At 35.1% G+C, this 144179-nt stretch overlaps 7 protein-coding genes and 1 pseudogene across 13 annotated transcripts; 5 read left to right on the forward strand and 3 right to left on the reverse strand.

Moving 5' to 3' along the window:
• Positions 1-13063: 13063 nt before the first annotated feature.
• LOC144411691 (diisopropyl-fluorophosphatase-like) lies at positions 13064-14971 on the reverse strand (annotated as a pseudogene). The gene is made up of 5 exons (XR_013476712.1): positions 14884-14971; positions 14203-14424; positions 13982-14124; positions 13592-13796; positions 13064-13302 (listed from the first exon to the last, which is right to left on the reverse strand). The product of XR_013476712.1 is annotated as a diisopropyl-fluorophosphatase-like (transcript).
• Positions 14972-34161: 19190 nt separating this feature from the next.
• On the forward strand, positions 34162-37990 carry LOC120331602 (uncharacterized). Of its 2 annotated transcripts, XM_039398698.2 has the most exons (4): positions 34176-35142; positions 35786-35930; positions 36020-36129; positions 37303-37990. In XM_039398698.2, the coding sequence occupies exons 1-4, from the start codon at positions 34891-34893 to the stop codon at positions 37501-37503; spliced, it is 708 nt and encodes a 235-aa protein (XP_039254632.1). In that variant the 5' UTR covers positions 34176-34890; the 3' UTR covers positions 37504-37990. The 2 variants fall into 2 exon arrangements, with proteins under 2 accessions (XP_077969824.1, XP_039254632.1); XM_078113698.1 differs by lacking the exon at positions 36020-36129 and having other exon boundaries at positions 34162-35142; positions 37303-37505.
• Positions 37991-45577: 7587 nt separating this feature from the next.
• On the forward strand, positions 45578-47239 carry LOC120330720 (ribonuclease H2 subunit B-like). The gene has a single exon (XM_039397620.2). It carries the CDS (start codon positions 45646-45648, stop codon positions 46522-46524), a length of 879 nt encoding a protein of 292 aa, XP_039253554.1. The 5' UTR covers positions 45578-45645; the 3' UTR covers positions 46525-47239.
• LOC120330719 (uncharacterized) lies at positions 47167-59386 on the forward strand. 3 transcript variants are annotated; one of them, XM_039397616.2, is made up of 17 exons: positions 47167-47392; positions 47973-48046; positions 48341-48427; positions 49095-49248; positions 49389-49499; positions 49773-49827; positions 50524-50634; positions 51450-51560; positions 51936-52046; positions 52888-52998; positions 53439-53494; positions 53800-53866; positions 54985-55160; positions 55852-56004; positions 56186-56393; positions 56856-56954; positions 57937-59386. In XM_039397616.2, the coding sequence occupies exons 1-17, from the start codon at positions 47297-47299 to the stop codon at positions 58068-58070; spliced, it is 1914 nt and encodes a 637-aa protein (XP_039253550.2). In that variant the 5' UTR covers positions 47167-47296; the 3' UTR covers positions 58071-59386. The 3 variants fall into 3 exon arrangements, with proteins under 3 accessions (XP_039253550.2, XP_039253553.2, XP_039253552.2); XM_039397619.2 differs by lacking the exon at positions 52888-52998; XM_039397618.2 differs by lacking the exon at positions 50524-50634.
• Positions 59387-67637: 8251 nt separating this feature from the next.
• Positions 67638-94603, reverse strand: LOC120330866 (exostosin-like 3). Of its 2 annotated transcripts, XM_039397831.2 has the most exons (20): positions 94531-94603; positions 86306-86410; positions 85316-85465; positions 84743-84833; positions 84384-84482; positions 83699-83814; positions 83008-83093; positions 82489-82623; positions 79718-79960; positions 79400-79470; positions 78900-78987; positions 78305-78452; positions 77938-78172; positions 76722-76909; positions 75756-75991; positions 75166-75347; positions 74169-74371; positions 71311-71455; positions 70664-70792; positions 67638-70317 (listed from the first exon to the last, which is right to left on the reverse strand). In XM_039397831.2, the coding sequence occupies exons 2-20, from the start codon at positions 86371-86373 to the stop codon at positions 70108-70110; spliced, it is 2823 nt and encodes a 940-aa protein (XP_039253765.2). In that variant the 5' UTR covers positions 86374-86410; positions 94531-94603; the 3' UTR covers positions 67638-70107. The 2 variants fall into 2 exon arrangements, with proteins under 2 accessions (XP_039253765.2, XP_039253764.2); XM_039397830.2 differs by lacking the exon at positions 94531-94603 and having other exon boundaries at positions 86306-86544.
• A 6017-nt stretch (positions 94604-100620) lies between these two features.
• LOC120331610 (protein CFAP276-like) lies at positions 100621-102119 on the forward strand. Its single transcript, XM_039398709.2, has one exon. It carries the CDS (start codon positions 100707-100709, stop codon positions 101226-101228), a length of 522 nt encoding a protein of 173 aa, XP_039254643.1. The 5' UTR covers positions 100621-100706; the 3' UTR covers positions 101229-102119.
• A 9-nt stretch (positions 102120-102128) lies between these two features.
• On the forward strand, positions 102129-118401 carry LOC120331142 (uncharacterized). The gene is made up of 23 exons (XM_078113786.1): positions 102129-102334; positions 102766-102901; positions 103498-103601; positions 104477-104598; positions 104930-105003; positions 105730-105791; positions 107247-107351; positions 107825-107934; positions 108233-108386; positions 108925-109080; positions 109578-109652; positions 110117-110292; positions 111116-111196; positions 111902-112013; positions 112575-112694; positions 113609-113737; positions 114285-114397; positions 114859-115005; positions 115512-115593; positions 116033-116133; positions 116421-116539; positions 116890-117085; positions 117635-118401. The coding sequence occupies exons 1-23, from the start codon at positions 102181-102183 to the stop codon at positions 117812-117814; spliced, it is 2808 nt and encodes a 935-aa protein (XP_077969912.1). The 5' UTR covers positions 102129-102180; the 3' UTR covers positions 117815-118401.
• Positions 118402-118714: 313 nt separating this feature from the next.
• LOC120330845 (transcription factor E2F2-like) lies at positions 118715-127796 on the reverse strand. Of its 2 annotated transcripts, XM_078113637.1 has the most exons (10): positions 127638-127796; positions 127050-127197; positions 126682-126789; positions 125699-125871; positions 125029-125187; positions 123876-124035; positions 123189-123299; positions 122463-122616; positions 122036-122061; positions 120923-120978 (listed from the first exon to the last, which is right to left on the reverse strand). In XM_078113637.1, exons 1-9 carry the CDS (start codon positions 127721-127723, stop codon positions 122057-122059), a joined length of 1104 nt encoding a protein of 367 aa, XP_077969763.1. In that variant the 5' UTR covers positions 127724-127796; the 3' UTR covers positions 120923-120978; positions 122036-122056. The 2 variants fall into 2 exon arrangements, with proteins under 2 accessions (XP_077969762.1, XP_077969763.1); XM_078113636.1 differs by lacking the exon at positions 122036-122061 and having other exon boundaries at positions 118715-120978.
• Between the last annotated feature and the right edge of the window lie 16383 nt (positions 127797-144179).

The following is a 144179-nucleotide window of genomic DNA, read 5'->3' on the forward strand; positions in this document are numbered from 1 at the left end:
TTTAGATAGGGACATAGCCATTTTAGTAGGGACATAGCCAGTGATGAGCTGTAGCCGGAACGCACCGGAACGGTGTTCCGGTTGTTGGACTTTTAATTGCATTTGCGTTCCGGTTGTTGAAATAAAATTATATCATAGAAAGTCTAGTTTTAGTACATCTTGTAAACTTACCTATCAACATACGTCTTGTTACGCCATAACTTTTTTTACATTACGGCAGACAAATATTTAGTGCACAGCAATAACGTGTAATGGATGTTTCGCCGACCTCTGACCCCGTGAAATTTAATCCTATACCTTTCTAATAAACACATTCGTATTGAATTGGTATAAATATTCTTGTAATTTTGAACAGACATATACCAGATAATTTCTCATATTTTTTGTAGTCCTTCGGCTCTATCTCAGGACAGACAAAAATTTGTGGTAGCGTCCGCGTCATGTTGTAAATATATATTACATTTTCACAAGTTAGCTGCGTTCCGGTTGTTACGATTTTTCCAGCTCGACTACTTAGGGCCTCTAAAACTGGAAAAGGCATGATCCGGCCCTGGACAGGTTATACTGAGCTTTTGAATTATAGGAACCTTCATTGCCGCTGCTTCAGGATACTAGTAAGTTCATAACATTATGACGTGAGAACATAGAAGAGACCTAAGTACAGTCGGTGTGTTAGCAAGAAGCTTAATTAACACTGTTCTGCTTAGAGTGGCTGAGTGTGGTGCAACTACCGTACCGATATCCCGGAATCGGTATTCAGGCATTTAGCCATTAGGAATATTGAAGTAACGGTGCACTACTACAATTTAAATACTGGTATGTATAAAAAAACAAATCTCCGAATTACTGACAACTGACGTTTTTCAAGTATTAAACTTACAGAAAAATGCCATTTAATCGTTAAACGACTGACCGTTTTTACCAGTAATGTTGTTAAAAAAAGCCAGCTGTTCAACGTTTTAAATGGCATTTCACCGTTACTCTTTGAAGTTACGGTGAAATGCTATGTAAAATAGTTGATCACTGACCGTTTTTAACAGTAATACTGTTAAAAAAACCAGTCGTTCAACGTTTAAATGGCATTTATCCGTTACACTTTAAAGTTACGGTGAAATACTAGTTAAAATATTTAATGACTGGCCGTTTTTAACAGTGATACTGTTAAAAAACGCCAGTCCTAAAACGTTTAAATAGCATTTCACCGTAACTTCAATACCATTAATACCCGATTTTACTCAGCATCAGTCTGGGTTAATACAGTGAATAACTCTATTTAGTTGTAGGCGTATAATAAATCAAGGATGCTGTAGTCAGCGCCGATTTAACCATTAAGCAAAAGTGAGTGCAGTACAATGTAACAACAAGAGTCATTAAGACGTTTTTTGATAAATTCAAGTTCACTGATGTAAAGCAATAGGTCAGGGTCGTCCAGACCCAGATCCGTCGCTTCATTATCTGTGTTCTGCGTCGCATTTCCGGCAGGGTAAACAAAAAAATCTCATTTGGTGTCGTTTCGCCATAAAAATAGCCAGAAAAATCTTTTGACATATTGCTACATCACTGAATTGACTAGTTTTAAGGCTAGCTGAGACTAGCGTAGTTGAATAATGTGCTTGGCTAGTCTAAATTATTCACTGCTGTGTGTTTTTTTTTTTTTGCACTGTTCACCTATTTTTGGCAATATTGTGGCCCGCGAATTATACAAAAATAATAGTGTGGCCCTCGAGGCCGATAACCTTGGACCACCCTGCAATAGGTATGTATTTGCAGCAGGGGGTGCAGTAATAACATTGAAAGATTAGTAAGTGATGGGAGCCAGAATAATTGGATTTAAGTACTGAAATTGATGTACCGGGTAAAAGTAAAGAACATGTGTTTGGAAATAAAAAAAAATGGGCAGGTCTAAACGCTGATATATCAGGCCCTAGGGTTTTTGGATGACATAAATAATTCGGATGGTTATATTCAGGTGCTGATAATACGAGGGGAATTACGGTATACGATTTGTTATATTTTCGATATTTTCAACGGAAATTTATATCCACGAAAACTATACTCATAATTCCAGCAGGAACAATTGGGCGGGATGAAACATTCCAGTGGGCAGGATCCGGCCCGCGGACCGTAAATTGCCCACCCCTGGCATAGAACGTCACCTAACCCTGTAGTGTAAAATATGAATAAAAACGTACTAATGCAACTCGTCGGAATGCAGACCGATCGCTCTTCAATAATAAATGTAAACAAGTGAGCGATAATCAAATATATCAAGACGAAAACGAATTAGTACTGGTATGCAATCTGTCACAGTATAGACCAGGGGTCCGCAACTACTTTTTAGCGCGACCCAAAATACTTCTTTTAACTTCTTGCGACCCAAGCATTTGGTAAACATGTAATTAGTTATTGATTTTAAGACTATTGTCGACGCTAGCATTTTTCTTGCACAAAATTATATGGAACTTAGCACATAAAATTGTGAATAATAGCGTTTATTATGACGAATGCAAATTATAAGCGTATAAGCGTACACAACATATCTTATCGAGGTTTATTTTGGCAGACGGCAGCTCGAAGATATTTTCTACCTCTAGCCTTGATCTGTAATTGTATTTTATGTATGAAAACGCTGAGAGGCGGGAAAAAATGTATTGGTTTTTTAATTAATTTTGGATGCTTTGCGTTTCAAGATCGCTGCTTTCAAGCTTTTGTTGGTAAGAACATGAGGAACGTTTGTTCGTTGGAACAAACAACACATTGAGGACGTGAATCATCATTTATAAGAATAAACGTGAAACCAATCTTTATACATTAGTTCGCTGTTATTCCGCTTATATGTATGGTTTGAGTGAAGTATTTCTATCCGATGAGGGTGAAAAGATGAGACTTTTGTCGGGCGTTGATCCCCACTGCTATAAGTGCTCCGTACGGAGCCTCAGGGCTCCGCGAGCTATTCGTTCACTTAAAAAACTGACTTGGTTAATTCTGTATCTGTGAAGAAGCATTAACGTCACTAATAAAATTTGACGACGGTGGTGTCGAAATGTGGTAGTGATTCAAATATAACATTATCTATAACTAAGGGCGCAGCAGCCATGGTTTTCTAAAAGGGAGAGGGTTCAGAATAGAAAATTCCCGAACAACACATCGCGATTAGACCACTTTATAAAAAACGTTATTTTCATGGGATAACGAGATTTCTCTTGCGTAAAATATTCAATCCAAGGCCGACCCGAGAATTTAAAATGTCTTTTCATATCAATTCAATTGTGTTCATCGTTGCTCGTCTTTAAGTTGACTAATATACTACGGAAACCACGAAATACTTGTTAAACCGTCTACTAGCAATGAATGGATTGAAATCGTATTTTTGAGTTGCTCTTCCAGCACCTAGGATTGTCGAAGTGTTTCGTTGTTAAAGGGAGAGTTTGCAGTTATGAAGCCAATTATATTTGATACCTTGATATATTTGATCGAACTCAGTCTATGCATGAATGGATCAGTGATTTCTAGATGCAGTAATGGGACAAATATCGGCCGACACAGTAAAATGATCAAACTTTCATTGAAGGGTTTAGATCAGGGTTCGGCACACTACGGCCCGCGGGCCGGATCCGGCCCGCGACGCTTCACTGAATTATATTTACAAAACAGCTTTATTGACGATTATATTCTTTACGTGACAGAATTTTGTTTTGAGAAACTAAATTATATTATAACCTAACAAGTATATAATTCACAATCACTCGTTTAATGAGCCCATAATTGAATATAATTAGAGAAATGGCAAAAGAACGTAAAAAAGTTGATGCTGAGCGCAAATGGTTTAATGACGCTGAAAATATTTAAATGATCAGTCTTCGCGCACTGCTTGAAATTTAACTGAAATCTTGGTGAAAAAATTTGATTCATTGGCCATTCCTTTGGTTTTTAACTTTCTAAAAATACGTGCGGCTTGTCAATGACTTGCAACCTTTAATTTTGGCCCGCGAACGACAAAAGTTTGCCGACTTCTGGTTTAGACTTTAGAGTCAGTGAAGTTATACAGTCATCCCAATTCAAATCCTCTACCCACTGCCTGATCTAAACCCTTCAATGAAAGTTTGATCATTTTACTGTGTCGGCCGATATTTGTCCCATCACTGCATCTAGAAATCACTGATACATTCATGCATCGACTGAAATCGATCAAATATATCAAGATATCAAATATAATTGGCTTCATAACTGCAAACTCTCCCTTTAACAATGAAACACTGCGATAATCCTAGGTGCTGGAAGAGCAACTCAAAAATACGATTTCCACTCCCTCCACTTTCCTATTCTCGATCCGCTAATCTGTCTCCCTCGCCCATCTGCTTCACATCCCTATCCTCGACCCACCGTCCGATCTCCCTCAACATTCCTATCCTCGTCTCACTGTCCAGTTTCTCCCTACCTTCCTATCCCCTTCAACCTTTTTATCCTCGACTCATTGCCCTATCTCCTTCAACTTTTCTATCCTCGATCCACTGCACTATCTGCCTCAAACTTCCCACCCTCAACCCACTGTCCGACCTCCCTCAACTTACTCACCTTCAACCCACGGCGCTATACCACTCAGTACCTAACCTAACGGCGCTATAATCGCGACTCGATCGTCAAAATAAACTTAACCATCTTGCGACTAACTTCCATGTGTTATACTGGTCGAGAATGCCATTGAGATGATTCAATCGTACGTCGACAAAACATGATTGACGGCATTCGTAAATGTAGGCTGGAATCTCAATTGGTTATCAATGACCATAAGGTTTGGAGTCACTGTTTTTAAAAGTTGAACAGGTCATTCGATAGTCATTTTAGTAGGGACATAGCGGACATGGTCATTTTAGTAGGAAAATATCAGAGTCGCAATTTTAGATGGGACATAGCCATTTTAGTAGGGGCATAGCGGACATAGCCATTTTAGTATAGATATAGCGGACATAGCCATTTTAGTAGGGACATAGCGGACATAGTCATTTTAGTAGGGACATAGCGGACATAGTCATTTTAGTAGGAAAATATCAGATTCGCAATTTTAGATGGACATAGCCATTTTAGTAGGGACGTAGCCATTTTAGTAGGAACATAGCGGACATAGCCATTTAAGTAGGAACATAGCAGACATAGTCATTTTAGTAGGAAAATATCGGAGTCGCAATTTTAGATGGGACATAGCCATTTTAGTAGGAACATAGCGGACATAGCCATTTTAGTAGGGACATAGCGGACATAGCCATTTTAGTAGGAAAATATCGGAGTTGCAATTTTAGATAGGGACATAGCCATTTTAGTAGGGACATAGCCAGTGATGAGCTGTAGCCGGAACGCACCGGAACGGTGTTCCGGTTGTTGGACTTTTAATTGCATTTGCGTTCCGGTTGTTGAAATAAAATTATATCATAGAAAGTCTAGTTTTAGTACATCTTGTAAACTTACCTATCAACATACGTCTTGTTACGCCATAACTTTTTTTACATTACGGCAGACAAATATTTAGTGCACAGCAATAACGTGTAATGGATGTTTCGCCGACCTCTGACCCCGTGAAATTTCATCCTATACCTTTCTAATAAACACATTCGTATTGAATTGGTATAAATATTCTTGTAATTTTGAACAGACATATACCAGATAATTTCTCATATTTCATTGTAGTCCTTCGGCTCTATCTCAGGACAGACAAAAATTTGTGGTAGCGTCCGCGTCATGTTGTAAATATATATTACATTTTCACAAGTTAGCTGCGTTCCGGTTGTTACGATTTTTCCAGCTCGACTACTTAGGGCCTCTAAAACTGGAAAAGGCATGATCCGGCCCTGGACAGGTTATACTGAGCTTTTGAATTATAGGAACCTTCATTGCCGCTGCTTCAGGATACTAGTAAGTTCATAACATTATGACGTGAGAACATAGAAGAGACCTAAGTACAGTCGGTGTGTTAGCAAGAAGCTTAATTAACACTGTTCTGCTTAGATTAGCTGAGTGTGGTGCAACTACCGTACCGATATCCCGGAATCGGTATTCAGGAATTTAGCCATTAGGAATATTGAAGTAACGGTGCACTACTACAATTTTAAATACTGGTATGTATAAAAAAACAAATCTCCGAATTACTGACAACTGACGTTTTTCAAGTATTAAACTTACAGAAAAATGCCATTTAATCGTTAAACGACTGACCGTTTTTACCAGTAATGTTGTTAAAAAAAGCCAGCTGTTCAACGTTTTAAATGGCATTTCACCGTTACTCTTTGAGGTTACGGTGAAATGCTATGTAAAATAGTTGATCACTGACCGTTTTTAACAGTAATACTGTTAAAAAAAACAGTCGTTCAACGTTTAAATGGCATTTATCCGTTACACTTAAAGTTACGGTGAAATACTAGTTAAAATATTTAATGACTGGCCGTTTTTAACAGTGTTAAAAAACGCCAGTCCTAAAACGTTTAAATAGCATTTCACCGTAACTTCAATACCATTAATACCCGATTTTACTCAGCATCAGTCTGGGTTAATACAGTGACTAACTCTATTTAGTTGTAGGCGTATAATAAATCAAGGATGCTGTAGTCAGCGCCGATTTAACCATTAAGCAAAAGTGAGTGCAGTGTAACAACAAGAGTCATTAAGACGTTTTTTGATAAATTCAAGTTCACTGATGTAAAGCAATAGGTCAGGGTCGTCCAGACCCAGATAAGTCGCTTCATTATCTTTGTTCTGCGTCGCATTTACGGCAGGGTAAACAAAAAAATCTCATTTGGTGTCGTTTCGTCATAAAAATAGCCAGAAAAATCTTTTGACATATTGCTACATCACTGAATTGACTAGTTAGCGTAGTTGAATAATGTGCTTGGCTAGTCTAAATTATTCACTGCTGTGTGTTTGTTTTGTTTTGCACTGTTTACCTATTCTTGGCAATATTGTGGCCCGCGAATTATACAAAAATAATAGTGTGGCCCTCGAGGCCGATAACCTTGGACCACCCTGCAATAGGTATGTATTTGCAGCAGGGGGTGCAGTAATAACATTGAAAGATTAGCAAGTGATGGGAGCCAGAATAATTGGATTTAAGTACTGAAATTGATGTACCGGGTAAAAGTAAAGAACATGTGTTTGGAAATAAAAAAAAAATGGGCAGGTCTAAACGCTGATATATCAGGCCCTAGGGTTTTTGGATGACATAAATAATTCGGATGGTTATATTCAGGTGCTGATAATACGAGGGGAATTACGGTATACGATTTGTTATTTTTTCGATATTTTCAACGGAAATTTATATCCACGAAAACTATACTCATAATTCCAGCAGGAACAAGTGGGCGGGATGAAACATTCAAGTGGGCAGGATCCGGCCCGCGGACCGTAAATTGCCCACCCCTGGCATAGAACGTCACCTAACCCTGTAGTGTAAAATATGAATAAAAACGTACTAATGCAACTCGTCGGAATGCAGACCGATCGCTCTTCAATAATAAATGTTAACAAGTGAGCGATAATCAAATATATCAAGACGAAAACGAATTAGTACTGGTATGCAATCTGTCACAGTATAGACCAGGGGTCCGCAACTACTTTTTAGCGCGACCCAAAATATTTTTTTAAACTTCTTGCGACCCAAGCATTTGGTAAACATGTATTCAGTTATTGATTTTAAGACTATTGTCGACGCTAGCATTTTTCTTGCACAAAATTATATGGAACTTAGCACATAAAGTTGTGAATAATAGCGTTTATTATGACGAATGCAAATTATAAGCGTATAAGCGTACACAACATATCTTATCGAGGTTTATTTTGGCAGACGGCAGCTCGAAGATATTTTTCTACCTCTAGCCTTGATCTGTAATTGTATTTTATGTATGAAAACGCTGATAGGCGGGAAAAAATGTATTGGTTTTTTAATTAATTTTGGATGCTTTGCGTTTCAAGATCGCTGCTTTCAAGCTTTTGTTGGTAAGAACATGAGGAACGTTTGTTCGTTGGAACAAACAACACATTGAGGACGTGAATCATCATTTATAAGAATAAACGTGAAACCAATCTTTATACATTAGTTCGCTGTTATTCCGCTTATATGTATGGTTTGAGTGAAGTATTTCTATCCGATGAGGGTGAAAAGATGAGTCTTTTGTCGGGCGTTGATCCCCACTGCTATAAGTGCTCCGTACGGAGCCTCAGGGCTCCGCGAGCTATTCGTTCACTTAAAAAACTGACTTGGTTAATTCTGTATCTGTGAAGAAGCATTAACGTCACTAATAAAATTTGACGACGGTGGTGTCGAAATGTGGTAGTGATTCAAATATAACATTATCTATAACTAAGGGCGCAGCAGCCATGGTTTTCTAAAAGGGAGAGGGTTCAGAATAGAAAATTCCCGAACAACACATCGCGATTAGACCACTTTATAAAAAACGTCTTTTTCATCGGATAACGAGATTTCTGTTGCGTAAAATATTCAATCCAAGGCCGACCCGAGAATTTAAAATGTCTTTTCATATCAATTCAATTGTGTTCATCGTTGCTCGTCTTTGAGTTGACTAAGATACTACGGAAACCACGAAATACTTGTTAAACCGTCTACTAGCAATGAATGGATTGAAATCGTATTTTTGAGTTGCTCTTCCAGCACCTAAGATTGTCGCAGTGTTTCTTTGTTAAAGGGAGAGTTTGCAGTTATGAAGCCAATTATATTTGATACCTTGATATATTTGATCGAATTCAGTCTATGCATGAATGGATCAGTGATTTCTAGATGCAGTAATGGGACAAATATCGGCCGACACAGTAAAATGATCAAACTTTCATTGAAGGGTTTAGATCAGGGTTCGGCACACTACGGCCCGCGGGCCGGATTCGGCCCGCGACGCTTCACTGAATTATATTTACAAAACAGCTTTATTGACGATTATATTCTTTACGTGACAGAATTTGTTTTGAGAAACTAAATTATATTATAACCTAACAAGTATATAATTCACAATCACTCGTTTAATGAGCCCATAATTGAATATAATTAGAGAAATGGCAAAAGAACCTAAAAAAGTTGATGCTGAGCGCAAATGGTTTAATGACGCTGAAAATATTTAAATGATCAGTCTTCGCGCACTGCTTGAAATTTAACTGAAATCTTGGTGAAAAAATTTGATTCATTGGCCATTCCTTTGGTTTTTAACTTTCTAAAAATACGTGCGGCCCGCCAATGACTTGCAACCTTTAATTTTGGCCCGCGAACGACAAAAGTTTGCCGACTTCTGGTTTAGACTTTAGAGTCAGTGAAGTTATACAGTCATCCCAATTCAAATCCTCTACCCACTGCCTGATCTAAACCCTTCAATGAAAGTTTGATCATTTTACTTTGTCGGCCGATATTTGTCCCATCACTGCATCTAGAAATCACTGATACATTCATGCATAGACTGAAATCGATCAAATATATCAAGGTATCAAATATAATTGGCTTCATAACTGCAAACTCTCCCTTTAACAATGAAACACTGCGATAATCCTAGGTGCTGGAAGAGCAACTCAAAAATACGATTTCCACTCCCTCCACTTTCTATTCTCGATCCGCTAATCTGTCTCCCTCGCCCATCTGCTTCACATCCCTATCCTCGACCCACCGTCCGATCTCCCTCAACATTCCTATCCTCGACTCACTGTCCTATTTCTCCCAACCTTCCTATCCCCTTCAACCTTTTTATCCTCGACTCATTGCCTTATCTCCTTCAACTTTTCTATCCTCGATCCACTGCACTATCTGCCTTAATTAAACTTACCACCCTCGCCCACTGTCCGACCTCCCTCAACTTACTCAGCTTCAACCCACGGCGCTATACTACTCAGTACCTAACCTAACGGCGCTATAATCGCGACTCGATCGACAAAATAAACTTTACCATCTTGCGACTAACTTCCGTGTGTTTTACTGGTCGAGAATGCCATTGAGATGATTCAATCGTACGTCGACAAAACATGATTGACGGCATTCGTAAATATAGGCTGGAATCTCAATTGGTGATCAATAACCATAAGGTTTGGAGTCACTGTTTTTAAAAATTGAAAAGGTCATTCGATATCGACATATCTGAGTTCCTTTTCATCAACTCATTCAATGTCGCCTGTATTTCCGTGCAAGGTAAAACGATGGTCTTGGCACGCTTGGTCTTTTTCAACGAATGTTCTGTCATATCCTGCATTTTTTAATCCGACTCAGGTAGGTGTATATACAAATTTCTTTTGCGTGGCTGAGAAGGCTGAAAAGTCAAAAATATAAGTCGCCCAGTGAGTGTAATTCCCCTCCAAACTATTATTAAGCCATGAAATGTAGCGTTGCCAACTGCCCATTAATTCAGCGTATACTCCCAAAATTGAACTTATCTTATCTGCAACTTAATGAAGTTGCAAAGGACGCAGTTCGTACGTAATCTTTGGCATCGCTTTTACTATAAAATGTTGGAGAAAAATACTTTATACGTACCAGAGCACTATTGCTTATTTCGGATCAGCATCATATTGTCACATTTGAGTAACTTATACTCGTATACCTAACGAACACAATCAACTGCGCTAAACCAGACGTATCCGTGGATTCATCCAATTGCAAAGCGTAATTTCCTCCTTTGACTCTATCAATCAGTTGGCACCTAATATCTTGACCCATTTCGTTGATACGTCGGCGAATGGTAAATACAGACATTGATATTTCTTTCATTTCCTTAGTTACCTTGTCTCCATTCATAATTTGACTAATTGCAATAGTTTTGATTAGTGTTTCTCCGATGGTGTGTGGTGTTTTATCTTTTGTGATTAAATATGCCACTTCATACAATGCCTTTTGAGATTTTTCTAAGATTGTGACTTGTGAGATACATCGTCATTGTTTTCTTTTCGCCTAACCATTCGCTTTCTGAAACCAAGCTTTATAATTTTTTCGCTATACTTCCGCTTATAAGGATGGTTTGAGTGATGTATTTCTATCCGATGAGGGTGAGTAGATGAGTCTTTTGTCGGGCGTTGATCCCCGCTGATTGAAGACGCAAGGATGTCTGAAGGTGCATGCGGTGTTCTGTTCTCACTTAATTTCTCCTTTGTATCTTCCGCTCGCGGCTTTTTTCGAGTATTCTTCAGTTTGTCAACATTATTTGTGACTAAAACTACCTTTAAAATTTTTAACCCCGCTAAATTTTGAATTTAACCAAGAATATCTTACAATAACAAATGTAACAGCACCCTAACTATTTAATTTAGAATGAACAAATCTCATCATCTGTCTTTATCAAGCAATTCCACACGACTACTGCTAACCTCGCATTGCTACGAAACAATACAATTGTCTACCTACGTATAGTAGGATAATACCAATTAACAATGCAAACATCTACGTCAGGATGGTCCAAGGTTGTGGGCTCCGCCGGCCACAAAATTATTTTGGCATTGGTCGCGGGCCACAATAATATCAAGTATAGGTAAACAGTGCAATACAAAACTAGCACTTCTATTGTGTAAACACATAGGCAGTGATGAGCTGTAGCCGGAACGCACCGGAACGGCGTTCCGGTTGTTGGACTTTTAATTGCATTTGCGTTCCGGTTGTTGAAATAAAATTATGTCATAGAAAGTCTAGTTCTAGTACATCTTGTAAACTTACTTATTAACTTACGTCTTGTTACGCCATAACTTTTTTTACATTACAGCAGACAAATATTTAGTGCACATCAATAACGTGTAATGGATGTTTCGCCGACCTCTGACCCCGTGAAATTTCATCCTATACCTTTCTAATAAACACATTCGTATTGAATTGCTATAAATATTCTCGTAATTTTGAACAGACATATACCAGATAATTTCTTCATATTTCATTGTAGTCCTTCGGCTCTATCTCAGGACAGACAAAAATTTGTGGTAGCGTCCGCGTCATGTTGTAAATATATATTACATTTTCACAAGTTAGCTGCGTTCCGGTTGTTACGATTTTTCCAGCTCGACTACTTAGGGCCTCTAAAACTGGAAAAGGCATGATCCGGCCCTGGACAGGTTATACTGAGCTTTTGAATTATAGGAACCTTCATTGCCGCTGCTTCAGGATACTAGTAAGTTCATAACATTATGACGTGAGAACATAGAAGAGACCTAAGTACAGTCGGTGTGTTAGCAAGAAGCTTAATTAACACTGTTCTGCTTAGATTAGCTGAGTGTGGTGCAACTACCGTACCGATATCCCGGAATCGGTATTCAGGAATTTAGCCATTAGGAATATTGAAGTAACGGTGCACTACTACAATTTTAAATACTGGTATGTATAAAAAAACAAATCTCCGAATTACTGACAACTGACGTTTTTCAAGTATTAAACTTACAGAAAAATGCCATTTAATCGGTAAACGACTGACCGTTTTTAACAGTAATGCTGTTAAAAAAAAACCAGCTGTTCAACGTTTAAGTGGCATTTCACCGTTACTGAATTGAAGTTACGGTGAAATGCTATTTAAAATTTTCAATGATTGATATTTTTCAACAGTATCTTTGTAGAAAAAAAGCCAGTCGTTTAACGTTTAAATGGCATTTCACCGTTACTCGTTGAAGTTACTGTGAAATGCTATGTAAAATAAGTGATGACTGACCATTTTTAACAGTAATACTGTTAAAAAAACCTGTCGTTCAACGTTTAAATGGCATTTATCCGTTACTCTTTAATGTTACGGTGAAATACTAGTTAAAATATTTAATGACTGTCCGTTTTTAACAGTGATACTGTTAAAAATCGCCAGTCCTAAAACGTTTGAATAGCATTTCACCGTAACTCCAATACCATTAATACCCGATTTTACTGAAGGCATCAGTTTGGGTTAATACAGTGATTAACTCTATTTAGTTGTAGGCGTATAATAAATCAAGGAAAAGGAGAGTCACAGAAATTGTCAAAGATGAGTTTTTAATAGTGCTTCAGTGCTTAATGAAATGATTGGTCTAATTGGCCAGGCGCTTCACACCTTAATATTCGCCGGTTGAAATGCATTTTGCTTGTTTTTCTTTCTCAAGTACTATCCCAAACTCCGTTAAAGTCATGTTCAGTAACATAGCAGGTTCGAGAAGCAGGTTTGAAATGTAAGTTACATGGTTGTTTGAACGGGCATTGAATTCTGGTTTTTAAAACTCCGTTTGCTGAAAATACTTCCAGATGACCACCTCCGTGGTGTGCTACAAGTAAATTTCCATTGACATCAAAATCCATTCCATCTGGTCCCCCAACATTCATTGGATTGTCGTAATCAGCTAAAATAGCAATATTTGATAATTTTATTTGGATTCGTGAATTCTGTATTCCACTCTTGCTACATATTTATTATTAAAATCATTCTTAGGTGGATAGCGTTTTCAAATATATCAAATAAAACTTTTAAAATGGCCACTGTAGTCAGGGTTGATGTTCTATCAAATTTTACTACATCTGACATAATTCATTCTTCACAAGAATAAATTTGTACTTAACATTTATAAGGGTGGAAATAGTCCAGGCCACACGAACCCTTGTTTCAGAGTCTAGATAAGAAAGCACACATACCTTTTGGTAACGTTGCCCAAACCCTTCTGTTAGATAATTTACCGGACGACACAACATCAAATGCAATAATGCTTCTGGTCATTGTCTCAGCAACAAGCAGCAAATTGTCGTGGATAGCAATACCATTACAAAACCTAAATGTTTCATCCATTGCAACTGGAATTGTGTTTCCTTTTTCAAGAAAGTATAAACGGCCGGAAGGTTTCTTAAATAAAATTCAATAAAATATAATTCTGAATATTCAAAATGTCGCCAGTAACAGGAAAAATTGGTCACGATTCTGAATATATGATTTTTTGAAGTTCTGCCGTAATATTAAAATGATATACGATGAGCACACGCCTGTACATTTCAATATAAATAATATCCCAAAAAGTGTTATATATATACCTGAAATATTGTCGTTCTGTCCTCGGCTGAAGGTGCAGTGCGATCGGACTTCCGGGACCTGTTACCCAAAGATTTCCATCTTTATCAAAGACGAGATCATTACAACCATTTAGGGCATTCCTCGAGCTGTCGACTTTGCTCAACTGCGGAAACACCAATAGCAATATTACGTGGTATACACTTACTGTTTTTTAATCGTGTTTTCTCAACTGACGACTCACTTGTTGGCATTTGCCGTCTTCGGGTGAATACTTTAGTATCCCAAGTCTCATATCAGCTATCCAAATATTCCCATTTTTTGTCAGATTTGCACCCGGCGGACGGGCCTTCCACCATAATCGTCAAATAGAGGCGTGCATACGACCTTGTGTTCACCAGTATCTAAATTTACTTTATGTAAATTTCCGGCAATCTTGTCCAAAAACTGAGATGCTTCTTCGACCCTGGGGCAAAAATACAGAAGTAAGCTAGCTGCGCTTGAAACGTAGATACTTTAGTTTCATGTTCAGGTATTTATGCGGGCAAGACTTCTATTTATATGACTAATTTTCACTAACAAATAAGTCTTATCTTCCATCTTCCAAAGTTGGCATGAGTGCCACCGCGTAGAAGTCTCCCTTTGTATTGAAGACGGGCCCTTCAGATCCGTCGAGACCATCGCAGATTTTTTTAAATTTCAGTTCAATTGTGACGGCCATATTGCAATTTGTCACTGACGAATCACGATAAATTTAACGACTTGCTTTCCGTTGTACCTTTCTTTAACTAAAGTAATATGAACTGTATGCAAAGGAGTCCTAAAACGCAATTGGATTGCGCACGAAGCAAATATGCACAAATTAGGTTATGCATTCACATAGTTTACTTGCAGCAAAGTAGAACAGAAAAGATTAAATAGTTACCCGAGACAGTTATTTGTCGTTCTTCTTGTCATGTCCGAAAAGCCTCATGTTATCGCGTCCCACATTATCAATACATGCTTGATGTTTCCCTTTTCCTACGGTACCACAAAATGCTGAGTAATTTAGCACTTAACATGTGACGACTATGATTCGATTGTTTGTCTGGCGTACTGCGAACGGCAATCAACAAGAAACATTTCGCTATGTCATAATGGAAATAACGGCCAACTTGTGGCGGCATTTCAGAAGATATGATCACCAGAGTGAAATTGGACTTTTTTTTCATATGGTGGTATTTCGCGTGGGATTCTTGATCCGTTTTGTAGCTATCCTACCCATTTCCAGGTTATTTTATGTATAAGATAACGGTACGGAATAGTCTTTTAAGAAGTTACATAATATTTTTATAAGCGACATAGTCCTTCTAGCTAGGATGAGGAGAGTGATATAAAGAGTTTCAACCTGAAAACCAAAAAACGTAAATATATGCAAAACGTTCTTTGTACGAACGTCATAGAAAGAGAATTTTGCCTCTTAGGAGAGACGCAGTCCGTATGAAGGGGCGTTGCTCTTTACGATGAAGTCCACGTCACACGCAAGTCAATGAACCCAACTCTTCTGGTCGGTAACTGGATAATAACTTGTCCGTTCAAATAAGCCATATATATATTGCGCTGTAGATTTTACCGATGAAGAATTGTGGGCGCCCATGTTAAAACACGTGACAATTGCGTCACAATGCAAAGGTGTTGCTGTGCAAATGATACAAGATAGAATAAGTGGTTCGGGTAAGCTACATATGTATAACCAACATATAGTTTATGTCCAAGGAACGAAGGAATCCATTTTACTGTGTCGTAATCTTATTCATAGCCCCAAGACCGACATAGTAAATCAATTCGCTGTTCTTGTTACTTCGATAACATCTATTTAACATATTTCGAAACTAAATTTCTAAGTAATGTCTTCATTTTTCCTTTGACAAACAACGCCATTCCACTTGTATCTTGGAGGACCATTCACCATTCCATCTTGGGCATAAGAAACGTTTCTAACCACAGTAAGATAAATGCTAGAGAAGGTAGAAACGTGGTCTCCAGTGCTTGGCGATGTTCCTTTCCATTCGACGAAAACATTTGTTTCTGGGAAAACGACATCACCAGTCTAAATGCGAACGAAATATATCGTTTTAAACAAAATAAAGTAAATTGCTTATTAGAGAAAGTATCATAGAAACTTCGCAGAGGTGAGTCACCTCAACTTCTGAGTGTGCGCGACATTGCTTCAAGAAAATTCTCATGATAATATTTTTGCTTGATGTAAGAGGTTTCCAGTTATAGACCCGTATTCTGTAAATGCTGCTCGGTGATCTCTTGAGCGTCGATAAGGTATGCTATATTATGACTCTAAATTCCATCTGTTTATTGAAAGTTAGGAATGTATCATTTGCTTATACATGAAAATGGCATACTCTTGAATTAATTTTCATTTCAATCCATGCATATACCAAACTTTTCCCAGGCGGAATTTTAGATCGCAGCATATTGATTACTCCAAAATATATCTTCTCGTTGAATATTATTCCAATTTTTGAGTCACGGACTTTGCATATTTCCTCTGCGCTCGTGTAGTTTACATTCAGAGTGGGATGTATAAACACGGAGTAACATAACTTCCGATTAGATCTGTATTCGCAGAAATCATCTGTGAAATTTTATTCAAGCCGGACTATTGATCCGTCAGCCTCATTTTTCAAACTTTATAGAATTTAAACAGAGCAACGGAATAAAATACACGTTGGGAATCACGAATATGACAACAAAGAAGGAAGGCGGTTTCGACAAACTTCCTAACATCGGATAAAAAAAAAAATTTTCTTGTCTAAAATGTGACAAATATATTTGAAAAAAAAGGTGTAAGTACCATATAATGTCTCAATGACGTTGCATGGACAGATAAATGTCTCACTGCACGCTTTTTCGTTACACGATATTATATACATTAAACAAGCAGTATATATATATTTTCTGCAAACGAGCGAGCTTCTAAAATACGGCGTTGAAAGTAGGGTGATTTCATCCTAAGTTAGGCTCTTTGGCGCACGGTACTTATTCGACTTCCGTGTCCATATTTTTGAGCAGAAATGAATCCAGAAATTAATGTAAATGTGGAACCGTTAACTTGCTACCGAGAAATCAATTTTGTGGCTTTCAGTACTAGTTGCCCAAAATTTCACTAACTGTTGGAGTCATTTTGTTACCTTCGTATTATTTGAGCAAGCTTTACAAAATTTATGATTAATCATAGCAAGTCGCAAAAGCTGAACGAATGTGAAAATCACCTCTGTCTTGAGTTTGTCTTGAAGTTTTCAAGTTATTCATGACGACTATTGATGTTATGAGCCCAGCAATAACAAGGCCTGACAATAAGGCAAATCCGATCAGTACAGCCATTTTTGATCCTGCCGAAAGCTCCGATTTTAAACCTTGAGTAACAAGATAAAATACAATGATCAATATGAAAGTTACTTTCGGTTTGTCCGAAATACCCTCTAGTTGAGGTACAAAATAGAGCACAGAAGACTGCTAAATTTAAACATCTGCATTTAAATTCTGTGACACAAAAACAATATAGGTTCGTCTACATTAGGTCGATTAGGCGGCGACCAAATGCGATTGACGATTATTTGAGCTTTATATTGGTAACCGGCCTTTAATCTTCCGATGTAAAACTGTTCTCGCGGATTGCCCTCCCGATATTATATACAAGTATACATGATTTTTAGGAATATTTTGTGGCATTCAAACCAATCCTTCCCCGTAAAATTTAGTTGTGCCAAAATTTTTATTTAGGGGTATATAGGCCTATAAGTACAGTGTAATCACTGTTGTCAAATATAAATGATACATGCTCGATTTGAGGGAATGTGCAACCACGTTAATTCAGGCGATATCCTCCTAAACAACATGTCTCAGACAAATTAAAATTTCAGTTAAATCTTACTTTCTGAACTTCCATCAGTTTCGCTTTGATTTATATTTGCAACTTTGGTAGCGCTACAATTCTTCGATGGATTTGACAAATTTTCTGGGTCATGTCTCATTTCTTCAAAATCTGTGCAAGCCACTCCCGATATTTTGATAATAATATCGCCATTATTCACGTCGTCTTCATTCTTATATGCCCTCTGTTTAGTCACTAGTGTATATTAGCTTAATATCTTTCACTCTCTCTTCAGAATTGAAACGCTCTTCAGGCGTAGTCGTCAATTTATGTATTATCTAAAATTTGTTTGTTTGTCAAAACTGATGAAATAGTACATTTGATTGACATTTGAGAAATACTGCCGGTCTCTTTAATTCACAGATCTTTGTACATCTTTTCTGTTTTGTAAATATTTTGTTTTTGTTGGAGTGGTAATATGGCAGCAATTAAGTATAAACTTATTTCAATTTCACAGACTCAGTAGAATTTTTCTTTGTTTTAAAGTAAGGCAAAATTTATAAAATCAACATGAATGCTATAATATTATAAGCCCATTCAAAATGAGAAGTCCTACATCCCCAAAAAACTCTAAACCTTTAGAACAAGCACAAACTATACCCATAACCAGTGGGGAGCTGCAGCCGGAACGCACCGGAACGGCGTTCCGGTTGTTGGACATTTATTGCATTTGCGTTCCTGTTGTTGAAATCAAATTATTCTAAAAAGTCTAGTTTCTCTTGTAATGTTAGTTAATAATTTATGTTTTGTTACAGCATAATTCTCAATTCTATTCACATCACATAACGCAAATAATTAGTACAGAAGTAACGTGTAATACATGTTTCCTTGAATTATGACACCATGAAAATCCATCCTTTACCTTTCTATTAATAACATTCGTATTGAATTGCTATGAATATTCTTGTAATTTTACACGGACATATTTCAGATCATTTCTTCATATTTCATCGCAGTCTTGAGACAGACACAAATTTCTGTAAACGCCCGCGTCATTTTGTTTCATAAGTACACTTAAATATATTACATTTTTGCGAATTAGGTGCGTTCCGGTTGTTACGATTTTTCCAGCTCATCACTGGGCATAGCGGACATAGCCATTTTAGTAGGGATATAGCGGACATAGCCATTTTAGTAGGAACATAGCGGACATAGTCATTTTAGTAGGGACATAGCGGACATGGTCATTTTAGTAAGAAAATATCGGAGTCGCAATTTTAGATGGGACATAGCCATTTTAGTAGGGACATAGCGGACATAGCCATTTTAGTAGGGACATAGCGGACATATGGGACATAGCCATTTTATAACTACCCCTTATGTCTGCATGTCAACCACCTTGCTCTATCGTAATAGCCAAGTCCAGCAATTCTCTAACACAGCCATGAAATATGGCGATTTTGCTGTAAGTCAGGCGGCGGTGTGGCGCTCGTGCTTCTCTTATTACCCGTGGGACGTGGGCTCGCAGGTTCGAATGCCATGGCATGGGGGTATTACGTGGGTAACCATTGACCGATACCATACCCGACATGGACTGGCAACCGGACAGCACGCCGTGGTTCGCCATATGCATTAGGGGTTCTTGTCGGCTTTTCTTTTCCCCGTGATAAATATGCAAATCATATCTTATCGCTATCCTAAGTTCGAAATTTACATGCATTATCGCTACCAGTTCCCGTCAGTAAGTTTAACTGGATTATTGAAATTAGATAAATTATTATCATAGGGCTTTTTCACTCACTAAAAATTTCCAAATTCCCTTTTCCATTCTTTCCTAATAGGAGGCAGAGGCTAAGGCAGATTCACCTTCAATGGTTGTTTTGGTAACCATTCGTCTATATTTGCGTGTATATGCATGGACATATCAGCCGAAATCGCTTACCTCAGTCAGCACTTCGCAACAGCGGCCGGAATCTCCCGAGTTTCCCCACATGAGTTCTCTGTGCAGCCCGCATTAAATACCTCAAAACCTGTATTTGATCGTAAATTTATACTACTGATTTGATGAATATCTTTATTCTTTAGATTTAGTATGGGCTAACGAAAAAAGTAACTCCAATTAAAATTAATAGAAAATGTTCCCGATTAATGTCCACCAATAAAAACAAAATAATAACAGGGATGATATTATGATTTACACTGCTTCTTCACGTATGTTATCATTTGGAGGAACTTGTTCAACTGTCTCACTATCCCTTTTACATAATACAATACAAGAAACAATTTTTGTTTTCCAATCGGCAAAACAAAATAAAACACAACACATATTGATGAAGGTATTTACAGACCAAAAATATAATTTAAAACCAAGTGAAAATCCCATTGTTGCCACATCTGTAATAGAAGCAACAATGGCTGCTGCGATGGATCGCTTCATGAGTCTTACGAGATGATCAGGAGATCTTTGATTCTGATGCAAATACTTCAAGCTACGTTGGTGCTTAATTATAGGAATCAGAAAAAGAGTAAGCAATCCAATCTGTATTTCAAGTTGAATCCCCAATAACATTATCAGAATGTAGTAGTTATGTGTCAAGTCATCAAATATCAAGTCTTTCAATATCCAAATTATTCCGACGACAATAGCAGAAATTATTATGAAAAATCCCTGAAAATAACTAAATTTTTTCAAACCTTCGGACGACAGTTTCTTCAAAGTTCTCTCCGTGCTGAACATCGTTTGACGAAACCATAATACCATGTAGATAGATGTTGTAAAGCAAATGTATAAAACGAACACGCTACCATATAGGCTGGAATCGAGTGTATTATAATACCTTGTAGAATAACATCCATCTAATGAATCAAATTTGCAAATTACTTCCGTGATATTACGTTCCGTCTTAAATATGCATACGTCCTTACAGTCCTGCCATTGTAACACAACGATACCATGTCCGATAGCACACATGATTGCCCCTATACCAAACAATTCTGCAATAATGAGAGTGACATTCATAATGACTGGTAGGTTCGAGGCCATCAAAACGTCTCTCAAGCTTCGGATCCTTCTTTTGTATAAGCGTTTCCTTATGAATATAAAAATTTGGTGAATAGTGATGTAGACCATCAAAACAAGCATTATCGAATCGATGCAAATGAAAGAAACAATATGTTTGATTGTAACTGCCATGATGTCAATGTGTTCAGGAGTGCAAGACCTTAGTGATAAAATCTATGAAAATAGGAATATTATTACTCCTTAGCTATTGTGGCGTCCTATCCGAAATGAATTGCGCGGTGCCTACTGTGATAAGGGATGAAAATAATGATGAAAAGTAGGATCTAATATTGTAAATTATTTAGTCTTTTCAATTTATTCAAATACAAAATTATGATTAATGTAACTAAGAACGCGTGGCAAAATCATTTAGTATAAATATCACAAAAATGTAGAAATTTATCATTTATATCGGGTTAATTCACTGATCTATTCCTAAATGAGCGCGGAGTTCACGGATGTGCGAGGCCCAGTGAGATCGTATAGGTTGCAGTGGCCTAAGCCCTGGCTGTGAATATAAAATTGTGATGGTAGTTCAACTCAAGATAATCGTATTTAAGTTTAGCTTTCACAAACATGAGAAATTGCAAAATATTCGTACGTTCAGTAAAAAATAGTCAGAATCGCGCAACAAACAGAGTGGTCAAACGATCTTCAACATAAATATATTTTGAGTAAAGTCACGAAGTCACGCAAATTCACTCAATCTAAAGTAGTGGTTTCAACCTTTATGATGGAGCAGAACTACTATGTCGTACAGTACTTTCAGCACACTATACTATGTCGTATGACTTAAAACCATTGGTTAAATAAGTAGGTTTAAAATCATTGTTAGTCGCGTTTGATCCTTAGATAATTGATTTTATTCTTCGATTGAACAACTTTTCAACATTGAACATCGTTAGCCCCGATTGACTGTTTCTAATTATACTGGTTTTACTTAAGGAGCAGAATCGGAGAAGCAAAATATTTTATTTTTTTAAACGACGTCTATCCAGGCTTTTCACTCAGTACAAGGCCCCATATAAGCAGCCATTGATTCATATCGATTCCCTTATAAAGTAATGTGTTGCACATACAGTTAGGCTAACCAACGCAGGTACTCTTAAGCCACTATCGTTCATTGCATCAAATAGGAATAAAAATAAAAATTTTAACAACAGTCAGAGAAAGTATGACGTATTTGTAGTTACTCAGAATATTTGTCGCAAAGGAAATTACATTGTGAATACTGCAATTGTTATTGTGGTTGATCGGGATGTCAGTGTTACTGGCAACGGTATTCACAAAACCGCATGAACTATTTTTGTCACTCGCGCTATTACTTAAATCAACGGAAGAATATAAATATATATTTAAATTCACTTTAATCGGAAACAACAATGAACCCTTTGAACTCTGAGTTCCCAGAACGACGCTATTCTTCCACCCTGAACTCCCATGGTGTCGCATGAATTAAACGGTGTAAATGTTCGTAATATCGTTATTTTAAATCAGGGGTCATCAAACTTTTTTGACCGCGGGCGAGGTATGACTCAAACTGTGTTTAAACAGACCAAACAAATATTAAACTACAACTTTTGAGGAGGCAAAATGATGATTGACTTATTTGATTCATACTTAAATTTCGGAATCACGACCAAAAACTAACGAATAGCACTCAAAATCGCGACAACGAGCTATTGCTCGAAACCACAACGGAAAATCTGTCCGATTGACAGATACGAGCGGATCTGTTTGAGCGGATGCGAAAGGTCTTTTTATACGTCACTTTTTGCATGTTGCTGATTGGCCAATGTTACAAAATTAACAAGGAATTCGATGCTCGGTGAAACACCCCTTCGCTCTATTTTATCGTGTTATTGTGGGCCGGATGAAAGGGCGCCACGGGCCGGCTATGGTTTGGAACAGGGGTCACCAAACAATTTTTATCAACGAGAACGTGGAAGACATGACGGCGTCCTAGATCACCTGTTAAATATTTTACATTTTCCAACACAAAAGAATCGCGACTGTTGGAACAACTCGTTGGATCAAGCAAATTTTTCCAGAGTAAAGTCTGTCAGTCAGAGAAAAGTACAAAAGTGTCAATATTGTATTAGGTTAAAAATCAAAGTTTTTGTTATTTATTTGAAAGTTTTTCAAATAAATTTCACGCTTTTCAATTTTGCCGATTTTTGTTGGTTAATCGCGACATTTTATCTTCATTTCAGAAATATAATTTTTCTCCTAGCTAGATTGTCTTTCAAACTATATAACACTTGTACAAATATAACAAATATAATATAAGGTTCGCGAGGTATGAGGTTTCAAAGTTGCATAACTCATACGGGATGCCGAAGCTGGTAAACCGGCTTCAGAGTCAGAAGACGTTCTCGAGAAAGCCTGAATACCGGCCTTTAGAGTTCAAAGGGTTTTGGGTGAAGCAACTACTGCAATGTCAAAATATCAAATTTTGTGGAATGAAGGCCCTTTTAGGACATTGCGTATTAGCCCAAACTGGTTTAAACCGCCCTGTTCTAGAAATAACTGGCGTATTTGCGGGAATCACTATGCGTCAGTTCTTATATCAATAAATTACAGACAACGTCGAATGAGAAAAACCACTCTCCGCCATGTCAACATTATTAAAAGCTGCGTTCTGCTTCCACTAAGATATTAATACTTTTATCGTATTATTGTATACAGTCCTTATTTCAAATTTTGTTTTTATTTTCAAGATTTGCATTTACAATTTGTTCTTGTTTTCAATATTTGTTCATATACGTCGTTCTACGTCGTTTTTTTTCTTATTTCCATCAATGGGATAAACACGACGAAAATTTCAATTTAAAAAAATGCACAATTGACGACGACTCTTGGGTAGTGCTACGTTTTTAACATTTTCAATATCCGATGTTGTGTCAGTTCATTTTAATCTCCATTATGTATTATTGCTTTTTGACGAACAAATTGCCTTAGGACCGCAAATTCATTCCTCTTTCTTTAATCGAATAAAAATACTGAACTTTCAAATTCGCTTGTGCAAGTAGAATTGAATTAGGACTTGAATTGAAATGTATTGGGGCTGTGTACTGCAGCAACTCGTTTTTATCTCTGTTCTTATTTTTCTTTTGTCGATGAGAGCCTTGATCATTGTGATCACCAGTTTGAGTGATGGAATACATTTATTCAAATAAACAATGAATGCCTCAGGAACTAAAAGGACTGGATGGATGCATTAAATGGATGTTTCACCGACGCTTGACCCCAGAAAAATCCTCACTTCACTTCACTGCTAATTTCTTATGCTTGATTTGAGAGTGTTTCGGAGAGTTGGCGCTTTATATCGTCTACATGTTCAAAAATCATCAATTTAACAAAATAATAACCGTGAGCAACTTACAGCTACTGATAAATAATTATAGCGTAGTCTATTCCAGAGTTTTTGAGAAATATTTTTTTTATTTTCGATAAACTAAAGCTCCAAGGCAATATTTACAATCACACTTGAATTGGTGTCTGGGAGAAAGAATTGTCTTGGCGACTGTATAAATTGCAATTGATATGTCATTGTTAATTTATTACTGATTGGTATTTATAGCGGAAATAAACAAGAAAATCAATGCTCGGGGAGACATTTATTGCGACTAGAGTAGTTCTGTCTTGCTTGTGTAGTGAAAGAGCCTGAAGTAGAAAAATAGAACTTCGGTGAATGAATTTGCACGAATGTTGGTCTTAATTACGCCGAGCTTTATGCATTAGATAATACAATACGAATCTTCAATCGAAGCCAAAATTGATGTACCACTTGCTCGTTGGAAAATACACATAGTCGCGCATAGTTTAATATAGATTGGATCAAGTGGGCCCCCAAAGAAGTAGCTCTTATCGCTCAATGTGACGTAACATTGCTGCTGTTGGTATCCAAGCAACGAGCAAAAAACGCTCTCGAGCCCCATCGTGTGGTTGTTCAATATTGAATATTTTAAATGTGAAATTAATGGGTGGTGAAGAGCCCCTTTTTCAAATAATAAATGAATGTTTCAAGATAAATAAAGTATCACACTTAATTGGAAATTTTTGTATTCTGTTCTGTGGTAGTAGTTGTGGCGATGGCGTTAAAATGGGATATCCGTACAGAATTGTTCATGTTTATCCCGCGGCATATATCAAACCAGTCAATCGTTCCAGATACATGAATGTAAACGGCAGAACAGTGACCATATATTAAAAATCGTGTCGGGGTAACTGGGTTAAGAGTGCATTCCAGCATTCAGGTCTAGCCGCAGACTTCCATACTGGTCAGCTATTCCAATACTTTACCCGAGCGAAAGGACTCTGACCCTTGGTCAGCATGTGAAAAGGTAATTATTTGGATGATTGTTGGGTATCGCAAAAATACTTTTTGATATTTCACCAATTTGGCAAATGAGGAACCTTTTAAAATATTAATTTTCCTGAAAATTTCATAACAATCCACTTTTTGGCATGCATTTTTAATAGACATAAAATAGAAAATTCACTGCTCATTTGAAAAATATATAAATAGTATTAAATGTACGAGAGTATATCAGAAATAAATATAACAAAAAAAAAAATCTTGCTGCATTCCGAAATGATGACAAATTGAACACGCTCATCCAAAGTTAAACGAGTCTTTATAATTTTTTTCATATTCTTCAGACATCCAGTTAGATGCCACACATCTAAGTTGAAAAGAAACTCCATAATTCTAAAATTCGTATTCATATTTCTCTTACACATAATCTCAGAATCGGTTTTGTAAAGAGACCAATTCTTCATTTCATGCATTCTAATATATAACAAGTTATGACTATTTATAATCAGATCATATGTGTTTTACGTATTTGAACTATTCCACTCGTGCAGTGTATATTGTAAAATATATTTGGTCAAATGACAAAAATGAATTAATTTACAAAAATATCTCTCAGCAAGTTTTGAATAATGAAATAAAAGATAGCCGGCGTTATATATCTTGCAATCGCGAATTTTTATTTTGGAAATAGGAAGGAAAATCTAAAATATAATTCTGCCAATAAATCATTTTTATCAATGGTTATTTTAATATTTGGAAAGTATAAATCTGATATAGTTCAAGTATACCTACCGACACGAAATGGTAATTCAATTTTCGTCAGTTATCAAAGTTCCATTTTGACGTTTTTCAAATGTTATAAACATCTCAACTTTCTCCGTACGATAATTCTTCCGAGACAGCACTTTGTGTTTCACGGGATCTCTGCACTGCTCTTCACACTTGGCTATTGATATTGAGCTTGGCTTTACGTTTATGTCGCAATTTATTCTAAAGAAGACAACAATAGTCAATAAAGAAAGAGATAGTAATTTCAAATAATAATAATGATAAGAGCAATATTTTCACAATAATATATGAAAATAGGATGTATTTTAATATACACGGTGACTTCACACACTTTTTCGCATAATTTCGTGAGTGTGTCATGACTGAATACATTGAACGTGACAAGAAATATTGATAAACATATTTTAGATTTTATTTTTGTGTTGCGGTATAATATAGATCAGTTCCGGATATTATACAAAACATTTCAACAAAAGCATAGATAAGATTGAGATCAAAATTAATATAGTCATTAACAGCGTGTAAGTTTTTAAGGTATTCATCTATAAAAACTATCATATTGAAATTATCTGCTGATGGATTGCACAATTAAATTTACAAATACGATTGTGATTTTGTTTCTAGGAAAGTTTGTCAATGTCGTCTTGTCAGACGTGACGTTTCAAATCAAATCAGGATTTTGTTCGTGCCGCTCAATTTTTACTTCTGTATCACGTTATGAACATTTGCTTATAAATAATAATAGACTAAGCATAATGTTTGCCAGTTGACCTAATGGCGGTAACGATAAATGCATAAAAATCTATCACGAAACATTGCTTTCCAGATATTTCTGGTCTATTTCAACCGAGCCTGACTTATAACAGTGTTTTATAGCTATTTTGAGAACTTACTCGGTTATTTCAAAAGGAGCAAATCCATTGAATCTTTTTTTAGGTTTTGCAGTCTTGCATCCATCAAAAAAACTTCGAAAAATAGATTGAAAATTATATTAACACACATTTTCAACTAAAAATAAGTTTTTTTATTAACATTCTTTAGTGTTGTTGAATCTTTCCATGATGTTCTCAAAATCAACCTATAATAAACTTCTTATTGGTCCATTTATTACGAGTCAGAAAACGAAATCAATTATCGTTTAGTTTATATTGCGGGCGACATGTTAACTCTTTTATTTCCTTTATCAATCTGGCCAGTTAGTTAAGTTAACAAACAACTTATAACAGTTTAAAACTCCAGTTACGCAAATTATAGGCCAGTAATTAAGCTTGTTGGGTTTCAACGCAAAATTGTGACTTAATATTGATCTCCCCACTTCTGGAGATATCTAATTTATTGAAAGCTTATGAAGTTACCTATACCTGCTCGCTGAGAGTTTAGTAACATAGAGCAGAGCAATAAGTGCACGACGCAGTCTCATTATTTGGAATATATTTTACAACTGATATGAAAACAGCGATAACGTTGGTTATAAAGGCAGTACGAATGATTGGTAATGGTCCCGGGTAAAATACTACACTTCTTTTTGTGTCAGACGATGCAAGCAATGACGCAACTATAGTCTCTACGCAATTTTTCTGTGGTGTTGAAGCGAAACCTCGTAGTATGATAAAAAATGAAAATGTCGATATATATTTGGTAAACTAAATGAACGGCATAATATTTGCTATAAGTTACAGTTAAAACAATGGGTTACCGAGAAAAAATTTAAGTAGGTCAAAGATTTAATTACTTGTTTTTTACACGTTATATGCTAGTTCACCGTGACTTTTTGGATTTTCAAACGCATCCCCTACCTATCGAAAGCAGTTCACAGTGTCTGATATTACAGGAGATTGATGAACCACAATATGCTGGTTTCGTTTAAAATCACCAAGAGTGATATCATGAGATGGTTTCGTCTTATATTTAGTCAATGCAATTTTAATATAAATAATATTGCAATCCATTCACGTTTGCTTGTCGCATCTTTATGTTTTATTTATTTATTTGTTTTTAAATTTATGATTGCTGTTTGAGGATGTCGTAGTAATCTCAATATTCCCATGGAAAATAAAAACAAATTTAATACCACTCAATTTCCGATATTTTTGTTGGGTACTATCGTATTTCCCGGCGAATAAGTCGCTTTCCTAGACCCAAATTTTTGGCCTGATTTTGGGGGGTCGTCTCATTAGGCGAGTATGATAATAATTTTAATTTTTTGGTGTCGCCTTATTATGTATTAGGTGATGTTTTTTATGATGGACGCAATCGCGAGTTGAATATAAATTAGACTAAAATTTAAAGACAGTTTGAATTCCCGTGGTTATTATGGATTGAATATTACGCTACAAGAAAACGGCATTATAGGTTATTTTAACCAATGCGCAAACGCGGCGACCGCTCAAAAGGCATTGCATGGTAATTTGAGATTTCGATGTTGATGCGATTTAACTGCCCCGACTTGTTGGCAGGTTATATGCAAAAACCCATTTTTTCAGGCCTAAAAACGGCCTCGTCTTATTGACCGGGTAGACATATTCGCCGGGAAATACGGTAATTGATTATAACCATATGACATCTGTAAAGTGTGTAATTTACCAATTCATACGCGCCATATGGTGACGTCATTGCTGATTGTCTAGAGAGCACGTATTCAAGTTGTACCTAATCATTTTAAAAGAACATTGATATATTTTCAACTCTCACTTATTTCGTGTGAACTACGCTTATCTCGATTTTCTCCAAAATAATATAATTTTTTACCGCATGGACCAAACTGTATTGAGGCGCTGATATTCTATTTGGCGTTGATTAATATTTATATTTTAAACTTACACTTTATAACTTTGGCAACAGGACGTTGTCGGTTTAGTATTGTATAATGGAATAAGCATTTGTGATTGGAGAATAAATATCTATTTCGTCAAAAGAGACAGTACACAATAAACGTTATCCTCACAAAGGCATTACCGAAGGTGACTCATACCAAAGCATCGATGGTTTGCTTAAAATTATCTTGCTGTATCAGATCAAACATTAATTTTAATCGGTTCGTTTTCACATAAAAAGGGATTTAATAATCAAAGGAATATTGCCCTGGTGGAAACAAATTAAAACTAATAATACGATGGTAAAAGTTTGCTTTCCGTCCAAGAGTTTTCATCCGTCGGATGAAAAGTATTTCTTTATTTATAGTGAAATCAAGTGATTGTACTCAATGACCTCCGTATCACCATCATATACAATACCAACAGGTCAGTCAGTGTTTCTAAGTAAAATATGAGCTTTCTCGTCACTTAACATTTTGTCACCGATCTAGCTCAGGCAAGTCACTTTTGCTCAATCGAGCACATACAAAATTTTTCTCAGGGATTGTACCTCAAAATTACCCTAAATATCTATATCCAGATTTCAGTTTCGTCCGATGTGTATTATTCAATTTGGTTCAAATTAATTACCAAAATGCTCAATGTTTAAGGTGATATATCCCCCTTTTTATTTTAAACAATGAGCCATCGGTCACCGTCAAATAGTCGTTGATCTATCCCTATCCAAGCGCCACAAAAGTTTTTTCATAAGCCTTTTATAAATATGAAACAGGTCAGAACATGAGCTAACCAAAAATCTGTTTAAAAGTTCTGATGTAATCATTGTGATCAATGAAATATATAAATATATATATATGCCTGAATAGTGTCGCAACATAAGCAGTTGTTGCCAACATTTATGGAAAGTTGAATTAACGATTATATTTTATATATATGATTTGTTACCAGAGTTTGTGCGCCACGTCATTCAGCTGATAATTGGGACCATAGAACTAACAGCACTACGATCCTGTAAAAGTTTGTTTTTTTGTTTTTTAAAACAATTTGTTAAACATATGTCTGTTACATGCACCATTGATTAATCAGTGTTCTGGTGATTTTTAGTTAAAATTAATTGAATTAGAACGTGTCCCGAATTTATTTTAGATTTAAAAATGTGCCAGCTACACATACTGTTTGTTTTTAGACTTCGAATATTTTCCTCCAATACCAACCGCAAGTTAATGATGTGATTATGAGATGCACCGTGAATAGTCATTTCTACATTAGTCATCATTGGATTCAGTTAATACCATCATTCCTATGTTTGACACTAACTATTTCCCTGACAATTTATCCGGTAAAGACTTATCATATGTATTAAAAAATTCAGTTGATATATATATAAGTATAGTAATTTATGACGATATTGGCAGCAATATTTGAAAATCCACCGCCGGACTTTTTGAAAGTACAATATTCTGTTTAAACTCTACAACAAGTAGCGAGTGTCAAAACCAGAATAAAGACCTCCAATATGATCAAATCAAATAAATTACAACTACTGAAGAGTTTCTAAAAATCATGAAAAGTCGGAAAAATATAGAGTTGCAGCACCAAACATCGTTTATATATAAAAATACGCGTAATAATTAGTACGACTATTGGACACAAAATAAGCTTCTATCGTGTAGCTTTGATATTGCTGATGTTCCGTACTCGTTTGTGTCCATGCCGTCATCATACGAAAATAACCGATAATTTTGCCTTTATGCTCTGTATTTGTGCATTGCCAACATGTTGATACTTAGGTAGCCCATCATTATACACAAATAATTTTGTGACACAAGTCTGGTAATAATAAAGCAATTTCTTACGACATCTAGAAAAAGGAAAGTTGTCCTGATATCAGTATTTCGTGGGTATAGGGAAGCATTATCACGGTAATTTCAATACAATATTTCCCGTCAAATTGTGGTGTATATAGCCGAAAAATGGAGCTGCTTTTCAATTATAAATTTTGTCATTGTGGAGACTGTTTGCAATAAAAGCAAGAAACCAAATCAAATTCAATACTAGACGGAAATGGCAGTAAGAATAAATTTTTGTCTCTTGGCATTATATTATCAACGTTGGCATCTCTGTCCCCAAAAAGAGCTCGATACAGATAGTAAAATGAAATTCTGATCATACAATATGTGGGATGTAGTTTATTATTTTAAAAAAATATGTATTTTTGGCAGGTCAAGACGATTATTCAGAAGTTTATCTTACTGCAATCGATGTACAAATTTTTATTTTCGTTTGAACATGAGTGAGACTTATATATTTACAGTTTCTTTTTATATCTTAAAATGTTGGTAGTCAGGAACTGAAACTGAAATAAAACCAAATTTATATGATAAAATAGCAAAATGTTTTTTAAATCCACCACAATATTTCGTTTTAATACAAATTTCAATGCAACAAAAAAAAAAAACAGCTGTACGTTAATTATATCCCTGCTATGAGACGTGGTATAATATATCAGTTTCAAATTTTATTAATTCTTGTTTTCCATTTTTAACAGTTCTGACTTTGCTAAAATACGAGCAATGTAAAGCTACAGAAAATCGATATGATGTATACCAGTGGTAGGCAACCACCGGGCCGCGGCCCATCGCCTGTCCGCGGAAAGATTACTGCCGGTCCGCAGAGAGGTGACACAAAAACGGACAAGGCCGTAATAAAACCTTCACAATCTCACCACAAACCCTACGACTAAAAAACAGCACCCAACAGTAAACCAGACAAACACAACACCTAGGGTCGGAAAAAATGCGGCCCGCGAGCTAATTTGTTGCGGCCCTTGAACGACCCGACATTTGATAAATAAAACAAAAATTAATCCCAAATTTAATATTGTCTCTACACGGATTTATGCGTTGACAAGTGCTGCTGTACGGCGCTTCTCATGTAACAAGTAGCGTCGGTTCTATATCGTTCGAGTTAGTTTTGATTTTTAAAATTTGAAAATGTCTGGAAAACGGAGCGACGCGGGTCGACCATTCCAAAGTGCTTGAACCGAAATTTTTTTTTTTTTTTACTTGCGCATTCTAAAACCAGTTTGCTCGATATGCCCAGTCAGCATCGCAGTTGTTAAGGGTTTCAATGTTAAACTCGTTACGAAACGAGTCGTCGAAAATTCGACCCCGACACCCGGGACTGCGCCACAGATCATCTGTGCGACAGTGCAAAACGTGTAATGTGCACGTTCGGAGGAACATATGGCCTTGAGCAGCTTTATCTAAAATGCATTACACTTAGATTAAATTTCGAACTCGCTTGTCAGATCATCATTTGGACGACGAGTTGCCATAAAAACATCATCTTTCACATTGATAATAAGTATATAAAAACAATGTATTATTGGATAATAAAAAAACGCCACATATACATCTTATTGGGACAGAGTTTCAACACAGCAATAGAAGGGTAGCAATGCGGATGCGCCATAATTTGAAGTTTAATTATGGTAGCGATTGTTCGAAGGCGGAAATATTGCGGCCCGCGCGCTACCAGAAATGTTTATATTTGGCTCGCAAGTATATTAAGTTTGCCGACCACTGCATAACACTACTGAGCAACATGTCTGATTTCATAAACAATTGCCATGTCAGTATGTCGCAATAATGCTGGGTCAATTGTTTTCTCTACGCCCGTATAAGAATGTCCGACTAAGATCTCCCCAACAAAACATTGTTAACTTTCCCGAAATCTTAATGTGAGGCCTGGTTTTCAATATTGATAACTACAAAAACAAAATAGGCTGGAAGTAAGAAACACGTTACGTGTGTCAATGTCGACCATATCTCGAATATGGGAACAGTTAATGGCCATCAAACAAATACAGACATCACATTAAAAAGTATCACCGTCATTTTTAGTATATTGTCAACATAAATTTCCTAATGCGTATAATTTATTGCATAGGCTTAGTTCGTTAGTATAAAGGTGGTCCGCCAAAAGTTTGGTCAAGCTTTACCGGTCCGTCACTTGAAAAAGGTTGCCGACCACTGATGTATACAATGGATTTACTCCTTATAGAACGGAATGGTTGGTACAAATCTACTTCATAATGAAAATATGTAGTTTATTATATTTAGGACCAAATACAGATGTCAATGCTAATTCAATTTGATATATTTTCAGAAATGAATGTGCTGTCAACATTTTTCCCTGCGACGATCAAACCTCAGCCAGTTTACAGTTGCCAAACTTTTGAAGTGAGACGGGGAGGTCGTGTATATAAAGAAAGCGTTAGATTGGCGCATGGTTGCAGGTATACTTCTTTATAGAAACACTGCGATTCAACTCTTATCAATAACTCCCGGTTAAATTAGCCTTGCTTTTGTCGAACTGTTATTTCAAACCAGGCTCTAATTTAATAGGTTTTACAGGCCAAAAACAGCAATGCACTAAAATAACGTTGAATTTTGAATGGCAAATCACAATAATTATGTTATGATTATGTGTGTGAGTACCGCTCAGCCAATCACACTTCAACGATTCAGAACTTCAACGAAAGTTCGATGTCAATAATTGATGAAGAATGAATTTTATTGATTTTCTGGACAATTGGATGAAGGAATCCTTTTTCCTGTGGCGTTCGTTAAATAATATTAAAATGGAAAGTGCTGTTCCAGGTTGTATATAATTTGTATTTTGAATATATTTGTACTATTATCTTTAATACTGCCAGTTTGTTACATAGTGCAATAAGAATATTGTGCAATATTAATCAAGAATAATAAATTAAGAATTAATTAATACATGGATATTTGTAGAACACGAAAAGTGCAGATAAATGATAAAGCCTTGACGCAAAATTATCAAGCCTTCCAAGCGATTCCTAGAAATTTAACTTTGAAACATATTAGAAAGATGAAGAAAACTATGCAAACAAACTGAACGATCTGACCAAAACTACTGAAACTGTAAATACATGCTCTGCAGACTGCATTTCCATGAGAGCTAATGTGTTAAACTTGTTTGTTTAGATCACATTTTGTCTTACCGTATGGGCTGAATTTTAAATTGCCAAAGTCTATTGTACATTATAACGAAACGTAGAGAAACATAAAAAACTGTCATTTGGTGAAAGTGCATCCCCCAAAAATCACTTTTCATTGTTCATTCGCTTGGAGACGGAAATTTTAGGTACAATTTGCTTTTATATTATGCAGTAGTTCGCTTTGCCTCAATACACTCATATGGCTGACTGACCTCAGGCGTATAAATAAATCGCATTTGGTTTCTTAGCATGCTTGTATAATCAGTATACTATTGAACTTTGTATAAGACTTTGTTTACTGAATGACGTTTGGACAAACTGCGTAAAATTGGATCTTTAAAGGACTATGAAGGAAAAGTATACATTGCAAATGGAAGCGTGGACAGCCACCGATATATATCCTGTTCGGGTAGGAGTGTTAAGTTAGCTATCTGTGTGATTACTGAATTCTTTTGCGAGATTTCCAGCGGCCAGACCCGGATGACCACATTTACAGACAATAAACATAGGTTTAGTATCGTAACTGGTCATCAGTAATATATATATTAGACCGACGTTTGATTCAAATCATCCGTGAATATAATTCCACTGCGGTGCGGTGCCTAAAATTTTTCGAAAAAGATTTGTGTGCTATCTCAGACTTACAACGTTTGACTTGAACCTACACGAACTGTTGTTTTATTTTTAGGGCTAGGCATTTTCCAATACCTAGTAAACCTGTTTTATCAATAACTAACTGGGACGAAAAGAGTCATGTGCTCAGCCCTATTTATCTTGCAATAACTTAGTCTCGTTTTTTCTTCTAGGGTCGAGTGTAGACTATGGACTAAACAATAAGTGGAATTATGTTTCAATTTCTTAGCCTTTTATAATGCAGATTAAAGTTTGCTATTTTTATGGTTCGCTACTGTGAACAGACCTAACAATATCGACGAGGCTAATATCCTGGTACGATGTAAATAAGCGTTGATCTCTAATACTATGCTAGCATCATTTTAGTACTGTTATACTGCGCAGGCTTGATTAGACAATACACTAAAATTAGAACATGAAAATTATTTGTGCTGGAATGAGTAAATGTGGTACAAAATCCGTCCATGCGGCATTGGCAGAATTAGGATACAACGTCTACGATTTCCCAGAAAATTTCGATTATTTTGGCAACGAATACAAGAGGTTTGAACGTGAAGGTTGGACAGTGGAAGATTTCCAGAGAATGTACGAAGACGTCGAAGTTTCCATTGATGGACCATTCTATTTCTTTTGGGAAGAAGCGATGGAGGCGTTTCCAGAGGCTAAGGCGAGTATCATAACTAATTAGCGTGAACACAAATCTTTTCAAATAGTTGATCAAATTCCAAGTTAATAACCCTTCACGCGCAACTCCCTGTCATTTTGAACTCATCATTTGTACTTATTCGAACGTTGATCTAAACTCGAATTTTAGCTCGACAAAAGTGAGTATAATACAAAGGTTCAGGTAGCTGATTCTACTACATAGTTCATTCCCTCATTGTATAACAGACGACTTGATCTGCGACTCGATTTGACAAATATCATCAAACCGTATTTGGCATATTCATATAATTGAGGGAGGGGTATAGTACTGCTTGTACAGAAACAATGTGTGTAATAATATCAAATTTGCGCTTAGCATTTTTAAGGAGGCATATGTCGCACAAATGAAAATGTTATTTCGATATAATTTTCATATTCAACTGCAACACACGCAAATATACAAAAACCATCCCGGCTCTATTTTTATAATTTCCTTATGTTTATCGGATAATAGACTTTTATTATTCGAATACTTACAATACAAATTATAATTTTATTAACATAAAATTTGTTAATCCAATTTATTCTCGGTAGCCTAAAGGTGATAAGATATAATATTCATATATTCAATATATATATATAATATTTCAGTTAAATTATTATAGGTTATACTTATGGTCAGAGATAATGATGATGCTTGGTTTAAAAGTTGGTCCAATCACTGCAAGAAAGGTGCTGAGATGGATTTTAAATATTATAATTATCTGTCCCCAACTTGGAGAAAGTTTTTTACTTTTGCGGTGGACTCAGGTAGATCTTAAAGAAATATTTGTTAGTCTAATAGTCTAATTTATTTGTTTTAAAAAATCAACAACATTAATATTTTTATTTTCATATAGGACTGCTCTGTTTGGGTGGGCCAAGATATAACTTGAGAACGACAAATTTAATTCCGTTGGATTTACCTCATAAACAAGCCTACAGAAGACACATCGCACACGTTCTGCACGTTAGTAAAGCCTTTATTACGAAAAGTCATGCGTGCGTAGTAAAATACCAAATATATACGTGCCAGTTTTAATATCTAGGAAATTAGATTTCGTTTTAAGTCATTTTTTAAAAATTTTGTTTCAATTATATTTATCATGTGAACCTTTGTAATATAGGGAATGTCAAATTAGAAATATTAAACTTGGTTTGCTAGACTTGGATGCTCAAATTGAATATCCGCCTTATAATAGTTATTGTTCAGAAATTACCGTTTGACATGCGTCTGTTCACCCCTACTATGACATATGTAACGCGGGATAGTGCGTCCCAAAATGTCCCGCTTCTTGTATACTTGTTCGATTTGTATGAATCTCCCTCATTTGAATTCTATAACTATTTGCTTAAAACTCTAGTCTAACGCAGAATATACCCAAAATTTTCTGTATATGCCGTTTTCCCACAATATATATTTACCATCTATGCTACATGGGGCAAGCGTGGTACACATTTTTGAAACATGTTTAACACGCTACGGGTTGTTCACATTCCTATGTTGTATAAGGAGTTTCATAAATGGGTATAGCAGACGATAAAACTTACGTCAATGCGCACGGTGCAATAAATATCAACTTGTTGTTAATGCTTGTTTTTGGACGCGTTTAGTGGCCATAACGATCGTTTCAAAATTTTGTTGTTATTGTTATTTTCTTTCGTCATTATCATTAAAAAATCGCTTTTCTCCTCGAATACTGGACCAATTGCTTTGGAATTTTCAGTGGTTCAAGATTGATTTTTTTGCCAGAAGGCTATTACTTTCATTTATTCCTGAATTTTCTATGAATCTTATGAGATCTAATATTTCATCCAAAATTGCGCTGTATTAATTTTTAATTATGGGAACACGGTTTTTAATCCGCCAAGCGTGACGGCTGACTGTGAAAATTCTTGCGACTGAAAACCCGGAACTTTTTGAGGGTACGGTACCGGTAACGTCAAAGGTAAACCCTGCTTCGCTCTAGTCCACGTGTCCATATATTTGAGCGTTGCTCTCTTGTTAATATTATATTTTTACAATCCATTTTGTAGTTTTTATTAATGTGATGTAAAAATAAGCCATATACAATGGACTTAACTTGTTAACTTTATAATACGTTGTTGTCAAATCACGCTCTCAGAATTATTTTTTTTACAGAAATGTCCAAAAGAAAAACTTCTGCTTTACAATTGCAAAGAAGGTTGGGTTCCACTTTGTGAATTTTTGGATAAACCAATACCGAACAAACCGTTTCCACACGTTAACGTTAAAGGGGAACTATTGGACTATATATGGCAGTCTCCGACTTTTAAACAAGTAACAAAAAAACGATTCTTGCCACTGGTGCTTTGGTCGTAACTAGTATGTTGACAGGATTCTTTATCGGTCGTAAATATTTCTAGATTATATATATATACATTAGTTTAGTGTTAGAGCTGTTTTAGAGGAGTAAATAAATTTATCGTTTGAATTCAATAATAGTATTAATTACGTCTTGTGATCTCCACTCTGCATTGAATAACGTATATATCATTATCTCTTTCACCAAAACGGAAATATCATTATCATGAACATTTTTGAAAATTGTTATTCAACCTACAGGTCTGTATGAAATTTCAATCTGAGTCAACTCTGGAATAAATTGTTTTTAACAATGTCACGAAATTGATAGAGCAACTAGAGACGGCATTATGCATGTACATATAAATTGAAATAACCGTATATGCATTGTTTCAGTGAGGTTCTGTAATTTGTTTCAGAGGAAGTAGATTTTGCAGTGGCTTACACTTTTTAGAAAACGGCACTGCCCAACATGGATCAATTTTTGCTACAAACGAAAATAAAACTTCAATGTGGTGATCAGGACATATAGCCTACAAATGTCAATATTTGTGTAGTCTGAAATCCATAAAACTCGGTATATTCTGGAACGAATCGTTCAAGAAAAAACTGAAACAATCTTCAAATGCCCATTCAATTCATTTATATAAACGACGTGTTTAGAAGCGCAAGAAATGAAATTTGTCCCGACGGAAGGTGGGGTATAGTTAAAGGTCACCAAAAGACTGAAAAGGGAGAGGTGGGTGATTTCGATGGAAGGTGGGGAGGTTGAAGTCACTAGAAGGCTGAACCGTAAAATTAGGAAGTAGATAAAATTTCGTCGGACAGAGGGGTGGTTGAAGTCACTGGAAGCTTGACTTGCTTGTATACCCACAGTGGGACTTGTGCCGTCAGCTCGTTTAAATACGGTCGTAGACTAATTAAGATATATTTTCTTATTTATCGACTAAAAAAGATAATACGGGCACGGCTCAATTACACGGCGAGGTGAAAATGAAAACAGAGCAACTAAAATCTGTTCTATGATTGACTTCTCAATTCAAAAATCTATTCCATATTTGTGTCTGCCATTTTTGAATCTCGAATTTTGTTATATATATATATGTAAATTCGGGCTACGAAGTAGCTCAACTCATTTGCAGGTTAACAAAGAGCACAATCATAAATGTTAAAAAATAATCGAATGTAATTGAAATTGTCAGTCGGGGTTGAACATTGATTTCTAAAATATTAAATCTCCAAATTTGAATTCCCACACAGGGGCGTAGTCAGAAAGTAGCTCAACTCATTTGCAGGTTAACAAAGAGCACAATCATAAATGTTAAAAAATAATCGAATGTAATTGAAATTGTCAGTCGGGATTGAACATTGATTTCTAAAATATTAAATCTCCAAATTTGAATTCCCACACAGGGGCGTAGTCAGAAATTTTTAAAAGGGGGGGGGGGGGGGGGGGGTTGGCGGGTCCGATCGGACGCTGGAATACGCGTGTTTTAGTAGTCTTGGGGGTCTCAACGGAAAATTGCTATCTATGATACAAAAAAATGATTTTATATTTTTTTTAAATTTCAATGGGGGTCGATCCGCAAAACCACCTCCTGGCTACGCCACTGGTCTCACAGTCCTTCAGACGATGATGCTGATTCTAAGGGCATACTTCGTTGAATTTAATGGACTGTCTCATTGTGCCCCAGGGTCTGTCCGATCAAATCAATTTATTTTATAGCCCACACTATGGAAAAGTACTGAAAAAATTGGTCAATTGTTCCACTACTGTGAAAAACCTTTTATTTAGGGCGTATTGTTGTAGTATTTACAGCTGCAAGCTCTGGTTGTTTTCTAACAAATATAATTATGAAAAAGGTAAAATTTCATATACCGGTAATAATGCTTATTGCGTAATTCAGTGTGTTTCTAGATCTGAGAATGTCCGTCACAAAATGGCATCTGGAGACAATTCCTTTTTCGAGGCACTCCATAGAAAAAAATTTGTGGTTGTTTATGACGAGATGCAGGGATTCTAATAACATCCTAATACATTCATCATTTGATTCCCAGATAGGCCTACTGTTTGTGACGGGCTATCTCGAATTCTATACTTCACTATTGGCCTCCTAGGTTACTGTATTAACTCTTTTTGAGATCTACTGTGAATCTGATTGTCGAATCAGCTGCTTTATGTATTTATTTATTGTTCTATTTTTGTTTTTGCTTATGTTTATTTGTTTGTGTTATTTTATATGGACCGCAGCGGTCTGGAGTAATAAACGAATTGAGAATTTAATAGCAGTAAAAAATGACTTAAAGCATTGTCACAAGAAATCATATTGGTTGCCCAAGTATGCAAAATTCATTAAAGCTGTGTGAAAGTCCACGAAAAAGTGTTCATCGTGTGAAGAAAGCCTATATTTCATAAATCCTCAATAGATTTTCATTGAAGTTAGAAACTGGAAAGTGCATAAAATATTCAAATGAGCTGAAAACTTTTGCAATGACTGACTTTTCAGTGTTATTCAAATAAAGCGTAAATATGTGGGCAAAGTCTCGAGGCTAGCTCTATCATACCCAAGTGTTATAAGAAGATGGTACCAATAGTTTTGGAAAAATTAATTTTGATTTGATCCAGCTAAATGGTGATGCTTCTTCAATGTAGCGTAATTTTGAAGTAAAGTTTTGCATTTCAACGGGATGGCCAAAAACGAATACTCAACTATTCAGAATACGCTCTGAACGGATATATATTTTTTAAATATATATGCAACAGTGGCGGCGCGTCAATAGGGCCAACCGGGGCAATGTCCCGGTTGTTTTTTCGGTATAATAAAAAATATTCGAAAAATACCTCAATATCAGTTGCACAGACTGTCTACACTAGCCATATTCTTCCGACATGGTTCATTTTTCGCTCGCAAAGCCTTCGCCGAACGTCGACGGGGCGACGCCGATTTTGCCCCGGTTGCTCATTGTATATCGTATTCTCTCTTTTATCTTCCAATCGCCGCGTTTGTCTCGTTTGTTTTCTGTTTCTTTTACTAAATCATCGGGGCCGATCGGGGCTAGCCCCGAAATTATGACGACACAATGCCGACGTTTCTTACAACAACGTGTTGACATATTCACGCATTCCTTCTCGTTCGTTGGTTGCTTGAAGAGTTGATAGTTTCCTCGCCTTCGTTTTTGTCGCTTGTTTCGCTATTTGAATCAGTTAGAGACCTTTAGTCCATTTGCTTTCGATATTCCACATTCCTTTTGAGCTCCTCACTTCTTTTGGCTTCGCATTTCTTAGCCTTAGACCTCATAATGAATAAGGTTGATGCACTACTTCGCACTCCGTTTTCGCAGCTGCCGCTGGAACAAAAATTAGAGGTACAACGTCTTGGGCCATATCAACCAAAAAATTGTTCATTGGAACAATCCCATGACGGAGGAAAGCGTCGGCGTACATTCTGCGCAGAAACTTGGTATAAAAAACACGAATGGTTGTGTTACAGCGAGGACAAAAATGCACTTTTTTGTTTTTATTGCTTACTTTTTGCTACCGCCCGTGACTCACGTTGGTGTAAATTTGGTTTTAGAGATCTTAAACATCTTTCCGAGCGTGCCAGGGATCATCAATCTTCTATGGAGCATCTGGACAATGCAGTAAAATACCGAACATTCGGAAATGTTAATATTGCAGCACAGTTGGATGAAGGACGCGCGGTTTCTATTCATCGGCACAACAAAACGTCGAGAAAAACCGCCATGTTCTCGGTCGATTGATAGATGTTTTGAAGTTCATTGGTCGTCACTAGCTGTCCCTCCGTGGGCACGATGAACGGGCTGGCTCTTCTAATAGAGGGATATTTTTGGATATGGTGGAATACACCGCATCCCTAGATACAGTATTGAGAGATCATCTTGATGCCGCAACTGTTTCGAAAGGGACATCTAAGGATATCCAAAATGATTTGCTCGACTCAATGTATAAAATTTATTTACGACATTTGGCTCTGGAAATTGAGAATTGCCAGTTCCTTTCGATTCAGTCTGACGAGACAACTGACAGCACGTGCGTTTCTCAACTGGCTGTGATTTTTCGGTTTGTGAAAGATGGTAAACCTACCGAGAGATTTCAAAGCTTTGTACCAATCGTTGATCGCACGGCTTGCGGGATATCGGCTGTACTGAAAGAAGTGTTACAGCCTTACAACGCGAAGTCAAAATTGATAGCTCAAACTTATGACGGCGCGGCAGTCATGAGTGGGTCGAAACATGGTGTTCAAGTTTATATAAAAGAAGATTTTCCTCATGCGCATTTTTCACATTGTTATGCACACCAATTTAACCTCGTTATTTAAAATATGTGTCTTGATACCCCTCTCGTCCGTATATTTTTTGCAAATGTTTCGGGGTTTTCTTCATTTTTTTCCGTTTCGCCGAAGTGCTCTGACCTCCTTCGCCAGATATGTAGCCGCCGTCTCCCAGCTTGTGCACCAACACGTTGGAACTTCCAATCACGCGTGGTGCAGGGCGTGTCCGAAATTAGATCTGAGCTCATTGAGTGTTTCAATGGCATTCAGAGCTCTCCGGTTTGGGACGAACGCTCTGTGAGGGAGGCGGCAGGTCTAAAGCGTCTGCTAGAAGATGGTGAGTTTTCATTTTTTCTCGCTTTTTTCTCCACAATATTCTATCACGTGGATGTATTATACGGCACATTGCAGTCAAGGCTAATGGATGGAGCGTCTGTGCAGTCGTGTATTTCAGACTTCTGCGATGCTGTATCTCGTATCCGGGAAACAATAAAATACGACGACACATGGAGTGCTTCTTTACGCCGCGGGCAAACAACGCAGCGTTTGATTTTGTCTGCAAAGGAATGCTGTGACATTCTGGTGAATCAAATAGGCGATCGTCTGCGCACTGAACACCTTGCCGTGTTCTCTTTGATGAACCCCAAACATTTTTCAAAATTTGTACGTCAATTTCCCATCCATTTGTTCGCTACTGTTTCCAAATTTTACCCCATGATAAACGTGGGTAAATTGGAAAATGAATTGCGATGTATATACACCAATCAAACTTTTTTGAACATCACATCAACTTGCGCGCTCTATGGGTTCCTCATAGATAACACTCTAGTAACTACCTTTGCCGCGTCTGCAAAATTTCTGGACATCATTTTGACGACGCCTATTCTTTCCGCCGACGCAGAGTGAACATTCAGCACGCTGAAACGTATTAAAACGTATCTCAGAAACACAATGAAGCAAGATAGATTAAATTCCTTGGCTGTTTTATCCATTCACAGAGACGTTATTTCTGGGATGCATGACTTTAATCAGCGCGTTATTGAGCATTTTGCTTCCAAGAAACCGCGGCGTGTTGCATATATGTTCAAGCAGTAGAAGTCTAGCAGCATATATATCTATGAGTGAGCGACGCATGTCCTTATCTTTGCATTAACTTTCCTTTCTTCATAGTAACGTTTTAAACCTTATTTTAGGTTTTGTCTGCTTTCCCGAAGTTTCTGTTAATATGTCATTGTACCCATATTGCCTTTCCTTTTGAAAGAGGTTTCAAAATAAACTATGTCTATATTTATTAATCCCTTGACTTGGACCGGTTTTAAAGACACTTTCTTATCGTTAAAAATTGTCGCTTTTGCTGATTGGTTGTTACCGATGGAATGGTTTTTATACTCATAAAATGATGGGAGAACTTACAGCGCTCATCCTGTCCCCGTAGATGGGGGTGACTTGGTCCCGCAGTAGCTTGCCCCGGTTGTCAAAATGACCACGCGCCACCACTGATATGCAATATATATATTCTAAAGTTCTAAACTGTGAACAACTTTATTTGGAATATTACAATATTCTGTATATCTTTGCTTCCATCATATTTGAAATACATGCTTTTCCCTTACTGGTTGATGCCAAATTTAGGTCTAAAAATCGACAATTTGCAAATTTAGATATTTTAAAGTTTTCCTAAAATCGAGAATCTACTACTTCCAATATAATAAACTTGTAATAGGTTTGAATATTCAATTCGTTTTGAACATCCTGATTTTGGGGTTTCATTTTCATCAACTGCTTAAACCATACAAAAGCAGATTTGCAGTTTTGGGGAATGTTTCCATATTTAAAGGGTGGTAATTATTTTGTTCTTAGCCATGAAACAATTTGTAACCCATAAAAAGTACGGTAATGTATTTGACTGACCATCTGCACTTGTAGCCTACATGTGATACTTACTGGATATGCAAATACAATTATATTTCAGTTAGGAATTTAGAGCCTGAAATGGATCTCGATGTTGAAAAAAATTTGCTGTTTGGGCGATTACACAAAAGATATAAGTGGAAACAATTGTTTTTGACTGCGCTCATAAAAACGCAATGACTTCCATTGGAGAGATTACACCAAAGTCTTCAGTTGATCCCGCAAAAAAAGAATAGAAGCGCGCTCTAGTTCTATTTATAGGTATGGCTTCGGTAGCTTACTACAAAACCAGGCCACGCAATGACATTGAGATCGCCTCGCAAAATACGGAATTATCGATAAAATATAGCCAAATACATGTAAATGGGGAAGCGATTACAATAAACCACATTGGGTAATGTTCTGTGGTCGTTAATGTTCGCTTTTGACTGGTACGTTGGACATATTATCATCCACGACTAACGCAAATTGAAAAAAAAAAAAACAGTTAGAATTAGCACGGTATGGTTGGGGAGGCCGTAACCGACCACCGGTTACATGAAACCAATTCCTAACGCTTAGCACGATGAGCCACGCCGCCTCGCCACTAATACGAGCCAACAGCAAGAAACGAATCAAGATCAGGCGAATAGGCTATGCAAGAAAAATTGACGCAAATATTCGATTTCTGTCAAATACCATAATAATTGCATTACGCGCCATGAAAAAGTTGGAAGTCCATCGTCAAAACGAAAGAGCCTTCAATTGATACCACAGAAATGAGAGAGAAGCGGACCCCCTGTATATATCTGGGGCTGCAACAGACTAGACTGAAATTAGCGGTTAGTACGTGTCGTTAAATCTTTGGAATTATATTGATGGTTATGAAACGAGTAAACCATTTTGTAAAACCATTTTGTCAACTGTCGGAAGAGATGTCAAAAAATAAGAACATGAGAAGCAGTCATAACCACCAACGACTGATAACCATGGTATAACTCGAGCCGGAAAGATTCACGGTTGAATGCATATGTCAATCAAACTGTCGCTCATGGGCGAGCCTCTTGTTGTGCCTGACGGTGTTTTGCAATTTCCTCCAAGTTTGGGCGCTGTACCGTTGTCGTACATGATATTCTTTTTACGAATTTCGAAGAAAACTGGTCTCATTCTATGCGAAGCCAACTTCTGATTTATCGATAGTATAAACAGTTTTCTAGAAGCTGTAGTACTGTATGGTAGAACTTAGATACCGTACTGTAGACAGAAACGAGAATCGACTGACAAATCAGTAAAAGCTGGAAAGTCTTAACTCTAAACTGGAAGAGGAATTTGAAACACCAAGCACCAGGGAATTGTGTGTCTACTTCTATACCTAGTCTACTTTCCTTAATACATATAACAGAATGGAAAAAAACCAGTAGGCTACCGGTACTGTAGTAGTCTACCGTAAAGTAAAACAATCAGACAATGTTAATCGTTAATTTTAAAAGTAATAGCCTACAAACCTAAAACATTCCAGCATTTAGTCTATGTTATTCAGTTATTGCAACCACATAGGGTACAGTATTGTACACAACTTATTTCAAACCAACTTATCGGGAAAATGGTAATGCTGTATGTTTGAATGTGAAATTTGAGATTTAAGTTATTATTATTACAGTATTATAGTCTATATCTGTATATAATCAATCCCAAAGTGGAAACATGAAGGTTGTGTGTAATGTCAGAATGTGTATAAAAATTGCAAAGAGACATTTGTCGTCCCCTTGCTCAAGGGTTTATTTGGGCCAATTTTAGATTTAGAAAAATAAAGAATGTGTTCCAAAGCAATAATTTGACATACAGACATACTGGTATGCATTTTTAGATTTGTACAGTAAACACAATCATTCCACTGACTTTTACCTTGAATTTATTTCTGCAATCTTGAATTGTCACGTTCTACAGTTCTAGCAAACTTGTAGATTATATCTTAAAAATGGGTACAAATGAAGACTGTAGCAATGAATGGATATATATGTTGCCGAAAGATTGTGTGATGAATAAGCTGGAAGGAGGGATCAAGTCTGAGAATCTAAATGTAGATTCAACATCGCTGTCTGTGCTTACCTTGAAACATCCATGTACAGGAGAGCCTTCAAAATTCCTGTTTAATGACAAACTGAAGCAGTTGTATGAAATAAATTCACACAGAGATAAGTATGGATCCTGGTTTGTTGATGCCAAAGTTCAGCAGGATGGTTCTTTATTCGTTGCAACAATAATTGACCCACTTTATATTGTTCTTCCTTATTTGAATAACAGTGGTCAGGCAGAAAAATATGTAATTTTAGATCAGATTTTAAAAGATGAAAAATATTCAGATTGTAACAAATTTGTTAAGATATTATCAAAATCACAAATGGAAAATGTTGCAGAAGTCTCTGGAACTGGTGATTTTGTAGGATTCAAATACAGCCAGGAAAAAACATTGGAATGGCTGAGTAAAAAAGTCAAAAATACAGTAAATGCTGTCACTTCTTCTGGTATTTTTATAGCGGATAATTGTGATGATAAAGAAAATGAAGATGAAATTCAACTAGAATATGCTTTTCGATTTGTTGAAAGCTATCTTAATGAAGATATTGCGAGTCTTCTACAGAAACATTTAAATATAAGAAAACGTGCAGAAAAGCGACATTCTATGGAGCACGGGAATCAGCTCACTGCAAAAAAAATCAAAAACGAGAAAGAAAGTCATGGAGAAGCTAAAAATAAAAAGGCAAAAGTGTCAAAAGCACAAAGAGACTTGAATAAAGTAAACAAAAAGGGAATGAAAAGCATTTCAAGTTTTTTTTCTCCATCGAGTAAAAAATAGGAGATATTATAGAAATTATGATTTGAATGTAAAGTGTATTTTTAACAGAATGAGCATTTTTGCTATTTCCTACCGCTTTGTTGCTGTCTCGCAATGCCATCAACTGCCAACATGTACTTTCCTATGTTTAATATAAGTGCTCACGATTTTGCTTAATCTTCACAAAGATATTATTTTGCAAAGTTTTCAGATACTCGTTTGTTTGCTATCAATCTAAAGCTGCATTTGACATGAATGTTAAAGCAGATTAGCAATGATTGTATGTTTTCTCTATTTTCATTTAATAATAAACTAATGGTAACGATCAAGGTTTCAATGTTACATTCTTTATAATTTTTTTCATATTTACCATAAATTTGAATTGAAGTAGGGATATTATAATTTCTGCTGCTCAGCTATATTTGATGATGACAAATTGTTATCGAATTTTGGTGAACATTCTTCGGTATCCATTGTACCTAAGACAAATCATTATCTTAAGTTACTCAACAGTAAAATATTTCAATAAGCATCGTGAAAATGAAGTACCGGTAAAGAAATACTATTTTTTAGCCATTAGGATTTCCATGTTGAAAGCTTTTTGATTATTTTCACTGTATTTTGTATGGTAGACTGGAAATTGTTGACATGCTGCTTTATACAAAGTTTCAATGTTCCTCATTTTTTTCATTAAAAATGTTCTAAATTACTTTTGTATTCAATTTTTAATGAATAGTTTTAAAAATCTAAGAGAATTGATTAAATATTGAAAAAGCCACTATTAATCGAAAACATGTGGAGATCCACAGTAGGAAATAATGTTGATATCAAAAACCCAACAGTTGGAAATGATGATGATGATGAATGGGAAACTGATCCTGATTTTGTGGTGAAGTATTAATCACATAATGATTGGTACTCCTGAAGTATGTGAACCAAGATAGCGGACACCATAACGTAGTATGTGTACCAGGTTAGGCTTAGGCCATAATTTCAGGCACAAATACTACGGGAGTCACTTGGCAAGTCCCCGAACTCGTAATAGAACTATAATAAGGAAAATTGAAGTAAAATTATGGCCTAACCTGGTACACATACTATGCTCCGGTATCTGCCATCTTGGTTCCCATACTTCGGGAGTACCTAATAATTAACATAATAAATGAACAGAATTTGGAAAATTACTATGACTAGCATAATGTCAATATTTACTTAATACATACCATATACTGCTTATTTGACAACTGTTTTATTCAGAGCCTTACCCAGACTGAGGAAAGAGATTTATTATTTGGTCAACCAGCAAACGAGCGCCGCAACAATAATAAAAATATACTACATTCTCAAGGTTATTAGGTATATGCTGGGTAACGATATCAAAATCAGCTCCCCAAGACATGAAAAAATTGTATAAAGAATCTGGTAGTAGATGGTTTTGTTTTAAATAAAGTTCATTTATTTATCTATAGAATGAAGTTTCTGAAACAGAACAAAGATGGGGATCAAAAACTATCGAAGGTTCAGGAAGAGTTGGACACATAAGGTATCGGTTTCAGCTAAATGTAATATGAAGTGGATGGAAATGTTAATATCAGAGTTACAGAAAGCACTATTTTAGAATTCTATCATTTATTCTCTGTACTGAACGCTTGATCAAAGTTATTGTACAGCTACTCTCATCATTTCTCTAATTGAGAGTGTGTCTTTCCAGCTGCACTTTAAATCTATCAGAAGGCATATCAAAAGTGCCTTTTGAAACTATAATTGGACATAGTACGCTTTTCAAGCATTGCTTACTCATTTTTGTTATAATTGTTCATTTTCTATTTCGTTTTAGTGTAAGTGGACTTCGTAAAGATGTGCAAAAAGATGATGAAAAAGCGAAGCAAGAAGAAGCAAAAACAGGACCAAAAGCATCATATGGGTGAGTAATTTATGACATTCTATTCTGTTATGCACAAAAGTGGGGGTAGTTACATCATTCTCTAATTCACCGACTCGTGCATCGTGCATTTTAAATTTACTCCACAATAAAGTCAATGCATCTGGAACAAATAACTGGCTTACTAACCCCATACTCGACATAAACTGGTAACCGGACGAGAGGCTGTGGTTCGACATATGGCTTTCCTCTTTCCCGAGATAAATATGTAAATCTTTAGCCTTAAACCTTAGCCTTCCTTGGTTTTTGTGTGATATTGTAAATGCTCTAAAGTCTAAAGTGTGGAGGATTAACATTTTCAATAAAAATTTCTGTTTATAGAGTTTGTGTAATCTAGTTCACAAATCAATAGAATAGTCACCATGTTTCACTGATCCATGTGTCTTACCTAAAGCGAACTTCCTGAGTGGGAAGTTTGGTACAATTAACACATGATATAGCTATATAGTTACAACCACTTTTATGGAATGCCCCCAGAAATAAACAAATGAGTATAATATTGAGTTCAAAGTCATACCATAATTGTATTTTAAAGAATTTTTTTTTTATGTTAGTTTATTTGGTTCAAAAACAAAAGATATTCTGCTAATAAGTATCCTTTCTCGATATAGAATAGTCACCCCTATCTATTCATGATTCTGTTATTCAGGTACGGAGGAAAGTTTGGTGTTCAGAAAGACCGAATGGATAAATCTGCTGTTGATAACACATATCAGGCAAAGCTTGCAGCTCATACATCCCAAGTTGATGCAGCAAAAGGATTTGGCGGGAAATTTGGTGTACAGAAAGACAGAGTTGACAAAGTTAGTATTGCTATTATGTTAATTATATTATAAAAGCCATGCACATGTATGGGATTCAGAAATTGTCATTTCGTTTCTCTCAATTTTTTGATTGTTTCCATTATATTTTTTTAATCTTAAAATGTATATATTATATTTAGTCTGCTGTTGACTTCAGTTATAAAGCCAAACTCGCAGCTCACGAATCTCAAACAGACGCAGCTAAAGGTTTTGGTGGTAAATTTGGTGTACAAAAAGACAGGATGGATAAGGTACTGAATTTTGCATTAAAGGCAACACATGCAATTTTTGAAACCTCTTTATCAGCTGGATCATAAGACGCATTAACTTCAGCCAACCAGGTCCAACCTCTTACATCTTGAATGAATTACTGGGTAATTAGTCCCATACCCAACCCTGGATTAAAAAACAACTATGTTGTATACATTTCTCATTATCCTAATTAATTTGTAATTTTTTTATACAAACAAACATTTATGTAAATTGGGAGAAATATCATATTCTTTCTATTTATACGATTCCAGAGTGCTGAAACTTTCGAATACAAAGAGAAGATGAACAAGCATGAGTCTCAAAAAGGTATAAAATACCTAATTTTTTGCATGTTTACTTGATTGCTCATTTAATGCACAACATCCGTTGGGTTTTCTATCAAAGTCATTTATATTCATTTATTTCAAAGTTCTATTAAAAAAATTGTTTATATTTGAAAATAAATTGAATGAAGTCCCAGCTTATTAATTCATTTTAGAATTTTGCTCATATAATTTATATTCTGATTTACCTAACTTCATAAAAAATAACGTTTTACTGCAACAGAATATCATTTCATATTCATAATGATCAGAGTTATTTAATTTGATTTAACGAAGACGCTTTCAAATAAATTGACTCAATTATATGAAATTTTCAAATATTATTGTGTTATTGTTGATGTTTGATTTATTGATTAATTTGCTCATTTCACGCTAAATCTTACATAGATCTGTCAGTTAATATTTTTATTAGTAATTTCATTCAGAATATATTCAATATTTTTTTTAAATAACGATCATAATCTTAATTCTATGAAATATTAGCGTTATTACCAGGGACCTTTAAAATGAAATTTAAACCACAACTTATAAAGTTGAAAATGATGGGAAACACCGTTTTTTTGTGATTATTTCGTGTGGATTTACTGGGTTCAATTTTTTATTTTTTTGCATGTGATTACCTTCACTTGATTTTTTTTCATTTTCCTCATTGCTGCATGATTTTATTGACACACCGAAGATTATTCTTACGGTTTTGGTGGGAAGTACGGAGTGCAACGTGATCGACAGGACAAATCAGCATTGTCTTGGGAACATCAAGAGAAATTGCACAAGCATGAATCACAAAAAGGTTTATGGCGTGATTTCATCTTGCTTGAATATTATGATTTGATTAATAATTAACAATGTTGGTATGAATTGAAGTGAAAATATAAAAATTATTTTTTTAATTAATGATAATTTTTGTTGATGAATAAATTTTGATATTCATATAAAACAGTCCACAAAAGTATGAGTTATGTTAACTTGAAAAGTGCAGCCTTTAACATTTCATAAATAAACTGGTCTTACATGATTTCCATTTTAAAATTTCAAATTCTTACACTTTTTTGGATTTGGAGAATTGGTGGTGACTCTTACAATTGCTTGATGGTGTGCATTTTTTTTCCAATTTGCATGGTTTAAAGAATCGTGGATATTTTGAACCTTGTTAAACAATACACATTTATGGAACTTGGCTCTGTGTTTGTTAGTCCCTGATTCTGTTAGGCATTGTGTTCTGCATCCTTTCTAACATCATATTTTTTATTAATGGAATTAGCATAACAGCTCTGTTTTGAAGCAAATATAGCAAAGTAAATATATTTTTATATTTTTTATATTCAATTATTATTGATACTTTCTGAATTAGGAGTAAATCTAAACTGAGTAGTATTATTTTCTAATCAAAATATTTGTGGTTTTAACTTGAAGGAATTGTGAAGCAAATTCTGGGTTCGTTCCAGTCACGAAAAAAAACACAAATTTGCCGCAAAATATATGAATCTAAAATATTAAAATTTTCATCTGGGTCGGGCTGATCATAAAAAATTTCAAGGTTATTTTATTTTATATCAGAATAAGGTATATCGGTAATAATTTACTTTAATGCTCTGTCAAATGTAGATTATGCAACTGGTTTTGGTGGCAAATATGGAGTTCAGAAAGATAGACAAGATAAAGCAGCACATGGATGGGATGAACAAGCACAATTATCTAAACATGAATCCCAAAAAGGTAGTTTTTACCCATTTATATATATTTGCTACAAAACGTGACATAACAAAGAAGTCATATCTGACTGACATGTATCAAGTTCATGTATTTGAAATCCAAACTGGTAACCGGACGAAGGGCCATGAGACGGCATATATTAATCGGTCTTATCGGCACTCTGCTCTTTTGTGATCAATATGGAAGTCTCGTCCTATTTCTACACTTTTAATGAAAGCTATCCCATGTTTGATAAATTAGGTCGTTTTGTATTGCAGTTGGCCGGCGTAATTCCTGGTTTGAATATGAATGAACACTTTTATGTTTTATTATAAAATAATTTTTTTTTGTAAGAGATTTATCTAAACTAAGCATCTCAATCTATTTATGTGATTCAAGATTATACAACTGGTTTTGGTGGCAAATATGGAGTTCAGAAAGATAGACAAGACAAAGCAGCACATGGATGGGATGAACAAGCTCAATTGTCCAAACATGAATCGCAGCAAGGTATGAAATGATTTTGACTTTGGATTAATTTTACTAATGTGTGTATGATGTTTTTTTAAGTTAGTTAATTTCTTTTATTTCCGGTGATTTTAAGTATAATGTCTTGATTATTTTGTTGGTTGTGACATGGTTTTGCAAAGCAAAAGAAACATGCTTGCCATCACACCTGACTACCCTGCGTGCATTCGTAGGTTGGAATTCTGTTCGAGAGGATTGCCGAATTCCTCTCCCGTCGTAGGGTGATTTACATATAACTGGTTAACTATTTTAATGCTGTATGATTGAGTCATCTTTTCATTCATCCTCCCCCCTCCAATTAATATAAAATTTGTATCGTTATATATTTAAGCTGAACAGGATGACCGTATCATAGTGTATTTTGTAACTAAATGGATTCTAGAGTATGTGGTACCAGATTCATTAAAATTTTATTTAAAAATTGCCAATCACCCAACAACTCTCTGTAAAATTGAAAAGTTACAAAACATGATTATTCTTCCTATAGCCTATGCATTTGCTCTGGTAGTGGCAAACTTATTTCAACTATGAAAAGAGTATAAGTAGACCAAATGTGACTGTTATTTATTAGATATCATCGCTCTTTTCATAGTTCAAATATACATGTCTGGAAAATGTCTGCTGTTGACCAAAAAAAAATTACAGAAATGCATTTGTGTTAGTTTACAGTAAGAATTATATTGCATACAACAGCCCATTATTTGTTACCAATTAATGGATAATTATTCATAAACTATGCATGTTGTATTTAAAAAAGGAAATTTTCGAATTCAATATTTTACTTTTGCATGTTTTTACTGATTATTTATTTGCGAATAAAAAGATTATACAAAGGGATTTGGTGGAAAATTTGGGGTACAGAAAGACCGTCAAGATAAGACTGCTTATGGATGGGAAGAACAACAAAAATTAGCGAAACACGAATCACAGAAAGGTGGTATCAAATGATTTTCATTTATTATATAATCATGATTTTTGTTTTGTTGAATGGTCTGGTGGAATCTTAATTTTAAATTGAATAACAAGTAACTTGATTTATATGAGATGCATTTGTTTTAATAATTTTTACTTCAGTGCAAAGTGCTTTGATTATGAGGTTATTGCTGATTTTTACCTACCGGTACTTTATGTGGGTGATCTACATTCTACACTACCGAAGTTCTGGTCCTGGAATCATATATTTTTTATATACAAATCATTCTTTATGTGTACAGTTTCCCACATTCATTGTGTCTGTTCTATGTTCTTTTCAAGTAAAAACAAATTATCCAAATTCCACAAAAACCTTGAGAATGCAAGGGGTTTACTAGCCGAACCATTTCAATCATTGTTAACTACATTCTACTAGTTTTTATTTTTTGAAAAAAATTTTAGATTATTCAACTGGTTTTGGTGGAAAATATGGTGTTCAAACAGATAGAAAGGATGAGGTAAATGTAAATACTAAGAAGTCATAATTTATGCATATGTCGTGAGATGGCTTTGTTAATTAAGTTTTGACCATGCTAATGACTCAAGTAATAATATAGCTTTATGATAAACTTGAACATAAAGTTGTTTTAAACTATTTAACTCAATTGTAATATGTGGTAAGTTATAATTTTTCCTTTTTTAAGATTGCCAATGTGAAACGCCTCTATTCATTATAACTAGGCGTTTTTGTTTTAACATACACATTTCTATTTCAAACGTTTAATCTCATCAATATTTCATCGTATTTATTCTGAAAATACAGAATGCTGGAACATTTGAAGATATGTCTGATGTTTCTTCTTCTTACAAATCAACAAAAGTTGCTCCAAGTAAGAGTTCCATTATTAAAATGGTATTTTAAAAAGTACTGACCCCTGGTATTAATTGAGTCTTATACCTAAGCATGTATGACAGTGTTATTCTATACAGGTGCATGCAATCTTACCACTAATCTGCCAAAATATAATTTTTATTATTCTTAATAATGACACAGACCTTCAAATCATTATTTCCTTACAAATATTTCATTTTAGACCAGGGGTTCCCAAACCAGGGGTCGTGACCCCAAGTTGGGTCGGAGTGATAAGTAGGTAGGGTCGCAAATAGGGCTGGGCATTTCGAATCGAATATTCGAATCGAATCGAATAGTAAATTATTCGAATCGGTTAAGAGCAAATTTTCGAATCGCCGCCATCTTGTTTCACTCCTTCGCCAATGGTCGAGGTAAATTTCTCAATTTTTTTTTTCATTGAAAACATATTTTTCCAACACAATTCTGACATATGACTCTTTTCTGCATTGAGGTATTGATGAAAACTTTTTTTTTTATTGTCAGTGATGTATTTTATGTTTTCAGTAATTTATGTGTCTGGAGGACCTAAAATGATAAGAAAGTTACATACATTATCATACCTTCCAAGTATTCGAGATTCGATTCGATTCGAAAAAATTATTCGATTCGATTCTGAAATCATCAGGTATTCGAAAATGCCCAGCCCTAGTCGCAAACAGGTCATGGGGTCGCTGAGGTATGGTAGAGGATGGGTGTACAAATCATCTAAGATTTGACAAACCATGTTAAATTTAGCAGTTTGTACCGTGACTTACTGTAAAACAGGCCCATAGGCATCGCTCTATGCTTATGCTATAGAAAATGTAGGTGCTCATTGTGACATCACTGTTTGGTTTAGCTTATTTTACTTAATACCACCACATAACCAAACTCAAAAGCTCCGTGAAAGAAGCTCTAAGGTGTATTGAAAAATATATATATATTGACCTGGGGTCGCCCTGGACACTTGAAAGTTGTCTTCGGGGTCGCCCTGAAAAAATCTTGGGAACCCCTGTTTTAGACTAAAGGCAGTTTCGAGGAAAAGCATGACGCAAACTAAAATTTGATTGCTCTGTATTTCATAACCTTTTTTTGAAACAATGTTCTATGTTTCAGGTAGTGGGGGCACTGGAAACATTCGGAATAAATTTGAGAATATGGCAGTACAACAAGAGGAAGATGAACAGAGAAGGAGAGAAGAAGAAAAACAAAGACGAGCAGCCAAAGATCAAGCTGATAAAAAAGCTGCCGAAGAAAGGCAACAACGAGAAGCAGCTGCAGCTGAAAATGAGGTAGATTTGGATCCTTTTTATCATGTTACTGACAATAAAAATTAATATCAAATGAAATTGAATGGTGTCTACTTGCAATACACGTTTGGGTGATCCCGAATAATTTTCCCCATTTTAGTTCTAGCACAAGTTTGGGGACTAGCCAAGTGACTCCCGTAGTATTTGTACCTGAAATTATGGCCTAACCCTAACCTGGTACACATACTACGTTCCGGTGTCCGGAATCTTGGTTCACATACTTCGGGAGTACCCACGTTTGCACATGCTAGTGAGTCGAATTACGTTATATTTTGTAAAATTTTCGTTATAATCAAATTCAGTACAAATCTGAAAGATCATGGAGAAGGCCATCACATTATTGATTGTTTCGTGAGATATTTCGCATATTCGCTGAAGCGTTATACTTAACCATATCGACATCCCAGATTACATATCTCTGGTCCAAATCCTATGCACACACCTCACCCTGGGTGTAATACATTGGGTAGACAATGCCAAACAGGAAAAATTTTTTGTCTTTCTTAATCATAGTACTTCTTGGATATCATCAGATTTCAGCGACTGCATGTATATGGGCTTGTTAAGAACGAAAAGCGTGAATGAGTGTCATACAAAGAGAATTCATTTTCTCCTTGATCCTTGAAATATCGACATTTTTTATAAGTGCTGCTATATTTCGTACATCTGATAGGAACATCAAAGGTATGAAGATGAACAGAGAAGACAGCAGGAGGATGAGAGAAGAAGGCAAGAAGAAGAAGAAGAGTACAGGAGACAACAGGAGGAAGAAGCAAGAAAGAGAGAACAAGAGGCAGCAGCTGCAGCTCAACAACAACAAGATGATGTGAGTGTCATATCAGTCGTAAAGCCAATAATACTTTTCATAAAAAAAATATATGCTCAGTCCAAAGGCTGGAGTTAATTAAAAAATTTAATTAATCCTTGTAATTTATAATTTTTGCCTTTTCTTAGTTCTTGGTATTAAAAATTTGTGAAATGAATATTTTACTTTTTTATAAATACAGGCTTCGAATGCTTATGAATTAGAACCTGCTGGATATGAAGCCGAAACTACATATGAGCCAGAACCTGAATATGCTTATGGAGATCCCCAGACTGAATATGTACCAGAGGCACAAGAAGATCCATATGAAGATACTGGTCCACCTGTGCAACATGACCAACAACAAGCATATTCCACTGATTATAATGAAGATGAAAATGCCTATGAAGGTATAAGTTAAACTTTCAGTATTCGTAAACAAATTTGTTGAAGCAAAAATCATTGATAATGATGACAATATCTCAATGATGTGATTTTTTGGTGTTTTACCATAATTCAATTTGAATATTTTTGAAAGTGCATTATCTAATATTTTTTTATTTAGAATTTTATGGTAAGTTATTAGTCTGTGATACGATTGTCTACTTTCTCCATCAATAAAAGCTGTTCTATACAAATTGTTAGATTATAGATTTCTGTTGAATTATACAGTTGGTGGACTTGAAATTTATGACAAATCTCGGTCCTTACCAGGATTTGATAAAATTGTTTTATCATATAGTATAAATTTTGAATTTATTGAAATAAAATTGGTTATATAGAAAGATTATTATTAAATATTGAAATATATATTTGTTAAAATTTATACGAAATTAAACGCTTCCAAAGCTAAAATTTACTTTTTCTGACAGCTTTCGGAGCAGATGATGCAGCTTCACAACAACAAGCTCCACAACAACAAGGTGGAGATGAAGGATTATGTGCTCGAGCTTTATATGATTATCAAGCAGGTAATATTTATTACCTCAAAAACATTACAGTCAAAGCTAGAATTAATTTTATATAGCCATATAGTATCAGCACATTTCACTCATGTTTCTGATTGAGACTGTTTATATCCATTCTGCATGAAATATTGTAAAATTAAAGAAAAGAATAAAAAAATAAATTGTGAATTCGACATGCAATATTTCTAATGCAATTTACTAGTGGTAGTATTAATACAATGCAAAGGTATTTAAGGTGCATATGGCGTGAAACAAACATCGAATAAGATAACTTTCACATGTTGAATGAATCCAATTTTGAAAATACAATATGGATCGAAATAATCAATGTTTACTTTGGCAAATAAATGCCAATCGATAAAAGTATTAGAAAGACAAACACAAACAAATAAAGAAATGCAATAAATAGTCACAGTAAAAATTGTAATTCTCAAATACCTCAACGTCAGCAAAATTTCAGCTAGATATTAAAATAACTGCACCAAATGCACATGCTGTCATAATATAATATTCATATGAATTAAAAAAAGAAAGAAAACTTTGGGCCGAATTTAAGAGACCCCTATGTGGGATTCAAAATTAATTAAAATTTAAAATGTTCCTGTATAAAAGTAAAAGCCTTCTAGCTGGAAATTTGAAATCAATTGGTCCATTATTTGTTTTTACTTGAAAACTCACCTGAAACCAAAATTTTGGGCACTACAGAACACAGAAGTATGTGTACCAATATGGAGGTACCGGTAACTAAATTTGTTTGCCTACCTTACATCAGGTTGTGTAAAAACATTCCCCGATCTTGTAATAAAAATAAACTAAGGAAAATTGGAATAAAATCATGGCCGAACCCTAACCTGGTAGCTGGTACACATACTACGGGAGTACACAATTTTGTATTCTAATATTTTCTATTGATTGATGTATGTCAAGGACTTTAAATTACACTAAATTCATTCAGAATTATTTAACATAATTCCATTATTTTCAGCCGGCAGTGATGAAATCACATTTGATCCGGATGAGATTATTACAAACATTGAGCAAGTTGATGAAGGATGGTGGTCTGGAACTTGCCGTGGAGCTACTGGACTATTCCCTGCCAATTATGTGGAGATGATGTAGTTTGCATGTTTTTATGAACATGGGAAATGGGAAAGATAAAAGGAGAGGATGATTCGTGTAGCTCCCCGATATACTTCATATTATATGCATAATGTATAGGCGTGTAAACTTAATTATCTTTTTATGAAATTAAAAGGCCAACTTTTTAGTTTTATGGACTGTTAATCGTCTAGTTTTTGCAACATTTGTATGAGCTTGTTGGTGTGTTGAGATTTGTCTTTGCAAACAACATCAATGAATGATTTTGTTTTTTGAGATTCATGATTTAAAATTGGTGAAGCACAATTTACATTATGCCAAAACTACCGACTCTGTGATAGCTCAAACATGCAAAACTGACATTTCTCAGACCAAATACATGTCAACCTGAAAAGCACTTCCACATCCCAACTGGGGATGCTTAAAATGAATTGAGTACTCGTGTCCTATTATTGATTGATTCTGATGTATATGTTTTTATATTAATAAAGTGTTTCCTATATCTTGTATTCGGGAAAGGAACATTCCACATGTATTAGTAATCGGAACTATTCTTGTGACTACTGCCTGTTACTTGTTTAATTGTCGTTTTCATCATGTTCTCATTAATGCTTCCTGCTGTTCTATCATTATTTCTATAAAGTAAGGACAATTAACTTAGCAAAGTAATTATCCAAAGGCACTTCGTACTACTAACTTGACCATTGCAATTGTGAGATAATCCGATTGTCGTAAAATCATAGAAACATTTGATATTCATTTTTGATCGAATACAATCAGGACAAGACGTTATATCAGTGTAGTTTCTATGTACAGCATTTCACTGGATGGTTTTTTACTTTTATATCGAGTTTGCGCTTGCAACAGGAGTATTCGTTATAATTGTAATGTAATAAAATGGTTTGTTTCTCTGGATTTAATAGGAAGCTCACAAGAATTCTGAACGCTCTATTTTGGTTTTTATTATGTTCTCTTAATCATTTTATTATTCTCAATATAGTTAAGGAATCCTGAATCAAATGAATTTTTCAATCGCTTATGTAATCAAGTGGATGTGTGTTAAAATGTACAAAACTAATTTGAAAGAATGAGTATGCTGTCGGATGAGATCTCGCTAACATTTTTTTTATTTCTAATTTCGCTCAACTCTTTGTGAACTACAACAGAGTTTCAAATATTGCTTAATACCAATTCTTCTATAAGCAGAATATTTAATTTGAATTTTACAATGTATTGTTATTATTCTACTTATTATTGTTTAAGGTTCAGCGTTACCAGCTGCTTATATTCAACATGGAAAATTATGTGTAATAAATCAATATTTCTAAAACGAAGGACATTATTTGATTTTTTTCATTTTTAGTAAGGGCGAGATAGCATGTTCGCTAATAATGATAAAGATTGGATGTGATGCTGATCATAGCATTTGTGTAATAAAAATAGAGTCAGTTGACGGACGATCTTGAGTGTCACTGACTGGAACAACATTTCACCAGTGCAGGTATCAAAATCTTGTCAAAGTTGTCACTGTTGAACAGACTGACAAGTTAGATAAATACATTGTAGAATTTCATTGTGGTCTGTCCTAGTAATCTCATGCTGTTTACTTAGATTTTGGATTCGTGAATGACATGCAGGTGCTCTGAACGACATACATATTTGTTTCTTAATTTATTCTGATCAACACATTTATGGTAACTAATTGAACAAAGTAGAAATCAAAATTTAGCGAGCACTTATTTGGTTCAAGATAAGTCTGTATTTGATATGAACTCGGAATATTATATTGAGGTGCCTTACGTTATCGATCACTCTAGAACAGATGGTGGTGAGATAGATATTTAGAAAGAAAATCTAAAAAAGATTAGAAACGAGGCGGCGGGCGCCCAGTATTGATCCCCGCCTATGCTCGATCGCGACGTCATTTCAGAGTTACTAACGGGTAAAGGAGCTGCCGGTTAATTTTGAACGCTGTGCGTCTGTCTTGTCGGTATTCTCCGCATACAGTGTGTTGCAGCTAATAATTAAAATATGTGCGCTAAAATTCCTAAGGCTTCTCCGGTTTATGAACTATCGAGATGAAAAACAGTTTGTTCGAAAGCGTATTTTCATCCGCAGAAGGTAGCGTTCTTGGAGTTTTAATATTTGACTTAGTTGACTAGAAATAGGGTGAAAATTATGAAAAAATTGGAAATTTTTCACCGATCGGCGCGTTTTTTGCTGCTGCCATGGAAACGAAACATCAATCTTGAACATGGATGAAAGGCATAAGGATGACCCACGTGAAAATTCATCCTGATCTGTCCAACCGTTTGGACGCTACAGCTGGACAATCAGACAGACAGACAAGCCGGTAGGCGCCCAGGATCTCCGCTGATAGTTGAGGCCGGTTGCCATCAATGGAAACTTGAAGATCTTTAATAACGGCGACACGATTAAAAAGTGAGCGGGTTGTCGAAAAGGCCAGTTCATTCCAAACGCTGCGCGTTTTGTAGACATATTAGCGTGACTGATATAATGCGGCTGGAAATTGAAAAAAATGTTCACAAAAATCCCTAAGGCTCCTCCAGTTTAAAGAATATCAATACCAAAGTCGACTTGATGGAAAGAGTATTTTCCCATGCTGAAGGTAGCGTTCTCGGAATTTCAATATTAGTCCTACTGAACTAGAAAATGGCGAAATATTATGAGAAAACTGGAAACAATTTAGGGATCGGCGCGTTTTCTCGCCGTTACCATGGAAATGGAACATTAATCCTGAATTTGGGTGAAACGCATAACATTAGCGTGACATGATAACACGTGTGAAAAATTTCAGCCGGAACTGTCCAGCCATTTGATCTTTACAGCTGGACAAACAGACAGACGACAGACATACAGAACGACTGAGAATAAGGATCTCCTAGAGCGGAGATACAACAGAGTATTTGAAACAAATAACTGGCTGACTGATTCCACATCCCACATGGACTGGTATTCGGACAACTGGCGTCTCATCGGCTTAACTCTCCTCGAGATAAAATATGTAGATCCTAATTCGCGTTGATATTCAAGCACGTGGCGTTTTAAAAACTTTTATTTGTATTTTAACTCTCAATAGCCATGAATTTAAATTTTGTTAAGTCTTATTCCAACTCGAGTCAAAGTCATTAGCTATTGGTCTGTTCGCTATTTCCTTTCTAAGCAAAAATTTATCAAGATAATTATTAGGCTAGATAATCGGATCACTTATTTTCGAAAAAATCTGAAATTTTCATTTGGTGTTCGGTAAGCAATATATAAAAACTATTCCGCGCACCAAAAAAGGCTCAAATTCCTCTGGAAACTCTACGGTTACGATCATGTTATGCCGGGAATGTGAAAAGCCAAGCAGTCATTCTTTTTATATTAATGAAATGATGGTGGAGAAAGACGTAACCGAGCATCAGTTAGTTAACAACCTCTCGTCCACGAGGAGTTCAGCAAACTTTCATAGACAATTACCATACATTGTTGTTTTATGGTATGTAAGAATATTGAATATACAGGCTATGGTTAAAGTGCCCTGGCGGCAAGCATAACTCCCCTACGCGGTATAACGTCAGTAAACAATAGTCAAACTTAGTTCATTTTTATATAGCTTTGCTCGTTTATACATTTTAAAACGTACACAGTGAACATAAGTACAACAACATGTAGAACAATATAAATATAAAAAATTCTTTTGATTCAATTATTTCTAGGTAGTGGCTTTTTCAGAACCGAGGATTTTAATCTGGTGGATTGCAAAGATTAGTGTTCCGAAGAAATAACACAATATAAATGCCAATGCAAAATGGAGGGGCTTCCTTCTTTTCGGGAAGAACAAACATACAAAGAGTCGGCCCTTGATAAATAACTCATATATAAGGATAAATGTTCCGATCTTACGTGGGTTTATGTTATCAATCTTCTCCGTTTGACGTAGAAGAGAGCGAAAGTCCTTGCTCAATATCAAAATCACTGAAATCGCTCAAACTGGTCTCACTTAGTGTGTCTTGATCATGATGCCTTAACGTCCGAACGAAAGCAAGCCAAGCTTCGGTTCTTGGATCTTTCAAAGGATTTTGTTCATTATTTTTAAAAACCTGTTTCGATTTGGAAGCAGACAGTGGCGTTTCCTGGCCCTTTTCATGTCTGCCATCCGTCATATTTAGACATTTAGGTGTAACAATAGATTTTGCCGAGTCGATTTCAGCCATAATAACCTTTCGCTGTTTTGTGGGAGTTGGTCGTAACTTAGCAATGCATTGACGAAGCACAACTTCACCATCATTAAGTTCACGTTCAGGGGACTGTGTTACAGTGCTATCAGTATCAGATCCAGAATCAGTAGCAGCTCTCCACGGAGTTTCCGAAGACCTACTTATTTTTGTGTCGGTTTTTCCATCGATACTTTCCAGTTTACCATTAGACTCAATATCTCCATTACCAAGCTTCATATTTTTGCTTGGTTTTAAATTTGGATTCATTATTTTTGGCGAATCGTTTTTAACTTTAGCAGGCTCCGACGCACGTCTCGAATCAAGACTCACATTATTTCTGAAGAGTTGCATATTCGAATCATTCAAGCTGAGTGATCGCGACTTCCCTGATTTTCGCAGAGTGTCAAACAATTTTGAAGGCTGTGTGATAAAGGATTCGTCTGTTTCGTTTAAAGAAAATTGATCGACGAAAAATGTAGAACTGTAGTCATTCAATCGTGCCATATCAACATCGATGGAACATCGTTGAGCATGGACATATTTTTTTGGTATAACTTCTTCGCATAAAACTTTTTCTGTGTTTTCGTCATCACTGTTTTCTATTTCCGAAGGACTTTCTTCAAAAATATCTCCTAATTGGGCACTTGGTCTTTTAGTTATATTACCATTCGAGCCACGAAACTTATTAAACGCCTTTTCTTCGTTAATTTCGTCGTTCAAAGTGATTGTTGGGATCTCGAGGGAATTTTTATTACACTTGTTTGATTTTTGTATTTTTTCTTCATCAGTCAAAACTTGACGCTCAACGCTAATTTCTACATATCCACAATGATGGTTCATTCCTTCGGAATCGTTCATGAACAATGTACAGGTAGGTATCGATACGTCCAATTTTTTCGTAGAATCCCAATTAGAAAAGTGATGCAACGCTTTTCCGAATTCCATGATTTCTCGAGTCATATTGGGTTCTGTGCCACGGGCTTTTATTTCAAGAATTTCATTGCCGTCCGTTCTGTATTTAATCAGCACATGTCTCGAATCTGCAGTCATCGAGACTGAAAGTCTAGGCGTGCACATTTCGGAAGTCCATTCTGGTTTATCAAGGAAGTCACTGCAGTTGCTGTCCGTATCTGAGTCGCGATAATTTGAATTATTATTTCCCATTTTATGCTTACTACCTCAGGTTCTTTGTTCCATTATCAGATTCTCACAACAGTTACAACTGTATCTCGACGCAAACACTTAATCTACAGCCGCAAAATTGTCAAGACAATTTTGAATTACTCACTGCAAACTGTGTAATAGTGTTGTGATTTACCTAATCATTCAGCCATCTGAAGGGATTATTTGGCAATAATCTTGTATATGCGACAAAATATATCACGTATTACAATCACTAGCTGCACACAGTGTCAAATAGAACAAAAAGTGTAAATTTGACTTGCATATTATAAGCACAGTTTCGATATCAGCTTTCCTAATTTAGTCTGATTTAACGTGCGAAAATGCATGTCACTTGTACTAAATCTGTACATAATTTGTGTTCTTGATATCGATTAGCCTAATACTAGCGTCGCGTGTGGAAACGACTATCAAGTCTACATGTCAGGACTGTCTATATCCTGCCAATGCTTGATATGCACATAAACCATACAACACCGAGGAAGGTAGATTTCAATTCCTATGTATATGTAATTTACTTAGCAAGGAATCAGAATTGAAGACCAGTAAAGCAAATATTTATTACGTAAAATATGGAATTATAGAAATCTCGCAGATGACAAAAATCACATTGATATTGCAGCGACATTTCAGTTGAGTGACTTTTATCAATGTTGGTGGATTATAGCAGAAAGCTTCATTTCCAAAAAGATCATTTTCAGTTACAAGTTCATATTATATTCAAGTTACACGCTCTGAAAATAAAAATTGAATCGCAACACCAGAAGCAAAATAAAAAGTAACAGTTTAATTAAATGAGAGATAAATGTAATAAACAATGTTATATACCAAACTTGATAAATTAAAGTTATGATAATTGAACAAATTGCTAATTTCCGGAGTATGAATATATATAGTTTGTTTACAAAATTATATTTTTATGCTGTGATAGACGACAGAAAAGCGAAAAAAGGAAAGTAATGTTTTCAAAATTATTCGTGTCGTGCAAAATAGATATACTTACGCTCACTTAAAATTGATGATACGTCCGACTACCAGATCATTTACATTTACATAAGGCACAATTTGGATCTTTTGTGAATAAAAAAAAATTGGTAATTATCCAGCTAGGGATAGTAGCTCCGCAGCCAAGTAGCGTTTTCGGGATCAACCTTGTTTTCAGATACAGATTTTTTTAATCCTGATCATTCATCTCGGGGTTATTACCAGTCATTTTCATGTGGGTGTGAAGTTTGTAGCATTACAAACAAAAATATATTGCACTCGGCAACTGCGCGGGAAAACTCAGGATCAAATTTGAATAAGCAAGCACTTGGAAGTTAAAATTATTTTCAATGGTTTCGTAAGACGACGTGACAAAATTTTCGCATCCACAGAGATTGGTGACTTATATCCATTACATAATAATGCTATAGCGCGGAGCTCCGAACGAATATGACTTGGTAATATGCACAGAGATCACAGAAAAAAATGCATAGAGTTAACATTAGCAAGCGTGTTACAAAAATGCCAGCAGTCAACGCCGAAGGAGTTAAAAAATTTCGGTAAGCCTAATTGGTGTAGCGTGTATAAAAGCAAGCACGCATAAAACCAAATATACACGCATGATGGAAAGCTGAGTTTCAAAAGATCTGTTGCTGCTGCAATTAACAGTTTCCTTAGTTTAGAGGCAAGACCTGCGTAATGCAGTCGGCTTCGGCTTAAATGGTTACGCACAACTTCGTCGCAAACTTTTATATATATGATGGAAGCAGTCACATATTTGTTAGCAATAATTGTTATGCAGCGGTACTCACGACGATGCAGTAGTGAAAGATAATAATACGATCACGAGAACATGGCTTCCCAGGGTACGAACACAAGTTCCGATTATACAATATATATATATAGGGTTACCATTTTTTTGTGACTTCAAATCGGGACGCCTCAAAAAACAACGACCCCTTAGCTGTGATTTTGTAACTTTACATTTTTTGATTTTACTACATAGGCCTATACATTTCTACTTTCAAAGCTGTCCCGGCCGGCTTTATTAAACATATTGTTATCGAAATTTCATGCGCATATTCTCTGTCCAAATAATTCGAATTTGGACTAATTAGTATTATTTTACATGCGATACGTCTGCTACCAATGGGAATCAGCGGGAAACAAAAGCATTCACCTTCAGCAAGTAGGCCAGCGCCGCGCTACACAGCAACAACAGTAACGAGAACATGTCGCGTATCATGCTGGATGGCTGAACGCAAAAGCGGGACATTTGGCTGATTTGTAGGGACGGCGGGACAAAACGCTGAAAAGCGGGACCGTCCCGCCTAAAGCGGGACATATGTTAAGCCTAACTATATATATACCGGAGGCGTACAAATGTTGAGAGACCATGCCCACACCAAAAATGCAATTTTGCGGCATTTTCAGTAACATAAATTCATACGTCTTTTCCAATACCATTTTACTCTATTCTTGAACGATTTACTAAAAACAGGACGTTTAATGGCCTGCTATCAATAATCCTTTCACCAAATCAACCGAACGAGATAGATGAAAATGCGCGCTCATATGCCTTGGATAACTTCGACAACGAAGTAGGATTCTGTAGAGCGATTCGTTAAGACATTGTTAGATATCAGTGGCTACTTGTATCTGGCTTTGTTCGGAGCAAAATGCAAAAGTGAGCGGCGTGCGTATTACGTCAATATACAAAAAAATTGCACCTCCCTCCCCAATTGTGGGCTAGCTACGCTCTTGTTGTGGAATATATATTCAAGGACGGTTCGTTACGCCAACCACAGTCCCAAACTTTTTGTCTCTGGCTGAACACAGGTACTAATGGATACCACATGCGAAATGGTAAGAAGGAAGTCAAATATTAAAACGTCATGTGATAAAGCGAATAGAGTTATTTACCACCAGCTGTTATTCCAGTGAATACTGCTTGTCCGATAGATGCAACTGTACATGGGTGTAATGTAAATATCTGTGGGTGCAAATCATGTTAGTAGGGGATTCAGGGGGTTCGCGCGAACTCGTTCTTGAGATGTCGCGATAATCAGCGAACACGTTCTTTTTATTTTAGACGTAAGACCACCGCAGCGAATGAATTTACCTGTACCGTAGCTAACAAACAGCGTTGTATCTGGCGTTTCAAAAGTTATGTATTAGAGTCACTTGAAGCGTATCATGTTAATGCAGCTGTCGTAGTGATTTACATGGATTTTATGAAAAGGATGAAACCTGGTCTGCATTGAATGTGGATACAATTTCATAAAATATTGAATCCCGCTACAGGTGCAAATGTACCTGGGCGCAATTTGTGTGGGGGTGCAAAAACTCGGAGGTGAGAATGAGACACGTGTAGACTAAATTATATCATGACCTAACAATTTAGTGTTTAATGAGCCTACAATTCAATTATAATTAGACAAATGACAACAAAACGCAGAAAAGTTGATGCTGAGTGCAGGGGTTCAAAGGCACAGAAAATATTCAGTGCAAGGCAATGAGGAAATACAATACATCTTCTATTCGAGAGATGTATCACAGCTGATTTTCATAAAAAAGTATCTTCTTGAAGGAAAGCTCCATCCAAATTTGACAAACCATGCAGAAAATTCCTGTCGATGTATGGAAGTACATTATATATGCGAACAATTATTCCCGAAATGAACATTACAAAAAACGAACTGAGATTTGGATTAGTGATGTTCATCTAGTGACCTAGTCACTAGATTCTAATGTGTCACTTGATGACTAGAAGCTATCAAGCGTAATGCAACAACAAGTGTCTCAATTTCAACTTCTGATCTGTGTGAAAAAATTGTGATTCAATGGCCATCTGTTTTGTTTTCTAAAAATATGAGCAGCCCGCGAGGACTTTCTACCCTTAATTTTGGCCCGCGAGTGACAAAAGGCTGATGAATTCTGCCATGAAGGCTTCAATTAACACACAAGTATTCGTGGCCTATGCCATATTTACGAAACTCCTGGCGAAGTCATCTCCGATTCAAAAAAACAATAACAGCAGAGCAATATTCAAAGGTCGGTACAGGCAAGAAGCGGGAGCATCATGTTTGGCGGCCAGCTAAGCCCATCACGGATAAGGAAATTCCATCACGCAAATCCAAATTTACTTTCAGCTCACGCTTTCCAAGGAAAAAAAAAATCTTTTTGAAGCAATCGAACAGGCGGTATCCTCAATTTTATTGAAAGTATGATACTTGAGTAACAATTTCAATTTTTTCATTCGCATGCAGAAATATATTGAAAATGCTGAATATGCACTGATATAAAGTTGATGAATGTAAAAAAATAACAAAGTAACATAGATGGCATCATCTACATTTATTGGTCATCAAAGAAAACTATGTGTGTCAGAGAGTGCTTAAATATATGGTGCATTCAGGCATCAATTTCTGGCGAAAACACCATGAATGACGTAGAATAAAGTAACCTATAAGCATTTTGTGTGAAAATGAGGTACTTAGTAGAGGTTATTATTAAGATGAGGTTTATTAGATTTAGAATTGTCAATCTGTTATCATCTATATCAGAATTTTTTTTCCCCAAAAATAATAAATAATTGTATTCTGTGCTGGAGAAATGAACCAATTGAAATTTTAAACAAAAACATTACGATTGAGATCTGAATGTACTCAAACATCCTATTAGAAAACTGCATCATATATCTTGGCTAAAAGTAGCATCAGAGTATTTGGCAGAAAATTGGTTACATTAACGTTAAATAACTTTTAACCATGTTGAAGGGTTAAACCATTGCAACAAAAATATAACTCAAACACTAAAAACTGCAATAAAAAAAATAAGAAATGATTCAACAGAATACTGATAATAACGGAATAAATAAAATATGAAGCTTATGTAATAAGGATACAAACGAGTTATACTAACGGCTTTACTAAGTCAGACTGAGCAGGGCAAGGTACATGTGTACAGAATAGTTTCCGATAATACGTATTACAACAAATTATATAAAATATGGACATTATTCCATTTTTGTATTTAATGAGAAACAAAAAAGAAAAACATTGACTGTTTTTCATCAAACTATTTTTGTAATTGAATCAGGCACAACCAACTTCAACAGTCATTATATATATACTATTACCCTGACAAAATATGAATAGTAATTGCAATGGTGAGGAATATTATCCATGTCATATTCTGACTTTATTTAATATGCATGAAAAAGCACCAGCGTAGACCATCTTGCTAGACTCACTAAAAACCTTGAAAGCTAAAAATAAGAAAACTCAAATATGAATCATATCAACCTATCACTGATACAAATTTCACATATAAGCATCTCGAAGCAATGCAGTGTTTAGAACCACTATGAAAAAGGTTTTGCTTAAAAATATCACAGTGAAAAAGTAACAGATGCTGGTATAAGGGTTCTGTCATTATAATGGTAGTTAGTAGTAAGAGAGATTGATTAGACCAGGGGTGGGCAAGGCTTTTAGACCAGGGGCCAAAAATTTCGCCACCTGGACTGGCGGGCCATGTAAGTGTGATGTAAAAGTTACATTTTATGAACAATATTTACAGTGTCACAAAGTGGAAAACAATAAGCCTTGTGCCAAAACTAAATTTAATCGCAATCTCAACAAATTCCTTGAACAATTTTTCAGCTAAAACATCAAAATTTGGTTTTAGTTGGGTTGTGGAAGCATCAGGCAGGCCAGATTAAACTACTCAATGGGCCGGATTTGGCCCACCGGCCGTTAATTGCCCATGTCAGGATTAGACTATTCTGGTTTACTGGGTCCAAATCCCTCCCTTCTCACCAGGATGTAATAAATAGGTAGGCAGATGAAGAAACTAGAAAAATTACATTCCTTTCAAAAAGTAGCTTCTTACATAAGAGTAAATTATTATCTAAATCCTTGTTTAAAATAAGGTGTGAAAAGCTCCTATAAAAAAATTACTATCAGAATCCTGAGTCATCCATCAAATGACGTTTTTTGCCAAAAAGTACTATAATGCATAACATATATTTGTTTGATACCAAACTCTGGCTCCCACCTAATTTATATTTAAAAAAAGATTTACTCATTTTTTTTTTTTTTCAAGATAATTTTGAACGGAATGGAAGCACTATTTGAATGAAAAACATCAAAATAACAAAAAAAAATTGCAAAAGCATATATGTAGATGCTATATAAAAAGTGAATCATATATGTACTATTCATCAATGTTTTATAAAATTGCTACAGAAAGACTAATTGGTATCATGATGACCATGTAGAACATATAGGTAATCACAAATTTCTCGTCTGAACAAGAAGCTCGAATTCAAAAAGGTAAAGTGGATTGTTTATAAAAAAAATAGAATTCATTATATTCATGTGTATAACCCAAACAGATGGGACAAGCACGTTCCATACATGTGAAATTGAAATTTTTGAGCAGTGATATAAATATTTCTGTAAATGATAATCGGATTATTTATTTCCATGCGTTTGATAATATTTAGTTTCGAACCTTGGATGATCTAATGCTTTGCCGAGGATGCAACTACAGGCTAGCAGATTCCACACTTGAGTTGTTCTACGCACCACTCCAACGTAGAAGCAACTATCAGCAGAGATGACTTGAGTATTTCAATCGATAATAATAGAGATTTGATGTATACATCATATAAACCTAAAGCATTTTTGTTTCTCCCGAGGTAATCTCGTTTTAAATAATATAGAATCAACTCGAAACTGTGTTCCTAGTAACGGCATGTAGCCAAATACTTTTACAAAATAGTTTATACAAATATGACGTTCATCAAAATGTGATTGTGAAGTGGAGAGTGCCTCAGGACAGCCTGGGCATCGGAAAGTCCACCTTGATGTAACCTGCAACAAAATGGAAGAAGGCGTAATAGCGTGGTCTTGATGTAAATTTGGATTTACTCAGTCAGTATCGCAGGTGACATAAAATCCAGACCATTTGGAACATATAATAGAGAGATCACAAATTCGGAGCAAAGGGTCCTAGATTGTTCCTCGAGTGTTACTTTTATTCACTCAAGAATAATTTGTGAGTGTTCAGATAAAAAATTTCCACATCCAAGATATATCAGCTATATCAACCTTCATATATGTCGGTCAGATCAGATAACAGCATTGTTGAAATGGCAAATATTGCTAATAATAAGCTTCCATATACACATTAAAACTGTATGATGCAAACTAATTTTACCTTTATCGGAGGTAACCTTGTTAAATGCGACACAAGAAAATTCATAGCAATATCTTCACAGTTCATCAACTCATCAACTTTGTCTCTGATTTCTTGTGGCATCCAATATGAATACATATACATGTAGTACTGAAGAAACAATATTCATTATGTAATATCACAAAATTTATATAAGTGAACCGCACACAGGGGTTAATGGTCACAATCAGTAACCAAAAGCAGGTCTGTGGAGGTACGAAAAATTAGCGATAGACTCTGATTCTTGCATACAGTTCGAAATTTTTTTTTTATTTCAACTCTGCTCTAGGGTTAATGGAAATTTTGATTGGCCTCTAGCAAGATACATTTCAATACTCTGACGAATGTTAAGACTGCTAAGTCAAATTAAATTTTTTTTCCGAGTTACTATTGAAAATATTGACTTTGAATATGATACTGAAACCCCAACTCCGACACAATAATAAACGCCTCAAACCCAAATCGACTAGGCATGGAGAGTTCTCCGATGCCATAAAATTGTTTACCATTGACCCATCAATAACATTAAATTGTAGTGAATAACGAATTCAAGCTGCCTGGATGAGAAACAAAGTGGTAAATCGACAGGAATTTTACATAAGATATAAATGTATCAATATCATAAATACCTTATGAAAAAAAGCTGCACCAGTTAACACCATGGATAATTCACAGCAATAATCAGCATTATATTTCCATTTATTCTCAGAAATATCCCAAGCATGATATCTGCCAGGAAAACCTACAATTCGTTCTCTGCATTCTCTCCATGATCTGCAATATGGAACAATTGGAGAAATATGAAATAGTTGAAAAAACTGCAATCAGAAAGAATGAGATTTTGCTGAACATATAACTGTGTAACTCAACACAGCACAAAATCAGACAGATTTCAATTGTAAGTCTCTGTTGACTAAAACAATAACTGGTGTGTTATTTTATTTCTAACTTTACCACATACAGATATTAGAACCATAACAACAAATTTGTCAAGAGCTCATTCTTTACATTTATCAGTGCAGGAAAAGAAAATATAAAAAAATGTCTCTGGGTTGGAACACAAAGTACATTCCAAAACTACTCATTCAATTATTGAATTGGTTCACAACTTTTATCAAAACTTTCTCCTTTTGCCTAATTTGAACCTTGTTTACTCTTCCCAACTACACATTAAAAACTTTGTTTCCGTCATTTATTCAATATTCAGTAGATCATAGGGATGCGACGAATCCAAAAAGGTTCGGCTCGGCCGAATCCCGAGTATTTGCGCTGGACTCGTGTCCGAGTCCAATACTCTCACACATAGCTCTGAAATAAATACCTAAAGCGATGCTGTTGTTCGTGTATATTGGCCGTAAATTAAACATTCTGTGTAAGATAAGATAAGACTATGTAATTCAAAACGTTGCACATAAACACTATTGCTTTCGAGACGATCATTCGCTGAGCGGCTGGTTTAAATTAGTATAAATAGGTCCTATTCCCCGTCAAAGTAATACTTTGTTGCGTTGACTGCTGAAGACGCCGCGCTCGTGTCCTGTCACGATAAATATGGGCCATAACCCACACGTTTGGAACACATTTTTTATGGGAAATTTTTACTTATATGTTATCTTTTTTAGTCGGCGCTAATACAGACGCTCATCTCCGTGATAATTGAGATATTAATAAAGAATTACCAACTGTGGAAGCATCGAATAAATGTATCTTATAAATATATCGTAACAAAATAGCTAGCTATTCTTCGTTTGAAAACCATCAATAGCGATTGTCGAATCCGCGGAAAATAAGAATGTGTAATTGTTGATTATAATTCAATAAGAGAGGCGTGAAAGGCGAAATGTGTTATATGCTAAGTTAGAGCTGCCTGTTCAAACTTCTGACACAATCATTTTCATTAATACAAATAACGGCGCTTTGAAAAGCAAAATCGAATTTATTAACATTAATTTAGAAGGGAGAGTTACGTGTGAGAATTCACATACGACTCTACCTAACAGACAGAAACGATAAATGTGAGAATTATTATGTTTTTGGTTTTCTTCCTGCGCCTATCGTTATCTTTGCAATTCCCAATTTTGCATAAAGCGCGCCAACACCTTTTCACATTTAGAAACGTCAAACCCCATTAAATGAGGCAGGTAAATAACTTCGATGTCCGGCGTTGCGTGAGAACTGTTAGTGAAAAAAATGCACTTTAAAAATATAGTTTACCAAAAACAATTAGGATGTCGGTCGCCGAAACGATCGCGGTGACAAAAAAAACAATTCGCCATTGTGATAAAATTACAGATAAGTGGTAAAGACGCCGCGTTGTTATCGAGTCTTCTAGTAATTTTCTACTATCAGTAAATAAAAAGAAATAGGCCGGCACTAATCGCGGTGTATGTAAATACTTTTTGAATAAAAATAAAAAGTCGGCCCGATTAACATCCAATGACCACGAGTAATAGTTTCCAAATTTATACACATTTAATCGATGTGACTTGCGAGATTGTTTTTGTACATATATTCGATTGTGTCACTGACATCTGCGAGTTGTACTTTTTTCTCAGAAGTACCGTAATTTTCACTATTTTATCGTTTTATTTCTCACATTTGTTTCTCTCCGGAAATAACTAGATCATTTATGGAACGATAAAGGTGAACAGCGCGACATGGTTACCGCTGATTACGGATTAATCACTGTTCGAGGATTAGCAAGTATATGCTTGAAATAGGACGTGGTAAACATTTACTAAACGACGTCTGGCAATAGAAGGCAAGCTACACGCAACACTGGAATTTATTCAGCTGACTTTCGCTGACATTTTTTTGTTTTTACGGCGTCGTGAATTTGTAGTTTTGGCGCCTAGTTTTAATTTCACTGTAGAGAAAATACGCTGGACAGTCTCGTTGCAAAACAGAACGTCGAATCCGCCACCAGTCTGCGCTTGACTATCGCGTGACGTATGATATTTCGGACTCGGGTAAAATTATCAAAGACTCGGACCGAATCCGAGTATCAAGTTACGAGAGATTCGGCCACGAATCCGAGCACGAGTCCGAATCTTGTCGCATCCCTTAGATCATTAGAAGGTGATAACATGCAAATCATTCCGGCTTTTGTACAGTTTAAATAGTTTCTAATTGTAATGTGTGCATAAAAATGTATTACAACATTACTAAATAAGGAAATAAAATTGGTAAAACTACATCGAGTACAAGGTAATACTTCTGTATTTCCTCAACAAAACAACAAAAATCCTATTTGGTGAGTGTCGCTGGAGTCCTCGTCGTCGTAGGGGGGTTCAGCTTCCAAATCCATGTTTCAGAAAACAAATTGCTAACTAATTCCATACCAGACATGGAATAGTAACTGGACGAGAGGCCATGGTTTGCCACACGATTATGCCGTCTTGAGACTTTCCTTTCCCTCTGTTTTAATATGTAAATTCTATCCTATACTGATTGCCAAAGTTATTAGAAGAATACTGGATATTCCCACCTGAATCCAAACAAAATCTCATCATGGCGTAAATGTGCATCATCATCAATGGATAGCACAGCATCAGTGTCTATTTCACTAAACGGAAGAAATCGATTGTTCAAGCTATTTTGTTTAGGTCTGATAACAACAACATCAACTCCAATATCAGGCCATTGCATATCATCGGTCGGTGCATCAGGTGAATTCCAAACAACGATTACCTGTTTATCAAGAATATTTGTTTTGTGTTAGAATTTCAGCAATTACTCCATTCTATTTCCACACACTACATTAATTCCCCAGTTCTTCGCTGCTATTATGGCACATTCAATGCACGGTAATTTCTAGTAACAATATATAACAATTGAAATTAGTTGGCTAATTAGTAAAATTTATATGGTATTTATTAGTTGAAACTCTCCACCCCGATCTGTCAAATTAGATGTTAGAACCTTGGGTGTCGCAGCTCGATAACCAGTTTTGATTCCCCGCAGCTTCCCTTCCCCAGTAATGTAAATATCATTTTTCTTTATATTTTTGCATTAACATTTATATTTTTGCATTAACATTCATAATTTTGCATTAACTACAGCCCGTTGGCTAATTTAATCTGGCTCGGCTGATGCTGCCACAACCAAATTAAAACCAAATTTTGATGTTTTAGCTAAAAAAAAAGCTCAAGAAATTTGTTGAAATTGCGATTGAAAACTTTTTTCGTCATGCTTACATGGTCCGCCAGTCTAGGTGGGCAAAATTTTGTGCACTTGGTCCAAAAACCTTGCCCACCTATTTTTAACTGCTAGGCCATGGCGCCACCGTGTATAAAAATCTACAAACACAAAGCACAACATGCTTGAAAATATACTATCTGAAAAGGAGTCAGATCAGCTGGCTAGATTTGAACCGTCTCATCTTGGAATTATTGTCTAGAAAATGTTACAGGAATAAACCAGTCAGTTCTTTACATGATTGTTTATGTAATGAAAAACCTATCTACTTAAGGTACTAATCTCACCTTATTCAGATATGGAAGACCTTTCAATCTTTGTACAGATTGTAACATAACTTCTTCTCTTTTATATGTCAACATAACAATAGTGAATTGTTCCCTGGGTACATTTCCCCCTATCGATTGTTGAAATACTTCACCCACTCCCCCTTGACCTTCACCTATTGGTCTGAACCCAGTTGAAGAACCTGCATAAAAAGCGAAAAAAATACTTTCAAATTTTTCATCCCTATCTATAGAATTGTATTGTTGTTCTTTTATGACTAAAAAAGTCCATAGGATAAAGTACGATGGTTTAACGATAACATAACCATTCCACCCTGGTTTATTAAAAAATTTTCAGACAAGACTGGAGTATGAAGTTTGATACAATATAAAGTAAACCTCATTTCCAAAGTAATTCATTCTTCAAGATGCAGAGCGCTGATCTTATTAACCTGGTCTATTGTTTGCCAGCATTATCCACGTACCAAACTAAGTCACCATAAGTTTTAAAAACTTTGATCACTGAATGACCTGACGTCCAGACTAGATCTATACACTGTAACGTCAATAATAATAGTTGGTGATAGAAAAATAGTATTAATTGAGCTAACCAAGAAATTTTGCATCTGAAGACAGGATTCTATCAAAAGGAGTTGATGGGTAAAGATGGAAAGGACCAGGAGATTTGTTCCACAAATCATCTGCATCAATTGTGACTGAAGTAAAATTCCTGATAAATTTAGCAGAATCTACTTTTCCTTCTGGTGGAGGCATCGCAAACTCAGATGTAGCATCTCCTGGTGCTTCTTCTTTTTCGAAAGCATAACTTTTATGCTCAACTACGTTACTGCAATTCAAAATTGGTTTCATTGTTAGGTAAAGTGTTGGGTGATTTCATTGCATTTACTTGGTAAAGAGAAAAAAAAGCAAAATTATTATAAATACACAGTATATTGGATAATTATCCAGACTCTTCAAGATGAAAGATTGAAATTGAATATTTCATGTCGAGAAATGTAACCTTCAAGCAAAATAGATGAATCTTGTTTTGACAAAATATTTACAAATCTTAGGGTTTATCAGGAAACCAAAGTTGTAAGGCCCCAGTAACTGGGACTGAGAATGATTAATTAATTTCGGGTAGTTACCTAATACTTAAAATAGATTTTGATACATAAGTCATATCATCAGGAAGTACTCGGGTAGTATATTTTCATCCATGAAAAATTAATTGCCAACAAAATTATCTCCTAGTCTTGGCAAACATCAAGAAAATGTGAAATTTCACTCCAAATGTATGGTAATTGAAATTTGGTAGTCAAATTCAAAAGAGTTTATATTTTCTACGATCCAACTAAAATTGCATGACAACAAGTTTGAAAAAAAGTGTACAGTGTTTGAAATTTACAATTGCGACTGTTAACCCATCAATTCTGGCTGGAAATATCATTCCAATCGTAAACATATAATGATAAAATATTCAAGGTACAGTAAAAACGAAATGGGCTCCAACTCTGTCATTCCATTTACAAATTGAACGGCATCAAGTTTATCATTATCATTCAACATCCTCTTACCTCTGTTCATCTTGTATAGACAATGGTGGAATATTTAGTCTTGTACGAACAGTAGCCAACATGGAATCTAACACAGACTTGGCGGATGAAAAGTAAGTATCATAAATAAACTGTCCTTGTCTTCTCATGGCTAATATATCAGAATGTGGATAGCTTGACAACAAGAATCCAAGTTCAGTTATTCTTGCCTGTAAAGAGAAATGCACAAGGATATTAGCATGGTGTACAAACTAGGTTTATTCTGTCTATACAGAATGACCCCAAAATAAAATTCTGTTTGTGTTCAATTATATCCAAAAGTGCAGTATTCTAGGATGATATGCAGAAAAGTTACGTTGTCTCTAAAATATGTTGCAAATGACCTAGGTTCTGTTTCTTTGTGTCACCCTGACCCTGTATTATTGAGCTAGTGACATCTACATGCCACAAATATTAAATACCACGGCATGTGCTGACTAGATATGAAAGATCAACAGATGGTAATGGAATTCCAATGAAATTTTAGTGTGATATTGTACTTCATTTGCTCAGTAAATCAAATGTTCATGTTTGTTTTAAAGTAATCAGACAACCCAATATGAAATCTCATTATTTGAATAGGGTAGAAATGAAGCAAACATGAACTTTTAGATTCAATAAATAACACATTGTTGCATGGTCGAACCAATTGAGAATATAAAATATTAAATCAAATGAGAATATAAATTATAAATTAGCAAAATTGCAAATTCAAAATATTTCAAGTGAATACACATAAACTCCAGTCCCCAGGCACTTCACCATTCAGTGCACAGTGCCTTTCAACCGTCTTATCATTGGGGAACCAACCCCTGATATTGGGCTCATCACAGAACCCCTACTGACATTTATTCAAAAAAACATAAATGTATGAAAATTATATTTAGTTGTGAAGGTTATTACAGAAGTTAAAATGCATTAAATTTAATGACCTTCCTGCTATTGCATTTCTCTCGCAAACTTTATTTTGCGACTCCATGTTGCTCAATGAAGTATTTGTGCACATATTCACACTACTCAAGTACTCTTTATTCCTAACTGTTGTTAAAGCATAAAATACTGTGTCAAACAAAGAAGTATTTAGAAATTGACACTATCACCAAGCCCTACAGATCTCCAAAAATTCATAAAACCTATTAAGTTTTTTGAGGAACTCAGGTGTGAAAGCTCTGTCTTAGTATAAAATTTTCAATCATACCTTAGGCCACATAATAGAGGCTTTCTTCCAATCTATATGTTCATGAAAAGGGAGTTTCAATTGATTTCCAAGTATAATCGGAACGGCACCGGAATGGAGTGATTCTGCAAGTCTTGTGGCTAATAAAGCGGTGCTTATTATGTTGTAATTTTCTGGTGCGACAATGAGAGAGAATGTTGATTGGGAGAGAACTTGTGTACGAGACTCCGTTGTTCCACACAATGCCCATTCAGACCTATTTTTAAAATAGAATTAGTCATAAAATTTTTTGAAAGATTTCATTCAAAAATTTCTTTTCGGACTGAATTAAGGTTACGAATTCTTAGCAATGACCATAATCACATTTGAAATTTTTTTTAAAACTAACTTGAAACCTGAGGTAACCAATCTTCCATCCAGACAAGAGGATTCAAATAATATTTTCCCATGTTTTTCATCACTCGACATCTCTTCCAGATGCTCTGTCAATGTTGCATGAAATTTTTCATCGACAGGTTCCAAATTCAAAGAATCCTCTAAAAAATTGTAATAATTACTAATTGATATAAGCCAAAACAGGTCTCCTATTGTTAATATTCTAAAAACTAAAAAAAAAGTGAATTATATAAAAATTAATCAGCACGATAAAAAAGTTGCGAGATATTGTTAATATTTATGTGGTTGTGTCATTGTGGTAAACATTTGGAGCATGTTTACAAGTTATCGCTGATCTATAGATGACTTTGTGGGGTTTCATAGAATTAAATAGTATGTGGATAATCATGTGCAAGAAAACGTTGCATGGTGCTGTTGTAGTATGGTTATAGTAACCACTGATGGGCTGGATTTCCAACAATTACTATTATTAAACCAACTTTGAACTGGTAACTGTTAACCGTACAAGAGACTGCGGTCAGCCATCTAACTTTGCTCTCCCTTCGATAGATATGAAAATGCCATCCCCTTTCATAACATAGTTTTACCTTGTTCCTTCCCAATTTCTAATTCCTGATCTTCTTTAGGCGACCATTGACCAACAAAACTTAAAAAATATTTTCGCATCACTGGTACCTGTGACAAAAATTGAATAGCATTTTAACAAATCTTTAATAATTAGCAGGAAAAAATGCAATATGCCTACAAATTAGGTTTGTGGAAATTAAGGCAGTTACGAATTTGACAGAGTAACTCATTGGTATATATCTTTTGAGGAAGGTTCAGCAGTTGAAAAATCAAACTTTTGAATGTTATTAAAACATTTAGGTATCTTATTCCAACAATGCAAAGATTTTGTAGCTATAGTGCGGTTAATTTATTTTGGAATACGATTAATAAAATCTCTTTATTTACAGTTACAGATTACAGTCATGACCATGAGTATTAAATTTGAATGTATCGAAAAGTACTATTACTACCAGTTGATACAAATTTTCACCTTGTTGAAGGATGAAAAAATATATGAAAAATAATATCTCACACTAACCTGCATGATAGCATTAGATGGATTATTGTCTTCTAATTCACTGATATCAGAGAACTTTTTTACAAAATTCACTGAAAAAAAAGAAAAACAATTTACTACTCACTACACAAAATAAAAAACTAGCTTATGATAATAAATTTATAATGAAATTATCAGCAAATGTTTTACCAGCAAAGAAATTTAAGATGGTTGCAGTAAACAGTCAAAAACAATATTAATTTAAAATACTCAATTATCTGTAGTTGTATTTTTGTACTACATTAGTATAAGTGGGTTAGTATCAAATTCAGTAAGCGAGAATACAATAACTTTACTTACTCTTATCTGACGTAGAAATAAGTGATGGTAAAATAACATCAAATCCATCTCTGAACTGGGTTTTTTGAAATGATGATTGTGCAATCATTGCCCTGCCAGTATTAACTCCAAGCAGAAGATTCTGATTGGTTGATTGTCTTGACATATGAACAAGAATATGATTTCTTCCATCACCTTTCCAATAAGGAAGAGAATACAACCACCTCTGAATATTTGCAGGTTCTTGATTTCCTTTCAAAGAATCTAAAAGCCAATTTAATTTCATGAATATATGTGTTGGTACCGCAGTTTTACTAGTAGAAGGAAGGAAACCATTAATTTTAGTTTGTGGAATTAATAGGTGTGGAAAATAATCATTCAGGATAAAGTCCTCGGCATGGCAGGGTGATTCCTGTGTCCACTGGTTGGCTATGAGTTCATCCAACACTCAGTTCAACATTAATATTTTCATGGACTCGGTGGCCTAGTAGTTAAACTGCTAGACTTGACTATGATGGCATGACAGGTTTAAACCTTGGGTTCAAATCCCCCTCCACCACCTCACCTGAAATGTATCAAATTGCGTAGGTAATACCAAACCAGAAAGGTTATGGTCTTTCCAAACAATAGTAGCTCCTTCCTACCTAGCAGTGGAGAGGGTGGAGTGGTAGAGCAAAAGGCATATAATAAATACACCACTTAAAAATATAAATTCTACAGTTGCTTCTGATTAAAATGATATTTCTGATATAAAATCTGACTGAAGAATATCACCAAATGGATTTAAAGTACATACCGGTAATTGAATTAACATCGAAATAGAGAATAGTGGACCTTTTTGCATTTACAATATAGCCATTGCCAACACACTGATTATGTGTAAAAGAATACCAAAATAAAAAAGATAAGTATACGCTATAGATGTGATCAGGGGCGCAGCCAGGGGGGAGGTTACATGGGTCGTAACCCCCCCCCCCCCTTTGGAATCTTTTTTTTTTTCAATAGTTTACGTTTACTTGCAATAATTTTATTCTTTGCGTTATCACTTTCGCCCAGCGTCCTAATTTATTATTTATGTTTACGATTCGTTATCGCTGTTACGCGGCAGTGGATCTAGTTGCCAGCGGGGGGTCACGGAAGTGACAATCTACACTAAACATTTTTAAATACAATTGTACTACCTTTCACTTGACACAAATAGCAACGGACGTATCACACTATTGCCGTCAAAACTATTCCACAAGCGCGCTCTCGCCTCGCCACATTCAACGCATCCATACTTTTAATCACATACGTTATCGTTGGTTATCGGCTTATCGCTAATTACGAATTTTAGTTATGTAGTGCATCTTTAACAAGCGATGGCACCAGGATCATAAGCAAATAACAGACAAAATGAATTATTGGAAATGTATGGTTCATCGAAAAAAGGTGTCATAAAATAATATTCAATCTTCGAAAACAAAGCATTGCAAAATAATGTTCAATCTTCGAGTAAAAAGTATCGTAATATAATGTTCAATCTTCGGGAAATTTTTTTTTAAAGAATAATGTTCAATCTTCGAGATTTTTGGGTAGCAAACTCGTCTGTCTGCGAAAAGCAGTTACATGCGTTGTCTTCCAGATCTTTCCAATAAACTGGTAACAATATGTTATTAAATTATAATTAAATTATTATAGTTAAATTATCGCTGAAAGTGAAGAAGCGCTATGCGCAGAATGCAGCTATCACGGGCGCGGGATTTCAAATTCGTGACTATTTCACTTTCAGTAATATAGGTCTCGATGCATTGCAATAAAAATTAGAATTTATTAACAGTTAATTGCAACAAGCAAGAGTTTTACATTGAAAGACGTTCCAAATCAGTACGATACATGAGCTTGTTTTTAAATGATTGTAATCGTTTTATGAAGTTATAAATACGGGAACATCAAATATTTTTATTTTGGAAATGGATTGATATTTCGTGACGCACTCAAAAATAGTTTATGAACCATTGGCATTTGGCAAATATCATTAATTTATGCTATTTCTTAATGTTTCATGATTGCTAATATTTCATTCTATTCTTATTTTACATTTTTTGCGGTATTTCAATTAAAATCATGACGATGGCATTTTATTTAACTGTTGACAATAGGGTAATAATCGGCGATTACTAAAAGGTTGAAATGGGACATGCCAAAACAAAATAAACGAATTGACGCCTGTCAAAGGGGGCAGGGTCTGGCGACAAATAGCCACATGTGTCGGTGTTTCTCTATCATCGGCATTTTCGGCATCACTTTGAAACTCTAAAACGCAAGGACACCCCGCGGAGTGAAGACTTTCTTTCGCACAGGGAAATATTTGAATTACGATTGCTGAATAAGCGAAAAAAACAAATGCTTATTTTCTTGCTTGAAACAACGATAAACCAATTTAACCCTGTTGCCAAAAGTAATAGCATGCATTATTAACAAACTGGTAATAATATGTTGATAAATCGCCGCTAAAAGTAGAGAAGCGTTATGTGCAAATATCACAGGAATTTGAATTTGCGACGAATTCACTTTCAGTAATATAGTTAACGGCGCATTGAAATGAAAAGTTGATTGATTTTTTTTGACCAAAGAGAATGGTCGGCGATTGCTGAAAGTAGGACATGCAAAGAAAGGCTAATGAGACACAGCGACGCACATGTTGTTTTGCCATCGTCGGAACATCTTTTTAAAGACCTATAAACGCGTTTTTATTTCACCGTAACCCCCCCCTTGAAAAAATCCTGGCTGCGCCCCTGGATGTGATTTACCTTGTTCAACTTCTCCTATGATGACAACATACAAACATGCAATAGCAGGATCTGATGTAGCATAAGAATTTCCGAGAAAAGCATTCAATGAGGTATCTAATATATAAGCTGTTTTCTGCCACACTGCATCTTCACCTGCAAAGCAATATATATCAAAACAATGGCAAAATAGGAGGCAATAAAGATTTGGCAATAACACAAAAGGAAAACTTCTGGTAACATTTTATTTTCAACACTTCATAGGTCACTATGCAATAATCTGGAATATGTTATGTTTACAATACCAAATAAACTGCAAAATTTTTAACAAGGGTTGAAAATTTTACAAAATCATTTCTAGAAATGTTTTTTGAATTCAAATAAATAAAAAATGAAGAAGTATATATCTAAATTTAGACTGTAACAACTTAAAAATCACAACTTCACATACTTCAAAACCAAAGAATTTTATCAATCAAGGAACATCAGCAGAAATCAATAACCAAAATTAACATAATAGACAACAAAAATAAATTTTACCGTTGTTATTTGGTGGATAAACGTAAACGGGAAACTGTGATGTCAGAGAGCAACGAGAGTAATCGAAACAGTTATGCATTCCACACCTACAAAACAAAAATATCAATGAAGGAATGCAGAATATTAGGTACTCACGAAGTATGTGAACCAAGATGGTGGACACCAGAAAATAGTATGTATACCGGGTTATGGTTTAGCCATAATTTCAGGTACAAATACTACGAGAGTCACTTGGCTAGTCCCTGAACTAGTAATAGAACTAAAATAAAGAACATTGGAATAAAATTATGACCCTAACCTGGTACACATACTACGTTCAGGTGTCCGCCATCTTGGTTCACATACTTCGGGAGTACCGAATAGTATTGTTATATGATCAATTTAAAAACATTATACTGCTGACTGAGTTTCAATACTGAATACTAATAAGAAACATAACATTATAATGCTTGGAAAATGTTTTGAATATTGCCTAATAATTAATAATTTGACAAATAAACATAAAATCATAGTAAAGTGGGAAAGGTCTACCTAGAATGGATCCTTCATTAATAGTAACTAGATATATACAATATGCCCAGAATCAAACAAACAATATTATAGATATATTAGACTAGGACTATCAAAATGAGCAAATTCAAAGTTAATGCAATTCACAGTTTATTGTATCAATAGTTCAATTAGTTCTCACCAATCTGATCGTGTAGGAGGATCAATATCAATATTGTCTTCCTCTTTTGGTAATAATCGTACTGGAGCCGCCATCTTCGGATTTTGATAAAGAATCTCCAATCTTTCATTTTTGGTCTGCCAAACAGTAGTTACTTTTTAATTAAATCTTCACATTCAATTTATAAAGTAATTAGTAGTTGCATTATTTAGTATTTATAGACCTTTGATATGTGATAAAGTAATAAATATATACAAATAAATAACAATAAATAAATAGCACATAAATGGAATGGAATTGGGCCATTCTTTTTATGATTTACTGTAGCTGAAAATGGAAGTGTTATTATAAAGATATTATTACTTTGCTACTAGTAAGCTAAGACTATTTTATGTTGATTTGTCACAAATTTTCTCAGAGCTATATACTGTTGTTTTTCCAGAGTTTTGCTGGCTTTTGATAGAAAATTGTGAAACCCAATATATTTTGAGCTAGCAAATTTCAGCGAGGTAGTGCATAGCTACCAGAATAAGGCTCACTAAGACTTAAATTTTTTGTCTTTATATCAGAGAATCACTCTGTTTTTAAAAATAGACATTGTTTGGAAAATCCTTTATGGCACATACTTTTGTACTGTCTATGACCCTTCACATTGCTGTATATATTGATCAGTAACAAACTATTGGAGAATAGAAGTTCATAATACCTGCAGTATTTGTCGTTTCAAAGATTCTAAATCAGACTGTGCACGCTTAGATTCTTTCTCTGCTAAAGTTGATTGACTTTGAAATCCAGTAATTTCATCCTAACAAAAATTGAACAAGAAATATTTTCTAATGGTGATTTCAAGGATTTCATTGATCGCAATTTGTATAACTTCAACACATTCAGTTAAAAAAAACAAGTTCGAAGGACATAAATGTTTTGGAGTGATGTGTTCAAGTGAGAATATCTAAAAAAAGTTAAAACTTAGGAATTGTGTCATATTTTGACATGTTCCTTAAATTATTGTCTGGAGTACCATAATTTATAATCAAAAATGTCTGTGGCAATAATATAGCCTACCTGTAATTTGTTTCTTTGACTTTCTAAGTCCCGGAGTTCAGATGAAACCGACCGCTTTATCCTTTGCAATTCCTCGATATGTTTAATATTTCTGAAAATATACCAGTAATTACCTAGATTCTTATTAGATTGCTTTATTATATAACTCCAAAATGCTCATTAAGCATATATATATATGTATATGAAGAGCTGTGCAATTTAGCTGTTAATCAAACACAGGAATATCTAACAGTTCAACAGATAATTATTCAGATGAGTAATGGCTAATTCTTTCTGAATAGTTAAATTAGAAATGAAGCAGATGAATTTGTTTTGTTAACTTATGTGGATTTCCACAGGGTTTTCCAAATAATTTTCATGCAAATTTCAGATTAAACTGGACAAAATAACAGGTGTTGAAATGAATGAACAAACTATTAAAAAATATATATAAAAACTCTTTAATCCTAATCTGGGATATTAGCATTGCTTAGTCAATGAAATTAGTGAGAGTCACTGTTCAAATATCTTTGGCATTATCATTCTGGAATTACATTTCACAGAAAATGCAGTAAATTATATCTGATCACTCACTTTAAGTTGGATTCTGCAATATCAAGAGCGTCTCGTTGTTTATTATTTTCTGGTGGTACCGATATGAAATAATGCATCGTTAAATGTCCAATTGCCATTGCCGCCAAAATGAACATAATAAGTTTTGAGATCTTAGTGTTGACGACACATCTGAATGAAAAAACACATAATCCGTTTAATTGGAATTGAGTATGGATGAACTGATTGAAACAAAATAAATTGTGTGAGGAGACGTTGATAGATAGTTGTTATTTTTATATTGAAATAAAATTCTAAATATGGATAGTGGCTGGACCAGAACTCTTTCGGCAAATCTTAAAATATTTAATAACCATTCAATTCAATTATCATATTATTACTTATCGATCTTAAGATCCGTAAGTATGTTGATAGGTATTTGTCTGTTTGTTTGTTTGTCTGTTAGATACACGCGATATCTCACGAAAGCGAGGTTGAATCTGCTCCAAATTTGGCATGTGCATTCATCATAGTTCGGAACAGAAGCCTATTGATTTTCGACAAATTATGTCGTATAATTAGCGAGTTATTAATTAATTAGTGATGGGACACACGGTATCACTATGGAGTAAGAGCACTGTTCTGGGGGATCCCCTAACCTTCGATCGATAAGTCTCCGGTTTCCAACCGAATTCTAGTTCATTTATTAGTGGTCTATAAACAGTAGGACTTTACACAGTTTTGAGGTTCTTCTCAAAATTCTGTAATCACACTTGATTCTAAAACTAGATGAGGGACAGTCCTGTTTAAAATAAGACTTAACAATATTCGAATACGGATAACCACAATAAATACGGACATATCCGAAATAAAGGATGAATGATACTGTCTACTCGTCTGAGGGTCATTATTCAGTTATTGATATTGAACCCATGTAAGCATGTACAGTCAAAAGACACAAGGAACCATACAGAAAAACTCTTTCCAAATGTATGAAATCAACCCCAATCTGAGAATTAGTATTTTACCAACCTTGCAACATTGAAAAAATTTGGAAGATTGCTGTTAGATCTCCCTCCATTGCTATTGGATATAATCATCTCCCCTTCAAATATAGATCTACTGCGCCATCTAAATCTGTAATTAACTTAATGCAATATTTTGCTATTATAACATTCAGACATCAACATACAAACATCAGGACATAGGCTACAGACGTAGTACCGTAATGCTGTAATGACAGAACCTTTTTATAGGCTAGTCCAGTGGTTCTTATTAAACTTTTTGAGTCGCGCCCCCCTTTGAAAAATTTTACAAACTTTGCTTTTGTGATGGGCTGGTTGCTTTGTATTAAGATGGCGCTGTAAGAGTGTTGGTCTCCTTGCTGTCATTGCTATGATTGTTTAGGCATAAAACCCATCGGAGTACAACTTCGCCATTCACCTTGTGCCTGCGGCACACCTGTAATGTTCTAAAACTACCGACTTGAAATAAATTTTCCGCCGTGGGATTTTATCACAAACTTGGGAATTTCTCTAACAATAATATTTGAAAATCAATCGAGTGGCACCATTGCAATGGCGCAGAGTAAGAGTTGCAGCGAAAGCTCATATTGGTCTAATTTGCAAGAATATGAATCAAAACAAAATGCAATCTGTCAGTTTACAACACATTTTTATGTCCGCGAATTGCGGTGGTTATTTGGGGTAGGGGTGCTTTTATTTCATTAAAGTTAATTATTTACAATTAAATAAATAAAGCAACCATTTTAAATATGTATATCAGTCATGGATCTAATATTTTATTCAACCATCACAAAAACTATTACACACCCGTTGGAAAAGTCGGCTCTTCTAACGAGTGGCGTAACCTCAATGACTGACCCAGAAGACGTATCGCGGAATTTCGAGGAGATAAATATATATTTTTGATTTACTAATAAACTTTAAATGTATTCTCATTGTACTAAATTTAATATACTTTCTGGGATTTTACACCAGAACTTTCGAACGACGATAACGAATTCGCATGAGCGCAATATATATCAAAACTAAATATAATCGAGCAGTTGATTATTACTGATTGATTGATTATTATCATTATCACATCATTATGTCCGCAAATTTGCGTGGTATTTTAGGTCGGTAATGAGTTTTTTGTCGTCGCCGCCACCGCAAGTAACCTTGGACACAAATGAATTAAAATAGAGACGTTTTGAATTCTTGTACTTGTCATAGATTGAATATTACGAGACAGAAAAATTTATTATAATGTGAAAAAGCCGGAATTATTAACACAACGCGGAGACCATTTTTAGGTGCCGTTGCGTGGAAATTTTCGATACGATTTTGTTACCTTTCGCCCCCCCCCCCCCCCTGAAAGCATCTTGCGCCCCCCAAGGGGGGGCACGCATCCCAGTTTAAGAACCAGTGGGCTAGTCCATAAGTCAGAGACTCATGGTTTCAGAGATTGGAAAACAAGACTGCAAGAAGATTTTCAATTATTGACATTACAGCATTAAGGATTGAAGTGAGGCCTGGAGACAGTACAGCAGTAACTACTAACTGACTGGATAGGATAGGATTTACATATTTATCCCGGGGGAAGAGGAAAGCCGATAAGACGACTTATCCATATGGCGAACCACGGCCTCTCGTCCGGTTACCATTCCAAGTCGGGTATGGGATTAGTTATATTGTTTGTTTTCGGAAGCATGGACTTGGTGGTGGAGGAAGCCGTAACCGACCAGCGGTTACGTGCACCACCCAACGACGGCGAGGAGTCCAGCAATCCTCTCGCACATAACCATCCCTGCATGGGATTTGAACCTGCGAACCCACGCAGAGTAAATAGAGGTGCGGTGGCGAGCGTATTCCTAGCGCTTAGCCCGTTGAGCCACACCGCCGCGCTACAGGGGTGGTGACTGCTCTACGGCCCATGGGCCGAGCCACGGCCCATCTAATCGGGCCACATGGGCCGTGGCCCATCAAGCTATGGGCCGCGACCCATCAGGAAAAAATTCAATTATCTTACCGAAATTTTCAATTTTTACAAAATTGTCAATATTCGAACCAAAAAAAAAATCGCGGGATGCCACCAAACCTTTTTCTTACGATAAGCCTTTACATAAAAATAAAGCAAAATACTAAGCTACAGAAAAGGATACACCTGACTGCCTGAAGTATGTGTAGCCTACCAGGATAGGGTTAGGACAAAATTTTGTTCAGATTTTTCACATTATAGTTCTATTATGAGTTCGGGGAGTGGGTAGGATTTACATATTTATTAGTCTTTCATATTTTATCCCTTTACACAACTTGATGGACCGCGGCCAATAGCCTGATGGCGTGATGGGCTGTGGCCCCGGCCCATGGGCCGTAGAGGAGTAACCACTTCCACTCTCGCCGCGCCTGAACTAAGAACAAGATGTAAAAGCCTGAAAGCAGTACTGTATGCTCGAAATCTGTCTCCATACTAATAATTAAAAACCTGTAAACTATGACCACCACCACGACCTATTCCTGTATAAGTGGATTCTTACTGTCTTGGCCTATTTCTGTATTTCCAGATTTCTGCATTCATTGCTCGAAATTAGGATAGGATTAACATATTTATCCCGGGGATATCTAATTTACTTCCATTGGAACGGATAACTCCCAAGCCCAGAAGCCTGTTATCGGGTACATACTACAGTACTACGGGTAGTTATAAAATGGCTATGTCCCTTATAAAATAGCAATCCCGATATGTCTTTACTAGAATGGCTACGTCCGCTTTGTTTCTACTAAATAGGCGATGTCCGTTATGTCCCTACTAAAATGGCTATGTCCGCTATGTTATTATTAAAATGACTATGTCCGCTATGTTCCCACTAAAATGGCGATGTCCGCTATGTCAGTACTGTATGTCCCTACTAAAATGGCTATGTCATGTGAAGACATAGTCATTTTAAAAGGGACATAGCGGACATAGCCATTTCAGTAGAGACATAGCCATTTTAGTAGGGACATAGAGGATATAGCCATTATAGTAGGAACATAGCGGACATAGCCATTTTAGTAGGGATATAGCGGACATAGAGTATATATTATAAATTTTACATGAGGTTGTTATCTGTGGACCGGTATGTTAGTCGTTGCTGTGGACTAAGTGTTTGCTAATGTAAATTTTAATTTGCCTAAGTTTTCTACTTTGAACGTCACCAACTATTTAGAATACGAGTCCTATGTAGAACATGAGTTAGCACGAACTCTACCAATCTTCTAATATTATGCGAACAATACACAATATGAACGAAATACGACGATAGTTGAAATGGACATCTAAAACGCTCTATTTCTCTACATAACTCAACTACACCTCGATGTGAACGGTGTCTCGAAAATGTCGTGTCCCACTTGTCCAACGTATCCCACTCTAAAAATGAATACATGTACTTATGAACATTGTATTTATATTCAATCAATCATTTTCAATCAATCATCTTCAATCAATCATTTCTTGAGCAGCTTTCGGGTCTAATGCAAGACAGTTTTGCAGCTAAACTGACGCCTGATTATTACCTAATAAAGATGTTCCAAATAGAAACAGGCTTTTAACAATGTCGTTCAATGATCAATTGTTTATTTTTTGGCTCTGGAATTGTCGAACTATTTGATATCGGGCAAAAAGTTCCATCTAGTTCTAGTTGCTTCCAACTACGAGAAAGTAGAATCACATTATAAAAATCACGAAGAATTTGTAAAAAGTACCAAGGGAATACGCCAGAAAAATTCGTGATGCGGAATATAATTCTGCAATTCGGAATTTTTCGTGGATGTAAGCGATTTGCACCTTTTCAAACGTTTTTGTGTACGAGAGAAGAAGAATATCTTTTCTATGCCACCCTTATGCACGCAGGAGGCGGTATGCATGTAACGAGGCCGCCCATGATTGTTACCCGCCGATTACCTCTATTATTTATTTTAAACCATAAATATACAAATTGGCAAAGACAAAACATTTCATTCACATTAGGGTTACCATATCTGGAAAAACAAAATCTCTGACAAAATTTTTTAATTAGCCATATTGACCAATTTTGCAACGAAAACACTTATTTTCAAACCTTTAAATTTAGGATAGGATAAGATTTACATATTTATTCCGGGGAAGAGGAAAGCCGATAATACGGCTTAATCATAATATGGCGGACCACGGCCTCTCGCACGGTGAGCAGTCCATGGGATTAGTTAGCCAATTATTTGTTTTCGGTTGCATGGACTTGATGGCGGAGGAATTGAACTAATTACGGATGCCTAAACATGGGAAATCAAAAAAACAGAACCCATAAATTTGTAAATTATTTCTAAAAAATGAAGAAAAGTCATTGAATATGTGTAGGCCTACGATTATGATTATACCCCCAAAATTTCAGTAATCTAGGACGCTTTGCACAAAAGTTATGTTTTTCTAGAATATGTTCAAAAGTCCTTCTCTGCAGGCGCACAAATACCCATGATAAGACGATACCTGTCTAAATTCGAATTCATCCAATGGAGCAAGAAAATCTTTAGAATCTTTTGAAAATTTCTGTTTTCACTTCGGGAAAGCGACATAACGGTAGACGTTTTAGCAGTCGCACAGATAGATTTTATGGCATGGCTTTAACATTGCCTCGTTTTCGCATGCTATTTGCTAGTTTTTAGTTGTGTTTTGAAAATTTCAGAACGAATCAAATAACTCAATGATTAGGTGACAGCATATTTGCACCCGTGAACTGCACCCTGTACATTTGCACCCATACATTTCCGGTGACCGTACATTTGCACCCATGTAGCCTACATTTGAACCCATACATTTGCATACGTATATCCGCGAGTTCAATCTATATGCGGGTGCTAAAACCCATGGGTTAGGGTTAGTATGGGTTCAAATATTCGTAAAAAAAAAAATTCCATAGCTGCAATAGTATGCAGATGAATTGTCGTGGGTTCAAATTACGGGTGCAATTGTTCGTGGGTGCAAATGTAATGGTACCACATTTCCACCCATAGATTTTACCACCCGCATATAGATTGCACCCAGTACATTTGCACCCACGGACATTTGCATTCATGGACGTAGTGCACCCATGTACATTTGCAGTTTGCACCCACAGACATTTTCACCCGCGGATATTTGCACTCACGTACATTCTGCACCCGTGGATATTTGCACCCGCGGACATTTGCATCCACGAACATTTTCACCCACGGACATTTGCGCTTACGCACATTGGCACCCACGGACATTTGCACCCAATTACATTTGTACCCATGGACATTTGCACCCATGGACATTTGCACCCATGGACATTAGCACACATGAACATTTGGACCCACGGAAATTTGTACCCGCGGATATTTGCACCCACAGACATTTTCGCATCCGCGGATATTTGCACCCACAGACATTTGCACCAATAAACATTTGCACCCATGTGCGTTCGGGTTTTGCGGTAAGTTCGTTTTCATTACTAATCATAACATTAGGATGTCTCTATATCGCCACAAAAGGCAATACAATCTCTTTTGCTTCAAAGACCGGTATCAATGGGTGTAAATGTTTACTGGTACAAGTGTCCATAGATGCGAATATACGTGGAGGCAAATGTTTATGAGTGCAAATGTACGCGGGTTCGATTGTAAGTTGGTGCAAATGTACACGGATGCAGATATACTTAGTGCAAATGTTGCTTGGTTCAAAAGTACATAGGTGCAAATGTCCGTTGGGTTCAAATGTCTGTAGGTGCAAATGTACGTAGGTACAAATGCCCATGGGTCCAAATGTTCATGAGTGAAGTCTGTATGTGGGTGCTAATATCTGCGGTTGCAAATGTTCGTGGGTATAAAAGCATGCAGATGCAATAGTCCTGGTTGCAAAGATGATGGAACCCAATGATTATACTATATTTTAATTGCAGTAATGAAAAATTAGTCTGAAGTAAAGTTTTTTTTTTACATTTTACTACATTTAAACAGATATCTCAAAAAAGAAGGTGGAAATGCGAGCGCTTCTTGATGCAGGCCATGCTGGTAAAGCCAACCGAAGAAAGCGTGGCAGAGAACGCATAGTTCTCCATGTATCTTGGGTAAGTCAAATAAAGTTCAATTAATAATAATAAATCAGAACTCGTCAACTTCTGATTCTCATAACAGAACAAACAGAAAATGAATAACGAACCAACGTTCTCGAAGGGAGATCGGACAAGATCTCTGATAACAATGAACTAAAGACTACCAAATGTACAGAAAATAGCGAGCGAACAATCTTCAAGACGGGAGACCGGACAAGGGAGCTCGCGAAGTATGTGCACCAAGATGGCGCACAACCTGAGCATAGTATGTGTACCAGGTTAGGGTTCAGTTTGTGCGCCATCTTGGTGCACATACTTCGGGAGCGCTCGGACAAGATCCTGAAGCCTGCCAAATTTTATATAAGTTGGCACTGTTAGGTTAAATACGAGCTCGTAGCTCAAGGTAGACACCTAACATTGCTTGAAAATAACTAGGTTTCTAATAATCCATACTGTGAAGGTTGCATTTAAATGTCGCATCAGGTATTATATATTAGGAATTAAACCTAGGGCCTACAAAGCTCATTGGTATAAATTCAAAGTTCATGTCACAAGTCCTTGAAATAAAACGTATTCATTCTCAGGGCCTGCACTTCTGGATCACCAGTGGAAAGCTTGGTCGCAAATCCGCAACGTTCGAGAGTTTTGGTGCCATAGAATTCTTTTTTGGTGGAACAAGTGGTTGCAGATCGATTACTTGAATTTGGCCTTATTTCCTAACAGGCTATGATTTAACAAAATTGTGTAATCTAATCTACTTGTAATGAACTACGATCGTCAAATGAGGGAGAGAGTTTATTTCACGAACAATGTCAACACAATGATAAATTTGAAGCAACAAAAAAAGAAAATAATCCAGTCATAACTGGTTAGCATTATTTGTGCGGGTCCGGATGCAAGACCGGTCACCGAGGTTCCTGACCCAAGCTATATATAAGAGATCAGTCAGATAAAGCATCAGCGATGAAATATAGATAAAAACATAAGTTAAGTGTATAGAAATAAAATGTATGTACTAGTCAGCAATTTTATTCTAAAGTTAATAATACAAATTGTGGTGTTATTAGATCACATGTAGCTTTGAGTGCGGACAGGTCCAGAGAATCAGAACAATTATCGAGATTATTTTTTACAACTATTTATATTAGTACCGGGCTCGAATACATGGAGAGAGAAAAATAACCAGGCAAAGGCATATTAAACTTAAAATTTTAATTGAAAAAATTAATTGTTCAAGAAGCCAACTCCAATAACACAAGCCTTTGTTCAAAGCTACATCTAGTGTTGAATACTGATGACATAAATGTTTTTAAATACAGCAAATCAAGGTAGCCAAATCGAACTCGCGTGAAGTCCAAGCCTTGGGTGTTCCAACATTCCGAAACCTGGCAATGTGACCGCCTTGATTTCAAAATATTGCATTTTTTCTACATTCCACAATACATGTATATTGTATTTCACTGCTATTCGAATCATAACACAAAGCTGATTTGAATGTTCAATCAATCACGACTGATCATAGGTGAAACAAGTTAGGATTAGGCCATAACTCCTATTTGTACCTGAAATTAGGGCGTAACCCTAACCTGGTACACATACTACGTCTCGGTGTCAACCATCTTGGTTCGCAATTCGCATACTACAGAAGTACCAAAATAAAAAAAATACAATAGGGACTATACCATACAAGTTTCAAGAGTAATATAGGAACTTCCTCGGGGAACATCACTATTGAGACCGTTTTTAGTATGAAATATAAACCATCACTCTATATTTGATTCAAAATTTGAGTTGTGTTTTCATCAGGCCTGTGGTGATCAGAGTGACTTGATAGGAGTACTATCTTGTATTTTTCACTTTGTGGAGATTTGGTAAATATCTTTAGCACCATTTCTGGCGTTAAAACCTTTATTTTTAGCTCGGCTCAATGGAGTTGGACTTCACTTGACGACTTGGACAAACTTTGTAAAAAAGTTACTTATACAGTTTTATTAACTTGGATCAAATGTTACTTACAACTGTTAATCCAAGAGCAATCATTATACTTTGCATAATAAAATAGGCTGCAATGGATCTAGTCATGATAAAAAAGCAAAACTATGAAAAAACTCTCCATTACAGTCAACAAGTCATGAATGAGAAATATCGAAAAAACACTTACAAATACTCCAGGCATAATCAAGTTAGGCCTTCCGTCGACGAGCAAACTCCACAAAATGAGGTATAACACCAAAAACATTGAACTGAAATAATAAAAAATGTGGACCTCCAGAAGTGTGCGCACCAAGATGACGCACAACCTGGACATAGTATGTGTGTACCGGTTAGGATTCAGGTTGTGCGACATCTTGGTGCGCATACTTCTGGAGCACCAAGAATGTTGCTTGAAATTGAGTGATACTGCATTTTGGTAGCAAGTGAAAAGATGGAGGATACACCCGACAAAATATTGTTCAAAAATATGGTATAGAAGGCGTCACAATGTATTAGTACCTAATGGAAAATCTTCGAACGAAGACCAGCTTTTTTTCAAAAATAATTTTTATTTCATTGTTTTATATTGTTCTTTCCTGCAAGTTATAAAATAAATGATGACGGTAATCTATGTACTTTATTGAAACTTTTCATAGTTGGCAACCCTAAGCGTAGGACTAAACTTTCCTATCACTTCTGATAATTCTCCTACGTGTGTCACATCCCGTGATTATGTGCAGGAAAATTACTGAACCCTACAACGGTTCAGGATGGTTTCACAACCACTGGTCGTTTACGACTTCCTCCACCATCAAGTCCATGCGCCTGGAAATTATGACCGATCAACAAATCAGAAACAGATAGGGGAACTAACCAAATAAATTTTTAAATTCATTGAATTCATTTTTGTGGGTGGAAGTTTGGTATATAGGATGAATTAAATCGAATATTAAAAACAAAAAGGATTTTGGGTTAACACATTTTGCAAGTGTATAAATATTATAAACATAACAGTTTTGAAAATAATTTTTGCTTATTGGACACGTAGTGGACATAGCGATAGTTTCAATATTATGTTGTTTTTCTTGTTCTTTGACACGTTTTTAAAAAGTCGCTTTTCTCTTTGATTATTGGACCAATTGCTTTGAAATTTTCAGTGGTTAAAGATAAAAAATTTCCTCAGAAGGCTATTACTTTTTTTTTTGTTATGACGTCATCAAAATTATTGCCATTAGATGGCGCTACGTGTCCATATATTTGAGCATAGCTCTGTTGTTTTTAATTTGATTGGATGGAGATAAACATAAATTTGATAGTAAGTGCACAGAACAAGCATTGGAATGAGAATTTAGCAGCACGTCAAGCACAACAATATAAAATTGATCTTACAGCAGTACTAATTATATATGAATCAATATTACAGATGAACTATTCAATGAATTTTGACAGGATTCTATATTCAATAAATTTTGACAGGATTCTATTAATAAACTACAATTATTAAACATTTTTATCTTTTCGTTCAATGTGTGACGCGTAAGGTTTGGTATAAAAATTGTCAAATTAGTTTATCTATTTTATAATTGCACAGTGAAAGTTATAATTATACCCCACATTTTACAGTACCACATGAAAAAAATATATATGTGAATAAATTATGGAGTTTCTGCATGTGTGCTCAAAACAAGTACGTAGATGGCAATTCAAATATCACAGTGAATTAAAATATATGTGAATGAATTATGGAGTTACAGCATGTGTGCTCACAATAAGTACAAAGATGGCAATTCCTTTATCACCGTGAATTGAATGATTGATTACACAGTATTACAAGAAAATAGAATTACAATTACCTCTCCAATTACATGTATTCAGTCATATTTTATTACCTATCTCTATCTTTTGCGCGACGATCACAATATCATTGCGTGGCATGGCTCTGGAGTACCCGCGATATATATTCATATATCACTAGAGTGCAAATCACTATCGTTTTGCGGGATCATCTGGCGATCCGATTTTGACGTCGGTGAATAAACAAAATCGGTGAACGACTAGAGCCAAGCTTTCGTAACGACGCAAAGTACAATTAGGCATTGACGTTCAGGCGACGTTGTTCTGTGGAACGTTTCAAATTACGCAATCGCGCATTTTGTCGTTCACAGCTGGAGTTCCAATTGTATCAGTATATATCGTAACATCGGCCGCGGTTCAAATAACACTTGCTTTAAACTTATGCTTTAGGTTAATGACGTTTCGCACTTGCGAGGACAAGCGATGAGTGTTTTTCATATCGAACGCAGAGCTACTACGTTGCAACACTTTGGTTGTTCGTTTGGTTGCATTCAGTCCTAGAATCTCTACGATGGACTAGGCTGAAATTACCTATCAGTACTTGAAAGCAGCATGTAGTGGAAATTTATTTTGTAGGTTTTGATGAAGTCACTAAAAGACTAAACTCTGAATGGAAGAATTGGATAAAATTTCATCCGCGATTACGTTGCGCGATTGATTTTACTAAAAGGTCGAACCCATGAAGGAAGAGGTGGATGAAATTTTAACCAGTGTTAGGTTGTATTATTGATGTAATTATATTGGATGAATTGCCGAATAATACCCCGATGAAAAGTGGGATGGTTAAAGTCACTATAAGACTGAACTCGAAAAGAAAAAAGTGGATAAAATTTTCCCCGACGGCTGGTGGGATGGTTGATTTCGCTAAAACGCTGAACCCAAAAACAATGAAGTGGATGAAATTTTGACCGAGGGAAGGAGGGGTGGTTGAAGTCACAAACAGCTGACCCTAAAAGGAAAAGTGAATGAAATTTCGCTCGGGGAAGGTGGAGTAGTTGAATTCACTAATTGGCTAAACCCCAAAACGAGGTAGTGAATGAAATTTCGAGCAACGGAAGGAGAGGAGGTTGACGTCACTGAAAGGCTGCGCCCCGAATAGAAGAGGTGGATGAAATTTCTCTCGGAAAAGGTGGGGGAGTTGAAGTCACTACAAAGATGACCACTCAAATAGGAATTGGATGAAATTTTTCTTGGTGGAATATGGGGTGGATGTAGTCACAGAAAGACTGAACTCAAAAAAAAAGACTTGGATGGAATTTGGTTGCCCCTTTTGCCCCCCTCTAGGCACGCCACTGTTTGGAAACCAGTGGCTTTGCAAATTGCGCCAACCACCGATCCAAATTAGAATAGACCATACGTTTTCGATTTGATTCTCTTCATGTAATATTTGTGTAATTGAATCTCACAACAACACATAAATACGATTGCACTTAAAAATATAAAAAACAAGCTCATGATAATTTTCCATTTTTTGATATAGACTGACAGTTTTACCATTTTACAGCACGATTTTTTTTACAGTTAATAATATTTTTATCATGTGTAAAATTCGAGAAAATTGTAGACTTTCATTACGAAGTTTACATACGTAAATAAACAGTTTATACCTTGGTTTTGCACTACATCGATTGAAGTTGCTATTTGTTAAATAAAGGTTGAACCCATATTCAACAGTTATCCGTGCAATAACTATAAGGGATGAACAACTCTCCTAAAATGTCCCACACCCCACTGCATTCAAGGTGAGACATCAAACTTCCATTCCTAACTTAACCAAGTAATTTGAATATATAAAACAGCGTTTCCCAACATTTTTTGGTCGCGGACTATTTTCTCACCAGCGAAAACATTTGCGGACTCAAAGTGCGTTTATTGCAACCGTACTCTGCGTGAAGAAGCAATAAAACCAAACACAACAGAATTTAACAAATTTCAAAATCGGAAATTCACCGCAATTACGCGTTCGTTAGAAAAAGCCGACTTTTTGTGTATTATGGCCTTTTCTGTCGCACAATATTCAACCCATGACAACGGCAACAATTTAAAACAGGGGTCGACAAACTGCGGCCCGCGGGCCAACTGCAACTATTTTTTTTGCGGCCCGCGAACGTCCCGCCTTTAAATGCATAATACAAAAATTGATTATAAATTCATCTTTGTCTCCACATGGATTTGTACGGTAACAAATGCAGCTTTACTGCAGCGTCAGTTCTAATTTGTATGTCGTTAAAATGATGTTGGTTGTAATGTTAAAAGTTGTATTAAAAGTGATAAGTCATTACAGAACGTATCACTACAATTATGAAATTCGACCCTAGGACGCCACTGCTTCGCGCGACAGTGCAAACGTGTAATGTGCACGTCACATATTGTGCATATTGCTGTGAACAGATTTATATGAAATGTATTACACGCACAATAAATTTCGTACTCGTTTATCAAATTGTCATTTTGACTACGTGCTGCGGGGCATAACAAGGTTGTCATTTGATGTCAACGCTTTGGCCGTGGCACAGACAAAACATCAAGTAAATAAAGACAATATTGTCACGCCAATAACCGAATTGCGTAAGTCATTTTTAGCAGTTTTGAGAAAAACGTAAAAAACTTCCTAATGATATTGTTATGCCGTAGTAGTAGGCCCATTGAGAGTCAATAATTTGCCATGGTTCAATTTTTTGATCGTAGCCGGATTTAAGTTAATTTGTATGACGCAGTTATGTGACGATTTTTTTTTTCATGCTTGTGGTATACAAGATATAATTTTTAAATATCCTGGCATGTCCTTATAAAAGTCAGAAAAATTAACGCGATTACTGGATCAGCTGTCGACCTCAGAATTAATCAAACGGAACGAACGTTGTCATAGTAACACGTCGCTGCGATTCCTCTTGTAAATGGTTTTTGCTTCCTAAAACCAGGTACAGCAAACCAATACCGGTACTGGTACATTTTTTGCTGTAAATACTGCAGTACTGTGTTTAAAAGCTTTTCATATGGCTGCTAAACTACCATTTAGCCAAATGTGATGAATAATCCAGCCAATGTTAGGCTACTTGTTATTGCATTTGTAGGATTCTGGCATTTTTGTGCATTCAATGAGTTTAATTAACGTTAGTCAGTTAGTTAGAATCTATAATCGGCATGAATGATAAAAAAATAGCAATATTTAGAACGTCAAAGAACCTATAATTAGATTTAGAAAATCGCATGGAAAATTTTTGTAGATAACTGTGAAATAGAAGGGATTCTGTGATTGTATTTGCCAAATTTAGAAATTATACATAACTTATTCAGATATTGGTACCGGTACTTCAGACGAAAAAGTTTCAAAATCCTCCTACACTACACACAAATATAAAATAAAGGCTTATACATAGAGAAAAATATTATTTGAAGTTTACATCGCATAACCGCGCGGCGGTGTGGCTCAACGGGCTAAGCGTTAGGAATACGCTCGCCACCGCACCTCTAATTACTCTGCATGGGTTCGCAGGTTCGAATCCCATGCAGGGATGGTTATGTGCGAGAGGATTGCTGGACTCCTCGCCGTCATTGGGTGGTTCACGTAACCGCTGGTTGGTTACTGCTTCCTCCACCACCAAGTCCATGCTTCCGAAAACAAACAATATAACTAATCCCATACCCGACTTGGAGTGGTAACCGGACGAGAGGCCGTGGTTCGCCATATGGATAAGCCGTCTTATCGGCTTTCCTCTCCCCCAGGATAAATATGTAAATCCCATCCTATCCTATCCTAACCTGTACCTGTATTGTATATTCCTCACTCACTTAGCCAATACCATCCACATAAAACAGTAAAAGCAAAAATCAAGCCAGAGCAATCAGTGAACTAAAGCATGCCCATAATATAAGGGTTCTTGATCTGACTGGTAGACTAACTAATATAGTACAAACAAAATAATTGGACACACTATAGCTTTGCTCTACATGATGATATCTGTTAACAATCTTCAGAGTTTCATCTCTCTGTTATTCTGCACCCAAAGAAATTAAGAAGACAGGAGGGCAGTATTTTGAATTCTATTTTTATTCACATTTTTTGTTAAGGTGTTTTTCCATGATACTTTTATGTTCACTATAATTTACAAAAATTACATGATTTTGAAGTAATGTCATTACGACTGATTGAGTATTCAATCAGACTCAGACATTCATTTTTGTCATGTAGAAATCAATAGACGATATAATGCAAGAAATAAATACTGTAAAATACATTATACAGCAAAATAAACACAATTATTGTAGTTGACAGGGGGTCCAGAAAGACTCGGCAAGTCATCTAGTCATCGACACCTTGTTGATTTTGAATAACAGCAAAATAGTGAAGCAAATATAGCGAAGCAACAACTTAATATGAAACCTTTGAAACTTGTAAATACACAATCATAAAAATAATATATCATTAACTTAATATTTTTTCTAGTAAAATTGCTAACACTTTTTAATGGTATTTCAACTAATTTTAAATGCAGTCTGTTTGAGCTTATGATAGTTTTAGTCATAATAATGTCATCACGTAGAAACCCTTTTCCATTTCCTCAACTGCAAAATGATGATGATTTTGTGGGTCAAAGAGCAACGCAGAAGAGTCCTTTCAGAATTTCTGCATCCGCTGCTCAGCAATCCAATCCTTGGAATCGCTTGAATCATATCAATACTCTTGCAAGCAGTCGACGAGAAGTTTACCATTCTGATCCACGAGCTCCAAACGACAGTCTTGATTTTGTTTTGAAATCTGGATATGACCATCACAATGAATTTCTACGAGGAAACAATGAAACTTTAGTTCAGGGAGAAACCGTAACAACTAACCACGGCAGAGTATTGAAGAATCGTGTTGTTGAAGTTCCACCACCCTTTGATCCCTTATACCCACCATTGGCACGAGCGGAAATGTCAAAAAAAGACAGCATTAATTGCGTCGACGGAGCAATACAAAGTCATCATAGTGCTGCAACGAACAGGGGATATTCACGGCGACACGATGGTGGATTTTATTCAATTTAAATGTGAAATCTTTTTTTGTTATAAAAATGATTCAGTATTGCTATTCTTATGTTTATTATAATTTCTTTAATAATTGTCTTTTATTGAAGGATAAAAATTTAATCAAAAGAAAAAACCTCAAAAATTTTTTAAACATAAAAGAGTTAATTTCAATTTAGAATTTGATTGTTTTTGCACTCTTTTATTCAAAAAATGATAATTGAATTTTTGCAAACTGTCAAATTTTTTAGCTGATCAAATTAATTCCTGTATATATAAATACTCTTCACTTCCCCACTTTATTTTTAAGCCTTTTTTCACTTATGGAAATATCTATTATTTCAAAAGTTTGTTTAGTTTGTCACAATGTTTATGTAAACTAATACATTTTAATGTGTAATTTTCATGTCTCATCTCACGTGTGTTATTACTGCTTAATTTAAATTGTGATAAAATCAAATTTTCTAATGAATATATATCAGAGGCACAGTAAACAGTACAGTAAAGCAGCGCTTTTAATATTGATATTGCTGCTTGTCATCAATTTGTAAATTTGGAAAACAATTTTAAATATATTTCTGATGAAGATATGCCATTTATGTACAGTTCATTATATTTCTTCAACTTCACTGACTTACTTCAACGGCATAATTTGAAATATTGTTTTTAAACAGAATTTAAGTTTTTTTTTAAATAATACTAACAATTTTCATTTCTTTCATAGTTAAAAAAAAATATTGGTATCAATAGATTTTGTCTGTGATTAAATTTGTTAGATGAATTTAATTTCTTCACTCGCATTTTCATATGTTAACAAAATATAATGATAGAATTTCTTGATATTTTGTTTCGTCAATTCTGAGTTCAATTTGTATTGTAGAATATTGTATCAACTGTTTTAAATTGATGTTTCTTAGAATCTTAAATCTGTATAAACCTCTAGAATCTATGTGCATATAATCTATTCTAAAATATGCCTCAAAGATCTTCCATGAAACCGATTAATCTGGATGAAGAAGAGGAGGAAGAAGAAGATGCTGCTTTTACTGCAGAAGAAGCTCAGATGAGAGCTGCACAATTACAAAAAGAATTAGAAGAACAAAATAAATTTGATTGTCTTTGTGACGGTGAGATTTTGGCTATATTGTTACAAGTATGTTCAATATTTTCACCAATCTTACATTATCCCATTGTCACAATAATGTCATGACACCAATTTTTAAAAATTAAATCACAACTCAAATTATGTTGGTGCATTGCGCTAATTACCGGCATCAAACACACAGTTTTATTATTTTATGGGATGGTTTTGTTTTTGCTAACAGCCCCTACTTGATTGTTACTGTTTTGACTTTTGGTCTTTACAACATAGACAAATATAAAAATTTGAATGAGAAATAGGCTTCAAGTATTGTGATATATATTTGAAACCAGTTTTTGTATGGTCAACATTTATTATTTAATTTTCAACTACATGTAGTTCAAAGCATGAAGTTACTAGTTTTCATATGATCCAGTTTTCTCCTTTTAATAAATTATAAAATGGTAATTTTATCAGGTGTAAACAGTGCGATATCACTGGTTGATTCTGCATTTATTGGATTGCTTGAATTGAAAGATGAACTTGTAATGCATGGTTTACCTCCAAGTCTTCTTGCTTCAGTTATTCTAACAACGGGAAGAATGTATAGAAGGTGAGATATAAAAAGCATTTCTAATTAACGAAACCCACTCACTAATGTATAAAGTCAGCCAAAACATTTTAAAAAAAAATTTTGGGGCCATGTTCACAACATGACGTGAGTACTTCTAGTTGGCGAGGCGCACATGTCATTCAAAAATTATGTCACTACAATGTCACAGTAACGTAATAATGCCCTCACACTATACTAATTGTCATCCAAGACGCGCAGACAATCACCCAAAATCGAACAATCTATTTCTCTCGTTTCCTCGTCGTAACGATCCCGATATGAGAGAGATCGCTGCCGTTAGTGAGTTCTTCATCGTCGGCCCAGAAGCCATTTCGGGCAGTTGTAGGTACACTTTGGCAAGCTCTTTGATGTGATTGTGAGGTCGTAGTGTCGTAATCCTTGGATGACGAAGCCAGGTGGGGGTTAGGAATAACTTATGCAAAAATGGTTGTGCCTCGCCAACTAGAAGTACTTACGTTGTTTAGTGAACATGCGCCTTTTTTCTAATTATGGGCAATTTGTATTCCAGTTGTAATATGTGTCCTACGAAGTATTCTTTTCAACACTAATTGATGCCATTATTTATTTATTATTAGTATTACTGATCTTCACACACCAATTCGTGAACTCACGAGACTAGTCAATGTATATTCAGTACCATGGGAGCAGAAAAGTGAACAGCTGAAGAAACTACACACTGGTGAATAAATATAATTTTATTGTTTTAGTTATTTCTAATTGTTTGTCAATGGAAGAGCAATTTTAATCAAATAGCTATTGAATATATGATGATTTGAGATATGTATTTGAAAGGTGGCTAATTGGAATGGCTTGTAGCTGAACTCTTTCCCTTTGTATGTAATAACTGCAGGAATACTGCAATTAAAAATAAAAGAATATATTGAACAGTTCAAATGTCTTGTATCATATTTTCAAAATTTCATTCAGTAACATTTCATGTGGCCAAAGTTAGATTTCTTCACACAAGCAGTTTACAACAATGATACTTCAATGAACTTCGTAAATCTTCGATTCAGGACTTTTGAACCTCTTACTTTATTGAAGCATGTACAATCTAGATTCAACTTACGATTCAGTTTATATTTTTTCGTATGATTTTGATGATTTACGTGCTCCTCCATTTAGCCTCTAAAGCTGACATGGGCAAGCTACGACCCGGGGGTCAAATCTGGCCTGTTTGGTAACTCAATCTGGCCGGCCTGATGCCTTCACAACCAAACTAAAATCAAATTTTGATGTTCAACTAAAAAATAGCTCAAGGAATTTGTTGAGATTGAGATTAAATTTAGTTTTGGCTCATGCTTACTGTTTTCCGCTTTTGCTTTTGTAACACTGTAATTATTGTTTATGAAATGTAAATTTTTACGTCACACTCACATGGCTCGTCAGTCTAGGTAGGCAAAATTTCTGGCCCCTGGTCCAAAAACCTTGCCCACCCGTGCTCTAAAAAGTCATATTCAATATTTAATCAATTACTACTAAAAATTGTCATAAACAAACAGCTATAATAACAAAATGCCTTAATCATCGAATTATATTTCATCATCTGCCCAGATTATGAGAGCAAACAGAGACAGCTAAACATAGCGGTACGTAAATTGCAATTAATTGACACTCAAGCCAGGAGGTTAGAAAGAGAAAAAATTATAAACAACTGGGAAAAAGTTTTTGCCAAGGTGGGCATCCTATTGCTAAACATTCTATTGGTTTAAAATATTTTCATATTGTTGATTGTAGCGCTCATTTCACAAGCAGCCCTTATTTTTGTATTATTGCTAATTTGTAGTGAATCTTACTTTGGTCAAAATTCTATAAAAAATAAGTATAGCATTGAGCGTTATTCACACACAAGATATTTGTGAGGAATTTCTTGTGGTAACTTTTTTATTGAAATTTTGAGAATTTACTGCATTTTATGCTTTCAAGCTTGGAGTCACATCTTCATGTTTCTATGTTGTCACCATATGTAAAACAACATTCTTACAGTCATTAAATCTTTTTTCCCAGGTATCAAGTGCAAAAACTCATGGTAGAAGATGGAAATTCATGATTGAAGCATTCAAGAAAAAAGTCAAGGAGGGGTGAGTAGTATTTATGATTATATTATATTATACTGGATCAGCGATTTTCAAAGTGGGCGTAATTAGGCCTACCCCCCAGAGGGTAAAAAAGGTAAGGTCATATTTGTAGTAAAACTTCATTTGTTTGTATGCCAATTGTAGAAGGCTTCGAAAACATGATTCATTCAATTGTGATGTAATATTGATGTGCTGGAATCTATTTTGTTAGAAGAGCAAATCTTTCCAGTCATGAGTTGGGCTCGTTGATGAGAAGTCAATTTAGTTCATTCATGGACATTATATCATGTCATTTCATTTCTAACAACTTATTTGGTGGAAAAAGGGGTTTTAGATCTGACACTATTGCTATCAAAATAAAGGAATCACATTTCTATTTAAGATTTAAGATTGTACCTGACCAAAATAACCCAACATTCCCCAATTCTTTAGTTTTTTTATTTTTATTATATACTTTGACACATTTCAGTATACATTATTAACTACCTAATCGGTACAAAAACAAAAGTGCGACTTGTGCACAACACTATCTAAGGATCTATTAAAGTGGAATTATTAAAGTAGTTTTTATGCATAGTGAGAGAGGAATACCGGTAAATAGTTTTAAAATAGACTAAGGGAGGAAAAACGAAACGAAAAGGGTTAAACTGTCATAACACAAAGCAAAAATTGTCAACTTTCACAATATATAGATTACTGCTCAATAAACAAGTCATCTGCTATTTTCAGAGCATTATTCAGTGATATAGAAGTTGATGATGATGACGATGATGATAGTGAAGAGAGTGAAGGTATAATATATTTGAAGGAGTTATACTTTATATCATTTGTATCACATAAATATAAGCAAGAAATTCCCTATGGCTTTCTCCACCAGAATTCTTTGCTTATAATTATTTTCTTTTGGAGAATCCTGTTCAGGGTAATCAGGCGAACACAGAAGCATGCGATGGCATTTTATTTTTAAGAAATAATAAGATAAGCTAAACATTCGGTACTCCCGTAGTATGTGAACCAAGATGGCGGACACTGAAACATAGTATGGTGTACCAGGTTAAGGTTAGGCCATAATTATATTTCAATTTTCCTTATATGAATTCTATTACGAGTTTGGAGTTTAGCCAGTTGACTCCCGTAGTATTTGTATCCCGATGCTTATATTTCTCAATTATAGTCCAGTTAATAGGCTTGATACCAATCCTAATTTTGCAAAATCTGAAGTTGCTTTATCTGGATATATATTTGCAATTTTTAGATAATGCTGTTGACATTGTCAATATATTTCTTTATTGACCTCACATAATATGTACATAATTATTGCTTATGTCTTATTGCTTAAAGTGCCTGTGGAGTGAATTTCCCACTAAAGACTTCTCTTGCCTGAAAATTATTTATATATTGCTCTATCAGTATAATCCAAACCGGCTTCCCTTGTTGTGGTTGCTGGGAATTCCCCTTCAGTTACCATGGCTTTGCGGCGTCGTGCTTGACTGCAATTTCATTTTCGTTACTGTGTTCACCCGCGCATGACGCTGCGAGACAAAACTGACATGTTGAATCGCCGTAAACGTGTCTTTTTGCCTTACTCGAAACCAATGTGACAATCAATCACTTTGCTCGATACGATGGATATTTCTTTTTCTCCCATTTAAACATTTCTCTCCCAACTCTCTCGAGTCCATTCATAATTTTAAATTTAAACATTTCTCTTTATACTTACTCTCTCGTTTCGATTTACGTTTCCAAATTTTCCTCTGTACGTATTTAAATCTAGCTAAATTATTTGACGTTTTTTGACGTCATCTGCTGCTGAACTCAGCATTTTTGGTGTCGCTGACACGATGACTTTACAGTCTATCGCGACTCCTCGTTAATTGCAGTTGAAACATTGTGTATCTGTTTTTTTATTTCTTTTGCCTTGATTTAGTATTGTTTGTGTTACAATGTTTCATGCACGACGAAAATAAATTATCTGAATCTGAATCTAACACCTAACCTGGTACATATACGACGTTCCGGTGACCGCCATCTTTGTTCACATACTATGGGAGTACCAAATTTTCAACTTTATTTTAAACTCCGCTATGGTACAATGAAGTGGCGACACACAACATAAACAAGCATGATGGGAATTCAGGCAATCGCCAAAACTCAACTAATTATGAGTTTAAACATGCAACATAAAAGTACAATCAATCCTCCCTCTTGGTATATATGAATTCATGTAACAATATTTTTATGGCCAGATGAAGAAGAACCATCTGAACAAGACGAAGCGGTTGCTGCGAAACAAAGATTTATGATGTCAGTTATAACTGCTTCTCCACCACAAGAAGAAGAAGAAGATATGGGTTTGCAAAAACTAATTATTGAGTACTGTGTGATGTTGATGTTGAAAGGGGATAATTTAAAGTTTCTTTGATGTCGGTATTGTTTTGTTCGAATTGATCATTGAGATACAAACATATGTAAAACAAAACAAATCAAACCGAAAAGATACTGTCCTTTCAAAAAATATTATCTTACATATTGTTAGATGTCTGTGGTGCATTTACAGTGTTCGCTTCGGAGTAAAAGGCATGCACTCCTTAGTTACCAACAGTGTTATTTTGGATATTTCATTATTCTAAAATTCTGCTCTGCGTTTTGGTTCAATTTCAAATTTTCTGGATTTCTCCTTTGCGTAGCAAAAATTATGATATATGTCAATACATCATAATACTGCTACTTAATAATTGCATTATTTACAAAACAATTTTAATATATTTAGTTTAAGATTTTTTAGGCACATACTATGTGCAATTTATGACAAAATTCTTTTTAGGTAGTCAACCACCTGGTTCAGAACTTGGTAGTGAAGCTGATGGAATTCCATCTGAAGTGACAGAAAGTAGTGGGAAATCTGAAGATATGTCTCCTGACTTACATAGAAAGGTTATTTTGTATTTTTATGATGAAGAAAGTATGAACATTTTGGTGCTTAAATTCAATGGCCAAATAACTTCAAGTTCAATGCAATTCTAGTACTTTTCTTATTCAGTATGTGTCTGATATTATTTTTATAAAGAAGTATAGTGATTTTCACAACTTTCAGTACAAAAGGCAATCAAAGTATATATAAATTTAACTCATGAGTGACCAATCAATAACTAACTCAGTTTATTCAAATGACTATTCTTTCTGAACTATGTTGTATGAAAGAATGTGACATAGCACAGTCGTTTAATTTTAGCCGAAACGGCATGGAGTCAGCTTTGGACCTGTTGATGAAGTTGTAAAGGAAGTTGTTGTTAAACCAGAAATGAAAGATGCGGAAATTTGGACTGATCAGCCAGAATATGAAACTACATTGAATGTGCGTGTATTCAGACCTTTGGAAATGAAAGGTTTATGATTGGCTAATTGTTTTTATACTGGATGATAATTGAGCTTGACAATTAATGCATAGTGCCAAGAATTAGGAATGTGGTTGTCATCGCACCACTGATTACCCTGTTGAGATTTAGGTTTAATATCTACAGGGTTAATCAACCCCTGTTTCCAAAAGGGGGTTTCCTTCTCTGACAAGTCTATGCATTTGGAACGAATACCTCGGTAACTATTCTCATGCTTCACACTAACTACTAACTGAACAAGAAGTCATATAATTTAGTCATTCTCTTGGTTGGGTGTACCGAAGATTATGGTCCTCTCTGAAACATGGAAAATTTTATCTATCATTTCTATTTGTCTGAAATGCACGTATGAAATCATTGTACAAAAAGATGGTAAAACCTGGGAATAAAGTAGATAACAGAAAAATGGTTAAGCCGTCTTATCGTCTTTCCTTTTGCATCGAGAAAAATGGGAAATTCTTATCCTCTCTGTCTATTTTTTTTAACATGCATACCATAACCTGTCATAATTGTCTTCTCATTTTTCAAGATGATGATAATCAAGACATAAGCTGTTCACTGACACTTGGCGACAAAACTTTGAAAACAGGAACTTTACCTATTCCTACAATAACTGATATTAAATCTACTACTGTACAACCTGAAGTCCTACCTACTATTGGAGAAAAACAAGATTTATTAGAAGGTTAGTCAGACCGTGAGGAATATTACCCATGTGTTGGTGCTAGCGCTTATTGATGCAAGACTTTTTGATAAAACTGGAATACTGGTTAGCTTTTGTGAATTTGATATTCAATATTTATGTTTATAATATTTAGATGCTCTGAAATCTGAATGTTGGGAGTACAACACTGAGATAAAAATTGATTATTTTTATAATTTATACACTCGGGTGCAGTCAACATCTGGTGCATTGAATTACGTACTGAGAAAACGCTTGTTGTTACTTGCCAAGTCCATGCATCTGAAACGAAAAAGTGTTAACTATTTCAATAACTAAGATGGACTGGTAACCGAACAATAGGCAATGGGACGACATATGACTAAGTCAAATTGTCAGCTTTAAATATTGAATCTGATCCTATCCTAGATGGAGGTAGGAACACGAGGGTTTCCAAATTTTTCAGATGACTTGGGCTTGGCTTCTACATCGTATTTCTTCATATTTTAACTTTCGAACAGAAACGCCAAAACCAAGACCCAAAGCAGGAAGAAGAAAATCAATTGGATTTGCAAAGAGACCAGTCAGTCCACCAGGTCACCAATTCGAAATTTTTTCAGCTTCTGCTTAATACCTAATATAAAAGAACATTACTTGAATATGCATTCATCATTTTTGTCAAGAAATTTTATTTTGATGTTAAAACTATGCATTAGAAGTGCACTGTCATTGTATTGCTGAAAACCTCGCCAATTCAGGTCCCATGGGAAAATAATCACATAGAAAATAAATGCTGCACTCATCATTATAGGATGCTTGATGTAACCGCATACTCTGTTTCCTTCACGATTTCCAGTTTTGCCATATTTTGACCCATGTCTAGATTAGGCGCTATAGTTGTCTCTATGATCTGATTGTGCATGATCATGTATGGGGGGTTAAATATGAAAATCATGCATTACCTTCTCTTTTGATACCTAATATCATTATTATTGTTTTCATGGATTTGCTGGAAATCATCATTGTTAAGATAAATGTAATTTGCAATTCCCTATCATAGCTCCTTCATCAATGAAATCAAAACCGACAAAACCAAGTAGTATTTTGAAGAAACTAAAATCACCTTCTGATGAAGAATCTGAAGACGTGGAAGAAAAGAAATCAGAAAACCCAACAGTAGATAAATCATCTTTTAAAGAAGTTTCCTTTCCCCTTCCTGAACATATGAATGACTCGGTCAGTTGTGTATTTTTGTGGCTCATGCTTTTCAGTTAGAAACAATTGTTTGTTTTTTTTAGACTTTTTTGTATCTAGGATAAGATGGGATTGACATATTTATCCTGGGGGAGAGGAAAGCCGATAAGAGTAAGATGGTTTGATCATATGGCGAACCACGGCCTCTCCTTCGGTTACCAGTCTATGTCGAGTAGGGAATTAGTTAACCAAAGTTAACCAGCGGTTACGTGAACCACTCTTTTCACTAGCCCTGGGAGTTGTTTGATAATAATATTATACAAATACATGGCGATTCATACCGGTAACTTGCGACTCCGATTATTAGACGTTCAGGACCCTATACCCAAATATCTTGAATATGAATCGGCATGTATTTTATATTATTGTTATTAAGCAACTCTCAAGATGTGGGAAAATCAAACTCATATCATTCATGCCATGGCTTGTGACCCGAGAAAATCTGTATATCCATGTTTCTAATGATCAGTGTTTCTTTTTCTATAAATTGAATTCGTGCAGGTGATACATCTTATGTAATCCATACCTGATCTGGCAATTAGCGTAGACTTGTGGTTTACTGTAAGATCACACTTGCTCCCTTAGGATAATTATGAAAAATCGTATCTCTATGTTATTCATCCTTTTCTATGTTATATAAGAAGTTGTTTTGATAATTGATAGTTTAGTATATAATATATGGAACTCGAACATTAACTATTAAAAGTTTACTTCTTATTTTTTTGTAATTTTTAATCGTATTGTTGTTTGGAGATTCCACTGCATTCTAACATCTGTTGAATTGAAACTGGTTTCTGTATTTCAGATCAAAGTTGCCATCTTACAAGGAGAGAAGAATACAATGATTTCAATGGCAATGTTATCATTACAAACTATCAATATAGAGGTGTTTATGAATATATTTATTAGAGTAAAAATATTGTATTAGTCTTCAGTGACTAAACTGCAGTACCAGTTAGCCTATGCGACTTACACTGAAATCTGATTTGTCAAAAGCTTCAATTGAATATGGCTGATCAAGTCCTACTGCCATAGCAGTTCATGTAGGTAAGGAGCAATTAGCAATTAGCTCTTGCTAAGTCAGAAAGATGTCAAACTGATCTGATGTAATGCCATGTGCTGGCACAATATCCGACGGTCCATAAGTATGTGTACCAATATGGACTATGGAGGTAACTAATTTTGTTCTCCTTCTTTGCATCAATGGGACGGAAACCTATTTATGGGCAGAGGGTATATTCACTTGGCTAACACAGACAGTCCCCGAACTCGTAATAGAACTAAAATGAGGAAAATCTGAATGAAATTATGGCCTAACACCCTAACCCTAACCTGGTACACATACTACGGTAGAAACAACACCGTAGGTATAACAAAATTTTTGGTGAAAAATGGTGAAAATTAATATTGATTCATTCATTTTGGAGAAAAGCGATTTTTTTCCTAGCAACAAATGTCACCTCAACAACAACAACAAGAATTTGGCAAAACGATCTAGGTGTAAAATTTTTGCCCCATGTTTATATTAACTTTTTAAAAAATGATTCACTTTGTGAACCAATTTCAGCATGCATATTATTGTCTTACACAGAATCTTCCAATAAAATATGAAAAACCAACTGATGAATCATCAAAGTCAGAGATTGAAGAAGAAAAAAAAGTATCTGAGGAGAAAGATAATGATAAGAAGCCAGAAGAGAAAGGTTCGTAAATTAATATCCATGTTTGCACTTCTGAGATAAAACAAGTTTAAGCAGTAGCTCACTTCAGAATATATCAACTTTTTTTCAAAGATACTTTTTGTAACATTTCAAAATGCACGGTATAGACATAAACGTATTTCATTCTTTGGATAATGGTGTTATTGTCTTTTCAATTATAAGTAAAACTTCACCAATAGATTTGGGTTTCAAGGCACAAAGTTTCATGCCATATTTGAATACAGCATTATGGCAACTTTCTTTTTTGGAATGCTTAGAGAATAAAGATATGGGGCAAATATGAATTTTAATTAAAGCTCGGTTGTGAGAATCTACTACACTGTTCAAAAGATTTATCTGTAGAAATCCATTATCTAATATTTTATATAAAATAACACAAAAAAATCATACAATCCAACTTTAATTTTGAATAAAATGTTGAGTATATAGACTACTGAGCATAGGCTAGATACCACTAAACCTGGCCTCATCACCATCTCATTCCTGGTGAACACCAGCTTCTAAATAGCAATAAAATGAAACAATAACATAATTATAATACAGATATGCCTGAAGAAGTTCAAACTAAACCAGAAACAACAGAAGAACTATCTGAAATTGACACAGCAATTTTATCAAGAGATCCAGTATTTGTTTCTTTGCAAGGAATAAAACTTGGAATTGGTATGTTATCAATACTTGACTTATTACCTCGCTTTTTTTTGGAATTTTCTAAAATACATTTATGGAGTTTAGGAAATTAAAAGGGGCGTGATGGCATGGAGGTTAAAGCGGTTCATTTCATTATGATGGTATTGCCGATTTGAAATCTCTGGTTTTAAATTCCATGCCCACCGCCTCACACACAGTGTATTAAATTGGATAGGAAATGCAGAACTGGAAAGATTACGTTTTTTTTTTTATTAAAGCAGCTCCTCACTTAACAGAGGCTCTTTGTGCATAGCCCTGTGTGGAGTGTGTATAAATATTTGTATAGTATGGATCAAATCACTAAACATTTGAACAAAAATCTCTTCCATTCTTCATATCTTCTAAAATGAATTTTCTATGAAGAAGGATTGATTTTTCATTTGGACATATTCATTTTGTTGATGGTCTGAAAATGAAATGATTTATAAATCTGTACATTTCAAATTTCACAGTGTATTGAGTCAGGTAGAGCCTACCTGGAAAGATTCAGACCCTTTAATTGAAGCAGCTTGTATAGAAAATGTTTAAGTTGAATTTTAAATCACCACATTTTTAAACAAAGACCTTAATATCTTATAAAATGAATTTTTGGCACTCCAGAAGTGTGTGTACCAATATGAAGGTAACTAATTTTGTTCGCCGACTTTACATCAAGTTGTGTAAAGGGACTGAAGCCTATGGGCAGAGAGTATATTCACTTGGCTAACATAGGCCCCAAACTCGTAGTAGAAATAAAATAAGGAAAATTGGGATAAAATTATGGACTACCGAATTTTTAATGAAAAGGATTTATTTTTCATTTGGACATTCATTTTGTTGATAGTTTGAAAATTAATTAATTTATGAATTTGTATATTTTAGCAAAATATCTTAATTTTATTTATTAGGTGGTCATGGGCATTCAGAAATAGGAAAATTACCAATGATGTTTTATCTTGTTAAAAAAGAAATACCAAAATATGTAAACAAAGAATGCAACACAGAGAGTATAAGAGAACTTGTAAAAGATGTCGTAGGTTAGTATTATCTCATCATGTTTGCTTTTCAACAATATACTATTCTAGAATTCGATTTTTTATTTCATTTCGATATTTTTTCAAAAAATTGACATGGATATATTAGGCAGCACATTTGAGATGCGAATCATGATTCACTGAAATATTGAACTTTATGTATAATAAAACTTTTGATAATCAATGAAAAAAATTTGGTTCTTTTCTTTTCCATAAATTATAGTGGAAATCTATTTCAAATATTTGAGTGTGAATGTATTTGTATTCTTGACTTTTTTCCATGTAATCTCTGACGGTACCTTGTTTAGTATATGTTTTCAATTTATTTTGGTATTTTTAAATATTTAAATCATAGTTCATGAATTTTTTACTTTTGTATCATCCAATGCTTAAGCACTTGAATTTCTACAACAAAATTTCAGTAATCTAGATCGCTTTGCACAACAGTTATGTTCTACAATATGTTCCATATAATTCTTATCACTAATTTGTGCCTAAAAATTTGCTTTAACTAGAAATAAATTTTCTGTTATTTCTCATTCTAACTTAGGTGTTGATCTGGATCAGATATCAAAAGACGATTTAATAAATTTATTGAGCAGAGAATACAATGATGTTTGTACTTCTGCTATGTCATTTGCATCTTCATCTTCTCATAAATCAGTGAGTGTCTTCAATTTTATCAAAATTAAAAAAACTAGTATTCAAGTGGGACATTCAGATTTTGTTGTATAGTCTCACAAAGTGTATAAAAGATATACCATATTTCTCGCATCCGCATTTTAGCACAGAAATTATGAGAAATTTGTAGTTTTCATGGATATACTAATATCTGATTTTGTTTTCACTCTTGCACCGCTGGTCATTTGGTTTTGTTTTGCAGAAGCATTTCGGGTATTTGTCTATTTTGTGTTAACTACATCTCTGCTTGAATATGCACTGATTGATATGTTTGACACCTAATGGTCTGCATCAACAAAATCGAACAAATCAATTTAGCAAACATTTTGTAGGTCCACTCAGTTTCCACTTAGTAAGATATGTATCTTCCCGAATGCCGAATATTAATGGAAAATATTAATATTAAAAACCTGATGATGTCAGTGACTCTTTTTGTAATTCAGGGATTTATTGCACCTGAAGAGTTGGAAGCAATTCAAGAACAACATGATAAAGAATTACAAAATATCCAAGCAGAATATGAGATGAAACTTCAGCAATTATTATCAGACATGGAACATATGCAGCATGTTCAACACACAAGAACACCGGTGAATATTTCTAATAAAAACCAAACAAAATAGTATTTTTTGCTAAAGTAAAAGTATAAAGTCAGTTTAGTAATGCATAAAAATGTGTATAAAATATGACTTTGAAAGTTTTTAACTGATAAATAAAGAAGGCTTACATAGATGAAGTTTTTTATAGTCAAAAATCAATGTCATCAAAATTGTATCAAAATTTTTGTCAACCAGGAGTCTTGATTGTTAAATTGGGTCCTGAATTGTTTTTATTAAATGGGTCATAGTTGGAGATACGAATAAATTTCTCTGACTTGTGTAGGACAGATTGGATATACTCGATTCCACACCTTTTGTGGAGCTGTTTGGTTAACATAATGGAACGTTTATTGATATTGCTCGACACACGAGACATGGCTACTGTATCACCGCAATAGCCATCTCATCAAGCATAGTTTAACCTATGATCCCTCTTACAGAATCTGTTGTTATATTTATAATACTTTTGAAATGATTATAAAAAATTTGTCATTCAGGTACAAATTGCAGTGACTTCAGAACAAGAATTAAATCAAGAAATACAAATCTTGAGTGAAAATAGGATTCCGGTTGAAGAAGGTAATAGCATTCTCATAGGCTACTGCTTATATTGAGCAATTTTATTTTGACTCTATAATTAGGATAAAGGCGATATATGGAAGATTATAAAAACAAGGATGAAATTACGTAGTAGTAAATTTATTATATTTCACTAGCATTGATTTTTTGAATTGTTGTCATGGTCTCCTTAGTGGATTTGAAAGCTACCACACAAGTGATCAAGCTGAATCGCTAAGTATTAGTCTATTGCACTTAACATATATTTTTTAAAATAATTCAATCTCGCATTTTGATATGAATTTCAAGTAGAATCTACTTCTCCACTCATATGTTACAGCTCTCTATTCCTACTGGATTTGGGAAAGGAAAGCTTTTTGCCACAATGTGCTCATGAATTTCTTTATTAAATATGAAATTTTAACAATTTTAATGCCGTAGTAACTTTTGAATTTGACAGAAGAATTGCAGTTTGTACAGGATACGGGTGTTGCAATCAGAGGTTCAAGAAAACCAAGACCACCTGTTTTACCTGATTGGGGAGCTCATCTGCCTAAAAATGTGAGTACTGTATTGTCATCACATCTTTGTACCCTGGATGGGTTCAGAGGACTGCTGGACATCATAGGCTGGTTTACGTCAAAGCAGGTCGGTAACTACTTCCTCCTCTACAAAATTCCGCTCATATTTGAACCAATAACTAACTTACCTGACATGGAAGGGTAACACCTAGACAAGAGGCAGCGTTCCTTCATGTGTCATCTTATCCACTTTCCTCTCCTTTGAGATAAAATATAATATTCCTATTACTAAACAATTTCACCATGTTGTGATGTTAAAATTTGTAGGTTTGGGTTCGTATGAAAATGTTGACAGAAGAAATGATTGAGAAACGACATCAATTAGAAGGGAGAGTACGAAGACAGATTGCCTCAAATATTGAAAAGAAATTGGCTTCACAGTACAAGTAAGCACAAGACTTGCAAAATAGAACATGCTTGAGATTTTACCTAAAAATCGTATGAAATTCACCAAGGAATTTGTTTCAGAAACTAAATGTTTGATAAAAATGCTATTAAGTTCAACAAAATTCAAAGCCATTTATTTTTGGTAAGTGAGACAGTTAAAATTTAGAAACTACGAAATTTTTGTGCTAAATCAAGTAACATGATGGGAATTTTTGTTATAAACGGTGCATGTGATGTGCTCTTAGTTTATATATTATTAGTTACAGCCATGATGGTCATTATGAAGAAATTGTACAGTGAAAATTGGTTTGGAATCTGTTATCCTTTTCATTGTTTTTCTCTTTCTTAGACTACAGCGTGCAAATAACACTATACAAGGGCCTTTGCAAGATGTCAGTCTGCCCGCTGTTTTCATGCCATCTAGAACTGGGAATGTATATAATCCTCGTGCACATTTATATTTCCATCCCACTGGAACATCTGGTGATCTACGTTTATCTCAGCCTCCATCAATATTTCAACTTCCTCCATTACCAGAAAAGGCTGTATCCTTTCACACATTATTTAGTTTTATGCAATCACATAAATGTTTGATTACCTTGAAAGGCAAATTTAGAGCATAATTTAGGATAGGATTAATTTTTGTATGATACCAGCTAGGAGAAAGCTTAATAAGACGACATGATTGTTTGTTAGACTTCGATTTAATTTTGATTAAAGCTCCAAAATTATTTTTGTGAAGTTTGAATTTTATTAAAGTAGATATACATGCTGACTTCATTACACCCTCAGTGATGGATCTGTTAGGGGTGCAGATTGGTGGGTTAACATCTGTTTCATCACCCTAGGTATTGGGAAAGCACTTTCCCTTGCACCACTCACTGATTATTCTGTGTGGATTTGCTAGACTCATCATTGACACAGGGTGGTTGTATTCTCAAACCCAACCTGGTAGATCAAAAGGATGTTGTTCATACGAATGTTGGATGTTCAAGCCATTCTTTAGTTTTAGCAGAGTAAATATATCACAAGAATTTGTCTAAACTCAAACCAAAATGAACTGATTACTTGTTCCTGAACTTCAATTATCACAGAGACTTACCGTTGTCAATCTGTTTGATTTGAGTAAAAATTTCCAACAAAATTCATCTACGGACTGGCTTACAAGGATCGCATCAGCAGCTCAACCAAAAGGTTCTCGAGCGACAACGGCAGCTACCAGAGCATCTCGACTTGCAACACCAAATACACCTGCACCTACAGCAAATATTTAGATGCTGTATCAATTGGAATATGGATTTTGCGGTACGGAGCTTTTCGAGATTTGTATATTCCATCAGTAGACCATTCTAAATAATTATGAGATGCTTCACTTCAAACAAGGCTGGGAGCAAGCATCCAATGCTAGATATTAAATTTCATGCAAGTTTCTGGTGTCAATGTCTTTACCAGCTCTCCAGAATGTTCTTTCCACATAATAACCTTTTTGATATATTCACACAGGATTTTTTTTTGTCATATCAAGATTTCATTCCTGAATATACATTGCATTTCACAAAAACTTCTCAATACACATGACAATATAATTCCTACTGCCGGAATACAATTAAAAGCTACTAGTTCTGTAAAAACTACCTTAAGTCGTAAGTCTATAATGTCGAGCTTATCATGAAACAATGTATGCGACAATCCCACTCATATGTGGTGGTATATTTTTTTATATACTACATATTTTGTTTTATAGAATTTCATTCAGTGTTGCTTAGGCTTTGATCCAGTTTATTTTTTGTATTTTTCATTGTGTCATGCATGCCCGATCATGTTACCTTTTGAAAATAAAGTTATGCAAAATATGCTGTAATATAGAGTTATTGCTTGTTCATAAGGTAAGTAGATATCGTCACTGAACTTTGTGACTTGGGTTTTTATTCAGGGCTGTTTAGTTTGCAATAGCCCCCCTTCCTATCTTGAAAAATTTCGGACTTTAACTTCAGGTTATTAGAAAAATTTGAACTCTAGAAAATCGAACTTTGATAATGATAAACTTTCTAACAGACTAATAAACGCTAAACTGTCGTTGACGAGTTTGAAAATATACGACCCTGCTACATACAAATCCAAGTTTACATCTTTAAGCTGTTTTCCTTTATCTCACAACTCTCAAGAGTCCTATATTCTGTGACAATAACAAGATGCATTTATTTAAGAAACGTTTAAAAATCAATCAAAAATTTTGAAAATGAAAAACAACACAAACCAAGGCATTGAAAATATGCGATGTGTTTTATAGAAACATTATTCCAGTTCCAACTTATGGAAACACAATTATCAGAACTAATAATTCCACACAAAAGAACTTGAATGAACTGGTAACATTTTACCAATAGTAAAGATCAGATAAATGAATTTTTCATCACAATCCTCAAACTCCCGATTGGCAACGATCAATTACGAACTCAATCCATATCTGGGGATAGTCATTACTAGGTTAGCTTAACTAACCTCACACTCGACACTTTATACTACATGACAAATAAGCTTCATAGCAATTCAACTACAAATTAATCTTTGTATAAGAATTTTGTTAATCGAAACTTGGTGAGATTTTATGCGATTTTTCGGAACTTACGTAGTAAGTGATAATGGCAGGGTGAATGCGGATAATGAGAATGCAGATTATCCAAACAAAAAGCAAATTTGACAGGTTAGACGTGACATGGGCAAACTACAGCCCGTTGGGTAATTCAATCTGGCCTGCTTGATGCCGCCACAACGTTAACTATAACCAAATTTTGAAGTTTTAGCTAAAAAATACCTCTATTTGTTGAGATTGTGATTAAATTTAGTTTTGGCAAGAGGCCTATTGTTTTTGCTTTTGTAACATTGTGAATATTGTTCATAAAATGTAACTTTTTATGTCACGTTGACATGGACCGCAAGTCTAGGTGGGTCAAAAACTACCCACCACTGTTATAGACCCTGACTCAGGAATTCAACATTACGAGAATTACAAAGTATAAAATGATACAATATTATTCTATGCGTTAATTTCTGAATTACCCACATGAAAATTGATTAAAGATTAGACAGTTAATTATGAAAATCCAACAATAGGAGAAATAAACACAATAAAATCTGACAAGAAAAACAATTGCATCATGGCAATAAACAAGCAATATCCACCTTGATATATCAACAGTGCAGTTCAATAATACAGCAGGCAGCATCAAATCTTTATTTTTAAATCCAATACTACTCTATATCAGAAAAAATTTAGAATATTTCGTTCATATTATTTTGCAGTAATGACAATAACGCATCAAAGCATTGTGCATATACTCAACTTAGTCATCAATTATTCTAATGTACTTCAATTATTCGTCTGTTAAAAAAAAAGGCAGTGCTTATAAACACGATAATAAATTGAAAATATTCTGGAAAATAGATTGCATTAGCTTAAAATCATCATCGCATCGGGGGCTCTCCTTAAATAGGAGGCATTGATAAGAAATATTTAGATCAAACTATGTATCGAAATTGATACAAAACAAACAATGATATGTGATCACCGATGAAAAAAAAAACTTCCGAACATACTCATGTAACCTTTCATGAAATACATAAAGTCAACTTATTTGTAGAATATGATATATTGTAATTCACCATATGGGTATCAACACATCCAGTTTAAAATCTGACAAAAAAATGAAACAAAAAATATAAACACCCATCACTTCATATTGATAGAAGTGACCCAACCACAGAGCTAAAGCGAATCTGGGCTTTAGGAAGAAATAAATGTAAGTATTTCAAGACTGGGTTTGTGCAATATTTTACCTTTATTTTATTCAATACTCAGATTATAACGTTATTATATATGGGCTTTGGCTGGATGGAATCTTTTTTCATTATTGGGAATCAGACAACACCATGTTGCAATGAGGAACATTCTGTATTTGCAATTTGCGACTGAGAAAAACCACTGGGGCTGCATTTAATTAGTACAAAATGAGATTTATTTCACTGCATTATTAAACACTTCAACTGAAACCCTAATCTCCGTTTAATTTTATTTGTTGAACAATACAAAATTACATTTGTATTTCATCAGAGCATTTTATGGTATGTTGAGAAACAGGTTGCAGAATGAAATCATTCTCTCCAGTAGATTGTAAACTATCTTCTGTTATGTCAAAAAGGTCACTAATAGGTTCGCTGTCATCAAGTCCAAATAAGTAAGAAGACTCATCCAAGGCAGGTGATAGTGGAATAAGAAAGGACGTTGCTGAAGAATCTACAATGCCTGAATCATCACCAACAATGCAATTGTATTGATCTTCAGTTTGTTGGAGAAGAGATTGTCCTTCTTCGATCGTGTGAGAAATATTTTGATGAGCCACTAGTGCTGATTGATAGCGATCTGAAGGTGCCGATTTTCCTGTGAAATTTCATAACATTAATTTAGGGTAAAGACAAAATTAATGAAATGCCCGGGACAAAATTGATATAAATATAAACATTTATTGTTTTAGGTTTGTATATTAATTAATCTAACAATAGCAAAACCATGCAAACTAACATATCAAGCAAAGAAAGCAAAATTTGATTATCCGAACCTACAGTCTTTTGAGTACTAGATGGGTATGATCAAAGTTACTGTATACAGAACAATGAGTTTTTGCGGCAAAGACCAGTGAAAAACTCCCGAAAAGACACAAACGAGTTCAATGACTTACTATGCAAAACATGAATTTTTAGAAAAACTATTAAATGAAAATTTATGGAAAATAGCAACCGTGATATTCAATACTATGCTCTTATATTAGATTCATTATATGATCCAAATGAGGCAGACATCTTATTAAGAACAATCCAGACTTCTTTTTTGCAATTCTTGATAACATGATAGCATAGAATATAAAGAATAATAACTTGAACAAACACCACCACAAAAACCTCCACCAATTCGGCACATAAGGAATTCAATAAGAAAAGAATGTGAAAAGTGTTTTAAAATCAAGCTAGATTCACAGTAATACAAGTGGCTCACACTAAGCTCAGTGAATTGAAATTAGCAATGTATATTATTATGGTCATTCTATGCATGTCCAATGTCCTAGTTGGTGCAGTGATTTAGACATCTCCCACATTGTTTCATTTTATCTTAATTTAAGATAAACCAACAAACACCTCAACTAACAACAAATTCATCTAAGTTAGAGGAGATTTTTATTGAACAGTAGCACTATCTATACATCTGGACAGAGTCCCAATTATTTTTTCCAATTCACTGAAACAGGGGATGAAATTTTCAATTCTCCAAGTCAAAATTTCTGACCAGAACTCAAAAAGCATTTTTAGCAGGCAGCAGATCAGAGAGCCAAATTACAAATACATATATAAATTCTGGTGAAGGCGGTTTCACCCCCAATAACAAATTGCTTTTTGCCAAAAAAGGTCATGTGATTCAGTCATACCACAACCAACAAACTTGCCTTATCAGCATCAACAACAGATTATCCTGCAAATTGACCAAAACGAGATTCACATTTTTAGAAATACTGTATACCAGAATTCTAATATCAAATATCAGAATAAGTAACGACCATTTAATAATTGAACAGATAAAAAATTCTGAAAGAAATTCTGAAATTTGTCTGCAACTTTATATATCTTAAATGCTTGGCTATTCTGTAAAAATAATTATATTATTACTACTTGAAATTAAAAATAGTTTTGCCACAAAAAAGAATTCTGCAGTATAACTGTTCTAAGTTTTGCAACCTAAATTCCTAACATCTCTTAAAATTAACAATTTTAGGAATTCCACTGAAGTGTGAGAATTCCACAAAAATGGAACATACATGATAACCCAAAAAAAAGTCAGGATAATGCAAATGAAATGCTTCATATTAGAATTACCTTTTGGTGCATTAACAATTCCAGATCCCAATGCGTTGGTTTCATCATCGACGGCATTTCTTATTTTACTGTCTGGTGATTTCGAATCCATCGGGTCAGGACATAGGAAAACATCTATTTCTCCTTTCGTACTCTTCAATAACATTTGGATTTTCTGAAAAAAAAAATAAATACATCAATAATCACATGAAATTCCAGGCATGCAAGTAAGTGTCATTAACTCACCAAGTGCATTGAGGGATAAGCTGCTACTATATGTTGGATAAGTTTATTAATAGATTTATTGCCGTGAGTCAATTCACAATCAAAATTTTTTTATTGAAATTGATTGAACTTCATCGATGCCAAAGATTTCAGTCAAAATTTAGCTACTTACAGCGAGGGAATTGTGAGAAAAATTCTTTTAATAACTTACATTATTGACAATTTTTTTTTATTCAAAACAAAAGTGTTAAAAATATCAAGTCTTATGAGTAAATTTGAGGTCATTGACAGCTAATGATATAATTAGTCAGACCGAACTAAACATGATTTATACAGCAAAACTGAACAAATAAAATATCATAATACTGTGGAGTATTGTTATATGCTAGGCTGTGTATTAATAACCAATAAACAAAGATAATGGAATTCAGTAGTGCTGATTATTTTATGCCATATTATAGTGTTGTATGTTGACATATACAAGATAAGTTAGGACCCGAGTCGTTCAAAGTAAGCACTTACTTCTCCTGGATCAGGTACTTCAAGTTTAGTATCTTGTGGTGCCTTTATACAGATGACAATTTGATCTTTGAAACTGGATATACCTCGAATATCCTGATATGTCACATATGAATATGTGATTCCAGAAATCGAAGGTTAAAGAAAAGTAGGTTGAATTCATTACAATTATCTACTAACCCATTAATTAATAAAAGTTATTGAATGTTGGAAAAAGGTTGGCCATACATAGAATACCAATTTTCATTTTGTTTCGTGGGTTCGAAGGCCTATGGTTGTAGATTATAAAGTTGCATCCAGCTAAGTTAACATCACAGTCACTGACTTCAAACCACATTTCAGCCACGTGACCCACGGTGTAATAAATTGGGTCAGTGATGCAAAATAGGAAAGATCTCGGAAAATAGTAGCCCCCAACATATCAGTGGGTGCTTTTTCAGCGCCTGGGTTCGGAGAGAAGGCATGGAAACGTAAGAAAAAGTTGCTATCAAAATCAATCTTATTTGTTGCATCACATTATTCTCTGAATGGTGGGAGTGTTACACCATGCTTTTGTTAATATTATTCCAGACTCCAGATATTTAACCAGTGCCACTACAAACAGATTTCTATTGTGATATTGCTGTTATCAGCTCCTTAAATAAACAGATAAAAAACATTAGACATAGTATAAAAGCAATACTGAAAAGGATATTGTGAATTTGATTCTGATAAATGTTCAAGTTCAACTTGACGATGTCCGATCAATTCTGTTAATCTATCTTCCATAGCTCGTAATGCTTGAACTTCTTCTTTGTGATCATGAATGATTTTATTTGTAGCTGCGTTTGCTGGTGAATCTTTTGGTATTCTGAAAGCAATATTTCATTTAATGGAAATTTCTCCAAACTGTACATTTGTAATCTACCTGTAATATTTATTGCAGAGGTTCAACAATGCCTAAAAATTATTTCTACAATATATACATCCTGACTGATATTTGGAAAGATATTAACACCATTAGTCCATTACCAATGTTACTTCAAATTAAAACAGCCAGCGCATAGTAATCTGAAGTTACCTACTATGATGGTACAAATTTTAAAAAAGTTCAAGTTTGAACATGGTCATTTATTTACATTTAGACATCTTACAACAAACTGATCGTAGGTCAACGGACTAAAAAGGGTCAGTTCGTCATTCTTTAGTGTTTGTTTTTTATTAATGTTACCCATGGATTGCTCAATATACATGTTTGATCTGGTATCAACATAAAAAAAGTTAAAGTTCACGCGACCTTGCTTTAAAATAAATATCACATGAAACCAAAGATATCGAATGACAGTCAGAATAATAACTACAAGTTAAGGTTAAAGTCCGACAGATATGTGATACATTGAACGTGCAGTGCACATCTACATGATAAAAATAGGATACAAAAAGGAAAAGGTACATCCTTGATAAGAGCATATAAGTTCCTTGTAATTAATCAAGTAGGTCATTTCCTTATTAGTGAAAATTGAATCAAATATAATCCTCCCAAGTTATTTAAACAACTCAATCTATATAAGAGTTACTCTTAAACCCTTTTAAGCACAAATTATGTTATAAAATAATAAAAAGGATGTATATATATAACAAGATACATTGAAACTTAACTCAAGGGATATCAATAATAAGATGCTCTTAATAGATTTATGTGATCTTGCAAATAGGCTTGAAATCAAGTTTTCACCAATATAGAAAGAAATGTAAAAATCATTGTTTTGTAGGTGAGCAAGTAGATTGAATAAAAACACACCAATTGTCTTCACAACTAGTCATTTTTTATAAAACAAAATTGGTTTTATAGAACAATACTTACAACCATTGTACATTGTTCTTTGATTTTTTCTCTATTAATTTGATTCCTTCTAGCACATTTGTAATGTCATAAATTCTTCTTTTTTGCACAGATAATCTATCTGCTGCATAGTTCAAATCCAGTATTCCATCTTCACATTCATGCATAAGTTCAATAAATCTGAAAAAATAGTATTTACTATTAGAAAATTTAGTATTTACTGAAATTAAAATCTTGGCAAAACAAGACATGATTGAATATTTTATTAAATCCAAGTATAAAATTGTTTTTTTTGTGTTGCTTATTTTCACAAAACTTCAAATTTTACATATTGAATCAAATATAATTTTGATACCAGTGGTTTTAATAAGTTTTTACTTGGATACTTCATGAATTTGAAAGGTAATTTCACATTTCATGAGACATAAAAGTCAACATTTGTAGACAGTTTCCACATGAATGCATAGCTTTTTTCTCATGAAAAAAGTGTGAAATTACCTTTCAGATTTAAGAAGTATCCAAACACAAATATTTATGTTGTGAGATCATGTAACGAACTATGATTCTTGCACTGCAATATCTACATGACCTTCCGCCACGCAGATGTTCAAATGAATTAAAATGATTAGTTATTTGCAACAATAAAGAAGAATCCTATTCCACATATAAGAGTGTACAAGCTAGTAAATACCTTTTTGTTAATAATCCCAAGGATGTATCATATCTGGTTTTATCTGTTGGAGATTTTCCAAATGAAACTGTTCTTGGACGTTTTCTTGAATTTGGAGTCGTAAGATGATTACTTCTATGGCATTGTTTCAATGGTGTTTTGAATGGATCTTCCTCTTGCAAGGATCGCTTCCCCTAATATATTATTAAGACCATGTTGACATCAATCAACACTTTTTATTAATGAGAATTAGTATGTTTTATATTTGGTTGTACTATATCATTTATAGCAATAATGATAATGCAGAAGGAAGTTCCGATTACTAGGGCTGGAAATGGTTAACCGGTTAACCGATTTCAGATGGTTAACGGTTACGATTTATTTTAACCGTTAACTGACATCTCAGGTACAAATCATCTTTATACCGTACAATTTCTTCAAATATGATTACGTCAACACAAATATATCTCTTGTGGCGTTCAATTCAAAAGAATATTACTAACTGGGTGGGTAAGGACTCAATAAATGTTAAAAATAATGGGAGATTGAAAGTACCAAGATTGCTGATTATGGAAATTTGACAATGATGAATCCAGAATCAGTTTTCGGTCGATTTCGAACATCGAACACTGAAAATTTGTCACATAAATGACGTTAAACAACGGAATCGGGGTTTCTAAAATACTTCCACATGCCTGAACCACGCTGCCTATCTCTTGCAGCAGAGCAATCATGAAACTATCTCGATTCGGAAATAATTTTGAGCAATACCGGGATAAGAACACGCGAAATGGCTTTATAGAATTGTGACGTAACAAGCTGAAGTTATTATAAATTATTACGTAAAACGTCATGCTGAACTGGTTAATTTTAGCCGGTTAACCGTTAAAGCGTTTTCCCTGAAATTCCCAGCCTTACCGATTACACTGCATGTAAGCAAGTATTCATCTCGCTTACACCTCAAAGCCTTTATAAATAAAATACTTGAATAAAGAGCATCATACCGCCGCAGATTGTGGGGTTCCATAACAAGCTGTGTTATGCGATTGTTCTTCGATTGTGAAAACATCGGTTGAATATTGACCACTTTCAAGCTGTAGTTTCCTCTTCGCCTATGGAAAAAATATTGAATATAATAGTATTTCAAATTATGGAAGATGAAATACGCTATATTATGACACATGTCAGCGTGTGAGATGATTAAGCATGACAAGTAGCATGCCACATATCCTCATGTATATGACCATATTGCCCATCGTAGGGCGAGACATTGGTCCAGCTTTCTTCATAATTACCTCGATGAGAAGTTGGACCTCAAGAAAAATAATTATAAATATATAATAAGCTAGTTATTATAAAATATATTGTAAACCTGCAATCCACAATTCTTATTTGCCACAATATTTTCTGTGTCCGGGGTCATCCCGAGAATTTCAGACAATTCCATATTTTTTCCTGGGAATGTTCCTGCCAAAGGACTCCATGCTCCAAACGATTCCAAATTTATAGACGAAAAATCCCTGATGACAAAAAAGATAATGCTATAGCGGTTGGCATCGTAAAATTAGAGATAACAATATACAGATATAGGAGCAATGTGATTGCAACCGTCAAATTACACAGTAGGTAAGTTGCGACCAAACCACAAAGTGCAGAAATCTAAGACAATTATGAATCACTAAACACTATTCAATACCGGTACAATTACAGAATTAAAATGGGTGAAAGTGAATTGACTGATTTAAACCAACTGGTTTGAAGTAGAATAAAATAATTTCTCGATGCAGGTTAGAGATTCCAGAATTCGGTAAGTAATGAACCATGCAAGGCATCAAGACGAAATTTCCAAGTCATGACTGCTAGGGGTGAATTCCGGAATTGGGTGGTCATCACCGGTTTTTGAAAAAATGCAAAGCAAATCACAATCATATTACTGTATTAGAAATGTAATTTTGCAAACCTTTCAGGTTGAAGTGAAGCAAGATTGTTTATCAAATTTTTTCTTGCAGTCGCTGCTGAGAAAACCCTGGGTTCAGAGGATTGCATTTTTATGTGATAACAAGGCTCCAGAATAGTTAAATTCTACAAATATAGAAGTCTGAAAGTGGTAAGGTAAATAGTATAATAAAATGAATCCATCAGTCAGTCAAAGATCTGAAGTTATCATCAAACCACATTTCACCATTATCATTACTGCATTACAACATTAAGCTGTCAAATTATGAATCTTCTCCTATCAGTCCTATTTCAGTATTTTTTTTAACGGATTTTGATTGGAAAACTAAGACAGTCCTGCCATACAACAGTAATAAAAGTAAGAATTTGGGCCCGGCGGTGTGCCGCATCGTGCTAAGCGTTAGGGATACCACCCAGGATACGCTCGCACCTCAGATATGTTATGGCTTACGGTACTCCACCATCACGTCTATGCATCTGAAAACAAATAACTGGCTAACAAATCCAATACACAAATTGAACTGATAACCGGACGAGAGGTCGAGGTTCGTCACATGATTAGGCCATGTTATCCGCATTCCTATCCTCCCCCCCAGGAACATTTGTTTTCACTGCTTCTGTGCTTTGAGCATTTAGGCCACCGAAAAATACAGTGCTGCAGTACAGCAGTAACACCATGAATACCGGTCAGCCTGCAGGTTTGCGCATTCCAGCTTTCTCTACCATATCTGCATATATGCAATTAAAGTCTTCGTCACCGCTTAGCAGTACCGGTACCCGATCTGCCTATTGAACTTTTTTGCACAATGCAGCCATGGCGGAGTTTAAAATATTACTTTTATCTTATCTCCGAAAGTGCATTTTATGCAACTTACAAACCGCATGTACCATAACGCGACAACTAGATATCTTCTAATCTTCCCGCTTTCCTTCTTTGTACGCCCCGTAGAGAGAAAACGAATGGCATGTGCGATACAACATTCTACTGATCTATCTTACTACTGTATCGGCCGCAGGCGGTGGACATCGAATCCTCACTACTGCACTAATTCGAGTTCGAATGTCCAATACGAACCACGAAAAAGACAAGCATGCGCCAAACCGTAAATAAAAGATATGATACTGTCCAAATATGCGCCCCTGACGCTCCCGGCGAGCTGAGCAGTCATTCTCAACCTTAAAATTCCGTATTTTACTTCTCCGAACTAAACTGGAGAATGAAACACGTCGTATGATTAAATATATACGTCCGCGTATGGCAGTATACCAAATGAAGATAATTTGTACTTAAAATCAGCTGATGCGTAAAGCCGACTTCCGCCAAAGCGCGCGAAAGAAACATCAAATTTCCCGCGGCACAGTTTCTTTCTATAATATCGGGCATATACGCCACGCAAAGAGGGCGTTTCGGAGGAGGAACCGTTGCAACATCGATGTATCCTATCAACCAGACGAGCGAAATGCTCGCGCGGGCGGGACACAGAAATATTACCGTTGACAATAAGTTGGGTTTTGGCCCGAGTAAACCCACTATTGTAGCATTCTCTTATTAGAAGCAGACTATATTCATATTTCTTTAGAGATCCAGCACGCCCTGAATATACAGTGTTATTTGTTTCGACGTGCTTCTCTTCGTAAACATATAAACCGATTGTAGCCTATAGTTGGAAAATTTAATTGGTCACACGGTGTAAAAGTGACATGAAATTAAAATAGGTCTCAGTACAAAATCGATTGGCATTGATGCGTGTGCGTTCACGAAATTCGGCTAACCATAAGGGTAGCCTACAATACTAATTGAAATAAAAATTCATGTATATATGTTCAGGTTCACCATTTGACAATACGATTTACAATGAAAATAACTGTGTTAATTTTGCAATGAAATTGAACTACAGCATCACCATTTTACGTCAACGAGTGTTTTTTATACCATATTTTTGTAGGAAAAGCACTGTTGTGACACACATACCATAGCCATGCATTCCATCCTATCAAAGTGTATTTATTAAAGTGCATTTATAAATTGGGACCCACCGAGTGTTTATGTTACACAAATTTGACGCCCGATCGATACCCGTTCGTGTCTTTGTCTTTTTTATTTTGAATATATGTTTGTGTGTTGAATGTGGGTAAACTGGCGCATGTATATTTACATGTATTAAACCTTTATAAAGGTTTTGCCAGTTTCCCAGATTTTCTCAATCTTCTGTTTGTTCATTGTTTGTGTTTTGTGTATGATTTTTTTTTTGCATGAAAATCAGAATATACTTATACTTATATCTTGCCATAGGAGATGTGGGTCGAAATAAAAATGAATCCATGAGAAAATACCTTTGTTTTATGTGTTTAAAAACGAAACTTCATTAGCACAACATTATGATTATACGGAGATCCCCCATCTCCACTATTGTACAAATTAGTACGAACCCTCGATATCGATACATGTAGGGTTTCGTTTTTCATCAATTAAAAAAAAAATCGTGTTTTAAAACAAGGGCTTGTTTTAAATCAAATTTTTTCTGTATTTTTTATTGAAATACCCCTTGCATCGCCGCGAAACTACGCCAAAACGTTGCATTCTGGCAGCTGCGCACGCACGTAATGGCTTATCGGTTGCGTCTTACTGCGCCAACCACTGAACTACAGCTTGAGAAGGTGTGCAGCAGCCTCTATCGATATTTGTGGAGTTTTGAAAGATTTATTGCAAATAAGAAGCGCTTTGCAAGTTTTTTACATCCATGTTTCTTCAACCTATTTAATACAAAAAAAATCAAATAGTAGGCCTACAGCCATTTTGAACAAAACAGGCAAAAAAACATTTCTTTTTGAAAAAATCCCTAGATACATGGAAAATTGTACAATAATAGCCTAATTTATAACATAAAACTATCCGCTGCATGCTATTTTCAGAATCAGTACGTTCATACCTCACTACTATACAAAACATTCAAGATTGGGTCAAAATATTAGTAGCCTGATCTACAACAAACGCAGATATTTGCATAGAGCCCATTGATCCCACCTAATTAATATTCATGTTCTGTCCCAAACAAATCGATTTATTATCAACCAGCATATCCAGCTTTCAAGCAATTCGCGTTTAAAGCTAATACTATCATTTCTTTTTAGGCACCTTGCATGGTATAATTGAGCAGGATTTTGCTGAATAAATTCACAAACCAAAATCGAAATTCGTAGACGTTACATTTTAGCAGGTGACGGTTAGAAAGTGCGCGAATTCCTTTTAGCATTTAATTTTATTGCAACTGCAACGCAATATATTAGCTGAAAACTGCTAAATCATCATTTTTTCATTGTGTGTACCCATGCGACTCAATATCGCGATATTAAAATAAGAGTGAACTACTTCACAATTTTAATACACCAAAGAAAGGATTTCAAACATTATTCACAATTGGGTGAATAATTTAGCCCAAAAAATTAATATATTTCCGTTATGTGGACTTACATGCCAATATGCTCTTTATTTCATTGTTTTTAATGTGTCGTTCGTTGAGCAATCGGACAATTTTGTGCTAATTCGACAACCTCAAGTAACTTTTTTCAATCATCAATATGGTCAACCTTGAAAAAACAAATTCTCGGTTTTCGCTAAATCAGAAAGTTTCGCTCGATGTTTCGCACAAAAGTTATGATACAAAAAGTGTTCAGCGGATCAAAAACTGTTGAAACTCACTGTTTTAGAGTATTAGTGCCCTTGTCCGTAAGTCGACGTAAATCATGCCGTATAATACTATATAGAAGGGGTGGGAAACTGAAATCCGTTGAAAAAGAACGACGTATTTGCCTTTCATAAATCTCTGACAGAAAATATATATATAGGATTTGGACTCATCTAAGAAGTGGCCTAATCGCGGTGACTGTTTCAGAAGCTGTTGCACGGAAACTTGAACATGATTTTTTGCATACAGATCCCAGCCTACCGTGTCAGAGCGTTCGCAGTAAAATGAATTCTATGATATATATGCAACTTCGACTCCGCCAGGACTTGGAAAGGAGCTGTCGATTTTATTTTTCAGCATCGTAAGATGGTGGCCGATTGCGCAAGAAATTTGTCGATTCAAATAATTTTTTTGACACAGAATTATGTTACAATATTAAACATGGAAATGGTGCCAGAGCGAATATTTCTCTTCCACACACGCACTGAACCCACACACTTTTCTCAAGTCCTTTTTAGAGACATTTTTTTAGCATATATAATGCTGATAATCATATAAAATATGATAAATCAAAAAGGTAACCAAGGATCAAAATGAAAAAAATTATACCTCAAGGAAATGACGAAGTTTTCACATTTGTTGTAATGTTGGAAAAATCCCAGTAACCCTCCCTCTTGGGAGCCGTAATCGGTTGACAAGACAACTGGTGCTCTGTAGATTTTTTATCTTCAAAATGACGAAGAGAAGGTAATGTTGTTAAATAAGCGGGGCAGACGGTATTTGATTTCTAGCCTCTGTACCTACATTTTTCGTATCAATCAATCAGCTGTTTTGTCCTGCGTGCTGTGATTGGACAAAGTAAGTCATGTGAATCGCTACTGTAGACTTGGTTGGATACTGCGGCTGTTTTTCGAGCTTCTACTGGGGTGAAAATTCGACTCCACGGGGAGTTCTTAAACTCAGGTCTTCATATTAATATTATTAACATCAGGCGATAACAATAATTTAAAGTAGAGTTGAAGTTATGGAGATATTATTCTCATACTTCATCTGATGTAACCAATGAAAAGTCGAAATGTATTCATGGGGGTACATGTAGCACAGTTTGGGGCCCTTAAATACTTTTGGTAAAAATGATATTTTTGAACATGTAAACCAGATTGTAATCCCCAACTCTCGAAAACACTCACGAAATAAACCTAATTTTTTTTGCGATAGTAAAGTATAGATAGAAATCTTTTGAAGTCAAGAGTCGGGGAAGCACCCACTAAACTACTACTTGGGGGCCAAGTTATGATTAATTTTGCATGGTTCTTTTTTAATAGTTCTCATGCCTACAAACATTTATAGAAGTTTAAGATGATACTTGTAAACGAAAAAGATGAGCAAATTTGTATTGAGGCCTGACCAACTCGATTTACCCCATTTAACAGTGGGTCACCATCGAAGATGCTCCAATAGAAATTTTTTTGGTGCCCTCTTTCCCCAGGTGCCCTAAACTCGAGCTTTTATTGTTTGATGGTCAACCCAGCCTTGTCTGGAGGAAAGTCTTAATTCTAATCTGGCTAAATATTCACAAAATCACGTTATAATTTACGCCATGGGTCATACATTTAGGCACGTGTTACCTAAAGTAGTTCAAAAGTCCTTTTTTGCATTTGACTAGAAAATACTATGTACGACTTGCGTTGACTAAGTGACATTGTTGTAAAATGGTCGAAGCGTGTTTTCTGCGTTTAATTGCAACGTTTCGTAATTTCATGATGGCTCGTAAACTTCGACTCGAGTCCGCGACTCGGATTCGCCTAATCCGATTAACACCAGACTCGTTTCATCCCTATTATTTCCACTAATGGACGAACGTATGTGTATTAAATTGAGTGATGTGATATTTTATGATTGAAATGTATATATATTTATTGTTGATGCTACTTGCAATAACGCCGTGACCCGAAACGTAACCACGTTTTCAATCAGCATGTTGTGGTTAGGCAAGTAATATTGAATTGCATAACCTGAAATATAAATAACAGTCATAAACTCATTGTGTGTCTCAAACATACAATCTTACATTCGGAACTATACAAAAAATGTTCAAATTGGGTCTCAGTTGTAATTCACATTATCTGATACGTTAGGAATATATATAAATTAAAATTGCAATTCAAATATATATAATAACTAGGAAAATCGTCAGAATGGATATGAAAAACTGGTTAAGATAATTGGAAATATGTAACTACAGGTATTACATATAGCAGAATCGAGTACCGGAAATCGTTTCAGTCGTGACACAAGGACAATATATATATATGTGTAAAGCCCAAACTACACAATGCCAACCAAAGATTATAAAAATTGCTGTGAAGATGCAACAAAAAGTTTTTGTTGATGCAGAAAGTATTTAAAATATCTACGGAACCCGTGTTTCTTTTCCATCATATAATTTTTTTTGACCCTTCCTTTCAAAAAGGTTCGCCATCCCTGACATACAGCATACCGTCACGCTAATAACAAAAGTGCGTGAGTCTATTTTATCGATTTTGAGAAGAAAATAAAAAAATTCCTGAAAATATTGGTATGCCACTAAGAGTAAGTAATTTCCCTTGGTTCAATTTTTCAATTGTAGCCTGATTGCAATTTAATTGTATCACGCCGGTACGTGCCGTCCTAATGGAGCACTGCGACTTGCGCGAAAATGTGCATATGGCTTGATGACATACCGCAATTTTGAAACTTGATTATATCGTTCAGTTCTGAATATCAGACATTCGAAAAAATACGTATGTAGTTTGCAATATCTACGATGTCTAATGCCAAAACAGGTTATCTGTAAAAAAAAATAATAATTTTATCATTGTAAAATATATATTTTATCTGTATGACGCGATATGCACACGCACGGAAAATAAGACTTTCATTAAATATTAAATACAAAGAATAAAATAGCCATGCACCCTAAAAAACGGCAAACCAATATGAATTGGACTCAGAGAGTGGATATCGCCGGTGTCCACTCCACCCACTATGCTATAGTAAAGATAGAATCTAAAAAGCAAAAACTCGGAAAATGTTTCGCCGATGTTTATTTCGTCTTTGTGATGCCACAACAGTCTTACGGTAAACAATAATAACATTACAACTAGAGAGACCAATGGATCTGCTAATTTGCTTCATAATATGTACACTAGTATCATTACTTATCGATCTTGATAGGTAAGTATGTTGATAGGTATTTGTCTGTCTGTCTGTTAGATGCACGCGATATCTCACGAAAGCGATGTTGAATCTGCTCCAAATTTTGCATGGGCATTCATCATATCACCTCGAAGCCTATTGATTTTGGATGAATTATGTCGTATAATTAGCGAGTTATTAATTAATTAGTGATGGGACACGCGGTGTCACTATAGAGTCATGAATCAAAACCGCAGTTTCGATCAATAAGTCTTCGGTCTCCGACCGATATTTTCGTTCATACTTTATAGAAACACGAATCCAACAGTCCCTGATTGTAAAGCACTTACCTATTTTATGTAATATTTAGTTGGAACATTGCACCCTAAGCATGTTCCAAAATTGAAACTTGGGGTTGATAAGCTTCTCACGTCTGCGTCAAAGTTGAATCCGATTTATATTCATATCAAGCTGGCTGACGTTTTTGACAGCTACTTCGCTCAATTTTGTGTAGTCCATGAGTACAATACTCGCTTAGTAGGTGATATGGCTTGCTTTCCCAACATTACAATTTTCAGTTTAGCCGCCAAGTTTATAAAAATCGCTAGGCCGGGTATTTGTAACAGAATTCTCGATGACATCGCAGATTCCTGCTATAGCAGTTTTAAGATATAAAGCATCTTATTACTATATCTATTACTACTCGCATCAAACGCAAACTTGCCCTTTTCCTGGGTGTAATGTTCTGCATTTCTGGGTTTTATTTCTGAAAAGCATATTGGCAGAATTACATTACGCTATTATTACGCCTCTTATTCTGCCACCTAAATCGCATTGATCAAGATTTCATACTACAAGCTGAATAATATGCTTAACGTGAAGTAGAACGCTACTAGTAGATGATATTCCCAAAAATCAATGCTTGGTTTTATACCATTTTTAAAGCATATTATATAAAAAAGATTGCGCGGGGTGATTTTGTTGTTTTGACATTCTCGAGTTGTAATGTTAAAATAATCATGCGTTTTAATCCAACATACAGCAAATACTGTAGACACTTATCCTAGAAAATAGGAGTGTTAAATGTAGACTAAATTAAAACTGAATACTGACACACTCTGTATGTGCTGTGCTACATCTTAGTTCATCCCCGTTGCGAAGATGTCAACAGATACAAGTGTTGTGTTGTTTACATATTCTACCACCCAATCTCAGCTGCGATAAGATAAGATTTCGATGACTAATTAAACAGGCCCTAATTATAATTGTTGATTATAATTGATAATCAACAATATTGTTTTCGTTTAGCCTTGTCTCCACTGTTAAACTCATGGTTAAACAAGAAATATTGTACATGTTATTATCAGTGGTTGGAAATTCAACCATGCTAGTCAATATTGAGAAATTTCAAGTACAGCATAAAATATCAGGATTACAATGCCAAGTTTTTTAACATTTAGTCTTTACAATCGCATACATAAAACTTCAAATTTGAAGGGGGCAAATGAAAAATACGATAAGTGAGTTCAAGATGATTTTCGCAGTTTTTGATTCGTCTCGTTTCTATTCAAGCTATATTAGGAGTGAATCTTTTGTTGCTTGAAGTACCCTTTCTTTTTCTAAAGCGCAAGATGGTTGACGCTGCATTATCACATTAAGACATTTAGTGCCACTGTAGAGGGTGTTAAATCGCGTATGACGATGTTACTTTTCTATGAAATTCTTTCAAATATTTTCTTTGAGATTTATGACTGGTACCCGTACTAGAGCTGTCATTTGTATGCAATTTTTATGTTAATTTGACACGGTGAATCAATAATTGAATGTTAGAAAAAACGACGACCACTGCACGCGATGGGTTTAAAATTAATTTATGATTTTTCTGTGTTTTTGTTTATGATTTTGGATGTTAAAATATTTATAGAAGACAGATTTTCATAGTTGTTGTATGTTGTATGATACTTGTTCAATTGAAATTGTGAGCTTTATCTTAAAGTCATATATATATATATATATATATACAATTTGTTATGAATGATTTATTGAATGAATGAATGAATGAATGAATGAATACTATTGGAGAGTATGCCTGACTGCTTAAACAAGTTTTCATGCGAACGTATGGTCGTTTAAAGTATTAATTCCTCCGACTTAGATAGCCGTTAACAATTTATCTTTTTGAAATTTTTAAAGATAAATTGGTGAATTCACCTAATAATCATAAAGATTATCAATGAATATTCGATAACATCGATCAAGTTTGGGCGTTAAAGAAACAAGACCTCACGGAGTACGATTCATCTAGAAAAGGACTTTCATATTGAAGGATGAAATAAACGAGTCATGCTGATGGATTCGTTAAGTATTCTCCTTAAGTATGGAGGGAACGAATAATTTTCCAATCAAAGGAAATGAAAGCATATCCAAACGGGTGAATATTTAATCACCAGTTGTCTTACTTTGTTACATAATATGGGTGGGTCATGAAATACAATATTGATAATGATAAAATGACATTACAGACATTACTGCACATCCCATGCAACATCATATGAAGATGAAATTACCGTGAAAATACCCGTGGGTCAGTGGTTCGCCATCCCTGAGATAATTGGTTGATATTTAGAACTTGTTTACGTTCAAAGTTTGATACGTAAGCACTCACAACAAAAAATCTTTTCTTGAATGTGTTGATATGTACGGAGTTCGACCCGAATTATCCTGAATCTTATTCCTAGGCTAAATCGTTGTTGTTGCGTTGAGTCTTGTTGTTGGGGAGACTTTCTTCTGGAGGAAATAGCTTTTTTTACAACTGCTGGACCAATTGATTTTAAATTTTTCATACCCAAAGAGAGAAGTCGCCAGAACTTTTGTTATTACTATTATTTACTTTTTTTCTTCAAATTGACACTGATTCCTATGGGACCCGATTTACTTACCCCACTGGTTTACTTTTCTATTCCGTCAAAATTTTTTTTCAATTCCGGTCAAGAACCGGCAAATGAATGAGAATTTATATATAATTTTTATTCGTACTAAATTTTATACGTGTTTCATTAAATAGTGTTTGTTACACGAGGTAAGGCTAAAATGAAACGGGACTGACGTCACAGATTGCGCAACACGATTAACCATCGGTAATCAACACTTTTGCAGTGTGGCGTAATATGTGTTCTTTGTTTAACAGCTGTTTTGACACAATATCGCAATTATTTTTGCTTTTCAGGATCCATAAGTGAATGTGATAAATTTCTTGTTGAAAAAAAATGCTGTGCGAGGTCTGATTGAGTTTTTTGGCGATAGGGGGTTCAATTGCAGAATGACGATTGAGCAAAGAATTAACATTAAATTTTGTGTCAAACTTGGAAAAATGCATGTCAACCCCGGCATGCATTCAATCGTTGAGCTTTCTGCTTCTCAGTCAACTCAAGAGCCTTTGGCATCATTTTGGCACACACCTTTCGCATTCCCAAAGTGTCAACCAAAATGGTGCGGACCGTTTCTTTATCCATCCAAATTTCGTTGGCAATGACGCGAATTGTTAAGCGACGGTCACTGCGAACCAACTGCCAAACCTTTTCGATGTTGGTAATAGTAGTGGAAGTGCAAGGCCTCCCTGACCTCGGATCATCCTCCACATCCTCCCTGCCTTCCACAAATCGCTTGTGCCATTCAAAAACTCTTGTTCTGGACATGGAAGAATCTCCATAAACATCACGCAACATCTGCAAAATCTCAGTCGCCGTTTTTCCAAGTTTGACACAAAATTTAATGCTAATTCTTTGCTCAGTCGTCATTCTTTAATTGAACCCCCTATCGCCAAAAAACTCAATCAGACCTCGCACAGCATTTTTTTTCAACACTAAATTTATCACATTCACTTATGGATCCTAAAAAGCAAAAATAATTGCGATATTGTGTCAAAACAGCTGTTAAACAAAGAACACATATTACGCCACACTGTAAAAGTATTGATTACCGATGGTTAATCGTGTTGCGCAATCTGTAACGTCAGTCCCGTTTCTTTTTAGCCATCGTCGTACACTGACATTTTCATTGCTATTTATATTTATATGCCTAATATGAAGAAGAATAATATTCACAAAAATTGTCTTTTTTTCCATTGTTACAAAATGGATTTGTAGCATGTTGAAACCAAGATCTCTATGTATTCTACATTTTTTCTTAAGTTTATGATGAAAAAGTTCGTCTACGACAAGAATTTCTCTCCCCAGAGCACGGAATGAGAAATCGAAACGATACGCAGTATTCTCGCTATATGTCGCGGCAGAGTAAAACAAAATATCATAAAAAATGTCACAGGAAGAGCATTGGTCTCGCTTTCTGGCTTTCGCAATCTCGCAATTTCCTGTTTTTGCCTATCTGAAACGGGTATTTTCGATACTTAGTCATTGGATTTGTAACATGTTTAAAATAAAATGACTACATATTAAGTTCAATTCAAATCTCTGAATAGCGAAACTTTCATTGCATTGCATTGTTCTTTTCATTGCAACATTACTTTTACCACTGCCCTATTTGATGACATCATTTCTTTTATAACTGATTTTTACTGACCATAACCTGGAAAGTTTAACCAAAATTTTCATCGGCAAATACATAAATAAATATTTGTCCACCATGAAATATATATTATCGTTTGACCATAGATTTCAATATATTAATTCCAGTAGAATTTAGGGTAGACTGAAATTGTGTCACCATATGTAAAACGACGAAGCCTGCTTGATTTACAATATATCCATGACAAATTTTGAAAATAACATTGAAAGAAATTGGACTAGACATGAATGATGTGGACAGCGCAGGATGTGCATACCAGACAAGACGCTTGAACTTTTAAAAATGTGAATGATATTTTTGAGGTTACAATACGTTGCTATGCGAAACGGCGATAAAATTACGTTCAAAGCTGGAATTCCGTCGCAGAAACACAACGTATTAGTCATTTTAAGAGTTCTATACTATTGGCTATATATGGCCCTCAAATGAAGCATGCGTTAATTTAGGACAACGTAAATAAAACTAGAATGAACTTCAGTTACAGACATGAATAACTAAAGTCTGATCCAATTATTTGATGTGAGTCAACGAAATCAAAAGATAATTTAGTGAATCAGTGTTATTAGTTAGGCAAATCATGTTTATTTTTTGTAACCCAGGCATTTGCACAGCAAATGATCGACAATTTAAAGAAGTTGTTACAAAAACTGCGACGTCTTTGAGGTTGACGTCGAATGAGCATTTGGGGTCACCGAAAGTGCACAGTCTTTATTTGGGAGTGTATATTTTGAAGCTACAGCCATTTTAGTATGTATATTGGAGGATATCAACCTATACCCTTACCACATTCTCGTCTCTGACGCAAATGGCACATTGTGTCTTCGTTCCCATAATTATTTAACAATTTTTTACCTTTGTTTTTGTCAAGCATTATAGCGTTATAAACTTATTTCATTTATGAGTCTGTGTTTAGAATATATTGAATACATACGTTGATGCCTCGCACCATCTCAATTCCCAACGTTTAATCAGTTTAATCATAATCACTCTGAGATTATTTTCCATATTTTTGTTTACATAAAAAATTATTTTTTTCCTCGTTTGTTTTTGTTTTCCATCCAAAACTGCCAAAACATGTGGTTAAGCGAAATCATCGGTCTAAAAAAGCATATTGAATATTTCAAATGAAAGAATGGCACCGAATATTTTCCGTGAAGTATCTAAACAAAACATCGATCCCCCAAAAAATATGAAAAAAATTTGAACATTCATACCCGTACATGTTAACATTGTCATTAGGAATCTTTACGAATTTCCTATTGTTCTATTGTTCATGCGATTAGAGCATGAAATCAAATATTTTATTTTGTACGTATGCTCCTTTCGAAGATAAATGAAACAATTTGAGAAAATCAATACAACGCAGTTTGTATCTTTGCTATTGTTACTCAATGTTTACGAAAAGATAAGCTAACTAAATTTTGAGATAATCTCACAAACATAAATATTACCGGATATTTTATCCCACCTATTTTTATTCAACATCTTGTCAAGTATACACATTTTATTATTAAGCATGAATCTTTATGCTAAGCTGTTGTTGATGATGTTATTGCTTTTAAAATAGACCAAGCTTTTTTTTTTCTTTTTTTTTTCACTTTTATATAGCAATTGTGAAATTAAGTACACATTCTTGAACATTAAATTGGAATTTTGTAGAAAGCCCCCACCTCTAATACAAAATGTGATATTTGGGTGAAACATCCCCGCCATATTTTTGGCGCTCCAGAAGTATGTGTACCAATATGGCGGTAACTAATTTTGTTCGCCTACTTTACATCAAGTGTAAGGGGACGGAAGTCAATGGACAGGGGGTATATTCACTTGGCAAACACAGACAGTCCCCGAACTCGTAATAGAAATAAAATAAGGAAAATCGGAATAGAATTATGGCCCAACCCTAACCTGGTACACATACTACGGGAGTACCTAGTACTCAAGATTGCGCTGGTAATTCAAATTTTAAAATCATTTCTAACTCCAACCTTAACTGGATAATTAATATTTTATTTTTATTTTGAGCGGTGGTTGGGGCTTTCTACAAAATATCCCAATTTTGCTGACAATGCGGTGGCATACTCATGACTACATTTGATTTTTGTGTTTATATATTAGACTTAGAGCATTTCTCTCTTGTTTTAGAATATTTGGGAAACCGATAACGCCTAAATAGGACTTTATTGTACATAGTGTGAACATCTTATCGAATTTGAAATCAAAAATAGGTGAACTTGACAGAATTCATGCGCAAAATTGTCGTAACAGCACAAAACCAGACTACGAAAGGAATAAACATAAAGAGGAAATATATTTTATAGGATAAGGATAGGATTTACATGTTTATCCCGGGGACATATTTCTACATACTTATCTATATCATGTTGCTGTATCATGTTTTCACCTACTAACTTATCAAATCCATTTTGTGAAAAAGGATTTATTTGGACTCTTATAAATTGCTATTTGCTAGTTGAATTGATATACCTTTCATGTGACTCAACGATAATATAAATCATTATGAAACTGATGAAATTTTAGTTTATTGTTGGTTGAGTATATGCAATGCGAATATTTAATTTTATTGAATATGCGAAATATTCTGAATTTTTAGATAGATGTTTCAGATCTAAGACAACTTGGTTTGAAAAGTTTTGATAAATTTTTAAATTTTAAATATATGAAGTTTTTAGACAGCGTATATTAGTCAACAAACCAAGCATATGCTATACAGCAAGTATGAAGTTGCTTTAACGAAATAATATTAAAAATTTAGATATAGTTTAGTTTGTTTTATATTTACGCATGCGATTTCATTTCGTGGTCAATATTTCCTAAAGACAAATGTGAGCAAGAACTTCTAATCTGAGAAATTTTTTATTTCATCCCGAAACCTCATTATTTCATAAAAATATTATCTTCAGTGTACATTCCGTGGCCTGCAGGTTCTTGGTCGGGGAATAGCAACGCTGCCCATATAACTTATAATCTGGTCATGTGAATATCGCGTTTCGTCAAAAACATGAGCCAGTCGTATTCTATCAAGCATGCGTCAAAGATAGTCTGCTATCGTGCAAATTTTCTGACTGATAACGTCGAGATGGTATTTATGATTTCAAATTACAGCGTCAACATGTAGGCATTACAAAATATCGTATCATCGAAACTGTTAGCGGAGAGAGTTAAATTCGTGAATTTTGGAAATATATTCTTACCCCATTATGTGCTTGATAATACGCGGTTTGACGATGACTAAAAGGCTAAAAATGGATTTAAACTCACCGTACATACTCAAATATGCAAACAGTTCAACTAGTTCATAATTTGTCTCTGTATCATAAATTGCTATGTTTTATATACATGAAATTTATTGCACAATGCAGCCTACAACGGTGGTACGATAAACAAAACCTGAATTATATTTTTTGTTAGAAATCATATCGTCACGCTAATAACCGAATTGCGTAAGTCATTTTTGACGACTTTGAGTTTTTTATAAAATAGGTATTTATGTAATGCTGCGCTCCTGTCTGTTAACTCAGATTTTATTTTAAGAATTCCGAAACCCATAAAAATGGAGATTTTGTATGACATGCACATTTGTGCAATTGTTTCGTCATAAGGAATTATCATTGGTACCGCAGGACTATTGTGAAGTCACAAAGGAAAAATAACCTCGGCGAAATATTTTCGAGTTTTTGCATCTCGGATTCTAGCCTAGCGCGTATTAATTTGAATTTATACTACAGTATAGGAAGGCGTGCACTTGTGATATTCACTGTCCAAGTCCAATTCACCTTGGTTGGCTTTTTATTGGGTGCATTGCAGTTTTATTCTTTATATTTAATCTTAGTCTTATTTCGGTGGGTGTGCAGAACGTGTTATATTATTGAAATATTATTTTTAATCATAAAAAATAATGTAATTGAAACTGATTAGCTATTTTGGGGATTGGACATTGTAGATACTGAAAATTACATTCGTTTTTGGAATGTTTAGTTTTCAGGACTGGTGCATATAGCAAAGTTGCAAAATTACGTATGTCCCCAAGTCATAGACACATTTCTGCCTAAGTCACAGTGCGCCATTATGACGTCACTTAACTGTGTCATACAAATTACCTCAAATCCGGCTACGATCCAAAAATTGAACCATGGCAAATTATTGACTCTCAATGGCATAACAATATCATTAGGAAGTTTTTTACGTTTTTCTCAAAACTGCTAAAAATGACTTACGCAATTCGGTTATTAGCGTGACGATATTCAAATGAATGTTATGTTTTATTTTCGGCATTTTATGGCGAAACAGTTGGTAATACTGAGAAAGAATGCATATCTAACATATTTAATATAGAGAAGAGGAAAAGTGAAGATAGTCATATATTATGCATGCTACGGTATATTTCGATTAGCAGTTTATTAGTGGACTATACCAGACAGACGGAAGCCGCTATCATAATATTTCAGTGGGATAAATTAATTGTACAAACATTCAATTCAGAAAAAAAATTGATAATGCATGTTTGTAACGAAAATTATTACGCCCAAATTAGAATAAAAAAAATCGCCTAACCCGAAACAGAATGTAATTTTTTATACCATGTATTTCCACGGACATAAGGGCGTGTTTCAAATACAAATTAATACGAAGGACAAAAGATATCATGCAATTGATTACCAGCCTTGTATATCGCCCACGCCGAGGTTGGGCTTTTTGTTGTCACGCATACATTTCGGTCCCACACATCGATCAAATCTATTCCTTATATGACATGAAATTGTTTATAAAAATGGCGGTAATCTGCTTATGAACGTGGTCAATTTCTATGTCGTATATATGAGAAATTCTTCAAGACGTGTAAGCAATTTTTATATAAAATTCTCCAGACAGGCGTTGCACGTTTTTGTTGATGGTCTGATGACGCAAATCTGGATAACGTAAACAGAGTTTGTTCAACTTTCCAATCAACAGTTTCCTCATCAAAACTCGTAATAAATATTATTTTATAAAAATTCCACAGATACAGAAACTTTACGTCAATATTGTTTTATGAATCACAAGGAACGTACTAAGTAATAGATGTGTTTTTGAATTGCAAT

The sequence above is a fragment of the Styela clava genome, chromosome 6 (genome assembly GCF_964204865.1).
Source record: "Styela clava chromosome 6, kaStyClav1.hap1.2, whole genome shotgun sequence".
Taxonomy (NCBI): domain Eukaryota; kingdom Metazoa; phylum Chordata; class Ascidiacea; order Stolidobranchia; family Styelidae; genus Styela; species Styela clava.

Bases quoted from the DNA above. Each gene is read 5' to 3' on its own strand.
- LOC120331602 (XM_039398698.2), top strand. From the start codon at position 34,891: ATGAAAATTATTTGTGCTGGAATGAGTAAATGTGGTACAAAATCCGTC. The intron at 35,143-35,785 runs GCGAGTATCATA...AAATTATTATAG, and splicing joins AGGCGTTTCCAGAGGCTAAG to GTTATACTTATGGTCAGAGA. The intron at 35,931-36,019 runs GTAGATCTTAAA...ATTTTCATATAG, and splicing joins TACTTTTGCGGTGGACTCAG to GACTGCTCTGTTTGGGTGGG.
- LOC120330720 (XM_039397620.2), top strand. From the start codon at position 45,646: ATGGGTACAAATGAAGACTGTAGCAATGAATGGATATATATGTTGCCG.
- LOC120330719 (XM_039397616.2), top strand. From the start codon at position 47,297: ATGTGGAGATCCACAGTAGGAAATAATGTTGATATCAAAAACCCAACA. The intron at 51,561-51,935 runs GTAGTTTTTACC...ATGTGATTCAAG, and splicing joins TAAACATGAATCCCAAAAAG to ATTATACAACTGGTTTTGGT. The intron at 52,047-52,887 runs GTATGAAATGAT...GCGAATAAAAAG, and splicing joins CAAACATGAATCGCAGCAAG to ATTATACAAAGGGATTTGGT.
- LOC120330866 (XM_039397831.2), bottom strand. From the start codon at position 86,373: ATGATTATATCCAATAGCAATGGAGGGAGATCTAACAGCAATCTTCCA. The intron at 84,834-85,315 runs GTGAGTGATCAG...GTATATTTTCAG, and splicing joins ATTGCAGAATCCAACTTAAA to AAATATTAAACATATCGAGG. The intron at 76,910-77,937 runs GTATGATTGAAA...TTCTCTTTACAG, and splicing joins CCTCTATTATGTGGCCTAAG to GCAAGAATAACTGAACTTGG.
- LOC120331610 (XM_039398709.2), top strand. From the start codon at position 100,707: ATGATAGTTTTAGTCATAATAATGTCATCACGTAGAAACCCTTTTCCA.
- LOC120331142 (XM_078113786.1), top strand. From the start codon at position 102,181: ATGCCTCAAAGATCTTCCATGAAACCGATTAATCTGGATGAAGAAGAG. The intron at 102,335-102,765 runs GTGAGATTTTGG...TAATTTTATCAG, and splicing joins ATTTGATTGTCTTTGTGACG to GTGTAAACAGTGCGATATCA. The intron at 102,902-103,497 runs GTGAGATATAAA...ATTTATTATTAG, and splicing joins ACGGGAAGAATGTATAGAAG to TATTACTGATCTTCACACAC.
- LOC120330845 (XM_078113636.1), bottom strand. From the start codon at position 127,723: ATGCAATCCTCTGAACCCAGGGTTTTCTCAGCAGCGACTGCAAGAAAA. The intron at 125,872-126,681 runs GTATGATGCTCT...ATAATATATTAG, and splicing joins GAACCCCACAATCTGCGGCG to GGGAAGCGATCCTTGCAAGA. The intron at 122,617-123,188 runs GTAAGTGCTTAC...TTTTTTTTTCAG, and splicing joins AAGTACCTGATCCAGGAGAA to AAAATCCAAATGTTATTGAA.